This window comes from Pan troglodytes, chromosome 11, assembly GCF_028858775.2.
Source record: "Pan troglodytes isolate AG18354 chromosome 11, NHGRI_mPanTro3-v2.0_pri, whole genome shotgun sequence".
Lineage (NCBI taxonomy): Eukaryota > Metazoa > Chordata > Mammalia > Primates > Hominidae > Pan > Pan troglodytes.
Window position 1 is genome coordinate 23,762,893 of NC_072409.2, and position 142,460 is coordinate 23,905,352.

Here is a 142,460-nt window from a genome sequence, read left to right on the forward strand (position 1 = left end):
AGAATTTCAGAGATGCGCTCCTTAACCACAAACGTGTACAGCGATGCCAGCTTCATCTCCCTGCTGCAGCCTTCGCATTTGGGGTCAGATCTGAGTAATAAATGACATCTTAAATGACTGGTGACAGTGTTCACTCTTCCTTCCTCCCCAGCCCCACCACACTCAGAACTCAGCCACTGTGGCAAAATTTTAATACAAAGCCTTCAACAAGAGCAGTGAAACTTGTCTTCTCTCCATTTTCTCACAAGCCTCAAACTGATACTGGAAATTTTTTTCTCTGTCTCCAGTGTAATCGAAAAATATATTTTTATTAAGCAGAAATCCAAAAGTCAAGCCTATTTTTAGAATGGGAAATTACATTACAGAGGATGATTTTTTTTCCAAAAGGTTTATAAGTATCAATTATGTATGAGCCACAGAAGGGTTTTGTTTGTGACAATCACCTTGGGGCTTTGAAGAGAGCTTAGGTGCTAGGATTCTTGGAAATCAAGAATCTGAAGTAGTTTGAAAGAACAAACCAAATTTCCAGCTCAGAAACCATGGACAAGTGACGAGTTTACATCCACAGTGATGCCCTCCCACAGCTTCTTAGGAGGGAAACAAAACACCATCCCATAACATTTAGTATATAGGTCATGGATACAATGGCTGTGACAGTTAATTGTATAAGTCAACTTGACAGGATCATGAAATGTTCAGCTATCTGGTTAAACATGATTTCTGGGTATGTCTGGAACAGATCAGCCTTTGAATCAGTGGACTAAGTAAACTGGTTTGCCCTCCTCCATGGGGGTGGGCAGCATCCAATCTGTTGGAGGCCTGAACAGAACAAAAAGGCAGAGGAAGGGAGGAGTCAACTTCTCCCTGCCTGACTGCCTTAACTTGGACATCCACCTTCACCTGCCCTCAGCACTTACAGTCCTCAGGCCTTCAGACTCAACGCGGGATTGTACACCATTGGCTTTCCAGCTTGTAGATGATAAGACATACATATAGATGGTGAGAGAAAGAGAGAGAGGTCGAGAGAGAGAGACTGAAAGAGGGAGGGAGGGGAGGGAGGGGGAGGGAGAGGGAGGGAGAGAGACAGAGACAGACAGAGAGAGACGGACAGAGAGAAAGAGAAACAGAGACAGAGAGAGGGAGACAGAGAGACAGAGAAACAGAGAGACAGAGACAGAGACAGACAGAGAGACAGAGACAGACAGAGAGACACTGAGAGAAAGAGAGAGAAAGAGAGAAAGAGAGAGAAAGAGAGAGAGAGAGACACCGAGAGAGAGAGAGACACCGAGAGAGACAGACACCGAGAGAGAGACACCAAGAGAGACACGGAGAGAGAGAGAAAGAGAGAGGAAAGCAGGATCCTAGTGGTTCTGTTTTTTGGAGAACCCTAACACAATGATGTACCTCAAAAGAGTGTTTTCTAAACCCCATTTATTCACACATCACTGTGACTCTATTACCTCTACTCTTATTTCCTTAATATTTTTCTTTAAACCATATTATTCTTTTACATTAAAACAAAGGTACATACCACTACCATAAATAGAAAAGATCAACACAAAAATAAACATAACAAAAACAAAACAATGAGCTTAAATTCTAGCCTGATGCCATCACCTGCCAAAGACTCAGAGCCTGCCTGCTGTTCTCTTTTTATTGTGAGGGAGGTCAGCAACTGTTTGGAGGCATTACTGAGGGGGTAGCATCCAGCTAAATTTAGGTAACTGAAAGGACTAAAAAGGGAGTCATTCCTTCATGATGTGAACCAGTGCTATAGAATGTCATGTCCATGTTTGGCCTTAAATTTCCCCACTTCTCATCAGGGGACTGGGCCCCACACTGCAGGAAAATATTTCACTAATGTCTTCACCTACGAAATGTCCCAAGATCTCTGATTGATTAGAGCTCTTGTTCAAAAACAAAGGTGGAATGAAATAAATTTGTTCAACCATCATGGAAAAGTGTGGTGATTCCTCAAAGAACTAAAAACAGAACTACCATTCAACCCAGCAATCCCATCACTGGGTATATACCCAAAGGAACATAAATCATTCTATCATAAAGACACATGCACATCTATGTTCATTGCAGCACTATTTGCAATAGCAAAAACATGAATCAACCTAAATGTCCATCAGTGGTAGCCTGGATAAAGAAAATGTGATACATATGCATGATGAAATACTATGCAACCATAAAAAAGAATATGATCATGTCCTTTGCAGGAATATGGATGGAGCTGGAGATCATTATCCTCAACAAATGAATGCAGCAACAGAAAACCAAATACTGCATGCTCTCACTTATAAGTGGGAGCTAAATAATGAGTATACATGGACATAAAGAAGGGAACAATAGACACTGGGGCCTACTTGAGAGTGGAGGGTGGGGAGAAGGAGAGGATCAGAAAAAATACCTATCAGGTATTATGCTTAGCACCTGGGTGATGAAATAATCTGTCCACCAAACCCCCAAGGTGTGAGTTTACCTGTATAACAAACCTGCACATGTACCCCTGAACCTAAAATTTTTTAAAAAAGAAGAAAGGGGAGTGAGTGATCTGTCCTCCCTCTCATATGGACAGTACTTCGTAGATATAAAGAGATCTTGTGCCCTGTATCTCACTTAACCACTCTGTGTAACAAACCACCCAAAAATTCAGTGACAACACCCAGTTTTCATCACTTTCTTATCTGTGAGTAGCATGGGGGTCAATGCTGGGCCTAGCTGGGTGCTTGCCTGGAATGACTGATCTATGTTTCTCGTTGTCCTCCAGGGACTAATAGGTTAGGGGGGGCATACTTTTTCTTGACACTGGCAGAAGAGCAAGATCATAATTGGCAGCATAGGGGAACTTTAAGGCATAAGCTCAGAACCCTAATACTATTCTTCTGCCCACAAGCCATTGGCCAAAGCAAGTTACTTAGTCAAATCCAAAATCAAAAGCATGGAAACACATACTGTCCACGATGAGGCCATGGCAAAGGTATAACCATAGGCAGGGATAAAGAATTGGGGACAACAGTTCAATCTATCACACTCAATATCTCCTTTGATCTTTCTGGAAACCTCCATTTGAGTATCCTTTAGAGCCAAATGCAACATGCTCAGAACTAAATTTAAATTCTTACCTTTATGATCAGTTGATTTTCAACAAGAGTACAATGACCATTTAATGGGGGAAAGAATTGTCTTTTCAACAAATGGTGCTGGGACAACTAGTTAGCTCCAGGCAAAACAATGAAGTTGGACCCCACTTCACACCATATACAAAAATTAAATGGATGATCCACCTACATGTAAGAGCTAAAGCTATACAACTCTTAGAATAAGACATAGGAGTAAATTAGGCCAGGTGTGGTGGCTCACGCCTGTAATCCCAGCACTTTGGGAGGCCAAGGCAGGTAGATAACCTGAGGTCGGGAGTTCAAGAAGAGCCTGACCAACATGGTGAAACCTTGTCTCTAATAAAAATACACAAAATTAGCCAGGCATGGTGGTGTGCCCCTGTAATCCCAGCTACTTGGGAGGCTAAGGTGGAAGAATCGCTTGAACCCAGAAGGTGGAGGTTGCAGTGAGCCAAGATCGTGCCACTGCACTCCAGCCTGGGCAACAAAGTGAGACTCCATCTCAAAAAAAAAAAGAAGACAGGAGTAAATAAATCTTTATGACCTTGGGTTAGACAATTGGTTTGTTAGATGTAACACCAAAAGCACAAGCATCAAAAGAAAAAAAAAAGATAAATCTAACATCAAAATTTAAAATTTTTTGCTTCAAAGGACACTATAACTATTAAGCAAATGAAAAGACAATCCACAAAATGCAAGACATATTTGCAATCCATAGATCTGACAAAGGTCTAGTATATAGAATATATTTTTAAAACTCTTAAAACTCAACACTAGAAAGACAAATAACTCAATTTCTTAAAGGGCAAAGGATTTGAATAAACATTTCTCTTAACAGGATATGAAAATGGCCAATACATACATAAAATGATGCTCAACATCATTAGTCATTAAGAAAATACAAATCAAAACCACAATGAGATAATACTTAAAACACACTAGGCTGAAATTTAAAAGACAGACAATATAAAGTGTCATCAAGGATGTGAAAAGACTGGAACCTTGAAACATTGCTGGCAGCATTGCAGAATGGTGCAGCACATTTGGAAAAAGTTTGGCAATTCCTCAAAATGTTAAACATAGAATTATCATATGACTTAGCAATTTCACTTCTAGGTATATAGTCAAGAGAAACAAAAATATCCGTCCACACAAAAACTTGCACACAAATATTCATAGCAGCATTATTCATAGAGCCAAAATGCGAAAACAACCTAAACATTTGTCAACAGATGAATGAATAAACAAAATGTGATATATCCATACAGTGAATTTTTTTCTTTCTTTCTTTCTTTCTTTTTTTTTTTTTTTTGAAACTGGGTCTTGCTCTGTCACCCACACTGGAGTGCAGTGGTATGATCATGGCTCAATGCAGGCTCAACCTCCTGGGCTCAAGATATAAGAATGACAAAAGTAAAAAATAGTGAAAACAAACAAACAAACAAACAAAACCCTGGAGAGGATTCAGAGAAATGTGATTACTCATATATTGTTCGTGGAAATGTAAAATGGTACAGTCACTCTGGAAAATAATATGGCAGTTTCTTTTAAAACTAAAAATGAATTGACCATACAATCCAGCAATTGTATAGTAAATTGCACATTTATCATACAGAAATGAAAACATTTTCACCAGAAACTAGTACACAAATGTTCTCAGTAGCTTTATCTGTAATAGCCAAAAACTGCAAACCATCCAAATATCTTTCGATGGGCGAATGGTCAAAAAATCTTTGGTACATGCATTACTATGGATTACTACTCAGCAATAAAAAGGAGCTAACTACTGATACATGTTCCTCATGTATATGAGGAACAAGGAAGTTGTGCTGAGAAAAGCCAACCTCAGAAAGATACATATATCTTTCTGCATTACATAAATGCATGTGTCCATTTATGTAATATTCATGAAATGACAATTATAGAATGTAGAACAGGTTAGTGGTTTCCAGGGGTTAGAGATGTTGGGGAGAGGGGGTGGGTGTGGCTATAAAGAGGAAGCAGAAAGGAACCTTGTGGTGATGGCACAGTTAAGTACCGTGATTGTGGTGGTAGTTACACGAAGCTACACATATAATAAAATTTCATGCAGCTATACACATACACACACAAATGAGTACTTGAATAACGACTGAACTTTGAATAAGCTCTGTAGATTGGGCCAATGTTAATTTCCGATTTTGATCTTGTAATATAGTAAGGCAAGATGTTAACATTGGAGGAGGCTGGGGGATGGGTTCATGGGAACTGTCTGCAGAGAGAAAGTTACAAAGTTACCTCTTCGTTTCTCTCTGAAGAGAGAAAGTTACAAAGTTACCTCTTTGTTTCTCTCTGAAGAGAGAAAGTTACAAAGTTACCTCTGTAACTCTCTGTGCATTTGTAATTATTTCAAAATAAAGTTTTGGGCCAGACACAGTGGCTCAGCCTGTAATCCCACCACTTTGGGAGGCAGAGGTGGGAAGATTGCTTGCGCACAGGAGTTTGAGACTAGCCTAGGCAACATGGCAAGATCCCCTCTCCACAAAATTTAAAAATTAGCCTGGCGTGGTGGTGTGTGCCTGTGGTTCCAGCTACTCGGGAGGCTGAGGTGGGAGGATGGCTTGAGCCCAAGAGGTCAAGACTGCAGTGAGCCGAGTTCATGTCACTGCACTCTAGCCTGGGCAACAGACCGAGACTTTATTAAAAAACAAGGCTGGGCGCGGTGGCTCACGCCTGTAATCCCAGCACTTTAGGAGGCCGAGGCGGGCGGATCGCGAGGTCAGGAGTTCGCGACCATCCTGGCTAACACGGTGAAAGCCCGTCTTTACTAAAAAAAAAATACAAAAAAAAAAAAAAGAAAGAAAGAAATTAGCTGGGCGTGATGGCGGGCGCCTGTAGTCCCAGCCACTCGGGAGGCTGAGGCAGGAGAACAACGTTAACCCAGGAGGCAGAGCTTGCAGTGAGCGGAGATAGAGTCACTGCACTCCAGCCTGGGCGACTGAGTGGGAATCTGTCTCAAATAAATAAGTAAATAATAAAAATAAAAATAAACAAAATAAAACTTTTGAAAACCTAAATTGAATTCCCTGATTTCACATCCACAGGTGTGAAAGCTAATCCTTCACTCTCAACACCAGATAATAATAAGGAAAATTTATTGAGTGCTGCCTCTCTAGCAGGCACTACATTTACAGCTTTCCATGGCTGGTCTAATTTACTCCTCACACCAACTCTATTATTATTTCTATTTTAAAGTTAAGGAAACTGAGAATTAGAGGAGTTAATGGCTATGGCCAAGGTCATGCATTAAGTTACGAAGGCAAGCGTCCCACCCAGGTACTCGGACCCCAGAACTTACGCACTGTGAAATCACCAGAGTAAAAATCCACCCACTTGTCTTAGCCCAGTGCATCAGGTCAAGATTTCATTATTCCCTACCTGAACCAGAAATTAATACAGAAGCCTGTTGGCCCATCTCCCCTCCCAGACCCAAGGAGAAGAAAGTAATCACACCATACATGCTTGAATGGTAAACCACCCCAAACAGAAGGCAGTTTCTTTATGCAAAGATTTTAAGTATTTTCTCCAATTTGAATATATACACATTTAGTGCTATGGGTGAAATAGTCAAGCATCAACTTATAAGTAGTCAGTACCTGATATGTGTTTGCCAGAGCATATTATATAAAATACATTAATTTGGAAATACCTGTGTTGCTATCCATATTAGTCTGTTTTTACACTGCTATAAAGAAATACCCAAGACCAGGTAATTTATAAAGAAAAGAGGTTTAATTGACTCACAGTTCTGCATGACTTGGGAGGCCTCAGGAAACTTACAATCATGGCAGAAGGGGAAGCAGTCTCATCTTACCTGGCAGCAGGTGAAAGAGAAGAGAGCGGGAGCAACTGCCACGTATAAAACCATCAGATCTCGTGAGAACTCACTCACTATCAGGAGAACAGAATGGGGGAACCACCCCCATGAGTCAATGACCTCCCACCAGGTCCCTCCCCCGACGTGGGGATTACAATTTTGATTACAAATCCAGAGGAGATTTGGGTAGGGACACAGCCAAACTATATCACTATCCTCAATCTTTTGTTTTCTGAAACAATTTCATTCAAATGCTTCATACACATCTTTAACCTCATCTAGCACAGGTTTTCAGAATATATTATCTTCATTTCTAAGTTATTTTTTAAATAATGCTTTTGAATCTGTATATAAATAATGCTGTTCCTGAAAAGCTCATCCCAAGCTAAAAAGCATCCATTTGTATCACATCAATGAAATTTATGATTAAAAAAAAACCTCTATAAATCAGTAGTTCTTAATGCTGGCTGCGAATTAAAATCAACTGGGGAGCCGTAAAATCTATTGACACCTGGGCCCTTGCCCCCAAAATAGTGATTTTACTGACTGGGAGCAGGTGCTAGGAGTGGCATTTTCTAAAGCTCCTCCCATGATGCTAATATACAGCCTGATCTGAGAACCACCGCTTACCTGTATATAATGACCTGCACGATGGAATTCAGCAGTTCTTGATTATACTCAAGAATCACCTGGAAATTTTTGTAAACATACTGCTACCCAGTTTCCACACCCTACCAAAATTATAATTTATCTGGGGTTAGGCCCCAGGTATTCTTTGTTTTAAAAACACTTCAGGTGAATCTCACTTGCAGCCAAAATGGAGAACCTTCAATTACCATTTAAGAGTGTGGCTTTAATCATTCTGAGCAAACTATCGCAGGGACAGAAAACCAAACACCGCATGTTCTCACTCATAGGTGAGAATTGAACAATGAGAACACTTGGACACAGGGCGGGGAACATCACACCGGGGCCTGTCGTGGGGTGGGGGGAGAGGGGAGGGATAGCATTAGGAGATATAACAAATGTAAATGATGAGTTAATGGGTGCAGCACACCTACATGGCACATATATACATGTGTAACAAACCCGCACATTGTGCACATGTACCCTAGAACTTAAAGTATAATTAAAAAAAAAAAAAGAATGTGGCTTTACCTGTGAGCTTTCAAAGGCTGTTTAACTCACCATCAAATATTTATTAAAGGAATTCAGCACAGCTGTGGAGTCACATCACCCGCCCCAACCATATGAATGACCCCACAGCTGTGCTGAATTCCTTTGCTTTCTTCTGTTTCTATTGTATCCAGTGACCTCTCTATGCATCAAATGATAGCACTGATTGAGAATATGTTAATCCAATGTGGCTTCCCCATATGTGAATAGTACTTGGTTGTCCTAAATAAAGGAATGGAAAGAGTGACCCATAAGCTGAGAGATTTTGTCAGGACTCCAATACAAAGTGATTCCCTCTTTTCTGAAAAATAAATAGGGAAGAAAATGTCACTTTATTTTTGCGTATGTTATTAATAACTACCCTTTCTTAAAGTGCTTACTACATCTAGATACCATGTTAAATGTTTACCTGATTTCATTTAATACTTAAAAATGCAAACAGGACATATAATTATTATTATTCCTGGCCAGGCGAAGGCCACACCTATAATCCCAGCACTTTGGGAGGTCAAGGTGATGGGCTGGGGGGGGGGGGTCACTTGAAGTCAGGAGTTCGAGACCAGCATGGCCAACATGGTGAAACCCTTTCTCTACTAAAAATACAAAAATTAGCCGGACCTGATGGTGCATGCCTGTAGCCCCAGCTATTTGGGAGGCTGAGGCATGAGAATCACTTGAACCTGGGAAGCGGAGGCTGCAGTGAGCCAAGATTGCACCACTGTGCTCCAGCCTGGGTGACAGAGTGAGATTCTGTCTCAAAAAAGAAAAAAATTATTATTATTATTCCCATATTGCAGAGGGAGAACCTGAGCGTGAAGTCCCTTTGCCTAAGGTTACTACCCAGTGGGCGGACAGAGAGAGAATGGCACCCAGATCTACAGCGTCCAGTGTTGTACTGCCCCCTTCTGGCCATCCTCTAGGTGCTTCCCGAGGCCCCAGGACTTGTGCCCCAGTAAACAGTCTGGTGGACAGCATGGCATCGTGCTCAGCAGAACTTCTCCCTCCTCCTCGCTGTTGTGGTCCAGTCCAAACACCCCAGCCCCAACATTCCCTGGTTCCCCAGCTCTGTGACATCACAGACAGCCTGCTCTCTACTCTGCCAGCTGCTGGTGAGTGGAGCTCACAGTTTAAACCAAAGGGCGGGAGGTGATAGTTTTTCTGTACTAAAAGGCACAATGTCCCCACCACTCCTGGACGCCTATTCATTTTGCTCCAAGAAGCAATCCCCACCCTTCATTTGCTCTAACCTCACTGTTTCTCTCTCTCTCTGGGTCCCAGTCTCCACCTGTGCTGAATGACCTCCCCCACCCCCGCCCGCCGCGCCAGAAGCCTTCCTGTTTGACCTCATTGATCTTTCTTCTGATCAAAGTGCAATGGGGTCACTAGAGACCTGAAGTTCATACCCACTGGGGACAACTCAAGGGCCCTCTTCTTTGGTTTCTGCTTCCCTCTAGAGGGGGTCACTGGTAGTGCAAGAAGTGCCACACATCCCCTAGGCATCTCCCTACATATTCATCGCATCAGAAACTTCATCTGTATTTATTAAGCCTTTACGACACACCAGAAAGCTGTGCTAAGCACTTTCCATCATTATTTAATCCTCAGAACTACCTTCTATTGTAGATACTATTATTCTCATCCCCATTTTACAGGTCAGAAAACAGAGATTCAAAGAGGTCATAAATTCTAAATTTCCTAGCTAACAGTAGATCTCCAAGAATTATACCCCCAGAGAATGTGCTTGTAACTGATACACTGCTCTCCCTAAGAGCCTTTTCATTTCTGAAGAGGGTTCAAAAACTCAAAGCTCTCTGCTGTCAACACTTAGAGGAAAAAGTGGTTCTACTACCCTCTTTCTTGCAAAATTTTCTAGTAAAGATGTGGAGAGAGCATCAGCACGGGGTGTCAACAAACCTACGCTTCAGATCCCTGCTGATAATACGGACGATCTCCACGGTTTATTTTTAATTGAAAAAAATCAAGGTGCAAAACGTGGTGTATAGTAAGCTATCATTTGCATTAAAAAGAGAGAAAAAGAGAATTTGAATAACTACATTTTCTTGTATATCCATAAGCTGCTTTGGTGGAAGATGCCTGCATTCACTACATGAAACAAAAACTGAATTTATTTCTGGTTAAACAAGGGAGAACTGTGCTTGTATGGCAAAGTCTCTGAACAAAGCTCACGGCTGATGCATAAGGGGCTTTGGGAGGTGTTGAGTTCGTGGACTGGTGGTGTTTCAGAGGCAGCAGTGTTTAGGAATGGTAGACCTTTAGCTACGAAATGTACCTACTTGCATGTGTCTGTTAGAATGGTTACCAAGGGAGTTTCATTAATAGATTAAATGGGTGTCACACAGGTTCTGGGGATTCATTGTTACCGTGGTTACAGGGCAATCCATCGTCACCTAGGAATGTGGGAGCTTCTCTTTTTATTCTCATTATCTGCCTTCTGGTCTCCCTCAACTAAAGGTGCAGGAAAGACCCTCCAAGATTGTCCAGATCTTCACCACTGTCATTGGCTTTTCTTGAAAACACAGTTCCATTTTTCCATGTACAGAGATCTGGTTTTCATTTTGAGTATCAGTCTGCCTCATTTCTTCTCATTTTTTCTTTGAATCATTTGTTTCACCATTTGTCAAACCAGAGGCTACATAAAAGCATTCAGCTCTCTGGACAAGAGAACCTGAATGATGCAAGACAATGATAATTAAGGCCAGGCACAGTGGCTCACGCCTGTAATCCCAGCACGTTGGGAGGCCAAGGCTGGCAGATCACCTGAGGTCAGGAGTTCGAGACCAGCCTGACCCAACATGGAGAAACCCCATCTCCACTAAAAACTAAAATTAGCCGTGCGTGGTGGTGCATGCCTGTCATCCCAGCTACTCGGGAGGCTGAGGCAGGAGAATCATTTGAACCCAGGAGGCGGAGGTTGCAGTGACCCGAGATCGCACCATTGCACTCCAGCCCTGGCAAAAAGAGCAAAACTCCATCTCAAAAAAAAAAAAAAAGGACAATGACAATTAAAAGTATTTTCAAAAAGATCTGAAAGCCTCTCTGGAGTCATGCCCCATGATTTCCCTGGCATGACCATCTACCTTAGATAGCCAGGCTGCTTTTTCTTTGGGCTTAGCTATAGATTAACCTCACCTGTGATATTAATCCAGGTACAACAGGGAGTGTTAGCAATGGGGCAGACTCCCCTAATTAGCTAAAATAAAACCCGAAGGTTTCTGTGATCCATAATTACTCAAACTAAGGATTTTAAATTGGTCAGGTGTACCCTAGGATGTGGGCTATATGATTTGCTGTGTCAGTCAAGGTGAGGGAAAAAAAGGCACTTTAAATTGTTCAACTCAGAATCCTCAGAAGTTTGTTTCATCTACTAGTAGTTAAACCCCCAAGAAGGGTTTCATCCCTTCAGACTCTGTGTAAGAAGACATAGTCCACCGTGGGTGCTGGAGAATCATGCACTGGAATGGTCTAAGTATTCATCATGCAGAACAATTAGTCTTAATTATAGTTGGAATAGAAGAGTCTGATCTCCACATAAGAAACAAACCATATCAACAAGCAAGCAGTATAGCTGTTCATTTATATTTATAGACAATGCCCTTTGGGAGTTTAGAGGCAAAATAGGAAAATGTTAAGTGCAAAGTTCTCCTCAGAAAGCCTCAGCAGACAGATATGGACAGCTGTCCTTCTGACATGGAACATTAGTTCTTCTAATGGCCTTTCTGCATATAGTAAGTGCAAGTGTTCTCCACAGACTCCAAATTCTTAAAGAACAGAGGAGATTTGGGTCCTGTCTTTATTTCAGGGGCCAGTTGTTTTATCTAGTGGGCCATAAGATTATCTCGATTTCTAGTTAACATTTTAGGACTCTTGGAAAATGATCAAGATATCTACACTAATGGATACAAGATATCTACTACCCATTCCAATTGATTTTTTCTAAATCCTCTATTTTAGATATGAGCTTTTGCATAAAGAAAGGGCTCCTTTTACTTACACTCTTTGTTTGCCCCAGAATGTCCTTTGAAAGTGTCCTGAAGTCTATTAAGTCACCTATTGATTCATCATTTTGTTTGTTATTCTTGAATCTTTGCCCTATCCACCCTTAAGAGAAAATCTTTTAAAATAGTTTCATGTGGCATACTTCCTATTTTTCTTACCCTCTCAAGTCCATGTTTAAAAATATTATGCATAGATAGGTTATTTGAATCTTCTGACCTTTTTCATCCTGCTACTCTTAAACATTTTCCCCATTGTTCAAGGTCAACAATTTTTTTTTTTTTTTTTTTTGAGTCAGGATCTCCTGTTGCCTGGGCTGGAGTGCAGTGGCATGATTATAGCTCACTGAAGTCTTGATTTCTCAAATTCAAGCAATACTCTCTCCTCAGCCTCTGAGTAACTGGAAGTGCAGGTGCACACCACCATGCCCAGCTAAATTTTAATTTTTAGTAGAGATGAGGTATGTTGTCCAGGCTGGTCTCAAACTCCAAAACTCAAGCAATCTTCCTGTCTCAGCCTCCCAAAGCGCTGGGATTACAGGTGTGAGCCACTGTGCCTGGCCTAAAGGTCAACAACGAAATGAACTAATTGGTACAAATATGATAGTCCAAGACAATAAGTAACGAACAGAATCCTGAATTACACAGGATATACAAAACAAACTTCCTTTTGTTCTGAAATTTGGGAAGATTCTATTTTTACCCAACTCAACTCTTACTCAGAGTTTAAATTCGGCCTCTCTTGATCTACCTTCAGTGCAGAAGTTTTAGGTGGGTGTTGTGCAATGTGATTGTTCTTCTCTAGAAAAATGCTCCCTGAAAAAGTTTATTTGGGCAGCCAGGGGAATGAGTAAGAGGAGTATACGTGGGTAGTAAAGATCAAGTTGTGTGGAGAGAGAAAGACAGAAGCAAAGAAAACAGGTGTCAGAAGGTTTGAGTAAGAGTAAGGTCTTTTTTATCTTTTTCTTCCTGAGGCCAGAGCATTCCAGACAAAGAAGCCTTCTATTTATGTTTGGCATTTTTGTCTTCTCTCTTCTCTAGAGCTCCTCTTAAATCTGATTTTTGACATCAAAACTTTGTCATCATGGCTACAGTAATCCTAAGTCATCTAGTGAACTTTTGCCATTTATTAAGACAAATACATGAGAGTACCTATAGTGAGAGTATATATACGGAGTTTTTCCAGGAAGAGGCAACAACCTTAATGCAGATGAGACCACGACAAGCAGGAAAGAGCATGCTACAATTGATAAACAGTTTCTACTTGTGCCGTGTCTTGAATTTCTTGGCCAAGCAGAGCCTAAAAGAGGCCAGATGATCAAAAACCTGAAAATTACTGACTCCCGAATATAAGCTAAAAAAAAGAAAGTGACCTTCTTTCATGATTTACCAAGACAGAACACATGCTGACAAAGGTTTAGAGGGACCCAAGTCCAGGTTTTAGCAATTTCTTCTAGACAAATCAATTACCACTCCAGTAAAACTCCAAACACTCAGGGCTGACTCATGGTGGGGCCTTGTCGGAGCTATGCTTCCATTCCTTTCTTATGAAGTGCTTCCTTCTACATTCAACATACACAAGGCAGTCTGGAACAAAGCCAAACCCCGTGAGGCAAGCATTTTTATAAGTGGATGAAGACAACTGTAACTAAAGCAAGTAGCAGAATACGAAGCAGATTAATGGCAAGGATATTTGCTAAATGGTGTATCTCCAAAACAAAAGGTCTAACTGCCTGTATAAATTTCTATTTCTTTATAAATTATAGGAAAATGAAATAAATCCACTAAAGAGAACTCAATGAAATACATCAGAGCTCAAATCATGTTAAAAAAAAAAAAAATCCCATGACACTGACACTAGGTCTAGGGAAAAAAAACAAAACAAAAAAAAAAAAAAAAAAAGAAAACACCTCACCTGGCAGCAGATCCAAAAGACTATTGGAGATTGGAGCTAAATGGACCTAGTGAGTGCCCCCACTTTGACCAAAAAATCCACACAGTGGTGACATCTGTATGTGTCTAGCCCGCATCGTATCTAACCACAAGGAACAGCTTATGTGCAGAAAGTTAAAAATCAGTTAGTGGAAGGGAGAAAGGAGATCTGTTTGGCATAGTTTTTTTCCAACAGTCAGAGAAGGTTCATGTGTTTATTCAACAGATATGTATAAATTACCTATTCTATGCCCATCCCTGGGCTGAGTGCTGAGGATACAAAAGTGAATAAAGGCCAGGCGCGGTGGCTCACGCCTGCAATCCCAGCACTTTGGGAGGCCGAGACGGGCAGATCACTAGGTCAGGAGATTGAGACCATCCTGGCTAACACAGTGAAACCCCGTCTCTACTAAAAATACAAAAAATTAGCCAGGCGTGGTGGCAGGCGCCTGTAGTCCCAGCTACTCGGGAGGCTGAGGCAGGAGAATGGCATGAACCCGGGAGGCAGAGCATGCAGTGAGACAAGATTGTGCCACTATACTCCAGCCTGGGCAACAGAGCGAGACTCCGTCTCAAAAAAAAAAAAAAAGTGAATAAAATACTGTCCCTGCTTCCATGGACATTTGTCTATCCTGTGTCTTGTTCACTGCTATATCTCCAGCACCTAACAGTACCTGGAACATGGCAGGTTTTCAGTAAATACATGTGAAATAAATGAAGAAAAAAAAAGAAAAAAGCTTGGCTGGGCTCAGTGTCTCAAGCCTATAACCCAGCACATTTGGAGGCTGAAGCAGGAGATCTCTTGAGCTGAGGAATTCGAGATGAGCCTGGGCAATATGGCAAAATCCCATCTCTACCGAAACAAAAACAAAAACAAAAAAACTATAACCGGGCATGGTAGTGCGAGCCTGTAGTCCAAGCTACTCAGGAGGCTGAGGCAGGGAAATCACTTGCACCTGGGAGGTTGAGGCTGGAGTGAGCCCTGATGGTGCCACTACAGTCCAGCACGGGTGTCAGAGTGAGACCCTGTCTCAAAAAATAAAAAAAGAAAAGAAAAAGAAAAAAGCTCATGAACTAGTATCCAGACTGTCAACAAGAGGCAGTTACAAGACAACGTTTCAACAAGTATTTATTAAGCATTTACCATGAGTTAGGCAGTCACTGTACAATAACAGGCTGTGTACAGGAAAACATGGTGGGCCAGCAGGGGAGTGCTGTGGGAGCACAAGGGAGGGACTCCTAACTTATCCCATGCCTTCCTGTAGCCCCTGAGCTGAATCCTGGAGTTTGATGACTCAAGGATTGAGGTGAGAACATCCCAGGTAGAGGGAACAGGATGTGAACAGGGTCCATTCAGTAAAAGGTGATTGGGGAAGCTGCCTATACAGCATCTCTTATGGCTGTAGTGCGGTGAGTGCAACCCAGAGAAGATGAGGATGAAGAGAATAACAGTGGTGATCACAAAAGGAGTTGGATCTGCAGACTTGGGGACCCCCTTGGTGGGGCAGAGGGTTGTTGGGGCAGAAGAGAGACAGGATTTACATGTCTACCAGATAACTCTAGCTTTAGGTGGAGGCAAACAAACCAATGAGAAAGTTTAAGCAGTGGTCCAGGTGAGAAGTAATGGTGGCTTACACTACGGTGAAGGAAATGGCAAAGGATTGACTGGGCAGACAGACTGTTTGGAAAGTAAAGTTCAAAGACTGATGAACGTGAGCAGATGGCAGGAGGCTGGCAGGCTTCTGACTCTAGAGACAGAGTGAATAATAGGATCATCCCACGAAATAGGGAACATGGGAAGAAGATAGATATGCTTTGCAGTGGACGGGGAAGAAAAATAGTCCCAACCAGTAAACAGAGAGCAGAACTAAAATTGACTCATGAAACCATCAGAGTAAGCTTAGCATGTGAATGAGGTAAGCTGTGTCCTACAGCTTGTGATGTTCCTGGCACAAAAACTACCACCCACCTCTCTACTGCCCCCAGGGCCTGCAAGTGCTTTTACTCAAGACAAGAATAAATGCTAGTTTATTCTACAAACACCCTCAATTTTTATTCTACAAACAGTTATTGACTTCCCGCACTGCACTAGGTACTGCTCTAGACACTGATAATAGAGCAGTAAACCAAACAGCTAAAATCCATGACCTCATGTGACTTCTAATTTAGTGGGAAGAAGCAGACCTTCAACACAGTAATTTAGCAAATTATGTAGAGTGTTAGGAAATGAAGCTGGGCACGGTGACTCACACCTGTAATGCCAGCACTTTGGGAGGCCAACATGGGAGAATCACTTGATTTCAAGACCAGCCTGAGCAATACAGTGAGACCCCTTCTCTTAAAAAAAAAAATAAGAAGAATTTGCTGGGCATGGTGGCATACACCCGTAGTCCCAGCTACTCAGGAGGCTGAGGCAGGAGGAGCCCAGAAGTTCAAGGCTGCAGTGAACCATGATTGTGCCACTGCACTCTAGCCTGAGCGTAGAGCTAGACCCTGTCAAGAAAGAGAGTGAGAGCAAGAGAGAAGGAAAGAAAGAAGGAAGGAAGGAAGGAAGGAAGGAAAGAGAAAAGAGAGAAAAAAGAAAGAAAGAAGAGAGAGAAAGAAAAAGAAAGAAAGAAAGAAAAGGAAAGGAAAGAAAGAAGAAAGAAAGAGAAAATGTTTGAAAAGTAAGCAAGGAAGAGATTAGGAAGTGCTGGGGTGCTGGGCAAGGGGGTTATAATGTTAAATACAACAGAGAAAGTCTCACTAGAAAAGGTGAAGCAAAGACTTGAAGGTAATGACAGAATGTTGTTATCTAAGAGAACTGAATTCCAGGCAGAGAGTAAAACAAGCACAAATTGTTGAGAGCTTGCTGTGTTTTAAAACTCAGCAGGGGGGGCAAATGGAATTGGGGTATTGGAGGAATTGAAGACAGAGTTGGTGATGAGGGTTGTGGGTGGACAGGAGGGAAGAAGGATGATTAGATTACAGAGTATCTTAAGACCCAGGTGAGAACTTTGGTTTTTCTTCTGAGGAATATGCAAAACCACTGAATTTTGGAGAAAAGAAAGACTAAGAGAAAAAATCTTTCTGGCTAGGCACAGTGACTCACTCCTGTAATCCCAGCACCTTTTGAGGCCAACATGGGAGGATCACTTGAGCCCAGGAGTTCAAGACCAGCCTGGGCTACATAGGGAGACCCCGTCTCTACAAAAAATACAAAAGTTAGCCAGGTGTGGTGGTGCACACCTGTAGTCCCAGCTACTGGGGAGGCTGAAGCAGGAGGATCACTTGAGCCCAGGAGTTTGAGGCTGCAGTGAGCTGTGATCACGCCACTGTACTACAGCCTGGGTAACAGAGTAAAACTCTGTCTCAAAAAAAAAAAAAAAAGTTTGCATTTACCCCCACATATTTGCTATTTCTTATCCTATTCATCCCTTTCTGTAAATGTGAATTTCCATCTGGTATCATTTTCCTTCAATCTTAGCATTTTTTACAGCCTAGGTCTTCTAAAGACAAATTCTCTCTATTTTTGTTTATCTTATAATGTTTTCATTTTGCCTTAATTATTGAAGGATATTCTCATGGAATATGAAGTGAAAGGTTTACAGTTTCTTTTTTTCATGTTTATTTATTCCAGTTGTTTTAAGAGCCTGTTCTTTACTTTTTAGCCATTTGACTAAAATGTGCCTAGGTGTGATTTTCTTTTCTTTCTTTTTTTTTTTTTTTTTTTTTTTTTTTTTTTTTGACAGAGTTTTATTCTTTTTGCCCAGGCTGGAGTGCAATGGCGTGATCTCAGCTCACCGCAACCTCCGCCTCCAGGGTTCAAGCGATTCTCCTGCCTCAGCCTCCCAAGTAGCTGGGATTACAGGCATGTGCCACCACACCCAGCTAGTTTTGTATTTTTAGCAGAGACGGGGTTTCTCCATGTTGGTCAGGCTGGTCTTGGACTCCTGACCTCAGGTGATCTGCCAGCCTCGGCCTCCCAAAGTGCTGGGATTACAGGCATGAGCCACCGCGCTCGGTCGTTGTGATTTTCTTTTTGTTTTTCATGTTTGGTGCTCACTGAATACTTATGTTGATGCTTTCCATCAAATTTAGTAACTTTTCAGCCACTATTGCCAAATATTTTTTCTGCCCTTTGTCCTTCTGAGAGTCCAGTAACGCGCGTATGTTACACAGCTTGGTAGCATCCCGCAAGGTCAGTGGGGTACTCTTCATCCTTTTAAAATCTTTTTTGCTTTCTCTGTTTCAGTTTGGATAATTTCTATTGACCTTTTCGCAAGTTTACTGATCATTGCTTTTGCTTTGTCCAATCTGTTGTTAACCCTACCCAATACATATTTTCTTCAGATACTGGTTTTTATAGAACTAGAATTTCTATTTGATTCTATTTGAGTTTCCATTTCTTCCTTCCATATTATATCGCTCCATCTACTATACCCATTTTTTCCTATCCTTGGAAGTTTTGAGCTGAAGAGTGACATGATATATTTTAACAGAACTACCCCAACTTTTGTATTAATTATGGAGGAAGTTCAGGTTAAGAGAAATAAGGAGACCAGTCAGGAAGCTATTGCAGGAATTCAGGCAAGAGATGATGGTGGCTTAGGCCAGGGTATGGAAGTAGAGAAAATGGGACTCAAGTGCCTATAATGAAGGCAAAACTCACAAAGCGAAGTGAATTAGGTATTGTGAGGGACGCCTAAACAATACGATGATAAGAATTTCCTTTTAAAGGGGGTTTTGCCACAAGAAGGGGAGTGAGAACAGAATGTATCCAGAGATCTAAAAACTTGATACACAAATAAAGGGATCTGGGACCAAAGCAAGGCCTTATAATCCTGGACCTTCAAAACTAGAAAGATCCTTGCGGAGATCATCCAGCCTAACTTCTTACTACTGACGAGGAGCCTGAGACACAGAAAAAAGCATGGACCTACCCAAAGCCCTCCAGCAAATTAGTGGCAAAACCAGAATTTAAACCTACAAGTCCATATGCTTCCTTTCCATAGGACCTGGACCAGCTGGGATCATTGGAAGCCAGTGAGCTACATAAAGAGAAGGGAGGAAAATGGAATGACCATTGATTGAGCACTTACCATATACCTAGCTTCACAGGAGCTACTTTTCATATATATGATTCTTTACTCCTGCAAAGTAGGCACTGCTATTCTCATTTTTCAAGTGATAACAGTGAAGTTCAAAAAGGGTAAAGAATCCACCTAAGAACATGCACCTGTTCATGGGGTAGGACACAGAGCTATCTGAAACCTGAGCATGTTTATGTGCATGTCTGCATGAGGTGGGATTTTGCTGTCATTAGATCCTATCTGGAGTGTGAACACAGGTGAAGGACTAGCATTTTTCAGCCACAGTCTTACGTTTACTTAGGAAACAGCCCAGCCCAATGAACTGGGCTCAAACTCAAGACTGGCTGATTCAACAAGGCACCCCTGCAGACAAAGCTGGCAGAGTAGAAGTTTCAACTCCTTTCCATGGGTAAGAAAACTTTGTACAGAATAGGAAAAAATGGCCTAGGCAGAAGGATCTGCTGGCCATGAGAAACTACAGAAGATTTGGGAGAGGGGAGGAGTATTGTATTAATGCCTTGGGAGAGGCTGACCCAATGATACCCCCACCACAGTCAATTTCCAATAGGCATCTGGAATTCAGATTCCAGAACCCATGCCCCTCATTCCTTTGCCTCCAACAGCAGCCCACCAGAACCTGATCTTGAAGATCTTCTGTTTATGCTGCAGGGACTGTCAGGAGCCCTATGCCATCAATGACTCCAAGGTTCCCAGTCAAACCCAAGAGCACAAGCCATCGACCCAAAGTAGGTATCAGATAAGGACACTCTGCATGGCCTCTCTAAACCTCACTTTGCTCACTCTCTGCCTGCTGGGATACCCCCAAACTGCCGTCATCACTATCACTGAGTGATAATTCCAATTTAAAATGAGGTGGGTGTTGGATGGCTAAGTACTCAAACCAATAAACAAGAGAGCTTAAACTCTTGTGCTTAAAGTGTAGTCTATGGGCCAGCAATATTGGCATCACTTGGGAGCTTGTTAGAAATGCATTTTCAGACCCTGCTCTGGAACTACTGAATCAGAACTGGCACTTTAACAGGATCTCCAGGTAAATTTGAATGTACATGATAGTTTGAGAAGCACTGGATTAAAGACTACAAAAATAGTGGTTAAGATCCCTGTTTTGGGGGCAATACATGTTAGTTCAAATCTCAGCTCTGCCACAGAAATTAGGCAAGTCTCTTGACCTCCCTGAGTCTCACTGTCCTTGCCTCTAAAACAGGGATATTCACAATACATTATTATTGTGAGGCAATATAAATAAGCATCTAGCTCAGGGTCTGGCACAGAGTAGGCACTCAACATGCAGAAAAAATATATAGGTATTGATCAGGATAGAGTATGTTCTGCTGCTGAAACAAATAAGCCTTGAAATCTCAATGGTTTACAAAATAAAAATGTATTTCTTGCTTGAACAAAGTCTAGTACAAACCAGCCACCCCCCTTTAAATCTTTAGCCAGGGCCTCTGGAATATGAGACTTCCTAGGCTACCATGTCAAGGGAAGAGAGAGAGACAGAGAAGTCACCCTGGCCTTCAGTTTGTAATCAAAACCTTCTTGAAGATCCATGAAAAGAGATCAAGCAGAGAAGATCAGGGATCAAAATCAACAATTTCAGACAGAAAAAAAAAAAAAGAAGCACTATTGTCAAAATCAGCCAAAGTTAGGACTCACACAGGTGGGAGGGGGTGAGCACAGATGGCCAGGAACGTGGCAGAGTCCCACTGAGAGACAGGATAATACAATGATGTATTTTGACAGAAATCCACATGTGAGGGTCTTTAAAATACTTTCCCTGGAAGTAGAGTCACGATAAAAATCAGGAACCTTAAAAATATCAATGCCTTTTCCCAAGGTAAGAATGATGATAATTACTGAAACTCTATAATATGCAAAGCGCTGTCTAGACACTAGGGACCCAGCTGTGATCAGATAAATCCCTTACTGTTTCAGAGTGTATATTTCATATTTTAACAGTAAAATGATATTATTTAATCCCCAGGATAACTCTAAGAAGCACAAATTAGTATTCAAATTGAGCATACCATTTTGCAGATATGAATGAAGAGGCAGGTGGGGGTTAAGCAATTAGTTAAGGCATGCAGCTAATAAATGACAGAGCTGCCTATCACAGAACACAGCTCAGACTATTGACAAAATTCTTTGTTGTTCTTCTAGAAACCTAGAACTATATAAAGACAAAGTCTCATATACAACAATGTTCATCACAACAGTATTTATGGTAGCAAAATCTGGGCCGGGCACAGTGGCTCACACCTATAATCCCAGCACTTCGGGAGGCAGGAGGATAACTTGAGCCCAGGAGTTCAAGACCAGCCTGGGCAACATGGGAAGATCCCACCTCTACAAATAATAAAAAATTAGCCAGACTGGGCATGGTGGTTCATGTCTGTAATCCCAGCACTTTCGGAGGCCAAGGCAGGTGGATCACCTGAGGTTGAGAGTTTGAGACCAGCCTGACCAACATGGAGAAATCCCGTCTCTATTAAAAATACAAAACTAGCCAGGCATGGTGGCACATGTCTGTAATCCCAGCTATTCAGGAGGCTGAGGCAGGAGAATCGCTTGAACCCGGGAGGTGGAGGTTGCGGTGAGCCGAGATCGTGCCATCGCACTCCAGCCTGGGCAACAAGAGCGAAACTCCATCTCAAAAAAAAAAAAATTAGCCAGCCATGGTGGTGCACACCTGTAATTTCAGCTACTAAGGAGGCTTAGGTGGGATGATCACTTGAGCCCAGGAGGTCGAGGCTGCAGTAAGTCATGATTGCACCACTGCACTCCAGCCTAGGTACCAGAGTGAGATTCTCTCAAAAAAATAAATAAATAAATAAATAATCCAACATTGGAACTTTGGTTAAATAAATCTTACATTATTCAAAAACTAGAATATTGTACAACCATTTTTTAAATTTAGTGACATGAGAAAAATATTTATGCCATAATGTATATGAATAAAGTCAAATGCAGGGCTGGGTGAGATGGCTCACAACTGTGATCCTAGCACTTCGGGAGGCTGAGGCTAAAGGATTACTTGAGGCCAGGAGTTCAAGACCAGCCTGGCAACATAGTGAGACTCCCGCTCTCTACAAAAAAAAATTTAAAAATTAGCTGGGCGCAGTGACACATGCCTGTAGTCCTAGCTACTCGGGGGGCTGAGGCAGGAGGATTGCTTGAGCCTAGGAGTTTGAGGTTACAGGGAGCTATGATCACACCACTGCACTCCAGCCTGGGCAACAGAGCAGATCCCTGTCTCAAAAAATAAATAAATAGATAAGTAAAATTCATCCATAATACATAGGATATGATGGACTATGTAAAATATGCATAGGAAAAGACTGGAACTGTGATAATAACTTGGGGAAGAGATGTTTGGGGCACTTTTTCCTCCCTTATACTATTCAATATTTCCTAACTTTTCTATAAAGTGTATGCATTACATTTATAAATGGAAAAAAGTTAATGTTTTAAAAAGAATACATACTTTGCCCTGAATTGATCATTACACATTCTATGCATGTAACAAAATTTCATATGTAGCCCATAAATACGTACAAATACAATGTACTATTTTAAAATACACACTTTGAATCCAGCACCTGCTTATGAGGGGAAGCCCTCAGAGGACAGGAGGTGGTAGTTTCAGGTACACCCCCATCCCATAATAACCCCCACTTGCCTGTGTGTGCTGCTTCAGAGCTTGCAAAACACCTTCACTTCCGTGATCTCACCTAAGCCTCCCCCACGTGACCCTGTGGAATTCTCATTGCCAGATTTGCAGCTTCAGAAAGATGAGCTTGACAGACAAAATCCCAAGCGCATTAACGCAGTCTCCCATTTGCCTTCGAGAACACCCCTGATCCAGACAAAAAAGAGCATTTCCTCCGGCAGCAGTGAGTTTGAGGGTGAGTCCCAAATTGGGGTCCTAACACTGACCAGAAACTCCCAGACAGGGAGCCTGGTCCTAATAACCAGACCCCATTGATACTTCAGCTAAGCGAGATGAGGAGATGGAATTGCTCCCATCAAGCAGCCCCAGTCATATTCCAGAGCACACTGGGGAGACCCTAGAGGCTAAGACCTGACTCCACTATCTTCCAAGCTAGGAAGTGCATGAGAAGGAACAGGTCTTGGGGGAAGGGCAAACATCCATGCTTTCCTTTCAAAGCTTTGTGGCATCATCTTTTTCTTTCTTTTTTTTTTTTTTTTTTTTTTGAGATGGAGTCTCCCTCTGTTGTCTAGGCTTGAGTGCAGTGGTGCAATCTCCAATCTCAGCTCACTGCAACTTCCACCTCCCAGGTTCAAGTGATTCTCCTGTCTCAGCTTCCTGAGTAGCTGAGATTACAGGCGCCCACCAACATGCCTGGTTAATTTTTGTATTCTTAGTAGAGAAAGAGTTTTACCATGTTGGCCAGGCTGGTCGCGAACTCCTGACCTCAAGTGATCCACCTACCTTGGCCTCCCAAAGTGCTGGGATTACAGGTGTAACCACTGCACCTGGCGGCATCATCTTACACGTGTATTTTTCATATGCTTACTTGATGTCTACTTTGGCCACTAGACAGTAAGTGCCAGGAGGGCAGGGGCCCACATCAGTTTTGTTCCCTGTTATGCCCCCAGATCCAGCCAGGTGCATGGCAAGTAAACAATGCCAGAAAACACTTGTGGATTGAGTGTAGTTCAACTGAGGGTGAAATGCCTCTGGGTCACAGAAGAACAGATGCCCAATCCCGGGACAGTGGCACAGCCCAGGAAGAAGAAATGCAGCCACATTGCTGGGCACCAGTTCTATGCCCGGGTGGTCTCACATAACTCACAACCAACCCAGGAGTCCTGTTGAGAACTAAGGATTATCCAACCCAGTCATTTTGAATTCTCCTAACAACTAAACCCCCTTGAAAACAACATTTCACAGAGTCCAATTTCTATAAAAGATCAAAGAGGAACAGCTCTGCTTGAATCAAGCTTGAGAAGGTAGGAACCCCACTAGCTCGCCCACTCCTTCCTTCTGCCCTTCCCACCCCCCATAGGGGTGAGGCTCACAGAGGGAAAGGGACTTCCCACGAGTGCGCTAGGGAATGACGTAAGTGTCAGAGCCAGGATGGGCCCAAGTCTCCTACCTTCCATATCACTGTGCTTTGCAAGACAGCCTACTGTCACTGAAGCCACCAACGTAGCACGATGCAAAATACGCTGCAAGAAACTCCTCCTATCACAAAAGACTACCAAGTCCTAGACTAGGGTCTGCCTTGGGTCCCTTGAGATTCAAGAATCTGAGGAATGATCAGCAATGGATACAAACAACCAAAACAGTTCATCAAAGCCCAATTCAAAGGCCTTCACCCAGCATAATTTTTTCCTTTCTTCTTTCAGATCTGAATGCATATGCTTCCCAAAGAAATTTTTACAAGAGAAACTTAAACCGCTACTGCCAGGAGCGCTGGCCATTCCAGCCATGCCTCACTGGGAGGCCCTGAGCATTCTAGCCGGCGGCTGCACAGCTGCTGGGGCATCTCCATGAGGAAGAGGGCGGTGGACAGGAGTCATGAAGACTAATTCGGAAACTCCCCTGAAGGAGGAGAAGACGTCTGAGCCATCCTTGTGCCACCAAGCAAGAGTCACTCCAGCTCCTAAAAAGCCACCATGGGAAGAGATGCCTCCAATTAAAGTTCTTGATTGCACCAGAGGATGTGTCCTTCTCTTTTCCTTTCCCCCTTACCAACTAATGTCTTATTATTTTTAAATATATTGTCACATCTAACTAAGCTTAAAAAATTTAGCCTATTGGCTGGGCGCAGTGGCTCACGCCTGTAATCCCAACACTTTGGGAGACCGAAGCAGGTGGATCACATGAGGTCATAAGTTCAAGACCAGCCTGGCCAACACGGTGAAACCCCATCTGTACTAAAAATAAAAAAATCAGCCAGGTGTGGTGGCGTGCTTCTGTAATCTCAGCTACTAGGGAGGCTGAGGCAGGAGAATCACTTGAACCCAGGAGGCAGAGGTTGCAATGAGCTGAGATCTCGCCACTGCACTCCAGCCTGGGTAACAGAGCGAGACTCCGTGAAAGAAAGAAAGGAAGGGAAGGGGGAAGGGGGAAGGGAAGAAAGAAAAAAGAGAGAGAGGAAGGAGAAAACAGCTTTTTGGATACCTTCTGAAATAATTCCAAATTTACAGAAATGTCACAAGAATAATACAGAGAACTCCCATTTACCTTTTACCCAGAGTCACCAATTGTTTAATCTACATTTTCCCCATTTGCACCATTTCAGCTCACTGCAACCTCCGCCTCCTGAGTTCAAGTGATTGAACTCAGTTCAATCCTGCCTCAGCCTCCCGAGTAGCTGGGATTACAAGTGCCTGCCACCAGGCCTGGCTAATTTTTGTATTTTTAGTAGAGATGGGGTTTCACCATGTTGGCCAGGCTGGTCTCGAACTCCTGACCTCAGGCGATCCGTCCTCCTCGACCTCCCAAAGTGCGGGATTACAGGCGTGAGCCACTGTGCCAGGCCAAGGTATATCTTTATTAACAGCATGAGAACGGATTAATGCGGTGTATCTTTAGGGTTAATTTTTCAGCATGGACTTTTGAGCCAAATGGAAAAGATATATACAGTTTTGTTAGATGCTACCAAGTTCTGTTCTGTAAGAGTATATGATATCTGAGATACCTGTTTCCTCATGCCCTCAGCAACTGTTTAGGCTCTCCCAATCCTACAGGTGAGAAACGGTATCTCATTTTGGTTTTAACCTGCATTTCCCTTACCATGAGTGAAGACTAACATCTATTCATATGTTTAAGGGTCATTTTTATATGTTTTTATTAATGATCTGTTTATGTCTTCCACTCTTTTTTCTTTTTCCTGTTTCCTGTTAATTTTTGCGTGCTCTTTATATACTAGAAATACTAGCTCCTCAAAGTCAAGTTTATTAATGTTTCATTGAATCTGGACTTTGGGTTGTCGTTAGCCTTTCCCTACATCCAGTTTATAGAGGAATTCACCCACACTTCTTCGTTTGCTTGTATAGCATTATACATCAGAAATATAACCTATTCCATTTGGCATTTATTATTATGTATTTAGGAAGTATGGATCTAACTTTACACTTTCTCCAAATGATTATATAGTCATTTCAGCATATTTATTAAGGAGAATATCTTTGGTCCAATCATCCATCTGAGATGACACCTTTATTATCATATACTAAATTTTCATATATATTTGTGTCTCTTTCTGAACTTTCTATTCTACTCCACTGGGGAGTCTGCCTGTTTTTTTGTTTGTTTGTTTGTTTTTTGAGACGGAGTCTCACTGTCGCCCAATGCCTGTTTTATTCTTGCTTGTTTTTTCATGTAAATGTTAGGATCAATTTGTCTAGCTTCAGAAAAAATCTTGATGTTATTTTCGTCATGATTGTGCTAAATTTACAAATTAGGGAAAATTATAAATCAGGAAGAACTGACACATCTATAACATTGATTCTTCCTAACCACCAACCAATGGCTTTTCATTTGTTCAAACCTACTTTGTTGGCTTTCAGGACTATTTTCAAGAGTTCTTTATATTAATTTTGCAAATTTCTTATTAACTTTACTCCTAGGTATTTTATCTTTTGTTGCTATTGTAAATGAAGTTTTCTCTCTCACTATTGTAGTTAGTTATTGCTTGCGTATAATAACACTATTGAGTTCAGTATGCTAATTGTATGCCTTGCTTCCCTTCTGAATTCTTTCATTGTTTGAGTAGTTTTGTTTTTGCTTTCCGATGGTTTACCAGTAATACTATTATGTAATCTGCAAGTAGAAATACTTTAACTTCTTCTTCTTCTAATTTTTATGTCTCCAATTTACCTTTTCTGATTGCAATGGTTAATGCCACCGCTACAATGTTAAAGTCAGTAGATATCTGTGCTTCGTTCCTGATTTTAAATAGCTCCAGTATTTGCAAATTAAGGAAAAAGTTGGGTTTAGGACAAAGGCATAGAGGTAGAGATAAAGAGAGAGAGAGAGAGTGCCATTTTATCATATTAATATAATATCCATCAATTCCCTCTTCTTTTTTCAGCATCTATAAAAAAAATCACAATTTCTTTACTCATATCGAATCAAACTTCCATTCCACAGATAAATTTCACCTGATCATGATTTATTATCTTCATACTGTGAGGTTGGATTCTGTTCACTGATATTTTATTAAGAATTTTTGTATCAGTATTGGTAGGTAACATTGCCTTGTAATTTTCTTTTGGATTATCCCTATCACATGTGGTTATCAATATACACTTGCTTCACAAAAAGAATTTGGAAGTTTTATTTTATATGCTCTAGAACAATTTATGTAGTACTGTAACTGGTCTTTAAAAGCTTGGTGAAACTCTCCTTGTGCAACCTTCTGGACCTGTTGCCTGTTTGGGGGAGGGTAGTTGCTTAATAAATTTCTTCTACAGAAATTGATAGTTTCTATCTTTAATGCAGTCAATTTAATAAACTATTTTCCCAGAAAACTATCTACTTCATAGTTTTTCAAAGTTTTTTACATAAAAGTATATTATGGACTCTAAAGATTTTTAAAATTTCTTTTGTTTCAACAATTTTCCCCCCTTATTCTTTCTAATTTTATATATTTGTGCTTTCTCCTTTTTTTCCTGATTAAGCTACATAGTATTTCTATTTTGTTAATTTTTTTCAAAAAAAGATTTTGATTAATTAGATCTGCTTTTTAATACTCTAGTAAATTCTGCTTTTAATCTTATACTTTCTTTTCCTTACTTTGTTGCTCTTTTTCCAGCTTTAAGAATTGGGAAATTATTTCATTCTTTTATTTTCTTGATACAAGTGTTTAAACACAGTGGTAGACAGAATAATGACCCCACTGCAAAAGATTAAAGTTGAAGATACAATTAAGGTTGCTAATCAGTGACCTTGAGATAATTCACAATTACCTGGGTGGGCCCCATCCAATCACATTGGGAGAATCTGCAGCCCACTCTGGGGCAGGTTTCTGCCACAACAGCACAGAGGCCAGGACAGGAGAGGAGGTGGCAGCAGTCAGGAATTCACCAACATCCCCTTCCTGGGGAGAGGGAACTAAATTGTCAAGTGACTTGCTTGGCCAATGAAAACATAACAGATAGGACACTAACAGGGGCTTAGAAATGTGTTTTCACAGTGGGGCTTGCTGTGTCTTCCTCTAGCAGCCCCAGAAGAAGAACACACCTGGCTAGCCTACTAACCCAAAAGGGGTAAGAGACATGTGAGGCAGAACCACTCCAGCCAACCTGATAGGCACAGTGGACATTACAGCATGGTGGACAAAGGAATGGACTGCTGGAGAGGGGCTCAGCATATGTCCTCCCTCCTCCCTGCCTTTGTGGTTCAGTCCAAACCCCACTGTCCCCAACATTCCCCGGTTCCCCCACTCTGTGACATCACAGACAGCCTCCTGTCCACTCTGCCAGCTGCAGGTGAATGAGGCTCATAGGTTAGACCTAAGGGTAAGAGGGGGTAATTTTTCTGTACTAAAACAGAAAATGTCCCCGCAACTCCTGGACACCTATTCACTTTGCTACAAGAAGCACCCCTTATTTGCCTTGACCCCACTGTTTCTCTGTCTCTGGGTCTCAGTCTCCCCCGCTGTGCTGAAAGACTCCTGAGGGCTCCCCTAGCTCCAGACGACTTCCTGTTTGACTTCATTGATCTTTCTTATTCTGATCAAGGTGCTGTGGGGTCCCTAGAGACCTGAAACTCACAGCCCACTGGGGACAGCCCAAGGGCCCTTTTCTTTGGCTCCTGCTTCCCTCTAGAGGCGGGCACTGGTAATGCAAGAAACACCACACCCGCCCCTACTCTGTCCCAGCCAGCATCTCAGTGATATTAAACGCCTACTGTGTACCGCATACCCTGCAAAGCACTTGACATCTTTATGTCACCAAATCCTTACAACGGCATTCTGCGGGTAGGTTTCACCATACCATTGCACAGACTGGAAAACTGAGGTTCAAGGAAGCTAAACGGCCCGAAATTACACAGCAAGGTGCAACAGGAATTAAGAACTGAAGTCCATCTAAGTAAAAAAGGAGTGTGCTCTTAACTGTTATGCTGTTCTGCCAGGCTTCAGATGGAGCCTTTCCATTTAAAAACCACTTACCATCAACTCTTGGAGGTCAAAGTGGTTCTGAACATCTCATTCTGGAATTGTATAGACAGAATAGAATCTGGCTTCAGATAAAACTACATTAAAATCCCAGCTGTTCCTCTTGGCTGCCACACCTGAGCAAGTCACCTTTCTTAGGCTCAATTCCCTCCATCTGGAAAATCAGACAAAGTCCTGCTTTGCAAGGTGGAGAGGAAAATGAAATGAGCTCAGCAATGTCAAAGGACCTGCCCAAATGCTCAATGAATGTCAGTGTTCTGTTTCTATTCCCATAACTTTCTGAGATTAAAGAAAAAAAAAAAGCCTGTTCATGGAAGGGAGAACAGGGTGAAGGATTGAGCGTACCATTGTCCAACAGTCAGACAATGTTCCTGTATTTATTCAATCAGTATGGAGAGCATACACGTTCTGCACACAGCCCCGTGTTGCATCCTGGGACCCGAAGGTGGGCTGGACCCACCCCTGCCTCCTCGAGAGGGAGGCTCTGTTGCTCTTGTCCACGGCAGTATCCCCAGCACCGCAGTCAGTGCTTGGCACCAGTAGGTCCTCAAAAAGTATATGCTGAACAAATTTTTTTAATCACTGATTTTTTGTAGGCAAATAGGCAGTGAAAATACAGTCCATTCAACAAATATTACTGAGCATCCACTGTGGTTTAGGCAGACACTGGAATGACAGTCAGGTCCAGGACACAGGGAAGCCCAGGGGACAAGGGAACCATAAAGGAAATGCCTCAATTCATCCCAGGTTTAAGAGATGCCTTCCTGGCTGGGTATGGTGGCTCACACCTGTAATCCCAGCAACTTGGGAGACAGAGGCGGGCAGATCACTTGAGATCGGGAATTCAAGACCAGCCTGACCAACATGGCGCAACTCTGTCTCTACTAAAAATACAAAAATTAGCTGGGTGTGATGGTGTGCACCTATAATCCCAGCTACTCAGGAGGCTGAGGCAAAAGAATCGCTTAAGCCCAAAGGGTGGAGGATGGTTGAAGTGAGCCAAGATCGCACCACTGCACTCCAGCCTGGGTGATACAGTGAGACTCTGTCTCAAAAAAAAAAAAAAAAAAAAAAGGAATGGCTTCTTGAAGGAAGTGACACCTGAGCTGTCTTCAAGTGTCATGAGGAGAGGACATGGAGGTGCAGGTTTCAGCTTGTGCAGAGGCACAGGGATGGAACAGTAAGAAACAGTCTGGAGCACAGCCAGCAGCTCCTATGGCCGAAGAGTAGTGACTGAGTTGGAATGAACGGACCTGGCAAAGTCGACAGGGGCAGATCCTCAGACAAGTTCGAGCAGCAGAACAGGGGAGCCACTGAGGGGTTAAGGCAGAGGAGGAGTGACCTAACAGGATTTGCACCAGGGGCAGATCTTCTGGTTGCAGATGAGCCTCCAGAGAGGCTAGTGAGAAAGCAGTGGTCAGGATCCAAAGGCAGGAGGCGCTAGTGGTGAGGGCAATGGCAATGGAGGGTGGCTGACAATGGAGATATTTATGGGATAGATTCAAAAGGCCTTGATGAATGTGAGCGGAGGGGAGGTAAGGGGTGCCCCATTTCTAGCTGCAGACACAAAATGAATAGTGGTACCTGTCCCCAAAATAGGAAACATGAGAGGAGGAAAAGCAAGTTTGGGATGGAGAGGGTGGAGAAGAGAGGTGGTCCCATCAGAAGGCAGCCAAAAGCAACCCTATAAGTCATCCATAAAGCCATCCATCAGCTTGGCAGGTGGATGAGGCAGGTGGTGTCTTACTGATTGTGACATTCTTTGCTGCTCCCTGGTGACAGCACCTGCTTGGACCCTGGACCAAAGTGAGATACATACAGGTTCATCCAACCATGCCCTAAAAGCTGTTAACCACCTGTCCTACACCCTGCACTGGGGACCCAACAGTGAACACAGGAGACTCCCTGCCTTCCTGGGTTTACTAATGGGAAAGTGAATACGTGCTCATAAATAAATTCTAGGCTACTTCTGAACATGACAAGGGGTGCAGAGAAGCATGAGGTGAGGAAGGGAAATAGAGAGTGCTGGGAGCAGGGAGGAGGCTTAAACAGAGGGAATAAACAGAGAGAATTAAATAGAGTAAATAGGCCAGAGAAGGCCTCACTAGAAAAAGTGTTCATGGCCAGGCATGGTGGCTCATGCCTGTAATCCTTGCAACTTGGGAGGCTGAGGCAGGCAGATTTCCTGAGGTCAGGAGTTTGAGACCAGCCTGGCCAACATGGTGAAACCCCGTCTCTACTAAAAACACAAAAATTAGCCGGGCATGGTGGTGCGCACCTGTAATCCCAGCTACTCAGGAGGCTAAGGAATAAGAATAAGGAATAAGAATCGCCTGAACCCCAAAGGCGAGAGCTGAGATCGCCCCACTGCCCTCCAGCCTGGGCAATAGAGTGATACTCCATTCAAAAAAAAAAAAGATAAAGTGTTCTTTAAGCAAAGGCTTGAAACAAGTGAGAGAATGAGTCTTGTGGATTTCTAGGGGAAGAGCGTTCCAGCAGAAATGCAAACAGTGGTGTGTTTGGTGTGGCGGGAAAGGGGTGAAGGGTAAAGTAGCAGGAGACAGTGAGGGACAAGTGGATAAATGGTTAGATTATGAGTTTTTTCAAGACAGGCCCAGGGAAAGACTTTTCTTTTATTCAACATGATACTGGAAGCCACTGGGAGGTTCTGGGCAGAGGTGTGACATGATCTAATGTCTGTAGGAGGAGGATTCATCTGTGTTGGTGCTTAATGCTGATGCTTAGGAGCCGTTGCAATAATCCAAGTAGGAGATGCTGGTGACTGAGGCTGGAGAGGAGCACTGGACGGGTGGGAAGTCACTACCCAAGGATGAGGCCATGGAGTGAACCCAGTGTGCTGTGATCGACACACGACCACCGATGATGGAAATTTCCAGAGTGGGGCTTTGGCCACAGAGAAAGGGGAGCAACAGCAGAAGGCCAGAGCCTGGAAAAGAGAAAGGAGGTTGGGAATAAGATAGACTTACAACCTTCGGTCATCAGAGCTGGGAGAATCCTTGGAAAGATAGATGACGCAGCCCACTGACTTCCTGTTGCAGATGCGGGGGGCCTCAGTATGGGCTAGCCCAAAGCCACACAGCAAGTTAGTGGCAGTGCCAGGACTGGGACCAGCAAAGCTGGGCTTCATCATCATGCTCCTGTGGGACCTGGGCCCAGCTGGAATAATGGAGCCAACAAACCATATGGGAAGACAATGAGCACAGAAAGTACTTTGGGGCACCTCCCATCAGAGCGGCCAGTTTACAGACAATTAAACACTCATTACTCCAAGGTGGTATTACTGTTCCCATTTTCCAGATAAGAAAGGGAGGCCAGTGGCTGGGCAAAGTGACTCATGCCTGTAATTCCAGCACTTTGGGAGGCTGAGGCAGAAGGATCTCTTGAGGCCAAGAGTTTAAGACCAGCCTGGGCAGAATAGCAAGATCCAGTCTCTACAAAAAGTTAAAGAAAAAAAAAATTAGCCAGATACGGTGTCACACACCTGTAGTCCCAGCTACTCAGGAAGCTGAGGCAGGAGGATCACTTGAGCCTAGGAGTTTGAGGCTGCAGTGAGCTATGATTATGCCACTTCACTCCTGCCTGGGCTACACAGCAAGACCCTGTCTCAAAAAATAAATAAATAAAATAAAATAAAGTGAGGCACAAAGAGATTACAGAACCAACCCAAGAGCACACATACACCTAGAGAGAAGGCAAATCTGACCTTTAAACACAAGCTTGTCTGTGTGGGCTGCCGCATCTCCTGGGGTTCTGCTGCCATAGGACCTGGCAAAGCAGAGATTCACGTTTTCCAGCTACAGTCTTAAGTTCATCTAGAAAACAACCCTGCCCAGAGAACTGTGCTGGACCTCCAACATCTGTGGTTCAAGAAGGCAACGCTACAGGGAAAGACTGGCAGAGTGGAGGCTCCATGTCCTTTCCACAGGTAGGAGAAATGTGCACAGTTGAGGAAAGACTGACCCTCAGAGTGGTGGGCCCAGGCAGGTGGGCCTGGAACTGCTGGCCACAGGGAGCTACAGCAGGTCAGAGAGAGGGGAAGGGCCCACTATGACCCAGCGCTTAAATAACAATGGGTTTCTGGGATTGGAGCTGCAGAGCCAGGAGCCCCAGTGCCCTTTCCTCCTCCCACCGCCCACCAAAACATGGGGTCCAAGATCTTCTGTTGTTGCCGCAAGACCAGCGAGGGGTCTTCCACCACTGTTGGCTTCCACAATCCAAGAATGTTCGAACAGCATCATCCACGGTCCTTCAGTAGGTTCCAGACGTGGGTGTGTGATAGTGTCAGGAACACCTGAATGATTCTCTGCGCCTCGGCCTCCCCGGCCACCTCCTGCTGGGACATAGTCAGACTTCTTTCAGCCTTCTGGGAGTGTGGAAAGGGCGTAGTTACTCAAGCCTGGAACAACACAGCCTAAAGACTCTATCAGTTATTAGAGATTAGTTATTAGGTGGTAGATATTTGTTGAAATCACTGGCTTTAGTCCTCCATGGCCGTTTGTTGATTTATTTAATTTCTCACTGAGTTTGTGGTACTTTATTAGATGGTAGTTTAAACTCTGCCTCTGCTGCTTACTGAGTTTGGGCATGTCGCCGACCCTCCCTCTCTAAGCCTCAGCATCCTTCTCTCCAAAATGAGGATAACGATAATATATTGCCCACTGTGCAGGCTGTTAGGAGGATGAAGGCAGGCACCGTGTGTAAGTGAATGCATATGGCCCCACACAAAGAAGACATTCAACAAGGCCGGGCACAGTGGCTCACGCCTGTAATCCCAGCACTTTGGGAGACTGAGGCGGGCAGATCACGAGGTCAGGAGATCGAGACCATCCTGGCTAACACGGTGAAACCCCGTCTCTACTAAAAATACAAAAAATTAGCGGGGCATGGTGGTGGGCGCCTGTAGTCCCAGCTACTCAGGAGGCTGAGGCAGGAGAATGGAGTGAACCGAGGAGGCGGAGCTTGCAGTGAGCCGAGATCGCGCCACTGCACTCCAGCCTGAGCGACAGAGCGAGACTCCACCTCAAAACAAAAAAAAGACATTCAACAAATGATATCTGTGGATGTGTATAAGGATCAGCTGGGCCACGCTGAGGTAATGAGTAAACTCTAAAATCTCCATTGCTTCACCCAGCTCGAGATCATTCTTAGCTCATACAAGCAAACTTTTATTTTTAAAGCGATTAATGATTTGAGGAGTCTCTGAGTGGAGTATGGCCAAGATAGGTTATACGCGCATCACTCAAAGCCTTTACCCAGGATAAGTTTATTCCTCTGTTCTTTCAGATCTGAACACAAATTCTCTCCACAGTGCTGTACCAAAAAGACATCCACGCCTCCCCTATGACAACCGCATGATGCTCAAGGCGTGCACCCTTAGGAGGCCATGAGCATTCTAGCCGGCGGCACCCACGTGGTCCCTGCAGCTGCACAGCTGCTGGGCTTCCATGAGGAAGAGGGCAGTGGACAGGAGTCATGAAGACTGATTCAGAAACTCCCCTGCAGGAGGAGAAGACGTCTGAGCCATCCCTGTGCCACCACCAAGAGTCACTCCAGCTTCTGAAAAAGCCACCGTGGGGGGGAGCCGCCTCCAATTAAAGTCCTTGGTCACATCAGAGGAAGTGTCTCTCCTCCTTCCCCCTTTGCCAGCCCTACCTCTGAGATTCCCAAAAACATGGAGCAATTAGACCCTGGCACCTCTTGGAAAGAAATGTGGTTTTGTCATTTTAACGCATTAACACATTTGTTTCAGTCACTCCTAACCAACCTAACAGGGAAGTGCTATATTAGGAGAGGCCAGTTTGTATAACAGGCCACTGTCATAAATGTCCAGAGCTCCAGGGCACAATTCTGCTCGCCTACTGTGCGACTCCATTTGATGCTCAGGGCCATAGGGAACAGCAGGGCATGTTGTGAAAAACTCTACAAACAGCAGCCCTAGAGTTATGCAATGCATAGCCAGTGCAGATACGCAGCACCGCTTGTGCTGAAACACGGAGTATGCAACTGTGAGTAATATGCAGAAGACCCCACATGGTTTCCACATTAGCCAGGGAGCCAGGCACGGAAGTGTATCACTCTGACATAATAGGGCAAAAACTTGGAAAGCAAAATGACAAAGGAGCATTTTGCAACTGACTCGGGGATTCATGGAAGGCTTCCTGGAGGCGATGGTGCTTGAAGGGAAGTTAGCTAAAAGGAGAAGGGATGATATTCCAGAAGGAGGGAATACAATCAGCAAAGTTGGAAAATAGGGACACGACCTGGGAGGGCATGAGGGTAGCAAAGTACCAAGTCTGGAAAGACTCAAGTGAAAACCTGAGCCAGGGTTTGGTGGGAGGTGAAGTGGGCAGAGCATCAAGAGCTTTGTATCCAGGGAAAGGGAGCTGAACTCTATCTTGAAAATAATGGGAAGCCACAGGTGAGTTTTAAGCAACAAAGTGACACAGCCTGATTTCCAACTTTTGTACTATGAACAGTGCCTTAGTCTGTTCAGACTACTAAAAGAAGATACCATAACCAGGTGACTTACAAACAACAGAAGTTTATTTCTCACAGTTTTGGAGGCTGGGAAGTCCAAGATCAAGGCTCCAGCAGCATCAGTGTCTGGTGAGGGCCTGTTCCTCATAGAGGGCGCTTCTCGCTGTGTTCTCACATAGCAGAAGGGGCGAGGGGTCTCTCTCAGGCTCTTTCATAAGGGCACTAATCTCAATCGTGAGGGCTCTGCTCTCATGACCTAATCCTCCTAAACCTCCCAAAGACCCCAATTCTTATACCATCACCTTGGGAGTTAAGATTTCAACACATGAATTTGGGGGAACATTAACATTCAGACCATAACAAACAAGGCGAGTTGGAAGACAACACTTTTTTTGTTTGTTTGTCTGTTTGTTTGAGACGGAGTCTTGCTCTGTCACCCAGCCTGGAGGGCAGTGGCATGATCTTGGCTGGCTGCAACCTCCACCTCCCAGATTCAAGGATTCTCCTGCCTCAGCCTCCCAAGTAGCTACAGGAACGTGCCACCACACCCAGCTAATTTTTTTTTTTAAATTTTTTTTTGAGACGGAGTTTCTCTTTCGTTGCCCAGGCTGGAGTGCAATGGCACACTTTCGGCTCACAGCAACCTCTGCCTCCCGCGTTCAAGCAATTCTCCTGCCTCAGCCTCCTGAGTAGCTGGGATTACAGGCACCCTCCACCATGCCTGGCTAATTTTGTATTTTTAGTAGAGACAGGGTTTCTCCATGTTGATCAGGCTGTTCTCGAACTCCTGACCTCAGGTGATCTGCCCGCCTCAGCCTCCCAAAACGCTGGGATTACAGGCGTGAGCCACCGCGCCCGGCCTAATTTTTGTATTTTTAGTAGAGACGGGGTTTTGCCATTTTGTTCAGGCTGGTCTTAAACTCCTGACCTCAGGTGATCCGCCCATCTCGACCTCCCAAAGTCCTGGGATTACAGGCGTGAGCCACTACACCCGGCCAGAAGACAACTTATTAATTAGCACTCCTTATGCCTTCCCCACCTCAGAAAAGAGAAGAATAAAGGAATATGATGTCTATGCCATGGCATTGTGGAGTAAAATTCATACCTTCAATGAAAAGCCCATCCTGGCTATAATGTGAAGGATGGATTTTGTTTTGTTTTGTTTTGTTTTTTGAGACAGAGTCTCCTCTGTCTTCCAGGCTGGAGTGCAGTGGTGCGATCTCAGCTCACTGCAACCTCCACCTCTCGGGTTCAAGCGATTCTCCTGCCTCAGCCTCCCAAGTAGCTAGGACTTACAGGCGCATGCCACCACGATTTGAGTGTAATAGTAATCACAATAGACAGCCTGGTTCCTTGCTTACTCTGTGCCAGATCCTCTTCCAAGTGCTTCATCAATATCAACCCAATCAGCATAATAACCCAACAAGGTTAGAACTGTTACTACCTGATTTTACAGATTAGGGAACTGAGACACAGGTTAAATAAATCTTTTAAGGTTTACACTAACTCACATTAAGTGCCAGAGCTAAGACTTGAACTCAAGAAACCCAACTGCAGAGTCCACACTCTTAACAACTTGGTTATGCGGCCCCTCGATAATGGTAGAATGACATTCAGTTATTACTCTGGACCCCAAATTGACTGTTCATCGCCTGCTCTTCAAAAATGGAGCTGGCCCTTTAAATATTTTTCTTTTGGTAGTTGGTGCAATGCTAGGCTCTGTCAGGAGGGGGAGCTAGAGACACGGGAGGAGGAAGAGGCCTTCCTTCCTGGTTGTGCTGGGCTCATCTTAACAGCACAGAGCTCACAGCTTCTCCAACATCACCCTCCCGCAGTGCAGGCAACTTTTCCAGAACAGAAATCCTGCAGAGGATGGTGGTCAGTAGCACTTTGCAACTAGCAGCTTCTCCTAGTGTCCCCCACAAATAGGTGTGCCTCTAATCAGACACTGTTCCATGACAGCTTTCCCTGGCACCCAAGGGCAGTCTTCTAGAACATTCTCCCAGACTTCTCTGCCACTGTGAGTCACAGCCATGCCCTTCCCAGCAACATCTGGATCTCAGCTGGGGATAGAGCCTGGGGGTGTTCTTTCTTAGTTCTAGGGGTGCTGGCTGCTCCTTATGTCCATTATTCCTATATTCTTTAAAGCTCTCCTGACTTCTTACCACTCCTTCATTACTCCAATCCCCTGTTCTAGTTAGTATTTATATTAATCTTCTCATATTCAAATTGTTATGTGGTTTCTGTCTCCCAAGTGGATTATGACTAATGCAGAAATCAAATTAAGAGGCTGGGCTTATGTCTGTGGCCCCAGAAATACAGGAGGCAGAGGCAGGAGGATCACTTGAGGCCAGGAGTTTGAGATCAGCCTGGGCAACACAGCAAGACCCCATCTCTACCAAAACAAAACAAAACAAATTAAGCGACTGCATAGGCAATCAGGACAGACAGTGATACAGGCCTAAAGTAGGGCAGCAGCAGTCAGGATGAAGAAGAGGACCTTGAGTCATATTTATCAGGCAAAGCTGGCCAATTCTAACTCAGAACCATACAGGAAAGAAGATTCTAGGGAATGAGGTCCTTGTGGTATTGAGGCCAAGTTGACAACAACAGCAGATCACTTAATTTTGGGCTATTCCAAGCTGGAGGGGCCTATGGGACATCCAGATGACCATATTAAGAAGGTTGGCAATATTTAGCAGGAAAAGGTAAAAGAACTATAGCTGGAAGGAAGCAGAGAGGCCTACCACATGTGTGTGGAGTTGTCAGCTCACTGCATCGTGGCACCTCTTCCCCATGGGATGAGACCCCACTGGCATCTGTTGGGGGAAGATACAGTTCACTTTCCCGGACCTCATGTCCAGAGTCCTCTTCCACTGCCCATTCTCATACTGTATCCCCTGGACCCACCCTCTTACCCAGATTCCCCTTGTCCTATGCATTCCTCACCTCCTCCCATGCGAAGGTCCCACTTTCCTTCCCCAGCAAACCCCATATTCCTTATTTCTTGGACTGCTTTCTGCAACAACTGTAGCAGGTGCTTTACACAAAAAAGATGCTCCTTAAATGTCACTTCCTGCTTTGATAATTTAGAAACTCCTTCACAGAAGGGATGCAAAGAAACCTCCATCCTGTGACTTTTTTAAAGGGCTCTCAGCCACAGGGTGACATCTTTCTTTGAAGGATTTTCAAATAGTAACAATAAAAATAATCATGGAAACCACAGCTGGATTTACTTCTGATCATGGTAAACTAGCTTGTATCAGACCAACCCTCCTGCTGACAGCAGTTTAAAAGCAATTGTTCTTTTCTCTTAAATGTGTTTGAATGCATCAGAGAGATATCAACATAGTCAGGACATGAGGGGCCAAGATGCTGAAGAGAAAAGTAGAGAGAGGAGATGAGCACCGAAGCCTTCTTATCCCCTTGAGGCACCTGCCGAGTCCTAAGCAGAGTCCAAGTAGCTGAAAAGTTGAGTAGAGCTTTCAGAAGTCTCACAGCGGCCAGGCGCGGGGGCTCATGCCTGTAATCCCAGCACTTTGGGAGGCCGAGACAGGTGGATCACGAGGTCAGGAGATCAAGACCATCCTGGCTAACACAGTGAAACCCCATCTCTACTAAAAATACAAAAAATTAGCGGGGCATGGTGGTGGGTGCCTGTAGTCCCAGCTACTGGGGAGGCTGAGGCAGGAGAATGGCATGGACCTGGGAGGTGGAGCTTGCAGTGAGCCAAGATCGTGCCACTGCACTCCAGCCTGGGAGACAGAGCGAGTCTCTGTCTCAAAAAAAAAAAAAAAAAAAATAGGTCTCACAGCTTGGGGTAACAAAAATTGGAGGTTTAGGACTCACCATGAAAGAGGAGTCCTGGTTTTATACACACACACACAGACACACACACACACACACACACACACACACACACACACACACACAGGTTTTCAGCTAAAACCCCTGTAGGGCTACAACCTGAAAGTAAGGTTTAATCACAACTAGACTAGCTCTCACAAAGCCCAGGGTCAAGTTTATCTCAAGCCTACATTTCCCAGAAGCAAAAGTAAATCCTGCCTGAGGGAAGATCCAGAGCCTTGTATATCTCTTCAATATTTCATTTTTCAAAATGTCTAGCATTTAATGAAAAATTACCATGAATATCAAAAAATAAGACCAACTGACTGAAAAGCAAAAGGAAAAAAAAAGAACCAGATATTAGAGTTTGCAGACATGAACTTTAAAAGCAGTACAATTAAATATTGAGGAGAATAGATGACAAGATTGGTAATTTCATTTGAGAACTGGAAACTATTTTTAAAAAAAACAAAATTATAGAACTGAACATTATGATGGATGAAATTAAAAACTCAGGCTGGGCATGGTGGCTCATATCTGTAATCCCAGTGCTTCAGGAGGCAGAGGCAGGAGGATTACTTGAGGCCAGAAGTTCGAGACCAGCCTGGGCAACACAGCAAAACCCTGTCTCTACAAAACATTTAAAAACTGGCCAGGCATGGTGGCACCTGCCTATAGTCCTAGCTACTTGGGAGTCTTAGGTCCCAGGAGTTTAAGGTTGCAGTGAGCTGTGATTGTGCTACTGCACTCCAGCCTGGGCAACAGAGCAAGACCCTGCCTCTTAAAAAAAAAAAAAAAAAAGATAAAAAAATTAGAAACTGGATTGATTTTTAAATGAAACATAGGGTTAACAAAAAAACTCCATTGATAGGATTAAACACAAATGAGGGCAAGATTAATGGAGAAGACGAGTCAGTAGAAAATATCCAGGCTGAATCACAAAGAGCCAAAAGAATGGAAAAATACCAAGAAGGGTCTTAGAGATATAGTGAAAAGGTCTAACACTTATCATTAGAGTCCTGAACAAGATGAGAGAGAAGAGCATGAATGCTGTGATGAAAGATATTATGTCACAGTTTCAAGATGTGCTATGAACAAGCACAAGCAGGAAAAATACTTTAAAAGCTACAGCTAGGCACACCAGAATATAACTGCTAAAACTCAATGCAAAGAGAAAATATTGAGAGCAGCAATGGGGCTGACAGATGACTTCTCAACAGAAGCAACAGAAACCAATGACATCTTCAAAAGGTTGAAAGAAAATAACTGCACTAACCTAGAATTCCTTACTTACCAAAAATATCTTTCAAAAATAAAAACAAAATACAGACTTCTCAGCAAACAAAAATTGAATTTGTCACCATAAGATCTGTACTGAAAGGAAAATACTAAAGGTATTTCTAAATATACTATACTAAATATGATACTATATTGAAGAAAAATTCTAAAGTTAGTTCCAGAAGCAGGATCCAAAATAGATGTATGGAAATACAGAAAGGAACAAAGGGCAATAAAATTGAAGTAACAAAGAGCAATAAAAAGTAACATGTGAATAAATCTAAATGAATATTGACTATAGAAAGCATTAATAAGAATGTCTGTTGTGGCTTAAAATACATAGAAAATTGAAATCCATGACAAGACTACCGTAACAGGTAGAAAGGTGAAAGAATTGTATAGTTGTTGGGGCCAGGCACGGTAGCTCTCACCTGTAATCCCAGCACTTTGGGAGGCTGAGGCAGGTGGATCACTTGAGGTCAGGAGATCGAGACGAGCCTGGACAACATAGTGAAACTCTGTCTCTACTAAAAATACAAAAATCATCAGGGTGTGGTGGTGCACACTTGTAATTCCAGCTACTCGGGAGGCTGAGGCAGGAGAATCACTTGAACCTGGGAGGCAGAGGTTGCAGTGAGCCAAGATCGTACCACTGCACTCTAGCCCGGGCCACAGAGGGAGACTCCATCTCCAAAAAAAAAAAAAAAAAAAAAAGAATTGTATAGTCGTTGGGTTATCCAGGAAATGATAGAAGTGATCATGTATAATACACTTCAATAAGTCAAGGATGCTTGTTAAATCTAGGGTAAGAACTGAAAGAAAAGTATACTTCATATGCTAATAAAGGAGAAATTACCCAAAACAAACAACCTTAATCCAAAAGAAGGAAAAAAGACAGAAAAAAGAAAAGAACACAGTAAGAGAAAAACCGATAGAAAGAATTATTAGTAAGATGGTACATTCAAACCCAAGTCTATCAGTAAACACATTAGATATAGTGTAGTAAATACTTTGAATTAGAAAAAAACTTAATTTCAAAAAAGCAAATCTTACATGCCTACAAGGGTGAAACCTTAAATGTAAGAATGTGAAGAGGTCAAAAGTAAAAGGATGAACAAAGATATACTATGCAATGACTAACCAAAAGAAAGCTAATTTCCTCTCAGTAAGCAAGGAATAGAGAAGAAACTTTCTCAACTTGTTAAAGGATATCTCATCTAGGCATGGTGGCTCACGCCTGAAATCTCAACACTCTGGAAGGCTGAGGTGGGAGGATCAACTCCAGGAGTTCAAGATCAGCCTGGGCAACATAATGAGACCCCATCTCTACAAAAAACTAAAAAATTATGGCTGGATGTGGTGGCCCAGGCCAGGCACAGTGGCTCACGCCTGTAATCTCAGCACTTTGGGAAGCCAAGGTGGGTGGATCACCTGAACTCAGGAGTTCAAGACCAAACTGAGCAACATCAACATGACAGAACCCTGTCTCTACCTTTTGGTAGCCAAGCATGGTGGTGCATGCCTGTGGTCCCAGCTACTCAGGAGGCTGAGGTGAGAGGATCACTTGAGCCTGGGAGGCAGAGGTTGCAGTGAGCCAAGATCCCACTACTCCACTCCAACCTGGGTGACAGAGTGAGATCCCATTTCAAAAACAAAAATAAATAAATGGCATATAGACCCAGCTACTCAGAAGGATTGCTTGAGCTCGGGAGATCAAGGCTGCAGTAAGCTGTGATTGTGCCACTGCACTCCAGCCTCCAGCCTGGATAACAGAGTGAGACCCTGTCTCAAAACAAAACAAAAAACCTACTAGGGCCGGGCACGATGGCTCACACCTGTAATCCCTAGCACTTTGGGAGGCTGAGGCGGGCGGATCACAAGGTCAAGTGATCAAGACCATCCTGGCCAACATGGTGAAACCCGATCTCTACTAAAAACACAAAAAAATTAGCTGGGCGTGGTGGCACACGCCTGTAGTCCTAGCTACTCGGGAGGCTGAGGCAGGAGAATTGCTTGAACTCAGGAAGTAGAGGTTGCAGTGAGGTGAGATCGGGCCACTGCACTCCAGCCTGGTGATGGAGCAAGACACTGTCTCAAAACAAAACAAAAAAAACCTACCAGAAAGTCCGGAGCTAACATTATATTTAATAGTGAATGCCAGGCATGGTGGCTCACGCCTGTAATCCCAGCACTTTGGGAGGCCAAGGAGGGCAGATCACCTAAGGTCAGGAGTTTGAGACCAGGCTGGCCAACATGGAGAAACCCCATCTCTACTAAAAAAAAATAAAAATAAAAAAATAAACATATAAAAATTAGTCAGGTATGGTGGTGCAGGCCTGTAATCCCAGCTATTCGGGAGGCTGAGGTAGGAAAATTGCTTGAACCCAGGAGGTGGAGGTTCCAGTGAGCTGAGATTGTACCACTATACTCCAGCCTGGGCAACAGACCAAGACTCTGTCTCAAACAAACAAACAAAAAATAGTGAGACACTAGAAACTCCCACTACAATCATAAACAAGGCAAGAATGTTCCCTCTTACCACTACTCTTCAACATCATACTGGAAGTCCAAGCCAATGAAATAGGACAAGAAAAGGAAATAAAAAGTATACAGATATACAGATGAGGAAGGAAGAAATAAAACTGTGTTTGTCTACAGGTGAGATGATTATCTCATCAACAAAAGAATCAACAAAGAAACTCCTAAAACTAATAAGAGATTATAGCAAGGTTGCAGGATACAATGTGAGTAGATAAAATTCAATCACTTTCCCATATACTAGCAATGAACAAATGAAATTTGAAACTAAATACACAATACTATTTTTATTAGCACCCCCAAAAATAAGATATTTAGGTATAAATCTTATAAATCTAACAAAATATGTACAAGATCTATAAGAAAAATTACCAAAAAAAAAACTGTAGGAAAAGGGAAAAACCCCTACAAAACTGATAAAAGAAATCAAAGAACAACTAAATAAATGAAGACAGATTCTATGTTTGTGGATAAAAATCAATATTGTGAAAATGTCAGTTCTTGCAACTTGATCTATGGATTTGATGCAATCTCAATCAAAATAAACAGTGAGTTAGTTTGTGGATATTGACAAACTGATTCTAAAGTTTACATGGAAAGGCATAAGACACACAATAGCCAAATCAACATTGGGAGAGAAGAACAAAGTTGGAGGACTCACACTATCCAATTTCAAGACTTACTATAAAGCTACAGTAATCAAGACAGTGTGTTATTGGGAAAGAACAGACACATAGATCAATGGAACAAATAGAGAGCCCAGAAAGAGACCCACATAAGTATAGTCAACTGATTCTTGAAAAAAAAAAAAAAAAAAGCAAAGGCAATACAATGGAGCAAAGAGAGTCTTTTCAACAGATGGTGCTGGAACAATATGCAAAAAATTAATCCAGATGGAGACCTTACAACCTTCAGAAAAACTAACTCAAAATGAATCACAGACCTAAGTGTAAAAACACTCAACTATAAGATAACATAGGATAACATAAACTAGGAGCCAACAGCAGCCAGCAGCTGCAGAAGAAACGCCCCCACTGACTGAGCCCTTACTGTGGACCAGGCTTTGTGCTTCACATCAATCACTCCCATTAATCCCCCTTATTATCACACTCCCCCCTTAATACATGAGGAAATTAGGTACAGAAAGTACAGAAAGAGTGAGCATCTGGCCCGAAGTCACCAGCTTGCTCTTTATCTCCTTGCTATATTATCTCTGGATGCTGAATTCCAGAGATTTGACTAAAATCTTTATTGACATAAATATACCCCATGGCACTGAAATAGCTGAGGTCTGAGGCAGACTGAATAATCTTAACGGTTAATGACCTGCTAGATCAACAAAAATATACATCAGGTATCTACAATATACGAGACAAAAAATTTTTTAAGTAACAATTTATTGAGCTTTCACTCAAGTTTGGTATTCAAAGTTGCAAGCACTTGACATTTTTTTACATCATTTAATCCTTACAACAACCTGCCAGGTACATGCTCTTATTCCCATCCTATAGATGAGGAATGAGACTTAATGAGAGGAAGAACATTGTTTTTAAGTGGAAGAACTTGGATTAGAATAAACAGAACTCTAGAATCCATGCAATGAGTTACCACCTTCACTCTCACTCGAAGACATCGCACTGCCTCCACCATGGCCACATCTATCACTAACACAGAGCCTTAAGACTTAGGAGCTGGCTGGGCATGGTAGTTCACACCTGTAATCCCAGCAGCATGGGAGGCCAAGGCAGGAGGATCACTTGAGGCCAGGAGTTCAAGACTAGGCTGGGTAACATAGCAAGACCTTATCTCTCTGAAAAAATTACATTTAAAAAAAATAAATAAAAATTAAATAAAATTTAAAAACTGATGAGCATTCCTGTGTGTAGTATGCGATCTTCACAGCAACCCCGTAAAGTAGGTGAGACAGAGATCATAGGGATTTTATAAATGAGGAAACTGAGGCACAGATGCCGAGAAATGTACATTGTGGGCATACCCTGAAAGCCCCACCCACCAGGTGAGACCATCAAAAATTCTAAAGAAAGGAAAAGTCAGGAAAAGAAACACACATCAAAGGCTCTCAAGCAGACCTTACAATTGAAAAACTGCTGCTTTGTCATTTAACAAACACATTTTTATTCTCTGTTAATTACTTACCGGGGTTCTAGGACTGACTGAGAAATACGGGCTTCTTTCTATTGGTCACATTCACAGCCAACATTTCCTCTGTGCCAGGTCAGAAAGACAGTGGTCACCTTCGTGAATAATTTCCTTGAGCAAAGCTGCTCTCAGCCTTGACCAAAGCAGCCTTTCCAGGGGCTGGTCTATACCCATGATCTCTCTTCTCTGGCACACAGAAAGTGAATGGTCAGACTCATCTCTTGAATGGCAAGCCACGTGTTTATTACATTTCTTGTTCACCAGACCCACTTTATTAAAAAGCGAAATGACAATCAGAAAGGTTAAGTGACTTAGCCAAGGTCACACAACTTGGAAGCAGCAGATCAGGAAGAAAAATCCAGGTCTGCTAGGTATGCCAGTCTTCTGTCCAAGGGTGTCCTAGGACCAGGTCATCTCAGCCATGTGGGGTTGCCAGATGTTTCTGCATGTGGATAAAGATAGATAGGCCAAGGGCTACGAGGGGGCAGAATAAGCTAGAAATTCCCAGAACTTTGGTCCTAGAAGGGCCCTTAAGAATCATCCAGGCCGGTTGTGGTGCCTCACGTCTGTAATCCCAGCACTTTGGGAGCCTGAGGCGGGTGGATCACCTGAGGTCAGGAGTTCAAGACCAGCTTGGCCAACATGGCGAAACCCCATCTCTACTAAAAACACAAAAAATTATCCAGGAGTAGTGGTGCACACCTGTAGTCCCAGCTACTTGGGAGGCTGAGGCATGAGAATCACTTGAACCTAGGCGGCGGGGGTTGCAGTGAGCCAAGATCGCGCCACTGCACTCCAGCCTGGGTGACAGTGCAAGACTCCATCTCAATTAAAAAAAAAAAAAAAAATCATCCAATCCACCCATTATATTGATGGGCAAACTGAGGACCAGGCAAAGAAAGCAACTTGCCAAAAATTACACAGCTTGAAGTGGCAGATCAGGTCCAGAACCCAGGTCCATAGCAATGTCATCATTCAAGTGAGTTTGGAAAGCAATTTGCAAAAGCTGCTGTGGGGATGGCAAAGCAATCAATCCACAGGATTTTTTTTTTTTCCTTAGCAGGTCCAGGTCATGCACAAAAAGTACAAGGTGTAGTCTCTGTCCTTAAGGAGTTTACAGTCTAGCTAGAAAAACTGGCATATACACAGGAAAACAGAATCAATACCATAAAACATCAGAACAAGCAGCAGCTGTATCAAGAATTTAAAGGAGGCAGAGAGCAGCAGGGTTGGCTGTGTGGGAAGGCTTCCTAAAGAAGGGCTTCAGAAAGCTGGACTTTGAAGCATGAATAGGAGTCCAACAAATGGAAAGGAATAGGTAAGTCAGTCCAGGAAAGAGCGTGAACTCATAAAGGGGTTTTGTGGGAGATGAAGCCAAAATCGCAGACAAAGGCTAGGTCTTGGGGGCTGGGGATCCTTTAGATGCGTTTGGTCTTGGGTCTATGAAACAATAGGTCTTCAAACTTGTTCAGGAGCAGATCACTTGGAAGCCTCTGAGCTCTTCAAAGAATTCCACAAGTGGCTGATCACGCTTCATTCCAGGACAATGTTCATGTCGGGAAACATAACCGTTGTTCTACATCTGTAATATAAAACCACAACCACAAGCGTGCATGCCTGTGAACAAAATAAGTCCTCAAGTCAAACAGGATCAATCTTTCTCAAATATTCCTATCAACAGTTATCTGCCCTTGATCTCTTTCTTCTGTCTCTGTCTTCTGCAGCCTGTGTACTGGTAGACAACACATACACATACCACTGCTTTTCACAAAATATGGGGGAGAAAAACTTAAAAATTGAGAGAATTCTGAAAACTTACTTTTTTTCTTTATATTGGAAAAAGGCAGTCTGATAATTTTAGGGGTTCAAGGCAATGCCACATAGAGCAGTATCCTCTCTGAGCCTCAGTTTCCCCATCTGGCATGAAGGGGTTGGAGATGGAAACATCATCTGAGGCCAAGTTTTGGACACATAATTTGCCCAGTCTGGTCATCTTCATGTCTCCTGGGTTCTCTGAACAATGAAAGCAATGGGGGTCCAGTCTTTCCATACGTGTCCACAGTTCTAAGCAGCAGAGAGAGTAGCTTTGGTGGGACTAGCTCTGTAACCATCAGCTTCTGCAAAGGCCAGGGGGTCAGCATGAGATGTCAAACAAGGATTTTTGTGCTGGGCCCTGAAGTGAGCACAACACCCCAGTGGCTGACATCACAGGCCCCTTTTGGAGTGCCCCCAGATGCTTCTCTCCTCACCTGGGGCTCCCCATTGGCCATCTTGGGCTCCTGAAGCCTTCCTGACTGCTCAGTCTTGAAGGAAGATGAGTACCTTCATCCCTAGGTCACCTCGCCAGGAACGGGCAGCACCCTGTGCCTAGGATGTAGGCTTCTATGAGCTGGCAGGGGCATGGAATTCTCGGAGAGTTCGTGTGTCGTGTCCCCATTGCCTGAGGGAGCTGGGAGGTCACTAGAAGCCGGATGTAGTAACCGCCAAACACTGCCAGCAGCTGGCGGGCCATTTCCTAGAAGAGGCAGGGAAGCAGATTGAATACCACAGGGGAGCCCCTTGAGGAAAAAGGGCTTAGGCACCAGGGGAAGGCCATGCTGCTTTCTTGCCCCTGGACCCAGCAGTGATGCTCACTAGGAAGAACCAGGCCAGGTCAGCACCTGGGACTCTCAGAAGATGCCAGCCTGGTCCAGAAGCCCAGTTCTGCAACTCATGGCCTGTGGGGCTCCTGCAGCCTCAGTGTCCTCGTTGCCAAGGTGGGTAACTAACTGCTGAATGGCAATAATAATACGCACAAAAAAAATATGCAACCTCGAAGCCCTAGAGAAATTACCTAATTTCTAATTATCTAATTTTTTAAGCCTAGCTGGCCAGTCATGGTTGTTCAAACCTGTAATCCCAGCACTTTGGTAGGCCGAGGTAGGAAGATCACTTGAGGTCAGGAGTTTGAGACCAGCCTGGGCAACAGAGCGAGACTCTGTCTCTACAAAAATAAAATTAAAATTAAAAATATATTTTAAAAATATAAAAAGAAAGTAAACCTAGCCAGCCACAAATACATTTTTTCCACTTTCAAATGTCTATGAGTCTGTAAAGTACATGAGATCAAAGTGACTCACTTGAAGAAAATTACTAGTTAAATGTGGAGGCGGGGAGAGGAATATTCCCATTATAGCAGAATTATTTAATTCATACAAGGTACCTGGTAGATTTCTTTACACAAGTACTCCTAACATATTAAAAGAAACTGCTTACATTGAAATATGATCACTGACAGTAAAAAAAAGAAAGAAAAACATAAAAAAGGGAAAAAAAGAGATTGCTTATAAAAATTAGGTTTATCACAAAAGGACATGTACTGTATGATTCCACTAATACGAGGCACCTAGAGTAATCAGTTCACAGGGAGAGAAAGTAAAATGGTGGTTTCTAGGGGTTGAGGGTGGGGAGGAAGGAGGGAAGGGGAAGTTAGTGTTTAATGAGCACAGAGCTTCAATTTGGGAAGAGGAAAACATTCTGCAGATGGCTGATGGTGATGGTTGCATAACGATGTGAATGTACCTCATGCTGCTGAACTATATACTTAAAATGGTTAAGATGGTACATTTTATATTATGTATATTTGCCACAATAAAAAAATTTTAAGTAAAAAAGGATTAAAAAATTGAATGTAATGTACTTTTTTTTCTTTTTTAAAGACACAGTACAGCCGGGTACAGTGGCTCATGCCTGTAATCCCAGCACTTTGAGAGGCCAAGGCAGGAGAGATTACTTGAGGTCAGGAGTTCAAGACCAGCCTGTCAACATGGTGAAACCCCGTCTCTACTGAAAACACAAAAAAAATTTAGCCAGGCGTGGTGGCACATGCCTGTAATCCCAGCTACTTGGGAGGTTGAGGCAGGAGAATCACTTGAACCCGGAGGCAGAGGTTGCAGTGAGCCAAGATGGCACCATTGCACTCCAGCCTGGGCAAAAAGAACAAAACTCCGTTTCAAAAAAAAAAAAAAAAAGACATGGGATCTTACTATGTTGCTCAGGCTGGTCTTGAACTCCTGGGCTCCTGCCTTGGCCTCCCTACAGTGTTGGGATTACAGGCGTGAGCCACGGCGCTAGGCCTTAATGCACATTCTTATTAACACAGTTGGTCTGTAAAGATCCATTCACTGGTCTAGAAGATGGGATCTCAGGGGAAATGCTTAACTTCCTTAAGCATGGGGTTGAAGCTCTTTCGCAATACTTGTGTCCACTCTGAATGTAATGAAATGAAGTGTGGGTTACACTAGGTATGTCTGTAGAGTTAGTAATTAAGGATAGGCTTTAAAGTCAAAAAGGCCAAGAGGGAGTTTCAACTCAGCCACTCTATGACTAACCCAGAGCAGTCACTTCACATTACTGAGCCCATTTCTTCATTGGTAGAATAAGGAAAATAGTGGCACTGACCCCTCTAAGTTAGAGTGAGGATTAAAGAGACTAATAGAGGCCGGGCGTGGTGGCTCACACCTGTAATCCTAGCACTTTGGGAGGCCAAGGCAGGTGGATCATCTGAGGTCAAGAGTTCAAGACCAGCCTGGCCAACATGGTGAAAGCCCATCTCTACTAAAAATACAAAAATTAGCCAGCCATCATGGCGGACGCCTGTAATCCTAGCTACTTGGGAGGCTGAGGCAGGAGGATTGCTTGAACCTGGGAGATGGAGTTTGCAGTGAGCCGAGATCACACCACTTCACTCTAGCCTGGGCAAAAGAACAAAACTCCCTCTCGAAAAAAAAAAAAAGAGACAGAGAGACTAATAGACAGAAAGCATTGAGCCCAGTGCCTAGTGCTCCACAAATGGCATCAATATCTTTCCATCATTATCACTCAAAAAAGCAGAAACCCCACATGGTTCATAAGATTAGCTTTTGTTTCAAGTTATCCTTTGTGCTAGAAAATATAAAACACTTCAAATAGTTTACCACTCACTAACTCAGATTGGTCTTCTCGCCAGTTTACTCTAAAATCAATAATGTAAGAAGCAAGGAACTGTAGCCAGAACATTGGCCTACTTAGAATCAGCAGGGCTGGCTTCTGCCATGGGCTTACTGCACTCTCCCTTTCTGGCAACCTTGGGCCAGTCAGCTGACCTCTTGGAACCTTATTTCACCCACCAAGGAAAAAGGGAAAATAATTCATACCTCGAAGAGTATGCTAATGAATTTTATGCATGAGAAAAATCTGTAAAAATGTAAGAGGTCATTATCACTATCTTTCCATCTTTTACAGACACTAGGTTCCTACTGAAATGTGACCATCTGGCCCAGGTTGAGACTTGGGCATCGATTATATTTTCATTAACTAAATTATAAGGGCAGCTACTTTAAAAACATGTGCACACACTTGATACTCATGATAGGAAATTATATTACTATTGGTTTGAGTAAATCTAAAAATAATCACTTAAAAGACCCATATTTAATGGGCTATTGCACAAAAACCCACACACGCATGTCACAAGAAAGTACACAACCTTATCAATCTCTTCTCTTTAAAAAAAAAAAAAAAAGTCAATAGGATAAAGTGAAGAGGTTAATACAGTTATCATTTCTCTTTTTGTTTTTTTAAATATTTTGGCAGGGCACGGTGGCTCACACCTGTGATCCTAACACTTTGGGAGGCTGAAGCAGGTGGATCGCTTGAGCTCAGGAGTTCAAGACAAGCCTTGGCAACACGGTAAAACCCCGTCTCTAAATAAAAATTTAAAAATTAATATAAAAAGATAAAAGATTTTAATAGAGGCCGGGCATGGTGGCTCATGCCTGTAACCCTAGGACTTTGGGAGGCTGAGGCGGAAGGATCAACTTGAACTCCTGGACTCAAATGATCCTCGCGCCTCAGCCTCCCAAGTGCTGGGATTACAGGCCTGAGCCACTGCACGTTCCTGTCATTTTCTCTTTTAAATAGTACTACTTGCAGGCTTCCTACTCCCCACCAGCACAAAAGAGTAAGCCTGGACTGGTTTGGACCTTGAATCCCCAAATCTCTTGGCTGAAAAGATATAAGTGCTCTTCTGAAGTTTCAAACGTCACCTGAGGTCACCATCACTGCTTGTCTCCCTGACAGTGGGTCTGTCCTCATCATGAGAAGAGGTAAGCACAAGCTGCACATTTTCAGATTTCTGGTCTGCCAGTGCTTAGCCATAGCCAAGAGACAGTATGGATGGCAGGACCCAACAGAACTCTGGGGCTGCAGGAACTGAAATTTAACAGAAATGCAAAGAAGTGGGAGGTTGAGGTGGGTAGATCTCTTGAGCCCAGGAGTTGGAGACCAGCCTGGGCAACATGGCAAAACCCTGCCTCTAATAAAAATACAAAAAATTAGCCAGGTGTGGTGGCACATGCCTACAGTCCCAACTACTCAGGAGACTGAGGTGGGAGGATTGCTTGAACCTGGGAAGTTGAGGCCATAATGAGCAGTGATCACACCACTGCACCCCAGCCTGGGTGATGGGAGTGAGACCCTGTTTCAAAACAAAAAACAAAAACAAAAAAAAAATTCAAAGAAGAGTCAACTCTCTAACTGCAATTAAAGTAGATGGATGAATGGTTGGATAGATGAATAAATAACTGATTAATTGACTGAGACCCAAATGTTCATCAATATGTTCATGGTTAAGTAAGCTATAATCTATCAACATGCAACTAACCATCCAATGCAACCATCAAAAAGAATATCCAAGATATTAAATAATGCAACAAAAAGTCCCAATAAATATAAAATGCTTCCTGTTAACTATCTTTTTAAGTGCTAGGGTGAAGAATGAAAAGATTGAAAACTCCTGAGCTAGATTTGAATGGTGTCTACTAACTGAGAGAAGCATGTCTCAGGGAATCTAAGAAGCCCCCACATAGGCTTTCTCTATGCAAATTCCCCCGAGGGAAGATGGCCCCAACAAGCCCCAGTGCCTGTTACCTCCGGCTCAGCCTCAGGAACAAGCTGATGAAGCTCAGTCTGCATGAGTGGCCTCTCGTTAGGGCAAGAATTGCCGGGCAGGAGAGGAGCATCCTCCAAGTTCTCAGGCCCCTCCGCTGTTGCAGGGCTCACCCCAGTCTCCATGACAACACACAACTGGCTCAATCTGCTTCTCAGCAAGGACTGCAAAGGAAACAGAGAAGGGGCTCAGGAGTGCCTAAATCAGGTGGTATCTGCGAGGCTGAGTCCCTCCCCAAGCTGCAGACCGAGCAGAAGATGAGGTCTCAGACTCGGATGATGACCTCAGAAAAAGCTAGTCGCATTCGGGATATTACATAATTCCCTACAGATGGTCATTAATAGCTCTAAATATTTTTCCTTTTATAACCAGGCATGGTGGCTCATGCCTGTAATCCCAGCACTTTGGGAAGCCAAGGCAGAGGGATCACTTGAGGCTAGGAGTTCAAGACCGGCCTGGCCAACATGGTGAAACCCAGTCTCCACTAAAAATACAAAAATTAGCCTGGTGTGGTGGCACGCACCTGTAGTCCCAGCTACTCAGGAGGCTGAGGCATGAGAATCGCTTGAACCTGGGAGACAGAGGTTGCAGTGTGTCAAGATGGCGCCACTGCACTCCAGCCTGGGTGACACAGCAAGACTCTGCCTCAAAACAAACAAACAAATATTTTTCCTCTCATGCTCTCACTTGCTCAAAGCAGCCTGGGATGTGGGTATCTTTATCCATATGTTGCAAATGAATAAACTGAGACTCAAAGGCCCTGCCTGAGGCCACACAGGAACTAATGAGCCAAATTCAGGGCTAAGTCACAACTCTGACTTCAAGACTCACTGCAGCCGGGGCTCAGAAAAGGCTGATCCTAGAGAAGGAGCCCAGGGCTCGGAGACAGGAGGCCTGGCCTCCAAACCTGGGCATCACCAGCCAGCTCCATGACCACAGGCTGGTAACAGGTCATCCCGGAGCCTGTTTCCTCCTCTGTAGAAGCAGAGCAAGATCCCTCTGATTTTCTTAATAAACGGTAGAAAGGCACTGTGAACAAGTAAAAGTTGCCTCAATGCGTGATACTTTGGAATCCACCAAAATTTATTAATATTATAATTATAAAGAAATATATGGCCGGGTGTGGTGGCTCACACCTGTAATCCCAGCACTTTGGTAGGCCAAGGCAGACGGATCACCTGAGGTCAGGAGTTTAAGACCAGCCTGGCCAACATGGTGAAACCCCGTCTCTACTAAAAATACAAGAAATTAGCCAGGTGTGATGGCAGGCACCTGTAATTCCAGCTACTCAGGAGGCTGAGGCAGGAGAACCGCTTGAACCCACAAAGCGAAGGTTGCAGTGAGCAGAGATCACTCTACTGCACTCCAGCCTGGGCAACTGAGTGAAACTCTGTCTCAGGAAAAAAAAAAAAAAGAAGAAGAAGAAATATATGCTCACCATAGGAAATGCAGAAGAAGCGAGGCATTAAAAAGAAGCAGAAAAGCAGCCATAATTCCCTAGGCAAAACAACCACTGATTGCTCGTAGGTATTCTTCCAAGTAACTTCTTCTCAGACATTTTCCCACCCTTAAGATAATGCAATCGATACAACTTGGCCTCCTGGTTTTTGTTTTGTTTTTTCACTGAAGATATCTTACCTCTTGGCTAGTCTTCATTTCTTGAACATGATCAGACAAAAACTGCACACAGTTCTCCAGGTCGAAGTAGACAAACCAAAGCTGTGGGGAGAAGCAGCAGTGACCACCGTGGCTCAAGGGCAGCCCAACCCTGAACTCTTCCTCCCTGAGACAGTCCTATTTAGCCTGCTGTCTGGCAGGAAGGTGCCATTTGGCACCATGACAACGTCTCATTTGTATGGTTGGTAGAAAAATGGCTTTGTGTGCAAGTTTAGAAAAGGTCAAACCCTAGGCCAGATGCAGTGACTCACACCTGTAATCCCAGCACTGTGGGAGGCCGAGGCAGGCAGATCACTTGAGGCCAGGAGTTCAAGACCAGCCTGGCCAACATGGTGAAACCCCTGTCTCTACAAAAAAATACAAAAAATTAGCTGGGTGTGGTGGTGGACGCCTGTAATCCCAGCTACTCAGGCGCCTGAGGCACAAGAATCACTTGAACCTGGGAGGTGAAGGTTGCAGTAAGCCAAGATCACACCACTGCACTCCAGCCTGGGTGACAGAGAAAGACTCTGTCTGAAAAGAAAAGAAAAGAAAAGAAAAAGTTAAACCCTGTTCAAAATGGCTGCGGCCCCATTTCCCACAAGCTGCTGAGCATCCCAGACAGACTCCGAACCCTCCTGGACATCACCTGTCCACCTGAGGCCACCTTCATCCTCAATGGGCGGGGCGTGAACATGCAAATGAGTGAAACCCTTCAGAGCTGACACCTGTGGCCCACAACCAGGTCTGAGGTAATCAACCTGGGTGCCTGTGGGGACAGAAGCAGGGCGAGAAGTCCGTACCCCACCTGTGCCTCCCCTTCCACCCCAGGGGCCGGCCAAGCTAAATTTAACCAGGCTGAAATCTTCCACATTCACATTACGACAACCTGTCAAGACCACAGCTGCCACACATCCTAATTGAAGTTCTTGGAGAAACTGGTGGCCCTTGCCCCAAACTCCCATCCACTGGCCACCTCCTCTGGTTCCCAGACCTCCTTCCTCCCACTGACTGACCCATGAGACCTAAAGTCACAGCCTTCTTGCCAACTAGTCTCCCAATGTCATACCCACAAGGGAGGATTTCTCAAATGGTTCCTTTAAAGCTTTTTACTATGAAAATTTCCAAGCATATACAGAAGTAGATGACAGCAACCCATCCTCCCGCTGCAACTGTTAGGTCACCTCGTGGCCACTCTTGGTTCATCTCCATCCTCACTTGGTACCCATCCCCAACACCCTAACCTCCACTGCACCCCCCAGTGAATCTGAAGGACATGCCAGATAGTGTATCACCTCATCCCAAGATACTATTTAGAAACTGAAAGACTCAAGTTGTCTAAAAAGATGTGTCCATTCTTTTTTTTTTTTTTTTTTTTTGAGACAGGGTCTCACTCTGGCACCCAGGCTGGAGCGCAGTGGCGCGATCACAGCTCACTGCAGCCTTGACATCCCGCGCTCAGGTGATCCTCCCACCTCAGCCTTCCAAGTAGCTGGGAATACAGGCATGCGACACCATGCCCAGCTAGTTTTTGTACTCTTTGTAGAAACAGAGTTTGCCATGTTGCCCAGGCTGCTGGTGTTGAACTCTTAGATTCAAGCAATCCACCTGCCTCAGCCTCCCAAAGTGCTAGGATTATAGGGGTGAGCCACTGAGCCCACCTGATGTGTCTCTTTTTTGTTTTGTTTTCTTTCTATTTTTTTTTGAGATGGAGTCTCGCTCTGTTGCCCAGGCTGGAGTGTGGAGTGCAATGGCACAATCTCAGCTCACTGCAACCTCTGCCTCCCGGGTTCAAGTGATTCTCCTGCCTCAGCCTCCCAAGTAGCTGGGACTACAGGCGCACACTGCCAAGCCCTGCTAATTGTTTTATATTTTTAGTAGAGACGGGGTTTCACCACGTTGCCCAGGCTGGTTTCGAACTCCTGAGCTCAGGCAATCCATCCGCCTCAGCCTCCCAAAGTGCTGGGATTACAGACGTGAGCCACCACGCCCAGCCCATTCTTTAGTCATCTATCCATCCGTGCATTCATCTAACACATGCCAAGCCACTCCTATGTGCCAACGGATAAAGGAGATTCAAAGATAAACGAGGCTAAAAAGGACCCCCACATTCCAGGAGCTCCCAGTCTACAATGTCACACTTGAACTGCCGAGAATCTTGTGATGTCATCTGCTTCACTCCAATGATAGGCAAGATCATCTTATACCTACACCATCTCGGGTGTGATAGGCTCCACAAACATAGGGACCTGCATGTGTTCTCTGCTGCAGCCTCAATCCCTGGGACAGTGCCTGGTACACAATAGGCTCTCAATAAACATTCGTGGAGGAACTGAGGCAGGTGCATGAGGAGCCTCTTCCCAGGTCCCCCGTGCACACCTACCTCTGGGCTCCCACCAGGCAAGGGGCCATGACTGGTGAGAATGCAGATGTGGTGCCGAGGAGGTTTTGCAATTCCACTGGGCAGATCAGGCATGGATGGAGGAACAGGAGAGTTCAGCCAGGATCAGGAGATCTGGCCTAACTGTGTTCTGACCCACCCTGCCACGCCATACTAGTCACTTTCAGATCTCCCCCCCAGCGTTCGGGGCAAAGAGAATGACCAAGCCAGGCAAACAAGGCCTTCAGCATCTGACCTGCCTCTCCGGCCTCATCTCTCCCCGCTGTGTCACTCTGGTGTAGCCCCAGCCATGGTGAGCTCCATGCAGCCCTTCAAAGGGACCCTGTGTACCTTGCCTCTCAGCCTTGTTGGGGGCTGTCCCTTTGCTATAAGGCCAGAGAGGCTACTGTTGACTGTCTCACTGTATGCCTGTCATCCTCTGCCAGGACAGGGACCTTGCATGGGCCCCTCAATGTCGCCAGTGTCCAACCGAGGGCACAGCACAGAGGAGGCTCCGTCTGCTGAATAAATGCCAGGTGAGCAGCAAGGTGTAGACATTATCTGTGCTTCCCTTCCAGCCCTGCCACGTGGAGGTTCCAGGCCACTGGTTACTGCACAGAGAAGGTGTCTTGAGGAAGAAACACCAGGGCAGGGAGGAAGGAAAGGGCTGCCAACAGCCATCTCATTAGCAGACTACTGCAAACACTGTGTAGGCTGGGAGAACATGAGGCCACTGCTCTCCATTAGCCCAACATAAAACTAGGCCATCAGGAAGAGGTCACCATGAGACACAGCACCTGAATCACACTCTGGCATCCTTCCACTGTGTCTGTCACCCCCAGCAGCACCCGGTGTCTCAGGAGGGCTCCATTGGCAGCTGCCAGCCTCAGGTCCGTGTTGGTATTGGCCTGTAAGACAAACGCCAGGCCCATCACCAGACCTCCATGCTACTGGGGAGCTCCCAGGCTCTGGGCAGTAGAAACACACCATCCCACCCCCAGATGCCAAGGGACAATCCCCACCCTCAGGACTGTCCCATTTCCTCCCCTATTAAATGGTCAGGGGTGGAGGCAGGCGCAGTGACTCATGCCTGTAATCCCAGTGTTTTGAGAGACTAAGGCAGGAGAATTTCTTGAAGCCAGGGGTTTGAGGCCAGCCTGGACAATGTAGCGAGATGCCGTCTCTATAAAAAATTGTTTAAAAATTAACTAGGTGGGGCCAGGTGCGGTGGTTCACGCCTGTAATCCCAGCACTTTGGGAGGCCGAGGCAGGTGGATCACAAGGTCAGGAGTTCGAGACCAGCCTGGCCAACATGGTGAAACCCCTTCTCTACTAATAATACAAAAATTAGCTGGGCGTGGTGACACACGCCTGTAGTCCCAGCTACTCGGGAGGCTGAGGCAGGAGAATTGCTTGAACCCAGGAGGTGGAGGTTGCAGTGCACAGAGATCACGCCACTGCACTCCAGCCTGGGCAACAGAGTGAGACTCCGTCTCAAAAAAAAAAAAAAATTAGCTAGGCATGTTAGCGTCCACCTGTAGTCCCAACTACTTGGGAGGGTGAGGCGAGAGGATCACTTGAGCCCAGGAGTGTGAGGTTATAGTAAGCTATGATTGTGCCACTGCACTCCAGCCTAGGTGACAGAGTGAGACTCTATCTCTTAAAAATAAGGGAAGAAAAATAAAATGAGATGGGGGATAGCTGGAACAGTAAATTCAATAGTGTCAGACAGCCCTGGGATAAAGCCCAGCTCTGCTGCTTCCTAGCTATATGGCCCTGGACAAGGTATGTCCCTTCCCTGAACCTTATTTTCTTCAGTTGTAGAATAAAAGAATGTCTCTGCCTCCTAGGAATGGAGTGAGATTTCACTGAGATTGTGTGTAAAGTACTTAACCCAGGGCCTGGGACTCTGTCAAGGTTCATAAGATATTTGCGGAAGATGGGAGATCAAATGGGTTTGATCTGTTTGAGCTGACACATCAAATCTGTTGTGTAAGTGAAGCACTCACTCCATCTAGAAAGCACCTACTTTAAAGTACCTAACACAGCGCCTGGCCCTCAGGAGGGACTCTGGGAATCAGCCTCCTGCTCTCCTACCCAAACCAATGGATGCCACACATTCAGCTGGGAAAGTGGATGCTAAACAGGTGGGGGAGAAGAGGAGGGACAAGGGGACCCCAGATGCTGGTTTGGGGACGTGAGCACAAGAGGACTTTCAGACTCAGTTAGAAGAGAGCAGCCTGATCAAGAATAATAGTTCTCAAAAGGGGCAGCACCCTGTAAGGGAGATTTTGGAAATGCAAGGAGGACCCTTTGGTTGTCACAGGGATCGGATGGACAGTGCTGGCACTTAGTGGAGGAGGTACAGGGGTTCTGAACCCATGCCTTCCACTGAAAGACATGTCCTATTAGAAACCATTCTGCATGTTCAAGACTGTCCCCTGGGCTGCCTGGACACCAAATGTCCCACTGAGCATACATGCAGATAAAAAAAATCTACTTAGAATTCTCTGGTCAGCCAACCTAACTCCAGTTTACATTTATACCTAAAGTGATTTTTTTTTTTTTTTTTGGAGACCTAGTCTCGCTCTGTCACCCAGGTTGGAATGCAGTGGTACGATCACAGCTCACTGCAGGCTTGACCTCCTGAGCTCAGATCTTCCTGCCTCAGCCTCCCAAGCAGCTGGGACCACACATGCATGCCACCACACTCAGCTAACTTTTAAATTTTTTGTAGCGATCGAGTCTCACTATGTTGCCCAGGCTGGTCTCAAACTCCTAGGTTCAAGCAATTCTCCCACCTCAGCCTCCCAAAGTGCTGGGATTACAGACATGAGCCACCACGCCCAGCCACTTAACGTGATTGTTTGCATGAGTTTAATGTACACTGAGTTTTCCAGGAATGCCTCTACTATGAAAATTGAGGAATAATTATATTTTGTTTTGCCTAGATCTGTAGTAAGAAGATTTGGATGTGGATTTGGATTTGATGTGGATTTCTTCCTTCTAGAAATCCATATCACCAATAGTTCAATTCCTAACATATCTCTCACTGCCCATATAACCTTGGGCAAATTACTAAACATCTCTCTGCCTCCATCTCCTTACCCCCAAATGGAGATAATAATGCTCCTACCTCAGAGGGGTATAATAAGGATGAAATGAGTTAATCCATGTAGAATAATTGAAAGAACTGAACACTTAACACATGTCAGCTGATAATATCACAGTGAGGATGACAGTGAACTTAAATAATTGTGTTTTCACTGTGCCATGTTAGCCACAAACAAATATTTGTAGGAACTTGGAACTTCTCATGTGTCCTAGCAATGTGCCAGGACTTGCCTGCCTTTACAAACCAGCCAATCTTTTTTTTTTTTTTTTTTGAGGCAGGCTGGAGTATAATGTTGCCATCACAGCTCACTGCAGCCTTGTACTCCTAGGTTCAAGCAATCCTCCCACCTCAGCCTCCCAGGACTATGGGCATGTGCCACCACACCCCGCTGATTTTATTTTTTGTAGAGACAGAGTCTCACAATGTAGCCTAGCCTGGTCTCAAACTCCTGGGCCCAAGTGATCCTCCCACCTGAGCCTCCCAAAGTACTGGGATTATAAATGTGAGCCACCATGCCCGGCCCAAATCTTCCAATCCTGAGAAAGGCTAACAGTGCGCCAAAGGGAAAACGAGACAGTTATGCCAGACATTGATGCTCTCAAGGACATCAAGTAACAACACAGAGAGGATGCTAACAGTAAGAGTGACAATGGTCAGGAAGAGGGGATCTGCATAGTCCTGAGTGACAAGGGATCTAGGGAGGAGGAGGTCCTGGAGCTGAGACCCAAAAGAAGACCTGAGAAGGGCTGTGTGGCCATGGACTGGTTACTTAACCTCTCTGAACTTCCGTTTCCTCACTGGCAAACAGAGTTAATAACAGTTAATACTTACAAAGCATTTACTTTACACCAGGTACTATTATAAACACTTTGTGTGTCTAAGTCATTTAATTCTCACAATAACCCTATGAGGGAGCTACAATTATTATCTCATGTTTTAGATGAGGAAACTGAGGCCCTGATAGATTAAGTAACTCACCCCAAGTTGCAGAGCTAGCAAATGGCGGCGGTATCCTGCCTCCTTATAAGGTTGTTGTTGGGTATAGACGTGAAGCCCCAAGCATACAGCACACAATAGGTGCTCATGAAATGATGGACATTATTAGGAAGAAAATAAGGAGTCTCCTAAATGAGCAGACAGTGATGATGGCATTGCCAGGATGCACCTGGGACCTCCATGATGCACACAAGCCTTGCGCATTTTCTGGGATCTGTGCCTGGCACAGAGTAAGACCTGTCTTGGATGGATGGATGGATGGATGGATGGATGGATGGATGGATGGATGGATGGATGGATATATATTGTTGGAACAGTAAATTCAATAGTGTCAGTCCTGGGCCAAAGCCCAGCTCTGCTGTTTCCTGGCTGTGCGGCCCTGACAAGGTATGTCCTGGTACTATCAAGGGCTTCATAAATACCAGCTGAATAAAAGGAGGAAAGAAGAGACAGAGGCAGAGAGCCAAAGCAGGCATTCCCTCCACCATGTGAATTACATCCACATCCTCGAAGCACCTGTCAGGTGCCAATCTTTTTTGCTTGCTCCTGCTAACTAAAACAAAACACTTTGCTTCTTCCCCTCCCCAAGACAAAGTTCTTGCTGCAGGAGTAGCCAGCTCGATTTATGTTTTATAGGCCAAACACAAGGGCCATGAAAGCTTCAACAGACCCCAAGGGCAGCATTATTTTGTCAGTCTTGTGGCAAAGCCCAACAAAGATCCTTACAGAATGAGTACACCATATAGTTCCCGTTTGTCTCGTGAACACACGCACTAAGTGGAATTCACACCCCAAATGCTGATTTACATTTCCCAACATCCTGCCCCCTCTTTCTGAGTCAGGCAAGATCAGAGTCCAGCACTGTGCCAGGGATCGGGGGATGGAGGAACAAGAGCTTCCCAAGTAGGTGGAAAGACAACATAGGTGTGGTAGCAGAGAAATGGTCCCCAAAGATGTCTAAATCCTATTCGCCAAAACCAGTGCAAATGTTGTTACACAGCAAAGGGGAGTTAAAGCCACCGATGAAATTTATGTTGTTAATCAGCTGACCTTAAAATTAGGAGATTATCTCAGATTATCCAGCTGGCCCAATGTAATCACAAGGGTCCTTAAAAGTAGAAGAGGGAGGCAAAAGAGCCAGAGAAGGAGATGTGAAAAAGATTGGATCTGCCATTGCTGGCTTTGAAGATGAAGAAAGGGATCACGAGCCAAGGAATGCAGAGGACCACTAGGAGCTAACAGGCAAGAAAACAGATTCTCCCCCAGAGCCTTCAGAAGGAAGCAGCCCTGCCTGTACCTAGATTTTAGTCCAGTGAGACCTATGTCAAATATCTAACCTACAGAACTGGAAGATAATAAATCGGTGTTGTTTTAATCCAATAAGTTCATGGTAATTTGTTACAGCAGCTTTGGAAAACCAACAGTTTTCTCTAGCGTTGTGGCTAAGAACACGGCTTGGAATCTGAGGCCCTGGCCTTGATTTCCAACTCTGGCATTTATTAGTAGCATGGCCAGGGCTACTCTATGAGCCCGAGTCTAGGGTTCCTCGACTGCAAAGTAAGTGTAACAGCCTCTACCCAGATTTAATGTCGAAGGATTTAATGAGTTAATGTGGTACGCATTTAACAGGGGACCTACTACATATGATGTGCTCAGTACATATCAAAAGACAGACACTGAAGAGACAGAATACAATTAAAATCATACATCAAGCTGGGAGGTATCCACCTCCTTTCTGAACATGATCAAGAACCAGAGGGCTCAGGGTTTGAACCCTGGCTCTGTCACTAACAGTGGGATCCAGGACAAGTTACCTAAACTCTCGGACCACCCACCTTGCCTCAAAGGTCATTGCTGGGATTAGAGACATGACTGTCAATAGAGCACCAGGTCGGCATCTGCCCGTCACAGGAGGGAATAATGTAAATTACCTCTCCCCAGACGTCAACTTTAGGCACCCTGTGCTGCAGGGTGGGTTCAGTAACCCTCCCTTGTCCACAGGGCTGTTGTGAGCACCCAGGGAGAGGAAGTGCATGAGAGGGCTCAGTTAACTAAAGTACTGTCAGGATATGGGCAATTACTGCTCTCCTCTCACATTCCCAAAACACAGCTTGCTTCCAGAAAAACAATCCACAGGGATTAGACAGGAAAAGCAGAGAGAACAATCACATACACAATTTGATTTCTTTTAGTCACTGGGCTTATGGGCTAGTGTGAATTTTCATGGCCAGGGAAATTCTTTGAGGGAGGCAAAAGGGAAAAATCTGATTGTCACGCCTGCACCGCTCTTCTGGAGAGAGTGTGGCAGGGATCTCCAGACATCTCACCTTCTTCTGGTGTCTTTCAAAGACCAGCACAAGAGTCAAGGTCAGGCTCACCGCGGCCAGGGTCACGAGCAGCATGCCAGCCCAGTGGTTCCCCAAGGCAAACATCTGACTGGTAGAGTAGATATTGGCCCACACCACCACGTAGAAAACCTACAAGATGCCAGACAGAGAGCATGGTCAGGAACTTCAGTCCTCGCATAAAGCAGCTCCATTCAAAGGGACACCTTTCAGACACGACTGATACCCTCCTTGGATTCAGACAGCTCACAGCACCAGTAAGAGATTGATGCAGACACCTGGATCTGTGAGAATGAGCTAATGTTCCTTGTTTATAAGCAAAAGTAGAAAAAAAGGGTTAGTAGCTACTCCTAATCCTTGTTTACCTTAATTTTAAATAAAACAGAAAAAGGCAGGTGGATCTGAAGTGAGACAAATATCAGTTCAAAGACCATAATGATCCTTCAAGCACTATATGGCTTTGGACAATTTATAACTCCCCTAAGTCTCAGTTTCCTCATCTGTAAAATGGGGATAATAACACCTATTTCACGGCATTGTAATAAGGGTTAACAAGGCAACATAAGTAACAGCCCAGCACTCACCAGGGAATGAATCAATGCTGGTTCCCACCCTTTTCCCTTCTCCCTAGAAGTGGGACCTGGGAGTCAGGTGTGCTATTTGACCATTTATACATACAAAACAGCAGCAAATCACAGTGGTTCCAAGCACAGACGCTGAAACCAGACTGCCTGGGTTCAAATCCTGGCTCTGTCATTTATGTATGTAAGTGTTTATATGTATCAATATGAAGATGTATACATATATTTTATATATATATATACATATGTGTATACACACATATATATGTACATGTATATATGACTAGAGCTGAAATAACCCATCTGTTGAGCAGATGGGGAAACCAAGTTCCAGAGAGGAGGAAAGTCTTGGCCAAGGCCAGATATTGAGCCCAGAGCCTGGGTGGATCTGCAGACTCCCAATCCCAAGCTCTGCCCACAGTAAACCCTGACTCCCACCCTTTATGCAACGACCTGGTTACAACTCTCTCCCATAAATTTCCTCTGATCCCAAATCAATGTCCATATGTACTGCTCGTTTCCAGGCACCTGGGCCAACAGTCCCCAAGCCCCTGACCCACACCAACAGGCTCCAAGACACGGTGCTGAATTTGGTGGTGCCACAAGCTGTCAGGGCAGGGTCAGTGTGCGGGCCACCTCCCCCTTACCACGGCAAAGGCCAGCCGCATAGGCCTCGAGTTGTAGATGATATATCTTCTCACTTGGGGCTCCAAGAGGGCACTCTCAGCCAAGCTCCTGTACTGGTCGGCCGGGACCTGCTTGGAACCCAGGGAAAGAGATCAGTCAGCCGCAGGACAGCCAGTTTCCAGTGCATGTGACTATCATGTGGAAGGGGGATTAGGCACATTCTGGGCTGTCCCAAAGGCAGAATGAGAAGCTTGGAGCACTGGGTGGAAGTCACACGGTGCAGCTCTCAGCTCAGGGAAGAACAGGCATCATGACATCTGGAGAAGGATCCACACAGCCTCAGACTCAGTACCTTGTAGCAGACACAGGGCAGCCTGATGGTTAAGGCATAGGCCCTGGAGTCAGACAGCCCTGGGCCCAAACTCTGGCCCTGCCACTCATGTGCTGTGTGACCTGGAGCAAGTAACCCCACTCCTCTGAGCCTGTTTCTTCCTCTGTAAAATAAGGATAATAAAAGTACCCACTTTGTAGAACTAAGGTACATATTAAATAATACATGTACAGTGCTGAGCAAAGGGCCAGTCCCTCAGTGAACACTCAATATAGAGTTGCCATTATCAATACTGCAATATCAATATCTATTAATGCTGTCCAAAAGACTGAACACTCACATCTTCCTGCCCAAACAAAAGCGTCTATAGACTATAAAGGCCCCGTGAGAGTAGAACTAAGAAAACAGAACTTAACCATTAAAATGATATTTAGGCCAGGTGCAGTGTCTCACACCTGTAATCCCAGCACTTTGGGAGACCAAGGCAGGTGTACTGCTTGAGCCTAGGAGTTCAAGACCAGCCTGGGCAACATAGCAAGACCCTGTCTCTTTTTATAAAAATAAAAAAGGATGCCAGGCACGGTGGCTCACACCTGTAATCCCAGCACTTTGGGAGGTCAAGGTGGGCGGATCACGAGATCAGGAGTTCGAGACCAGCCTGGCCAATATGGTGAAACTCTGTTCCTGCTAAAAATACAAAAATTAGCTGGGCATGGTGGCACGTGCCTGTAATCCCAGCTACTCGGGAGACTGAGGCAGGAGAATTGCTTGAAGCCGGGAGGCGGAGGTTGCAGTGAGCCGAGATCACACCACTGTACTCCAGCCTGGGCCACAGAGCAAGACTCTGTCTCAAAAAATAAATTAATTAATTAATTTAATTGAATTGAAAAAAATTATATTTAGGAACACGGTAGAACAATACATAAACTGTTCACCCATAAGAAAACCCAATCTGCCAGGCGTGGTGGCTCATACCTATAATCCCAGCACTTTGGGAGGCCGAGGCGGGTGGATCACTTGAAGTCAGGAGTTCGAGACCAGCCTGGCCAACATGGTGAAACCCCGTCTCTACTAAAAAATACAAAAATTAGCCAGCCGTGGTGCATGCTTGTAGTTCCAGCTACTTGGGAGGCTGAGGCATGAGAATCACTTGAACCCAGGAAGCAGAGGTTGCAGTGAGCCCAGATTGCGCCACTGCACTCCAGCCTGGGCAACAGAGCAACACTCTATCTTGAAAAAAAAAAAAGAAGAAGAAGAAGTAAATTCTAAAATCTTCAGGCTAAAATTAGCAGTATATCTTCCCTATTCATAATTAATCCTTAATCCTCCTTGGCCTTGACTAGCACAGGAAAGGCCTGATCATGTTGGGGGCTTTGGGAAGAGAGTAAAACCCATACATATAGGTACTTCATAACAATAATAGCTACAATGTATTGAGCATTTACTATATACTAGAGACAATGCCAGGGTTCCTCAAGCATTATTGCATTTAATCTTAACAAAAACCCCTTGTAATAGGGATCAATATTATCCACATTTACCGATGATAAAACTGAGGCTCAGAAAGGTTAAATCACCTTCCTAAAGTCACATAGGTAGTGAGCATCGGAGCTAGATCTGCATCCAGTTCCACAGGTCTGTGAAGCCTGGCCTCAAATCACTATGCTTGAAGGTACTGCATCATTATCTAATGAATTCATATGCACTTTCCCTTGTATATGCAGTTCCCTCTCCTAAAATGCCCTTCCTCCTCTCCACCCAGCATATTCCTATTTATTCAAGATCCCAGATCAAGCATCTGCTCCTCTGCAAAGCTTTCACAACCACTGCCCTCTTCCCCCAGGCAAGTTTCTCATTTTCTCCTGTGAATGTCTTCACTGCCTGTGCATTCCTCTTCTGTGGCATTTATATGATACTGTCCCAATTTCTCCCACACACGTCCATCTTCCCCGCTGGGATCTGTGGACATAGGTACTGTGTCCTGTCCACCCCCATTATGTTTAGCCAGTTAAGTGCCTGGCACAGAGTGGGCACCCAAAAAAATACACATTTGTTAAGTGAGTTAACCGGGAAGAGAGGAAAGAGAGGGCACTTCTAATATACCTTCCTTATATACCCTACGACAGCTGGTACAGACTGTTTCATAAAGATTTTGTGAAAAACTGGATGAAAAGATAGAGGGATGAATGGATGAAAGAGAAAATGGTAGGGATTCAAGGAAATCAGCACTCACCTGGATGCCCCAAGTTTGCAGTTGCTCTTCTGCGGCTCCCAGGTCGAAGGAGATGGGTGCACAGGTATTGTCAATCCGGAGAACAGTGAGGACCTGGCCATTGTGGAGCTCTGGAAGCAGACCAGAAGCTTCATCTGGCTGAGTGATAACCATACCAGGCTCGTGGGGTGAGCCCAAAGCCTGGCGGCATCACACCTCTGGCCATGAGAACCTCCTCGCAACAAGGAGGGACACGGTGGCCATCCTCAAATCCTCTTGAGAGAAGGACTAGATTTGACTGGGAAGCCCCCAGGAGGCAGAATTAAGGCCAGAGGGAGGAGGCTCCTAGGACCACAATGTGAGACCGTATAAGGAAGAACTTTCCAAGAGCAAAAGCTGTCCCCATAAAAAATAGGCATTTTTTGTCCCCACAAAAAAATGTTCCCCAACACAAGGAATATTTAAACAGAGACTGAAAAACTACATTGAGGGGGGTGATGCAGTGGACCTTTATTTAAGCATTGCAAAGAATGCTCAGCTGAATAAGTTAAATTCCCAGTAGGCTCAGAGAGTCTAAGTAAGAAATAACTGGTCACAGTAGGCAGAACAATGGCCCCAAAGATGTCCACACCCTAATCCCCAGAGTCTGCAAATATACTGCCTTCCATGGCAAAGGGTGGAAGTAAGGGGGCTCATTACCTGGCCTTTAATAGGGAGACTATCCTGAATCATCCGGGTGGGCCCCATGAAATCACAAGGAACCTTAAACGTGGAAAAGCGGGACAGAAGTAGAGTCAGAGGGAGATTTGACTATGGATGAAAGGCAAGGAGGGATGTGGCATCGATCGCTTTGACCATGGAGGGAGAGGGCCATGAGCCAGGGAACGTGGGTGGCCCCAAGGGGCTGGACAAGGAAAGGAAATGGATTCTCCCCAGAGCCTCCAGAAAGAAAAACAGTCCTGCCACCAAGGGGATTTCGGCTCAGTGAGATCAGTGTCAGACTTCTAACTTACAGAACTATGAAATAACAAATCCAGCTGGGTGCAATGGCTCACGCCTATAATCCCAGCACTTTAGGAGGCCGAGGCAGATGGATCACCTGAGGTCAGGAGTTCGAGACCAGCCTGGCCAACATGGTGAAACCCTGTCTCTACTAAAAACAAAAATTAGCCGGGCGTGGTGGCATGTGCCTGTAATCCCAGCTACTGGGGAGGCTGAGGCAGAATTGCTTGAACCTGGGAGGTGGAGGTTGCAGTGAACCGAGATCACGCCATTACACTCCAGCCTGGGCAACAAGAATGAAACTCCATCTCAAAAATATAAATAAATAAATAACAAATCTGTGGTTGGTTTGGCTTGTTGTTGTTGTTGTTGTTGTTTGGAGACAGAGTCTCTCTCTGTCACTCAGGCTGGAGTGCAGTGGCACGATCTCAGCTTACTACAATCTCCACCTCCCAGGTTCAAGTGATCCTTGTGCCTCAGCCTTTCAAGTAGCTGGGATTACAGGCATGCACCACCATGCCTGGCTAATTTTTGTATTTCAGTAGAGACACAGTTTCGCCATGTTGGCCAGGCTGGTCTCAAACTCCCAGCTTCATGTTATCTGCCCGCCTCGGCCTCCCAAAGTACTGGGATTACAGGCATGAGCCACTGCACCTGGCCCAAATCCGTGGTTTTAAGTCAGTATGTTAGTGGTAACTTGTTATAGCAGCAATAGAAAACTAATACACTGATTTACTGTAATCCCTCCTACGTATGGCTGCAACACACTCCGCATTTCAAAAGCATAAAATACGTGTTTATTCCCTCAAAAAACATGCATCAACCCAGGCTGCTCACAACTGCTACCAAAGCCCCCGCCCTCCAAGGGTAGGATGAAGCCAGACCATGAGACCAGCTGGAGAGAAAAGTCTGGACTGAAATCCCCTCAAGACCAGGGAGGAATGGCAGCAGCACAAAGCCAAACCTACCTGCCTGCAGTTCCAAGTAGAGAAACTGGACAAAAGGATCGAGATCTCCTTGCACCACAGTACAAGGCCCTGTGAGCCACTGGTCAGCAGCCAGGAGGTCTGGGGGGTGGGAGAGATTCCAGCCCTGGGATTCTAGGATCCCAGGTTTCAGCCATGCACTGCTGAGGACTGGATATTTTGGCATATTCTCTATGGCAGCTGCTTAGACAATGAGGCAGGACAGAAGAGATTAAAGCATAAGTGTGTTGTCTGCTGATCCAAAACTCCTGTCACCCCAGTCTAGCTCTGAACAGTACTTGAGTCTTCAAAGCCAAATGACTCACTCCACTTTCCAGGAAATTCCTGGCCTATCCAAACCCTCTCTCTCCCCGCTCCCCCAATGTATCACCAAGCCCTGCCAACTAGGCAAACAAAACATCTGTCCACTCTGTGCCCTCCTGGCATCCTCACCTCTCCCTTGGCCCTGGGCAGTAGCCTCCTAAGTGGCTTCTGCTGCAAACCTACCTTTACTTCTACAATGCATCTTCCACACAGTGGCCAGGGTGCAGATCAGATGATACCAATGCCTTGAGAAAACTTTCAATCGCTTCCTGGTGCTTTGCAAAAGCCAACCTTGTTACCACATTCTTCCAGCCCTTAGGAAAACTAGCCTCCTGCCAGACTCAGCTTGAGCCCCTCAGCCTCGTTCTATGTCTCACCACACCCGCCTCCTTCAGTCCCTGAACACGGTGTTCTCCCCCACCCCAGGGCCCTTGCATATACTGTTCCTCTCTCTAGGACACATCTACCTAGCTTCACCCAGTTACAGCCCATGCATCATTTGTATCCCAGCTCATGATTCACTTTCCCCAGAGAGGCCTCCTTGACACTCTAAACTCCTAACTGATCAAATCCTCTGCTAAACCTACCATAACTGACGCTCTTCTCCTTAATACTCGCCCAAGCTAAATACCTATGTATGCAATTATTTGATTACATATGCATGAAATTACTTGAATAAAATCTATCTTTTCCACCAGACTATACACTCTCACACTGGTTTGTTCATCACTGAATCCCCTGATCTGATACAAACAGGAGGCACATTAAATACATGTTTGGTGTATAAACAAATTAATAAGATAGGAAAAGGTTCCTTTTTTTTTTTTTTTGAGACGGCATCTCACTCTGTCACCCAGGCTGGAGTGCAGTGACACTAACATGGCTCACTGCAACCTCCACCTCCCAAGGCTCAAGCAATCCTCCCACGTCAGCCTCCCAAGTAACTGGGATCATAGGCATGCACCACCACACTCAGCTAATTTTTTTTTTAATTTTTAATTTTGTAGAGATGAGGTCACTATGTTGCCCAGCCTGGTCTCAAATTCCTGGGCTCAAGGAATCCTTCCATGTCAGCTTCCCAAAGTGCTGGGATTACAGGCCTGAGCCACTGCACCCAGAGAGGAAAAGGTTCTTTTTTCATACCCTGGGATATCATCTCTGATCTCAAGGGTTCCACAGAATTCTAAATTCTACCTCCTGCCAAAAAGAAATTTATTTTGCTTTTTTTCTCTCTCTCCTGTTTTTTTTTGGAAGTGGTGGGGGACAAGGAGGCGAGGTGGTGAGTGGTGAAAACACAAGCTAGATAGCTTTGGAGTTCAAATTGGAGCTCGGCCTCTCACTAACATGGTAAAGTTGAGGAGGAAACTTAAACACATGGGCCTGTTTCCTTGCTTAGAGGACGCACACATCCACAGCAAAGGACTTTACAAATAATTAACGTGATAAAAATAAAGTGCTCAGCACAAGATGGGTACAAAATAACTGGCTGCTATTTTCATAATTTAAAAGCAAGCTTGTCACAACTCAAAAGTTACAATCAAGCAACATTGATTTATTTGTGTTTTTACCCTCCCACACCTTGTTCCATATTTTATTTCATAAAAATAAAATATGAAAAGATAAAACTGGCCAGGCATGGTGGCTCACGCCTGTAGTCCCAGCACTTTGGGAGGCTGAGGCAAGTGGATTACTTGAGCCCAGGAGGTTGAGATCAACCTGGGCAACATGGTGAAAAACCCCGTCTCTACAAAAAAATACAAAAAATTAGCCAGACGTGGTGGCACGTGCCTGTCGTCCCAGCTACTCGGGAGACTAGGGTAGCAGGATCACCTGAGCCTGGGAGGTCAAGGCTGCAGTGAGCCAAAATCACGCCACTGTATTCCAGCCTGGGCAACAGAGTGAGATCCTGTCTCAAAAAAAATAAGTAAGTAACTAAAACTATAAAAATAATTTTTTTTTTTTGAGATGGAGTTTCGCTCTTGTCACCAAGGCTGGAGTGCAATGGTGCGATCTCAGCTCACTGCAACCTCCGCCTCCCAGGTTCAAGCAATTCTCCTGCCTCAGCCTCCCGGGTAGCTGGGATTACAGGTGTGCACCACCACACCCGGCTAATTTTTTGTATTTTTCATAGAGATGGGGTTTCACCATGTTGGCCGGGATGGTCTCAAACTCCTGACCTCAGGTGATCCGATCCACCCACCTAGGCCTCCCAAAGTGCTGGGATTACAGGCATGAGCCACCATGCCCAGCCTAAAAATAAATTTTAAAATAAGCAAATGAGGAAAACCAGAAAAAACAAACAAAAAAAAGGCAGACAATAAGAACAGGTTCCGGATATGGAGCCATTTACTAAGCACCAGGCATTATGCTTGGGCTTCATTCATGATTTCATTTCATCCTCCAAGAGCCCCCGAAGCTTGGTACCATCAGCATGGAAAAGAAAACTGAGCCTTTGAAAAGTGAAGAAACTCCCTTGTAAACAGGGAAAATGAAAGTGAGAACAAGAAGCGAGAAGGGAAGGTAGTGCAAAAATGCAGGCAGTCAAGCAGATCCGGTCTCAGACCAGCTCTCCAGTCCACAGCAAGAATGAAAACTCCACGTTGATTTGGACTCCACGCATGGAGACTCAGAACCATTCCCAGGTCTAGGTTGTTGTACACTGAATTACGTGTTTGCCCAAGCAATGCAAAGATCTTTCAGGATGTCTTTGTTTGCCTTTCGAACCAAGAGTTCCTGGATTCTTGGCAATACCAGCTCTCATCTGTTCCTTAAAGTGAGAACAGCAAGTCCTCCGCTTAAAAATACTTGTTTTTACACCTAGGCTAAGTAAAGCTACCAAAGAAAAATGTGTGTGTCTGTGTGTGTGTGTGCACGCGTGCACGCACACGCAGAGGGGGAAGCAGTTTCCTACAAAGGAACAAGAACTGACGTGCCAAAAATCAGTGAAGCAATGTCTTCAAAGTTCTGATAGAAAAATTATTTCATTCCATCTTGTTCTACTTTTGTGTGTGTGTACACACTGCTTTCCTTACATATATACACACACATTGCTTTCCTAACAACACTAGTAACAAAAGAAGCCTTTGTCTTTAAGCAGTCAAATTTCAAAGCCTCTAAAAAACCCTCCACATTCCCGTGGGCCCCCACAATTCTGGATGCTGTTTCCCCTTGCCCATATCCAGCTACTCATTAATTCTTTCATTCAACAAAATATTGATTGAGCATCTACTATGGGCCAAGGTCTGTGCTAGGTACTATAGATACAGGGATGAAAAAGACAGGAGCCCCTTCCTTCAGGGAGCTTACACTCTAGTGAAGAAGCCAGACTTCAACAATTTATACATAATTATTTACAGACTATGATAAATGCTAGAGGGAGAAACAGGAATATATCAGAGGGTCCTGACTTAGGCTGAGCCACCAGGAAGATTCTTCAAGGAAGGGATATTGAACTAAGTTCTGAAGAATGAATGGAAATTCTTTTTCTTGCTTTTTTTTTGAGATGGAGTCTCACTCTGTCACCCAAACTGGAGTCCAGTGGTGTGATCTCGGCTCACTGCAACCTCTGCCTCTCCGGTTCAAGTGATTATCCTGCCTCAGCCTCCCTAGTAGCTGGCATTACAGGCGCCTGCCACCACATCCAGCTGATTTTTAGTAGAGAAAGGGTTTTACCATGTTGGCCAGGTAAACATGTACTCAAGTACTGTTTGAACTCCTGACCTCAAGTGATCTGCCCGCCTTGGCCTCCCAAAGTGCTGGGATTACAGGCGTGAGCCACCATGTCTGATGGATGAATAGAAATTCATCAGGAGAAAGGAGGCAAGGGAAAAGCACAACAGGCAGAAGGGAACGCAGGTGCAAAGGTCCTGAGGCAAAACAGCACAGCAAATAATATGAAGGCAGGCCTTGCAAGCCGATACTGACAGGTCTTCACACTAAGCCCCATGGAAAACACTGAGCAGAAACTGACATGGTTGGACTAAATGTGTATTTTAAAAAGATATCTGGGGCCAGGTGTGGTGGCTCACGCCTGTAATCCCAGCACTTAGGCAGCCCGAGGTGGGCGGATCACCTGAGGTCAGAAATTCGAGACCAGCCTGGCCAAGATGGTGAAACCCCATCTCTGCTAAAAATACAAAAATTAGCTGGGCGTGGTGGTGGGTACCTGTAATCCCAGCTACTCGGGAAGCCGAGGCAGGAGAACTGCTTGAACTTGGGAGGTGAAGACTGCAGTGAACCGAGATCATGCCACTGCATTCCAACCTGGGCAACAGAGTGGGACTCCATCTCAAAAAATTAAAAATTAAAAATTAAAAAACCTCTGGGCCCCATTCCTGTAACCCCAGCATTTTGGGAAGGCAAAGCCAGAGGACTGCTTGAGGCCAGGAGTCTGAGACCAGCCTGGGCAACAAAGTAAGGCCCCAACTCTACAAAAAACATTTTTAATTAGCAGGATGTAGCGGTGGATGCCTGTAATCCCAGCTGTTCAGGGGGCTGAGGTGGGAGGATTGCTTGAGCCCAGGAGTTCCAGGCTCCAGTGAGCTACAATCACGCCACTGCACTCCAGCCAGGATAACAGAGCAAGACCCTGTCTCTAAATAAGTAAAAACAAATTAGAAATATAAATAAATAATAAAGAGCTCTCTGGCTGCCATGTAAAGAATAGATGGAAAAGAGAAGATCAACAAGCAAGCTACAGCAGGGGCTCAGCAGAGAGTGATGGTGGCTTGGTCTAAGGCCAAGAGACAGAACTGGTAAAAATGACAGAATGTGGCCTCCAAGACACCTCCCCCTGACCTTATCTAAAGGAACTTCTGTGCCCTGTGAGTCCAGTTCAGCATGAGGTAGAAAGGGGGTGGAAAATGAAAGGTCATGATCTTACCTTGCCCCCAGCCGGGAGGGCTCCCTCCAGGCAGGGCACTCCAGCCAGGGGAGGAGGGGGGCAATGGGCCAGCGGCCCCCGGGTCCACCTGTGGTTCACAGGCCATGGCAGGGCGCCAGCTGTTTCTACTTCCCCTTCTCAGAGCTGTGGTTCATTCTGGAGCAGCCAGCTCAGCATCATATGCCTTCAGAAAACAGCACAAAAAAGAACTTCAGGCCTGAGCCTGGGCAAGCCGGGGTTCCTAGGGGCTGTCTCCAGGGCCAAAGTCACCAAAGGCCAGGGAGAGTTACCCGGAGTCTTTTTGCCGACTTTGGCCTTTTTGAACATGCTGAGAAAAATTCCCAGGAGGAGAAGGAGGAGGAAGAGAAACTAAAACCTTCCAAGGCCCAAACTGAGAACTTCCCTTCTGGTCTTGGGTCTTCTCCAGCTCAGGCACAGCCAGGGGCCCACAGGGAACTCAAGAGCTGACCAGGCCCCACTGCCAGGCAGTTGGGATTTCTGTTCCCTTACGGAGGATGCCCCAGGCAACCAGGCACAGGACAGGTATATTCATTACAGGGAGTCTTGTTTACACACAGGATTTCAAGTAGCTTCCTGTAAGACACTGCAAAATACACATTAAAAAAAAAAAATCAGCCAGGCACGGTGGCTCACGCCTGTAATCCCAGCACTTTGGGAGGCTGAGGTGGGTGGATCACCTGAGGTCAGGAGTTTGAGACCAGCCTGGCCAACATGGTGAAACCCCATCTCTACCAAAAACACAAAAATCAGCCGGGTGTGGTGGTGTACACTTGTAATCCCAGCACTTTGGGAGGCTGAGGTGGGTGGATCACCTGAGGTCAGGAGTTTGAGACCAGCCTGGCCAACATGGTGAAACCCCATCTCTACCAAAAACACAAAAATCAGCCGGGTGTGGTGGTGTACACTTGTAATCCCAGCTACTCAGGAGGCTGAGGCAGCAGAACAGCTTGAACCCGGAAGGCAGAGGTTGCAGTGAGCTGAGATCGTGCCACTGCACTCCAGCCTGAGAGAGCAAGACACTGTCTCAAAAAAAAGAAAAAAGTAGCAGCCACAGAGAACAAAAATACCCAGATATTCAAGCAATCAGGCTCCCTAGCAGAGACAGTGGTGGTTTGTTTTCAAGAACATGGTCTCCAAAGTCAGACTAACCAGTTTAAATGCCAGTTCTAGGCTGGTCTGAAAGTAGTGCATTATCTCAATTGCATGTTCACAGTCAGTTACAGACCAAACTCCTTGTTCTACTCTTTTCTCCCCTTCTCACTACTGCACTTGACTAGTCTCAAAAAAGAAATTTTTTTAAGCCAGCTCTACCACCCCTTAGTTATGTCAACTTGGGCAAGTGGTTTAATCTCAGACAGCTTCAGCTCTCCAAATCTGGGTACCCTCCCCACAGGGTTGCTGCAAAGGATCAATGGATGACACATATAAAGGACATACAACAGCATCTGAACAAAGGACACACTCCAAAGCCCCCACAGCCAGGTCATTGAGAGGCATAGCAGGAATCACTCAGTCACGTTCATCAGCAAAAGCAGTGACACCACCCAGCACGGTGGCTCATGCCTGTAATCCCAGCACTTTGGGAGGCTGAGGCAGGTGGATCACCTGAGGTCAGGAGTTTGAGACCAGCCTGGCAAACATGGTGAAACCCCGTCTCTACTGAAATTACAAAAATTAGCCGGGCATGGTGGCAGGCACCTGTAATCCCAGCTACTCAGGAGGCTGAGGCAGGAGAATCACTTGAACCCGGGAGGCAGAGATTGCAGTGAGCTGAGATCACGCCACTGCCCTCCAGCCTGGGCGACAGAGAGAGACTCCATCTTTAAAAAAAAAAAAAAAAAAAAAAAGGCAGTGACACCTGTCATGGGTGTTTCTTTAATGAGAAACTGAGTTTCCAGTGCCACTCCCTCCAGCAGCAACCTGCACATTTACCTCTGTTATGTGTCCTCCAGCAGGCCTGAAAATCACCCCTCACCAAGGAAAATCAGGCCTAAGTCCCCTGGGATGACACAGCAGCCCTGCTAACTAACCATCTTGGTGAAAGGTCTACTAGAATCGTCTTTTGCTGCCATGGTTCTAGATGTTTGTGAAGATATGAAGTGGCCAGTCAGCACACATCTTCATGATTCCAAGCTGGCCCAAGGGCTGATGGCCACTGATCAGGCCCCCTAGAGGGGGAACAGGGCTCTCATGCCCTCACCATTTTTCACTTCTCTCAATACTTTAAACAACAGCAGCTACAGAATGGGCCCAATGCGAAATGAAAATGTGGGGCCTCTTCTACAAAAATAATGAAGAATTTCAAGATGGCGACAGCACAGCATTAAACCAAATGGGAGGGGCTTCCTAAGTGGGGGACCCTGTGTGACTGCACAGGTTGCATGCACCTGAAGCTGGCCCCGATTTTCAGCTCTGGATGATCACTTAGGAGCCCCCTCTCCCAACCAAGACTAAGTAAAAGACAAGCCTTTAACAATTATCATGTATCTGCCCTGCACTGGGCTCTAAGGCTACAAAGCAGCAAACTATGAAAACATTGAAGACTTTAGAGCCAGAAAACCTGGACTTAAATTCCCACTCTGCCACATACATGCTCTTTGACATTAGCTGTCAAGGTACTTAACAACCCGAACCTTGCTGTTCTCATCTGTAAAATGGGGATAGAGAGGTCTACCTCCTATAGCTGCTGTGGGGATGTAACAGAAGGAAATGCAAGCATAATATCCAGTACTCTGCTCACCAGACAGGCCCCTTTCCTCAACATGATTTTCCTATTTTACAGGAGAAAAAACCGCAGGTCAAAGATGTAAAGTGACTTGCCCAAGGTTGGGAAGCTATGCTACCAGCCATGGACCCAGGAGGTAAACCCAAGCCATCTGGCTCCAGGGTCCAAGCCCATAATTTCCATGCCCTTGCCCCTCTGCACTCTAGTGTGACTGTCTCTGAGAATGTTCATGAAATCACCCTTACAAAACAAAACAAAACAAAAAAGAGTGAGTCAAGGGAGACTGCATTTCCCAGGCAAGATCAAGCAACAAATGCAAGTCAGCCCTGAGATGCTACACTGGGGATGGCAGGGGCCTTCTCCTCCTCACCTGGCCCACAGCAGGAGACTCTCCTAAATATGCTAAGTGTTTCTCACTCTCATCACGCCTTACTTTCTTCCTGTACCAACAAAAATAGCCACAAGGATCTCTGCCCTGCACTTGATAATCACTGAAGCCCTTCCCTCCTTCATTTGATCATCTCTTAGGCCCCTGAGGCAGATATAATTCTGAGATCCATGTTCCAGACAAGAAACAAAGGGACATCGTAGCTAGGGGCCTACAGCCCAGAGAAGCTGTACTAGAGTCTCAAAAAGGCCTGGGGGACCGAGCAGCCACGAGGGACCATGCCCAGGCTGGAGTGGCACAGGTAGCCTTCCAGACTGCGTGGAAGGTTCCATTTGTTGCAAAATCCCACCATGAGGCATTGTCTTTCAGAAGAAACCACAGCACTCTACTTGGCCCCATCAGCCTCTCACAAAGTACTAATCTGCAGGCTTTATTCCATTCACCTGGAGGCTGTTTCCTGTAATAGCTAAGTAACCGGCCCTGTCCTGCCGCTTCCCACCTGTGTAACCTTGAGTAAGTTACTTCTCTCTGCCTCAGTTTCCTTACATGTAAGTGGGGATAACGACAGTAACTTCAGGTGGTTGTGAGGTTTAAAGAGTTCACACATGTAAATCACTCAAAATAGCACTGGGCAAATAGGAATCATTGAAGAAATATAGCTGCCATCATTTTTACTCCACAGACATTTCCTAAGCACCTTCTCAGGCCAGGCCCTGTGCTATCTTGAGCACGAAACTGGAAATAAAATCTGAAGTTCCTACTCAGTCCTCCCTGCTAGGGATTACCATCTGGTAGGAAAGACAAACTCAGGGAAAGACACTTACAAAACAAACAATTGCAACAAGGCAGTGAGAGGGAGCACCTTGGTTGGGGTGGGGGAAGGGTTCTCCGGAAGGCTTCCTGGAGGAAGGAGGCTCCTGGGCTTGGCAAAGGTGGAGGTGAGAGCCAAGAGAGGCCAGTGCCAAGCAGAAAGGGATACGGACCAGAGGCCAGGACATGCCCATCAGGGCAGCCTGTGTGGTCACCTTGCAGCCCCTCATTCAACCAGGAAGCTGCAGAGGGCAGGAGGGGTGCTGGCAAGACCTCAAGGGCAGATGCCTATCATATGTGCTGAACCCCATTTCCTCATCCAGCTCAGCCCTGCACCAGCCCTAGGATAACACAGAAGGTCAGACAGACAGCAGGGTGGAGGCAGAGCAGGGGGAGTGAGCACAGCCTTGAGGCCCCTGCAACTAAGCAGGAAAACTAGAGCTTCTCTAGGTCTCTTTTGCTGATTCTGCATTTTAACCAGAACTTCCAGATATCCATCTTGCACAAGGTCAACTCCCCTCTTTTTCAGCCCGTAGAGAGCATCTGCAAAGGAACATACTCTTGAGTCCTGTTGCGCAAAGGCCCCCAGCTCTGCAGACACCGAGTGCCCAGCCTCCCCGGGAACTATGTGCAGCACTGAGATTCGTCAGTTTCCTAAGTCAGGTTTTGTTTTGTTTGTGAAAAACCCAACACGAGACCCTAAGAGGGCCTGTTACAGAAGTTTCGGGGCGGAAAAACCTTGAGACACAATGAGTCCGAGCTCTCCATTTTACAGGTGAGGACGTTAAGACCCAGAAAAAAAAGTGTACCATCCAAGGTCAAGGAGCCGGTCCTGGACTGGGCCAGAATTGAAACCCAGGCTCCTTCACGCCAGCTGGAGCTGTCTCGCCATACACGGCCTTGGCCTTGGGCAGCTGTCTCGTCCCAGTCTCAGTCTCCGCCCTCTGGAACTGTCCAGGTCGGCTGAGGATGGGGGATCTCCTTCTCCCCAGAAATCAGTCTGGCCCTCCCCAACCGCGGGCCCCCAGGAGGCTTGTCAGAGCCGCTCCCACGGCCGGCACGCGGGGGAGGGGCCCCAGGGCGCACGAAGGACCCCCCCCGCAGGCTGCCCGCCGCGCCGACCCCGGGCCGTCGGGCCCGAACGCAGGCCAAGGCGGAGGCGCCCAGGCTGCTTCCCGGCCCCGGAGCCCCACAGCACCAAGCCCGGATCGCAGGACACGGGCGCGCGCCCGGGCCCGCGCACACTCACCGCCCGCGCCGCCGCCGCCGCCGCCACCCCGGGACGCGGAAGGTCGGGGGCGCCGAGCCCCTAGTGCCGCAGCCTCTGGGCACCGCAGCCCCGCGCCCCGCCCGCCTCCCGCGCCGCGCGGCGCCGCCTTCACGGGCCCGCCCCCCGCCCGGCCGGCCCCGCTCGGTCGCCCAACCCCGAGGAGCCGCCGGCCGGACTCGCTTTGGGGCCAAGAGGGAACGCGCCTCCCGGGCCCGCGGCGGAGCGGAGCTGGAGGCCGCGTTTCATCAGCCGAGCGCCCCCCCGGGACGCCGGAAGGAGCCTCCGCGCGGAGCCGACCACGTGCACGGCATCTTGGGGCACGGGTTCCCGCCGTCTCCCCACTGTAAAGGAGCGGCTTACTCCAGAGGTCCAGCCCCCTCACACACAATCACGGAACCCGTAGATGAGGCAGTATTTGAGACCAGAAGTTTATTGGGGACTTGGGTTTGGTTTTTGTTTGGTTGGTTTTGTCGTTGTTTTCGCTGTGTTGCCCAGGCTGCTATCGGACTCCTGACCTCAAGCGATCCTCTCGCCTGGGCCTCCCAAAGTGTTGGGATTACAGGCGTGAGCCACCGCACCTGGCCGGGGACTTGTTTCTAATGGAAAATTGTGTATGTGCTGTATTATTAAGAGCATTGGTTTGGGGTCAGACTATCTAGGCTGTGATTCGGGTCTCTCCACTTCTTATTATCATCTTTGGTAAATTATTTAACCTCTTTGTGCCTTCGTTTTCTGTAAAAAGCAGATAATTATAGCTACTTCATGAGGTCGTGTGAAGATTTAATGAGATAGTGTGTGTGAAATGTTCACAGCTACCAGACACATACTCACTCGTGTTCCCGATTGCTATACTCACAAGGGCTCACTCCCATCGCCATCATTCGTAATTTCAAAGGGTCTACGGTTAAAAGTAAGTAACCTTTCCCCTGAGGAAAACACTAACCTTGTGCTTTCCTTGTATTTTTCCTTAGAGCACATATGTACCTGTGCGTGTGTGCGTTTACACAAAGGAAGGCCTTTTCTATTCTGTTGGGCACTCTGCTTTTTCATTCGACAAATTACCTTGGCGCTCATCGGCCAGAACGCGCCACACTGCCTCATTTCCTTTTAAGGGGCACATAAACGTCCCTATATTAATATTAGGTTTGCGCAAAAGTTATTGCGTTTTTTTGCCGTTAAAAACATTACAGGCTGGGCGCGGTGGCTCACGCCTGTAATCCCAGCACTTTGGGAGGCTGAGGCGGGAGGATTACCTGAGGTCGGGAGTTCGAGACCAGCCTGATCAACATGGGGAAACCCCGTCTCTACTAAAAATACAAAATTAGCCGGGCCTGGTGGCGCATGCCTGTAATCCCAGCTACTCGGGAGACTGAGGCAGGAGAATCGCTTGAACCCGGGAGGCGGAGGTTGCGGTGAGCCGAGATTGCGCCATTGCACTCCAGCCTGGGCAACGAGCAAAACTGCATCTCAAAAAAAAAAAAAAAAAAATTGCAAAAACCGCGATTATTTTTGCACCAACCTAATAGAAAGGGTCTTTGTTTTCTTAACCCTTCTTTCTTGGTGGACATGAAGGTGATTTCCAGCCTTGCTGACAGGCCTTGCCCTGATACACATAGCAGCATTGTTGTGTACACGCAAACATGCCACAGCCTGCATTTCTTTCTTTCTCTTTCTCTTTCTTTCTCTCTTTCTTTCTTTGTTTCTTTTTCTTTCCTTCTTTCTTTATTTCTCTCTTTCTTTCTTTCTCTTTCCTTCTTTCTTTCTTTCTTTCTTTCTCTCTTTCTCTCTTTCCTTCCTTCCTTCTTTTTCTTTTTCTTTTTCTTTTTCTGAGACAGGGTCACTCTCTGTTGCCCAGGCTGGAGTGCAGTGGTGCAGTCACAGCTCACTGCAGCCTCGGCCTCTCCTCTCAGGCTCAAGGGATCCTCCCACCTCAGCCTCTCTGGTAGATGGGTCTAAAAGTGCATGCCACCACTCCTGGCTAATGTTTTTGTTTTTGTTTTTGTTTTGTAGATGCAGGGTCTTACTATGTTTCCCCAGCTAGTCTCAAACTCCTACACTCAAGTGATCCTCCCACTTCAGCCTCCCAAAGTGCTGGGATTACACGTGCAAGCCACCATGCCTGGCCCATTTCTATAAGTAGATGTGCTGAGTCAGAATGTACATGCTTTTTTGTTTTGTTTGTTTGTTTGTTTTTGAGATGGGTTCTTGCTCTGTCACCCAGGCTGGAGTGCAGTGGTGCGATCTTGGCTCACTGCAGCCTCCACCTCCCGGGTTCAAGCGATTCTCCCACCTCAGCCTCCCGAGTAGCTGAGATTACAGGGGTGTGCCACCACGCCTGGCTAATTTTTGCATTTTTAGTAGAGACGGGGTTTCACCATGTTGCCAAGGCTGGTCTCGAACTCCCGACCTCAGGTGATCCACCCGCCTTGGCCTCCCAAAGTACTGGGATTACAGGGGTAAGCCACCGCACCTGGCCTGTGCATGCATTTTTTTATTTTAACAGATATTCCAAATTGTTGGGAAACTCTCAGACCCCAGAACTTAGCTGGCTGCATGCTCGGCTAGCCCTCAGAGACAGCATGATTGGAGGCAGGAGCAGGAATTGGCAACCTGAGCAGTAGATACCACCCAGACACCCTCATTCACCAGGTAAGTAAGGATCCAGGTAGTGGGCTACTAAAAATGAAGTTCATTCATTTATTTATCCACAAATGGACATTCAGTACCTGCTAAGGGACAGGCATTGTACTGAGCAAGAGTGAACAATACACACCAGGTCCCTATTTAGTGTGCCTGATTTCCAAACAAAACAAAAACAAAAAACAAATTAGACGCGTGGGAGCAAGAGCCTCAAGAGATATTGAAGCTTTACTCACTGATGATAGGATATTAAAAGGGATCCTGCAACAGGTGTGTGGCCTGATCACCATCTATCTAAACCCTACCTCTCCAACAAGGTCGCCCTCCTCCATGAAGCCAGATGTGGTCCCCCTGCCCTTTCTGCCAGGCTGCCTTTACTCTTCATTCTCACTGCTGGTCACTCCAGTGTGAACTTAGTGCTGACACATCAATCTCCTATACCAGGGAGGCACAGAAGACAGGGGCCTTTGGAGCTGGCCCACCAGGCTCTACCACTTACTGGCATGTGGCATTGGCAGGCAGCTCAGCTCACTCTCTGAGTTTCAATACCCTCATTTATGAAAGGCAGATAACTGCTAATCCGGGAGATTGCAAGAATTAATTGAAGTGATGAAGTGCTTAGAAGAAAATGCTCAGTAAAAGTGTGGTGCATTCTTGGACAACAAGGTATCATGTGTTTGCATCTCTGAAATGTCACCAGTGTTCAGTCCTGGCATAGCAAGGAGGAGTGGGTGCTCATGTAGAATGGAGAAAGGACAATAAAATCCAGTGAAAGTAGGGTGAAATCCAGTCAGGTGTGCTGGAAAGCAGACTTCAGTAGTGATCATCTTGAATCCACAAGGTCCTTGTGGTGGGCCCAAGCCTCTCCCCACCCACAGCCTACCCTGGACTAATCTTTACTCACTCTCTCCCAACACGTAAAAACCCTATGCTCCAAAAATACAGAGCATCTCTCAGTTCCTCCTATAACCCTCTCCCCCTGTTCTCTCACTTCTAGTTCTCAGTGGTTGCCATTCTCTCCCATCTGGAAAGTTGTCTCCAAACCCCAGCCCCATCGTTCCACCTGACCAGCCAACTCATTCTCGGGTTTCAGCTGAAAGGGCCCTTCTTCTGGGAGCCCTGCCCTGTCCTGGGCCTAGGCCAGTTCCCCATTCTCATAGTTCATTCTCATAGTTACTCTTGTTTGTTTGTTTCTGGCTTTGTTTGTTTTTATTTTTTGAGACAGGGTCTCACTCTGTCACCCAGGCTGGAGTACAGCAGCACGATCTTGGCTCACTGCGGCCCTGACCTCCTAGGCTCAAGCGATCCTCCCACCTCAGCCTCCCAAGTATCTGGGACTACAGGCATGCACCACCATTCCCGGCTTATTTTTTATTTTTAGTAGAGACAGGGTTTTACCATGTTGCCCAAGCTGGTCTCGAACTCTTGAGCTCAAGCAATACACCTGCCTCGGCCTCCCAAAGTGCTGGGATTACAGGTGTAAGCCACTGCGTCCAGCCCTACTCTTGCTTAACCTACACTTATCCCATACCCATCACATGGTATTGTCATTGTTCAGTGTCCCCTTTCCCAAAAAGAGAGTAAGCCTTTTGGGCATAGGGCTGTTTCTACCCATGTTCATAGCTATCCCCCTGCCCCTAACCCTGTCCTCAGTAATTGTTAAATGCATATGAAGTAGTGAATGAATAAATATGAATGAAATCATCAGGGCCTCAACTATAGATGAATCCAAATAACCACAAACCCCAGCCAAAGCCACCCTTACTCAGCAGTTGCTCCATCTGTCCTGTTGTGTCTGTAAGGGTTACAGACCCAGGGCTGAGGGCTAGCTGCCAACACTGTTTGATAACTTGGATGAAGTAAGAGAATGAACTTTTTTCCAGCCTGGCAGAACCTTAGTGTTGCAGCAGATGGTACTGGGAGAACCTCAGAACTGCTGGATGAGTAAGTGAAAAGGCAAAGATCAAAAGATCAAAACTTACATCTTGGTGTTTTTTGGTGTTTTTTTTTTTTTTTTTGGAGCTCGTGTGCCAGTTATAGATTCACTAACTTCCTAAACTTTTCATGGAGACATACTACTTGGAACATTGCCATGGCCTGAACAAATTGAACCAAAGAATGCAGTATTAGTAATTCAGGCTGGGAACTCAGACAGACCTGGGTTTAAATCCAGACTTCACCACAAATTGGCTCTGTGAGCCTGTAGCCTCAGTTTCCTAATCTGCAAAATAGAAATAATAATACCTACCTCATAGAGATGGTAGGAAAATTAGATTATGTATATAGAGTACCTTGAATGCCACCTGGTATAAAGTTGATGTTAATAAATGTGAGCTATTTTAGAAATTATTTCCGAAAGTGTGTCCCACAGAATGTTCCGTTGCTAGTGGCTCCATTACATTGATTTCAGCTCCCGGAAGTCACATCCTCAAATGACGGACTCCACTATGGGAGAGGTAGACTAACTGTACGTGAGAGCTTGGGACTAAATACATAGCTGTGCTTGGCAGGAGGTGTGCTGGAAGTCAGACAGATCACATGCTGTTTGTCAGGAAACCGGGCCTAAGTCAGAAGAAAAAATCCTCTGAATTCCTATCAGGAAGGCCAGCAATCCCCCCGGGGCAGATAGGGGTCAGGGATCTGTTTCTACACTATGAACAGAAAGACAAGTGCCAGGGTCAGAAGAGTCAGAAGAGGGAGAACTCCCCTCTAGCGGCTGTGGAGAAGAGGCAAGGGCAGTTGAAGGCAATTGGGCTTTTTTAACTAGGTAACTAGACTATCGGTCTTTTCATCTTTAAAAACCACCTAAGATAATTGTAGACAACCCAGTCATGCTCTCTGAACAACCAGCCTTGTTTCTCTCCTAAACTTATCATCAACGGCAGCATCTAGAATGCTGCCATCCTGCTTTGTAAGTTATTTTCTTTTTCTTTTCTTTTTTGTTTTTTTGATACAGGATCTCAACTTTGTTACCCAGGCAGGAGTGCAGTGGCACAATCTCGGCTCACTGCAACCTCTGCATCCCAGGTTCAAGCGATCCTCCTGCTTTAGCCCCCACAAGTAGCTGAGACTATAGGCAGCGCCACCACCATATCCAACTAATTTTTTTCTTTTGTATTTTTTGTAGAGACAGGGTTTCCCCATGTTGCCCAGTCTGGCATCGATCACCTGAGCTCAAGCGATCCACCCATCTTGGCCTCCCAAAATGCTAGGATTATAGGTGTCAGCCACTGCACCCGGCCGTAAGTTATTTTCAAGTAGGAAAAAAAGGAGGCTGCCTGCTCCTTAACTCTTCAAGCCTACCCATCCCTATCAATCATCCCTTCAAACACAGTAAACTATGGCTTTAAATTCACAGCTGACCCAGGAGCCAGTGGCATCTGAAATTTTTTTAAAAGCCAGAGAAGATCTATGTTGACCTGATGATCTTTCACCTTCTAGATCTCCCTGAACCACTGGCCAAATCTTTCAATAAAGAACGTGCTTAACCTGCCTCTTAAGACCTATGTATTTGCACAAGAAGGAAAAAAAAAAAAACAGAAAAAAAAGCAAAACTAGAGCTGCCTGCCTGTGCTGAAGCTTTTTCAGTAATTTCAGAGCCACTGAAGTGATGTGAGATCAGTTGACAAGAGAAAAACACTCTGAGATCTGCCAGAATGACCCTCAAGGGGAGAAAAATAATTAAACAGGTGGAAAAACAAGGAACACGCAAGACTGATCAAAGCGTTTCTTTTCTGTTGAACAGCTTTTGCTGACTTCTGGTACCATCAGTTTTCTTGAGTACAATAAAGACCAACAAATGCAGAATGTTAGTTACGGGCCTTGCTCAATCAGGCTCAAAGGCTTTACTGGGGTTACAGGAAGCCAAGTACCCAGTCCACTAATGTCCTGGGAGAAAAGCCTGAAGGCAGAGCATGGTAGGTTTTCTCTTGCAGCCTGCAGGCTGATCTGATGGGACTTCAATTCTGTCACTTCCTTGCTCTGTGACATTGAACATTCTGTAAGCCTCTGGGCCTCAGCTTTCTCATCCATGGAAGTGGGATTACAGTGTCTAACCTGCAGGGCTGCTGTGTGTTTATATATGTGCATAGAACATAATGGGCTTCCCTTGATAGAAGCAGAGATTGGACATGTGGCCTCTGACAAGTTACTTTTTTTTTTTTTACAAGTTTCCCTCTCCTCTCCCCCATTCAGAAAGTGGAAGGGGTAATTCTTCAGGGAATTTGTGAGATGTTACCACAAGGTTACACAATGGCTTGCTGTAAACTATTTTATGTCTTTTTTTTTTTTTTTTTTTTTTTTTGAGACGGAGTCTTGCTCTGTCACCCAGGCTGGAGTGCAGTGGTGCAATCTCGATCTCAGCTCACTGCAACCTCCAACTCCCAGGCTCAAGCGATTCTCATGCCTCAGCATCCTGAGTAGCTGGGACTACAGGTGCACACCACCACGCCCCAGTAAATTTTTTGTATTTTTAGTAGAGACAGGGTTTCGCTATGTTGGCCAGGCTCGTCTCGAACTCCTGGCCTCAAATGATCCACCAGCCTCGGCCTCCCAAAGTGCTGGGATTACAGGTGTGAGCCATATTTTATGCCTTTTATCAGGGCATCCTCTGTAGGTTTACATGACATAAAATTGCCCAGAGGGCAACTGAAGAGCATCACTCTATAATTTGGGAGAGGTAAAGGGAAAAGAATCAGATGGGTAAGATACATAAAAGGTATATAGCTATGAAGTTGTTCAATACTCAGTACACACCGTGGTTAAACACAGATGCAAAAGCCGGATTGCAAGTTTGAATCTTGGCTCCATCACTGCACATCCTTGGGCTGGTTCCTTAACCTCTCTCAGTCTCATATCCCATTAAAAAAAAAAAGAAATTAGTCAATATAAATGTAAAAGTTCTTACAACTAGCTGGCACATAGAAAGCTGTTAGCAGGCGGGGCATGGTGGCTCACATCCATAATCCCAGCACTTTGGGAGGCCAAGGCAGGCAGATCACTTGAGGTCAGCAGTTCGAGACCAGCCTTGCCAACATGGTGAAACCGCATCTCTACTAAAAATACAAAAATTAGCCAGGCGTGGTGGTGGGCGCCTGTAGTCCCAGCTACTCAGGAGGCTGAGGTGGGAGAATCACTTGAACCTGGGAGGCGGAGGTTGCAGTGAGCCGAAATCATGCCACTACACCCCAGCCTGGGCAACAGAGTAAGGCTCTGTCTCAAAAAAAAAAAAAAAAAAAAAAAAGCTGTTAGCAGTTGTAGCAGAAACATGGTTTTACCCATGGAATATCCATGGGCTCCCCCTTATTTCTTAACCTCCCTTGTGTTGGGTCGGGACACGTGACCTACACCAATATGCTGAGAACAAGTGTCATTTGAGGACTGAAGCAGGTGAGAGCTGATGCATGCTTGCCAACTTTTTCTTCCCATCACTGAAATTTCATGGAAACCATGTGGTGAGATGGTAGAGACACAAACTGGAAGTAATCCAAATCACTGAGCGGCCACATGGAGAACAGTCACCCTGAAGTCACCCAACTTGTATCAGATTTTGTAAGAAATAAACCTTTGTTACATTAAGCCACAGAGATTTCAGAACCTCTCCTGTCCTGACCGATGCAGCTATTATTAAACTTGTAATCAAGAATGATTAGTCTGAGAAAAGGACAGCAAATTTTAGAAAATTAGGAAACATTTGCTGAGTACCTAGAATGTTCCAGACATCTTGTATAGTGCCTTATCTTCTCTAATCTGGGGGTGGTTTTTGGCACCCAGGGGACATTTGACAATATCTGGAGACATTTTTTGTTTCACAACTGAAGGGGTTCTGCTGGCATCTAGTGGGTAGAGGCCAGGGACACTGCTACAAAGCCCTATAATGTATTAAGTGTACAAAAGGAAACTCTCCCGGCCAGGCATGGTGGTTCATACCTGTAATCTCTGCACTCTGGAGTCTGAGGCAGGCAGATGGCTTGACCCCAAGAGGTTGAAGCTGCAGTGAGCCCTGATCGTTATGCCACTGCACTCCAGCCTGGGCGAAAGAGCGTCTCAAAAAAATAAAGCCTCTCTGCTGTTAGTTTCTGTGACTGGCAACCTTGGGTTGCTTGGCTCAGTATTAATAGTCAAGCAGTTAAGTAAATAAGCACAACTCCATTAATCCAGAATAAAAATACTGTTGGCAACCCATTTAAACATTGAGTCTAAGCACTTGAACATGAGTGTTGCTTCATGTTTCTCCAGTTTGGGAAATCTGTATTTGCAGTTGGCAGAGATTAGGAGTTGCTACACTTAGCAATAAGGAGAGTAAAGCCTTAACAAAACTGGATACAGTTTGGGACATGTTAAGATGGAGATGTTTACCAGACATCCAAGTCAAAATATCAAATAAGCAATTTAATGACTACAGCTCAAGAGAAATGGGTTTGAGATAGAAATTTGGGTCTTCAGTATAGGTAATAAAGCCTGGAAATGAATGTGGTCTCACCAATAGAATGTTAGAGAAGTCCAAGAACAAAACCTTGGTGATATGGTTTGGCTGTGTCGCCACCCAAGCTTCAACTTCAATTGCATCTCCCAGAATTCCCACGTGTTGTGGGAGGGACCAAGGGGGAGGTAATTGAATCATGGGGGTCAGTCTTTCCTGTGCTGTTCTCATGATAGTGAATAAGTCTCACGAGATCTGATAGGTTTATCAGGCTGCTTTTGCTTCTTCCTCATTTTCTCTTGCCTCCACCATGTAAGAAGTGCCTTTCACCTCCCGCCATGATTCTGAGACCTCCTCAGCCATGTGGAACTGTTAAGTCCAATTAAACCTCTTTTTCTTCCCAGTCTCACGTATGTCTTTATCAGCCGCATGAAAACGGACTGATACAGTATATTGGTACCAAGAGTGGGGTGCTGCTAAAAAGATAACCAAAAATGTGGAAGCAACTTTGGAACTGGGTAACAGGTAGAGGTTGGAACATTTTGGAGGGCTCAGAGGAAGACAGGAAAATGTGGGGAAGTGTGGAATTTCCCAGAGACTTGTTGAATGGCTTTGCCCAAAATGCTGATACCAATATGAACAATAAGGTCCAGGCTGAGGTGGTCTCAGATGGAGATGAGGAACTTGTTGGGAACTGGAGCAAAGGTGACTCTTGCTATGTTTTAGCAAAGAGACTGGCAGCATTTTACCCCTGCCCTAGTGACTTATGGAACTTTGAACTTGAGAGAAATGATTTAGGGTATCTGGTAGAAATTTCTAAGCAGCAAAACATTCAAGAGGTGACTTGGGTGCTGTTAAAGGCATTCAGTTTTATAAGGGAAGCAGAGCATAAAACTTTGGGAAATTTGCAGCCTATGTGATAGAAAATTAAAATGCATTTTCTGGGGAGAAATTCAAGCTAGCTGCAGAAATTTGCGTAAGTAGCAAGGAGGCTAATGTTAATCCTCAAGACCATAGGGGAAATGTCTCCAGGCCATGTCAGAGACCTTCATGGTCTGGACATGGAATATCTATGTCAGAGCCCATGGATATTCCATGGGTAAAACCATGTTTCTGCTACAATTGCTAACAGCTTTTTTTTCTTTTTTGAGACAGAGCATTACTCTGTTGCCCAGGCTGGGGTGCAGTGGTGTGATCTCAGCTCACTGCAACCTCTGCCTCCCAGGTTCAAGTGATTCTCCCATCTCAGCCTCCTGAGTAGCTGAGACTACGGGCACCCACCACCACGCCTGGCTAATTTTTGTATTTTTATTAGAGAGCCCTTCCCATCACAGGCCTGGAGGCTCAGGAAGAAAAAGTGGTTGCGTGAGCCAGACCCAGGGTCCCTGTGCTGTGTGCAGCCTAGGGACTTGGCACCATGTCCCAGCCCCTCTGGCCATGGCTGGCTGAAAGGGGCCAATGTACAGCTTAGTCTGTGGCTTCAAAGGGTGGAAGCCCCAAGCTTTGGCAGCTTCCACGTGGTGTTGAGCCTGCAGGTGCACAGAAGTCAAGAATTGAGGTTTGAGAACCTCCGCCTAGATTTCAGAAGATGTATGGAAACACCTAGATACCCAGGCAAAAGTTTGCTGCAGGGGTGGGGCCCTCATGAAGAACCTCTGCTAGGGCAGTGTGGAAGGGAAATGTGGGGTCAGAGCCCCACACAGAGTCCCTACTGGGGCACTGCCTAGTGGAGCTGTGAGGAGACAGCCACCGTCCTCCAGACCCCAGAATGGGATCCACTGATAGCTTGCACCATGCACCTGGAAAAGCCACAGACACTCAACACCAGCCCATGAAAGCAGCCAGGAAGGAGGCTGTACCCTGCAAAGCCACAGGGACAGAGCTGCCCAAGACCACTGCAGGCTGTACCCTGCAAAGCCACAGGGGCAGAACCCACCTCTTGCATCAGCGTGACCTGGATGTGAGACCTGAAGTCAAAGATCACTTCGGAGCTTTACAATTTGACTGCCCTGCTGGGTTTCAGACTTGCATGGGCCCTGTAACTGCTTTGTTTTGGCCAATTTCTCCCATTTGGAAGAGCTGTATTTACCCAATATCTGTACCCCCATTGTATCTAGGAAGTAACTAGCTTGCTTTTGATTTTATAGGCTCATAGGCAAAGGGATTTGCCTTGTCTCAGATGAGACTTTGTACTGTGGACTTTTGGGTTAATACTGAAGTAAGTCTTTGGTGGACTGTTGGGAAGGTATGATTGGTTTTGAAATGTGAGGACATGAGATTTGGAGGGGCCGGGGCAGAATGATATGGTTTGGCTGCATCCCTACCCAAATCTCAACTTGAATTGTATCTCCCAGAATTCCCACGTTGTGGGAGGGACCCAGGGGGAGGTAATTGAATCATGGGGGTGTCTTTCTATGCTATTCTGTAAGTCTCATGAGCTCTGATGGGTTTATGAGGGGTTTCCTCATTTTCTCTTGCCGTCACCATGTAAGAAGTGTCTTTTGCCTCCCACCATGATTCTCAGGCCTCCCTAGCCATGTGGAACTTTAAGTCCAATTAAACCTTTTTCTTCCCTGTCTCGGGTATATCTTTATCAGCAGCGTGAAAAGACTAATAAATTAAGCTGAAGGAGGCCGGGTGCAGTGGCTCACACCTGTAATCCCAGCACTTTGGGAGGCCGAGGTGGGCAGATCATGAGGTCAAGAGATTGAGACCATCCTGGCCAACATGGTGAAACCCTGTCTCTACTAAAAACACAAAAATTAGCTGGCCATGGTGGCGCACACCTGTAGTCCCAGCTACTAGGGAGGCTGAGGCAGTATAATCACCTGAACCCCGGGAGGCAGAGGCTGCAGTGAGCCGAGATCATGCCACCACACTCCAGCCTGGGCAACAGAACAAAACTCCATCTCAAAAAAAAAAAAAAAAAAGTTGAAGGAAGAATGAGGGAGAGAATGAGAAGCAAGGAAGCACAATACTGCATGATGGAAGCTAAGTAAAGTGGGCTGGGTGCAGTGGCTCACACCTGTAATCCCAGCACTTTGGGAAGCCAAGGCAGGAGGATCGCTTGAGCCCAGAAGTTTGAGACCAGCCCAGGGAACATGGAGAAACCATGTCTCTACTAAAAACAGAAGAAGTAGCCAGGTGTGGTGGTGTGTGCCTGTAGTCCTAGGTACTTGGGAGGCTGAGGTGGGCCGACTGAACACGGGACACGGAGGTTGCAGTGAGCTGAGATCACACCAGGCCACTGCACTCCAACTTGGGCCACGGAATGAGACCCTGTCTCAAAAAAAGTGCTTCAAGGAAGGAATGGTCAACCCTGTCAGAGTACTGAAGGTCAAGGAGGAAGAGGATGAGCTTTCTCAACCTGGACCACATTGCTGATCTTGACATACAGCTTCAGTGGCACAGCAAGCCTTGAGGGTTTTAACAGTTAAAAAAAAAAAAAAAAAAAAAAAAAACAGGAAAAGCTCATCCAGTCAGTCTTTTGAGGAATTCTATTAAAAAGGAACACAGAAATGAAACAGTAACTAGCGACAGTAGTGGTCTGAAAAATAAAATCCTGAGTCATATTAAATATGAGGGTTTTTAAGGTCATCTAGTTGTATTGTATCAGAACAAGCAAGGAAATCCCATAATGTTCTTTCAACTGTTTTTACCTATAAGAAAGTACTTTTGCAACCAAAGACTTTCGGCTAAGATGGCCACAGGACATTTAACTTGTAAGGGCTAGTATGAAGGTACTACAGGTATAATGCACATCATCTAGCCCACCAGGAAGGAAATATGCTTAATAACTTGCCCCAGGCTGTCCCAGGACAAGGATCTCTAGAGAAAAGACAACCTACAGACTAGTTGCTTGCTGTTTTCCAAAACATTTGTTGGATGAAATCACATGACACATGTATCAGGAACATTTTCTAATTATGTATATAAATGGGTATGTGATATGTGTGCTATTTGTGTGCTAATGTCCTAAGTGAAGTTCTGCAGACCATCTGGGTCAAAGTGCATTTTGCATGATCAAAAATGAAGAACCACTGGTTGTCACGGAGACAGGGAAAAAAAAAAGAATGGGGAAAAATGCATGACAGAGTCTTTACTTTTAAATGATTATCGATACACCAAGTAATACATGTAACAAGTTCTTGAATTCTATCATCTAGTAATTTTGATTAAGAGAAACTAAAAGCAGCCCAAACAATTCCGCTAGTATTCACTGTTCTAACCATTAGCAAGAATGGACTACTTTAAGGCTGGCTGCTGCTTCACACAGGTTACAAAGAACTATTTACTACTTTTTCATAGATAAAGCCCCTGACCTTCAAGAAAGTGTTAGGGAAAAAAATTATTTAATCCCTTCCTTTCTTCAAAGAATTGTTATGTGTTTTTTTTTTTTTAAACTAGATCTAAGAAAGAAAAAGTCAACACTGATATACATGTTGCTTGAGCCAAAAGACATAGGGAAAAAAGACAACATATAACCATTAAATTCCTAAGAAATATGAGGTAAAAAGATGAAATCTTTAGATAATTTCTAAGTCTGTACAAAAAAGCTAGATTTGCTACTCTCCAAAAAGTGGAAGGACCTATTATATAATATATGGAAATAATTTAATGCCATTTCGTAAGAATGTAACTAGAGCTGTGCTAAGCTTCATATTCGTGAGGGCATCTAAAATGCCACTCCACAGAACAGGTGCTTCTCTCTTCTATCCATTTATGCGGTAGTTTTCATGGATTTCTGGCCGAATGTCACAGACAAAAGCCAAGAGGTTGTCCAAGACTTCATCCCTGTTCTGCCGGAAGTATGTCTGGAGGATGGTCATCTTCTCCTGGGTCTCCTTCTCCACTTCAGTGCTGCAACTGCCACGGGATCCCAGTGCCTGGAGATGGGGAGTGATGTCACGGAGGGATTATCAGAACAATGCTCTGGTTGGTCAGGTACATTTCGTAAGCTACTTGTTGACTTTTGGAGAAACCCAGGCTCACCAATCAGTATACTCAGAAGCTGGCAATATGACCTCATGGCTGGAGCACATGTGAGGTATTCTCAGAGTTAACGGGAGCCACATCTACCAGAAGTAAACTACACAGCATTTCCACTGCTAGGAAATTATTCCAAAGACATGTATTCGCATCTCTCCTCTAAGAATCTGCTATATAGCCTTAACCAAAGATAGGAATCAACCTAAAAACTCAACTTGCTTCTGTGCAAGAGAACTATTCAGGAATTGCAGTGAACTGTAAAATACAGTTTAAGGAGGGGGAAAAGCAAGATATACAACAGTATCAATGTGGTTAGTATGTTTTTGTACCTGTGGTTTTAAATGTGGGGAGATACAAGGTTTTTAAAAACTCCTAAATAATAATAAACACAAGCCAGTCGTGGTGGTGCATGCCTGTAGTCTCAGCTATTCGAGAGACTGAAGCAGGAGGATCATGACTTGGAGCCCTACCTGAGCAAAACTGCAAGAAGACCCCATCTCCAAACAAGAATAACAAACACAAGGAAGATACAATTTAGGAGGAATATACAAGGAGTTTCACCATTATTGGTTAGTGTTTTAGTTCTTAAGTTCAACAGTGGATTCACCAGTGTGTCACATCTATTCTTGCAAATATAAATATTCTAGAAGAATAAAAAAAGAAACCTGTTAACAGTGACTGGCTCTGAGGAGGACTGCAGGTCTGAGAGAGAGGAAAACTAATTTCTCATTGCTGCCCCCACACTTTTTTTTTTTTTTTTTTTGAGTTGGAGTCTCGCTCTGTCGTCCAGGCTGGAGTGCAGTGGCGCAATCTCCGTTCACTGCAAGCTCCGCCTCCCAGGTTCACGCCATTCTCCTGCCTCAGCCTCCTGAGTAGCTGGGACTACAGGCGCCAGCCACCACGCCCGGCTAATTTTTTTTTCTGTGTTTTTAGTAGAGACAGGGTTTCACCATGTTAGCCAGGATGGTCTCGATCTCCTGACCTCATGATCCATCTGCCTCAGCCTGCCCCTTTTTATTACCTGAATTTTTAGCGTAAACATTTTACCTCTTCAGTTTCTCTCAGCAATTTCACACACACTGACATGAATTTTTCTTTTACTTTCTATGGTCTTCACAATACAGCCAGCTTTTTGTTAACTGCTGTGCCTTCTTTATTAGAACTTAACCTATAACATTCTGGAAGACGTAACTTTTTTGTCTGACCCTTTTTATTCACCTAACCTGTTCTTGCCTCACTATATATACATATATATATATGCTAATAACATCCCTTCATATTTGTATAATATATTAATTTGCAAAGGAGTCTCTCCATTACCTATTCCTCACAACGACCTATAAGGAGGCTATCACTCCATTTTTTTTTCCCAAAGAGATGGGATCTCACTATGTTGCCCAGGATGGCCTCAGACTCCAAGCTCAAGAGATCCTCCTGCAGAGCTGGGACCACAGGTGTGCACCACTGTGCCTGACTTTATCACTCCATTTTCTCTTTTTAAGAGATGGAGTCTCACTCTGTTGCCTAGGCTGGAGTGCAGTGGTACAATCTCGGCTCACTGCAATCTCCACCTCCTGGGCTCAAGCCATCCTCCAACCTGAGCCTCCCAAGTAGCTGGAACTACACGTATACACCACCATGCCCGGCTAATTTCTGTATTTTTTTTGTAGAGTCAGAGTTTCACCATGTTGCCCAGGCAGGTCTTGAACTCCTGGGCTCAAACGATCCACCCACCTTGGCCTCCCAAAATGCTAGCATTACAGGCATGAGCCACTGTGCCCTTAGGGCTCTTCATACTATACTATAACTGTTCATATTACAGGAATCTCCTGGGGCATTTCATTAACAGCTCAGTTGCTAACTCATTCTTTTATGTTCAGAACCCCATTACCTGTTTCTTGAATATAAACCATATGCCAAGCTCCGCTAAGTTGTCTCAAAAACTAAAGAGGTTACAATGGAACACTGCTAGAAAGATTCAGAGCTTGGCTGAGCATGGTAGCTCACACCTCTAATCCCTGCACTTTGGGAGGCTGAGGCAGGTGGATCACCTGAGGTCAGGAGTTCAAGACCAGCCTGGCCAACATGGTGAAACCCTGTCTCTACTAAAAAGACAAAAAAAAAAAAACTGCCGGGTGTGGTGGTGGGCACCTGTAATCCCAGCTACTCGGGAGGCTGAGGCAGGAGAATCACTTGAACCTGGGAGGTGGGGGTTGCAGTGAGCCAAGATCGCGCCATTGCACTCCAGCCTGGGCAACAAGAGTGAAACTGTCTCAAAAAAAAAAAAAAAAAGAAAAGAAAGAAAAAAGGAATCAGAGCTTGTGCTTTACAGTGCAATACCAGTACCATCTCTATAATCAACTACAGCACAGAATGTAAGAATATGAGGGCACATGTCATTGGGACCTCCTAGGCCTGTGCCACGAAAAAGAAAAAAGAATGTAAAAATATGAAGATGGGCCAGGCGTGGTGGCTCATGCCTGTAATCCCAGCATTTTGGGAGGCCAAGGTAGGCAGATCACAAGGTCAGGAGTTCAAGACCAGCCTGGCCAACACAGTGAAACCCCCGTCTCTTCTAAAAATACAAAAATTAGCCGGGCATGGTGGCGCACGCCTGCAGTCTCAGCTACTTGGGAGGCTGAGGCAGGAGAATCATTTGAACCTGGGAGGTGGAGGTCGTAGTGAACCGAGATGACGCCACTGCGCTCCAGCCTGGGTGACAGAGCAAGACTACATCTCGGACAGGAAAAAAAAAAAAAAAGGGGGCGGGGGGCGCTGGGTGCGGTGGCTCACACCTGTCATCCTAGCACTCTGGGAGGCCGGGGCAGGCAGATCACCTGCGGTCGGGAGTTCAAGACAAGCCTGACCAACAAGGAGAAACCCCATCTCTACTAAAAATACAAATTTAGCCGGATGTGGTGGCGCATGCCTGTAATTTCAGCTACTCGGGAGGTTGAGGTGGAAGAATCGCTGGAACCTGGGAGGCAGAGGTTGCGGTGAGCCGAGATCGTGCCACTGCACTCCAGCCTGGGCAACAAGAGCAAAACTCCCCGTCTCAGAAAAAAAAAAAAAAAAAAAAATGAAGATGATGGCTGCCCTGACACAAGGGTATTTCTACATTGTTTTATGAGCAGTCTGACAACTTACAGCACCTATCAGCCCCAGTTCAAGAATCAAAGAAACATGTTAAGTTTTATTTGTATTTGTCTTATTTTTTTGTAGAGACAGGGTCTTGGTTTATTGCCCAGGCTGGTTTTGAACTTGTGGCTTCAAGCAATCCTCCCACCTCAGCCTCCCAAAGTATTGGGATTACAGGTGTGAGTCACTATGCCCAGCCACATTTTAATGGCACTGTAATTGCCAAGAACAAAGATGATCCAGCACTTTGGGAGGTTGAGATGTGAGGATCACTTGAGGCCAGGAGTTCGAGACCAGCCAAGGCAACACAGCAAGACCCTATCTCTACAAAAACAAAAAAAAAATTAGCTGAGCATGATGGATCATGCCTACAGTCCTAGCTACTCAGAAGGCTGGGCAGGGGAGGATCGCTTAAGCCTAGAAGCTCCAGGTTACCGTGAGCTATGATCACACCACTGCACTACAGCCTGAATGATAGAGTGTGACTCTGTCTCTTAAAAAGAAAAAATAAAAAATTGATCAAAATTTTTGCTACTTAATGCAAGGAGGGAGGTATGTGCCTTTACTCACTGGACTTGGGCCTGGAAGTGTGTATGCTGGAAGTACTAGAGGCCACAGTGTAGAACTTGAGAATGATACAAAGCCAAACACAGAGGTGAGAGAAAGTCCTGAGCATATTATTTAAGCTCTTGGGTTTTTAATTATATAGGCCAATACATCCCATTTAGAATCAGTTTTAATTATATTTTGTTACCTGCACCCAAGAGTCCTGATAAGTTTCTTTTCTCTGTGAGGCCCTTATCCATCCTTTCCCCTTTCCACAATTGTCCCTGCCTCCTCTATGCTCTCTGTGATCTGTTTTTCTACTATTATTGTATGCACCATAGTATAGCCTACATCACTGGTAAATGTCTGTACTATATACACTATACTAAAGTGGGGCTCCATTTGATTTATGTTTATGACCGTCACAGCATTTTTCAGTAGTAGCTCTGCATGATTTGCACTGTATTACTGAGTCTCCCTGACCACTGGATGGTAAGCTACACTCCATGAGGGAAGGGACCATGTCTATTCCTGGTCACAACGGATCCCTAGCATCTAGCACAGTACCTGGCGCATGTTAACTGCTTAACAGATACGTGTTAAATGAGTGAATAAATGAAAATTAGGAATCAATATGAATGGAAAAACTGATCATCCTAAAAGACAGATGCCTGAGCAGCCAATAAAACACACAACTACCAAATTTTCAAACTTCGACCAGGATCTCTGAGCTATGCTGGATATTCTGAAAGCCTTGGCGGGACAGGGGATCAGAAACTAAAGCAGTAACAAAAACAAATGGTGCCCCACCGCAGCTTCCTTGGCCTTGAATTCTTTCTCCCTCTGCAGGCGGTACTGTTCAATTTCAGCCTGAGCTTCTTCTTTGGCCTGCTTCAGCCTCCGGTTCTTTCCTGTTTTCAAAGGAGAGAGCTATATCAGGAAGTGATTAAAAGTAGAAAAGCAAGCAGAGACAAGATGGTATATTATAACAATAAGCCAAGAATAAATTATGACACAGTCCGAAGAGATGTGCATGGGAAAGAGGGAATTCAGAGCTAACAAACAGTACAGGTTCCTCCCTCCTATAGGCTGTACTTAACTAGGAAGTGACAAGACAAAAATGAATACCTTCTACAACTACAGCCCATTAAAAAGATGGAAAAAAATTGTAGAATGTGTCAGAATATTCTCTCAATCTCAACTATTAAGAACCAACATAAAATGAGTAACATTAACCATCTAGGGAACTCTTCTCCAGAAGTAAACCCCTTAAGTATGCTGCTGATTAAAGCTGCAACCCTACTTAGATGCTTAGCAAGAAGGCTAATAAGCTCGCAAGGGACAGCAACATATAATGTAACTAATGAACCAACTATATAATGTAACACTGGAAACTAAAAGCAGTCCCTGTCACAAGGAAGTAAGGACAGTGGTGACTGAGAAGGAATGCTGAATGAGGAGCACTGGACAGTAAGACTGCACAAGTGGCTGAGAGAAGAGGAGACACAGGTATTTTGGTTTCTAGAAGTGAGTGGCTTAACATACAGCTGGAAAAAATCTCTAGGTTTGGTCAGAGTCTACATGAAAACAGACCACAAGGACAGCCAACATATAATCTCTGCTTTGAGTCTCTGCTCACCAATAAAAAAAAAAAAGAGGGGTTCTAGACCATCAACCTATTTATTTGAGAGCAAAAGACATCCTGCATCTAAAATTAAGCTTTGTTATACAACACTGTACATCATTGTATACCAACTGTCTAGAGCCCATGCGAATGAGTGAAAATGAACTTAACCTTCCACCTCCTGATTCAGAACAGAACTTTGGACCTGTAATGAAATGACCCCATGACATCAACATTCCCTGACGCTAGTCTGAAACAATTAACAGGTCTCTCTCTAAGCACTCCAAGAACTATTTCTGCAAGTCCACATTCACTCCAGTATTATTTCTGGCCTACTACTGTCTGCTTCGGCCACCTGTACCCCAATCCTTCACATGCTATCTTCCCATCAGCTATAATGGGCTGTATTTCAAAGCCAAAGATACTTTTGAAACCAACAATCTATAAATAACACGCATGGCCTGAACATTATGCAGTAGCTCCGCATGATTTCACAAGACATCACCTCCCAACTCCCATGGCTCCCTGCATTTATAACTCAGGATAATACCATTTACTGCCTTTGGCAAACATCTTCAACATTCAATTTTGACAGGGGCCTCTAAAAATCAAAAATATTTAAACAGAAAATCATATTTCTCTTAAATCTTGTTTTTCTTGGGCCTTACATATGGGAGCCAGTGTTTTGTTTCACTCCAATGAAATATGCCATTAACACAAACTTTTTTAAAATTTTAAGGTCCATGCCGGGCACGCTGGCTCACGCCTGTAATCCCAGCACTTTGAGAGGCCAAGGTGAGCGGATCACAAGGTCAGGAGTTCGAGACCAACCTGGCCACTATGGTGAAACCCCGTCTCTACTAAAAACACAAAAACTAGCCAGGCATGGTGGCAGGCACCTGTAGTCCCAGCTACTCGGGCGGCTGAGGCAGAAGAATCGCTTGAACCTGGGAGGCAGAGGTTGTAGTGAGCCGAGATCACGCCACTGCCCTCCAGCCTGGGGGCGACAGAGCGAGAATCCATCTCAAAAAAATAAATAAACAAAATATATAAAATAAAATAAAAAATAATAAAAAAAAATTTAAGGTCCAACTCAATGATTTCATTAAAAAAACTGGATGGGATCATTTTATATACTGCCTCTTCCCAACTCTTAACTGGGCAAATCAACCATAATTATAAATCAAGAAAGGCAAATTTTCAAACTGCAGTTCTTCTGAATACCTCTCTGTTCCTAACTATTAACAATTCTGAGACAGGCAAGGCGCAGTGGCTCATATCTGTAATCCCAGCACTTTGGGAGGCCGAGAGTTTGAGAAGAACCCGGCCAACATAGTAAAACCCTGTCTCTACTAAAAATACAAAAATTTATTTTTTATTTATGTATTAATTTATATGTTTTTGTATTTTTAGTAGAGATGGGCATGGTGGTAGGCACCTGTAATCCCAGCTACTTGGGAGCCTGAGGCACAAAATCTCGAACTCTGGAGGTGGAGGATGCAGTGAGCCAAGATGGTGCCACTGCACTCTAGCCTGAGTGACAGAGTGAGACTCTGTCTCAAAAAAAAAAAAAATCTGAGAAGTATGTAAGCCATAAACTAATACTTTGGTTTTTTTGTTTTTTTTTTTTTTGAGACGGCGTCTCCCTCTGTCCCCAAGGCTGGAGTGCTGTGGGACAGATCTCCGCTCACTGCAACCTCTGCCTCCTGGGTTCAAGCGTTTCTCCTGTCTCAGCCTCCCAAGTAGCTGGGACTACAGGCGCACACCACCACGCCCAGCTAACTTTTGTATTTTTAGTAGACACGGAGTTTCTCCATATTGCCCAGGCTGGTCTAAAACTCTTGATCTCAGGTGATCCACCCACCTCAGCCTCCCAAAGTGCTGGGATTACAGGCGTGAGCCACCACGCCCAGCCAAATTAATACTTTTTAAAACCAATTCACAGCTACCTGACATATACAAAACCCTGCACCAGGCTTGACAGGATAAAGGTATAAAACATAAATCCTACCTGGCTAGGGCACTCAGAATTATTCTTACCATATTCCAAGCATTTTTTCCTGCACTTCCCCAATCTATTCTCCTATCCCTCCCGACAGATACAACTTCTGTTACTGATGAGCCATCAGAACACAAACTGTGAGAAGTCATTCTGGAAATACTCTATCAAGGGCATGACTGGAAATATTCTGGGAAGAACAAAGAACTTTCCAGTCACCGGAGCAAGAACAAAAGGCTTCTTCTCATTCCCAACACCCTCAAAGAAAGCTTTCCAAGTACCACACAACCCCTAACTGCACAAGTAGAGGAGACATGCTTGAAATCTAGTTGAATGTCAGATAGAATAACTCCTATACTAGGAGAAACACCAAGGAATTACTAAGATCAGTATCTTCGCCTTGCATGGAAAAAGAGGCTTCTGAGTCCCAACTATGTTGCTTCCCAGGGTATGGATAAATCATTTCTCTCTGAGCCTCATTTTTACTATCTGTAAAATAGGGATAGAAGCATCTTTCTCACCAGACGGGAAACTGGATACATAAAGTTAAATGAGACATAGTTTCTGTTCTCCAGAAGCTTAGTCTAGTGACTGAGCCATATAAACAAACAGGTTATTGCACGGCAGTGGCAGAAATCAGCACTTGGGAGGGACTCCAAGCCTAGTCCGGGGGACAAGCATGAGTCAGGAAAGGCTTCCCGGGAAGAAGTGTTTCCTAAATGTTGAGGTCTGATGGAAGACTAAGGGTCAGAGAACAAAGGGGAGGAGAATTGGAAAAGGCTTCTCACGTCAGAAGAAACAGCGTGTGCAAAAACCTGCAGGTGAAAGAAATCATGGTGCTTCTGAGGGACCACAACGATTCAGTATAGCTCGAGGAAAGCACCAGGCCTGACCCACAAGAGCCTCCCCAACTTCATTAAGGAATTTGAGCTTTCTTCTGCAGGCACTAAACGTTTGACTACAAAGGCGGTAGGGAAATCATATCTGCACTTATTTATTTATTTTGTTCCTTACCAGCAGGAAGTCACATATTTGCATTTTAGAAGGATGACTGATTGCAGAGAGGAGAATGGATTGACTGGAGGGGACCAGAACGGGTTCTTCCACTCCCCAGTCTAGATTAAACTCACCTGTTAAATTCTTTAGCAACCTTACATTTCTCCACTCCAGCCCTCATCTCTCCTGCAATTAATTAACTGACCCAATACCTGCTTCCTTCACTGCGACACTGAATGCCACGTTAGGGGAGACAACTGATGCACTGGGCACTGCGCTTGCCACATATTAGAAACACACACACACACACTGCGCTTGCCACACATTAGACAGAAACACACACACACACACACACACACTGCGCTTGCCACATATTAGACAGAAACACACACACACACGCCAACGATTTAGACAACTACAGTACCTTTAGAGAAACTGGTGTCCTGGACTAAGACGCTGGTAGTAGACATGGGGGAAAAAGTGAAAGATACGCAAGCCTTGGCGACTGACTAAACGAGGGAGGGAGAAGAGGCAAGCAGGACTCCAGGTTTCTAGACCAAGCAACTGTGTGGATGCTGGCTCCCTTCACCGAGACTGACCATCCCAGAGCGGTTAAGTGGGAGAGGGGAAGAACAAAGAGCTCCGTTTGGAGAGCCCATTTCACATGCCTCCAGGCCCCAAGGACGGTAACCCATTATTGTTTCCACGCCCAATTTACCATCTCACATCGTGGCTTCCAGGCGATCCGCAAGCCTTCCAGAGCCTCAGCTCCTCAAAGCTTCGAAACACACAACCTTCCGCGACTACACCCACGCCCGCACCCCGCCGTTTTTCGGGCCTAATCTACCCACCACCTGCGGCCCAGCGGTCTTTCTTCGACTCGCGCCACGCCGGGCAGCCCCACCCTGAAACTCACTTTTGCGGGCCTCGGACACCTTCTCGGCTGCCCGCTTCTCGGCCTGCAGCAGCTGCTGAATCCCCTGAGACTGACTAGCCATGGCGGCAGCGATTCTGAGAGCAAGGCAAGCGGCCTAAGGCACCTCGAAGGCCCCTTGGGTCAGCTGACACAGCCGCCCACAATCTGCGCTTGCTCCTTGCGCCTGCGCTTCGCCCCCCTTGTCACGTGACCGCGCAGCGTAGCATCAGCTGACCGCTCTTGAACTTCTGTGATTCGGCAGAAATGGGGCGGGGCGGGGCTGAGGAGAAAGGAGCGGAGCTCCTCGACTGCGCCTGTGCAGTCTACTGCGCAGTACTCCCCTCTACTCCTCTGTCCGCTCCCTGGCCTCTTTTAATGGCTACCCTGTCGCTGGTTCACTCCGTAGCCGCCCTGCCACGTATAGTGTCTGTTTGCAGTATGCTCACATTAACGTCAAGAGAGGAGGGGCCAAGTCAAATCACTTTCCTCCTACTCTCCACACTGCTGTACTCCCTCCCTTTCTGGGACTTTCTTTGGCACTCAAAATTTTATCAGGGGGTAGTTTAGGAAGATTCTTGCCAGTTCCGGGGATAGAGTCTTGGGTTGCCAGTTAGGAGACTCGGGATCAAGTCTGCCGCTAACCTGTGTGATTTTGGACAGGTCGCTATCCTTTTCTGAACCCGAGTTCAGGAATGGACTGGACTGTTTCCCATAAATATTTGATGAAAGCCTGCCGTGATCCTAGTCCACTGTTGATACTGAGGACATAGCAGAGAGCAGGGCAAACAAGGTCCCGGCGGAGCTCACAGTTTATGGACACAGACAGGTTAATTAAAATAAATAGACAATTACAAACTGTGATAAAGTCATGAAGGAAAAATGCAGGGTGCCGTAAGAAGGAACCTTTAGTAAGGGGAGAGGAATATGGAGGTGTCTCCGAATGCTGTAGCAAGGAAGTGGTGTTTAAGATCTGAAGGCCAGGCGCAGTGGCTCACGAGCCTGTAATCCCAGCACTTTGAGAGGCCGAGGCGGGTGGATCACTTCAGGTGAGGAGTTCGAGACCAGCCTGGCCGATGTGGTGAAACCCCATCTTTACTAAAAATACAAAAATTAGCCGGGCGTGGTGGCGCGCGCCTGTAATCGCAGCTACTCAGTAGGCTGAGGCACGAGAATCGCTTGAACCCGGGAGGCGGAGGCTGCAGTGAGCCGAGATCGTGACGCTGCACTGCAGCCAGGGCAACAGAGCAAGACTGTCTCAAAAAAATTAAAATTAAAAAATTAAAATAGGCCAGTCGCGGTGGCTCACGCCTATAATCCCAGCACTTTGGGAGGCTGAGGCCGGCGGATCACGAGATCAGGAATTTGAGACCAGCCTGACCAATGTGGTGAAACCTGGTCTCTACTAAAAATACAAAAATCCGGCCATGGTGGCGCGCGCCTGTAATCCCAGCTACTCAGGAGGCTGAGGTAGAAGAATCGCCAGAACCCAGGAGCTGAGGTTGCAGTGAGCCGAGATCACGTCACTACACTCCAGCCTGGGTGACAGAGCAGACTCCATCTCAAAAATAAATAATAAAAATTCTCAAAAAATAAAATAAGATCTGAAGAATAAGAAGTTATCCAGGAAAGGATAGTGGGGGATGGAGGCGGTGGGAGATGATTAGGGGAAAAGGACCAGCGTGTGCGGAGTTGGGGAGGGGGTCAACTTGGCACGGAGACATCTCCCCATCCACCGTGAAAATGGAAATAGGAAGCCATGGTTTGAGTTTACAGTATGACGGGCCCTTGTCATCGCTTCACTCACTCCTCACATTAACTTTGATACTGTTACTAATTCCATTTTATATTGACCAAACTGAAGCTCAGAGAGTCGCAAAGTCTCTGAGCCAAAAGTCATGCCCCTATTAACACACAGACAGGGTATTTGAATCCAGTCAGGGCTGCAGAGTAAAACCTCTGAGCTACTGCTCTTCTGCCGGAATCTTGTGGGCTGAGGAAAGGACCAGGTGACCTCTTAGAGTCCACCGAGTGCTGAGAACGTAAAATAATGCCAGAATTTTTCTTGATACAAAGATTCTGCACTCCAGGAGCTGGATTCATGGCTCAGGACATTTTCATTTGATTGACGTAGTGGTGGGGTTGGAAAGAACAGAATTTCTATCCTTTTCTGATGTGAGAAACAGGACTGGAAAGAGGTTTTGAAGATAAAACAGAATAGAGCACATGGGCCCACATGTCTCCTGCCTGAGTTACTATATTCCTTAAAGGATAAATTACACTAATCCTTGCCTCTTTTACACATAAGATAACATCTGACAGAGTTAGTGATTATACTTCTGCAAATGTACCTTATTTCTTTTTCTTTTTTCTTTTTTTTTTTCTTTAGATACTCTGTAGCCCAGGCTGGAGTGCAGTGGCGCGATTTCGGCTCACTGCAACCTCCGCCTCCCGGGTTCAAGCGATTCTCCTGCCTCAGCCTCCTGAGTACCTGGGATTACAGGTGCCTACCACTGTGCCTGGCTAATTTTTTTTGTAGTTTTAGTAGAGATGGGGTTTCCCCATCTTGGCCAAGCTGGTCTTAAACTCCTGACCTCGTGATCCACCAGCTTCGGCCTTACAAAGTGCTGGGATTACAGGTGTGAGCCACCCCGACCAGCCAGTTAAAGTACATTTTAATAAAGAAATAAAGGCTGGGCGTGGTGGCTCATACCTGTAATCCTAGCACTTTGGGAGGCTGAGGCGGGTGGATCACAAGGTAAGGAGTTCAAGACCAGCCTGGCCAACATGGTGAAACCCCATCTCTACTAGAAATATAAAAATTAGCTGGGCATGGTGGCACATGCCTGTAGACCCAGCTACTCGGGAGGCTGAAGCAGAAGGATCCCTTGAGGCCAGGAATTAGAGGCTGTAGTGCACTATGATTGCCCCTGTAAATGGCCACTGCACTCCAGCATGGGCAATGCAGGGAGGCCCCATCTGCATAAACAAAAGGAGATCGAAAGAAAGAAAACACAGTTCACTTAGTCAATCAATGGAAGACAGCAATACACACTTCTAGAGGTGGCATGAAGATTAAAAGAGATGATGGTACTCCAAAACTGGAAACAACCCAAATGTCCATCTACTGATGAGTAGATAAAATGTAGCATATTCATACAATAGAATAGTATTTGGTTATAAAAAGGAAATAAAGCTACAACGTGGATGAAACTTGGTAATATGCTAAATGAAAAAAGCCAGGCACAAAAGACTACATATTGTACAGTTCCGTTTATATGAACAATCCAGAATAGGCAAATAGACACAGAAAGTAGATTAGTGGTTAACCAGGGGCTGAGGGCAGAGGAATGGGGGAGTGACTGCTAACTGGCATGGGGTTTCTTTTTCGGGTGATGGAAACATTCTGGAATTAGTGGTGACAGTTTCATACCCTTGTGAATATACAGAAAACAAAAACAAAAACAAAAACAAACCCGGCCAGGCACGGTGGCTCACACCTGTAATCCCAGCACCTTGGGAGTCTGAGTCGGGTGGATCACCTGAGGTCGGGAGTTTGAGATCAGCCTGACCAACATGGAGAAACCCCATCTCTACTAAAAATACAAAATTAGGCGGGCGTGGTGGTGCATACCTGTAATCCCAGCTACTTGGGAGGCTGAGGCAAGAGAATGGCTTTAACCTGGGAGGTGGAGGTTGCAGTGAGCCGAGATCACACCATTGCACTCCAGCCTGGGCAACAAGAGCGAAACTCCGTCTCCAAAGAAAAAAAAAAAAAAACAACACTGAATTGCATACTTTAAAAGTACAGTATGTGAATTATACCTCTATAAAGGTGTTATTAGAGAGAGATGATGACAGATGTAAAGCCCTTGCAATTTCTAGTCTGCAGTAAGAGCCAGGAAATGGAAGCTGTTATTTTTATCTGGCTAGGGGGTGATTGTTTGAATTACAAATCTGGTGCTCCACTTAACAAAAGCCTTCACATTAGGGTTCCTCTAACAGTCCAGTCCCTCAAACCATCTAAATATCTACAAATTCCAGAATTCTTTTTGCTTGTAGCATTTCAAAAGTTTATTGTGTAAAGAGAAAAAAAATCAGACAATCCCGCCTCTGAAATTTTTAGACTGGTTTGGATTTTCCGATGATCTGAGTGGGTGTTTGTTGTCAGAACTCATGTACCCTGGGGAGGTGTCCCACAATAACTAGGAAATAAGGGTGAAGCCATTGCCCTCTGAGAGAAAGTTTTGAGCCAGTAGGGTAGATTCAGACAGTCGTCTGAAGGAAACAGAGTGGATCTCAGGCCTTGCTGCCCTGACCAAGGAATGTATTAGCATATCAAAGAAAGGAGTGTTTCCATTCTGAGAAGTAGTTATTCATACACAGGCTGGAAACAAGGAGAAGCAGCAAGGGTGTTCACACACCCCAGCTCAGCTAGAACTAAGGTAGGTGGAGCCTCTCACTGCCTTGGGTAAGAAAGCCAGGTGGCCCGAGTTCAAATCCCTAGCCCTGTAATTTAGCAAATGGAACCACTCTGTGGGTTCAACTCCTCGTATGTTAAAAATGAAGTTAGCCGGCCAAGGTGGGTGGATAGCTTGAGCCCAGAAGTTTAAGACCAGCCTGGGCAACATAATGAGACCTCTTCTCTACAAAAAATTCAAAAAATTAGCCAGGCATGGTGGCACATGCCTGTGGTCCCAGGTACTCCAGAGGCTGAGGCAGAAGGATTGCTTGAGCCTAGGAGTTGAAGGCTGCAGTGAGCTGTGATCACGCCATTGTACTCTAGCCTGGGTGACAAAGTGAGACCCTGTCTCAAAAAAAAAAAAAAAAAATGAAGTTAATAATAGTATAATAATGTTATTGTGAGGATTAAATCAGTTAACACATGTAACTAGCTTACAATGCACTCACTGCTCACAAGAATTTAGATATCTGGACCCCATGTTGACACAAGAATAATACAGGGCAGTGGCAGGAGAATAGAAGATTCCAGGCAGGCTGGGCGCGGTGGTTCATGCCTGTAATCCCAGCACTTTGGGAGGCCGAGGAGGGTGGATAAACTGAGGTCAGGTGTTCGAGGCCAGCCTGGCCAACATGGCGAAACCTCGTCTCTACTAAAAATACAAAAATTAGCCGGGCATGGTGGCATGTGCCCGTAATCCCAGCTACTAGTGGGGCGAGGCAGGAGAATCACTTGAATCTGGGAGACGGAGGTTGCAGTGAGCCGAGATCATGCCAGTGCACTCTAGCCTGGGCAAAAGAGTGAGACTCAGTCTCAAAAAAAAAAAAAAAAAAAAAAAGGAAAATTCTAGGCAGCAGATTCATATGACTAATAAAAGGCAACTTTTGAAATGGATGCATAAGCTAGGGGTTGATAAAAACCCTGAAAAATCAGGGTATAGGCCAAGCTGGCTAAGATCGACTGGACCCAACCTGGGGCTGAATTTGACCTAGGTTTCTCCTAGGACCTCATTATACGCTCATTAACATATCAAATCATACACCCACCAGCACCTGGACAGTCCCAGGAACACCCATATTTGGTGTAAAAATGGGCGGCAACAAGGCTGGACGCGGTGGCTCATGCCTGTAATCCCAGCACTTTGGGAGGCCGAGGTGGGGGGATCACAAGGTCAGGAGATCGAGACCATCCTGTGAATGGTGAAACCCAGTCTCTACTAAAAATACAAAACATTAGCCGGGCGTGGTGGCGGGCGCCTGTAGTCCCAGCTACTCGGGAGGCTGAGGCAGGAGAATGGCATGAACCCGGGAGGCGGAGCTTGCAGTGAGACGAGATCGCGCCACTACACTCCAGCCTGGGTGACAGAGTGAGACTCCATCTCAAAAAAAAAAAAAAAAAAAAAAAAAGGGCAGCAACAGTTCTGAGAAATCTTCACCTTTTTCCAGGAACCTTCGTGAATATTCTGTCCCTTGGCTAAGGAAACCCATAAAGATAGAAACCCCAAACCCGATGGCATAGCTCTCTGTCTTGAGAACACCTGCACCTCCCTTTCTTGAGTGTGTACCAAGTACACATTTATTGCACTTTGCAATAAATCTCGGTACTTTCACTATTTTTCTACTAGTCCTTGAATTCCTTCTCATGACAGTGACAAAACCTGGACACCAGCAGGGGTCGAGGTCCCACTGGCTTTTGGGGACTTCACCACAGAAAATAAGAAATGACCTAGTGTATCTGGTCAATGAAAGGCCACCTTAGACAAGGGGACTCCTTCCAGAGACTCTGCAGGGCCACTGCAAATGGTGGGATAGGCTGTTTACTGCATAAGGAGCCAAGACTGGGCTAAATTCCAGCCCATACCCGGACCATTTGACCCAGAAGGAGCATCTTTTTAATTTTATTTTTTAAATTAATTAATTTATTTTTTAATTTTTAAGACAGAATCTTGCTCTGTCACCCAGGCTGGAGTGCCGTGGCGTGATCTCTGCTCACTGCAACCTCCACCTCACAGATTCAAGCGATTCTCATGCCTTAGCCTCCCAAGTAGCTGGGATTACAGGTGTAAACCATCACATCTGGCTAATTTTTGTATTTTTAGTAGAGACGGGTTTTCCCATGTTGGCCAGGCTGGTCTTGAACTCCTGGGCTCAAGCGATCCTCTCGCCTCGGCCTCCCAAAGAGCTGGGATTGCAGTGGTGAGACACCATGACTGGCTCGTCTATAATTTTTACTTAACAGTAATTATCTTCCATATAAATCAAGGGAGAGGAAGGGTTAACTATGTATTAATTCTCAACATCCATTAATTCTCAACATCCTGTCCACCTAAAGAAAGAAACTAAGGCAAAATTAATACAGAGAATTTATTTGGGCAGAGTTTGAGGACTCCAGCCCAGGACACACTTCCAAGTTGACTGGGAGAGTGCTTTGTTTGGCCTCTGTTATTAAACAGGGTTTTAAAAGCAAGAAGTGGGCTGATGCAAAGTTGTTTGACAGGAATTCTCACTGGTTTACAGAGATGACATTGGTTAGCAACTGGCTATGTTAGTAGCGGTGAATCAGTGAATCTGTAGGGTTCTGCAGCAACCTCAATTCTTGCCTCATCAGAAGAAAGAATTTGACCCAGGGGCATAAGGCAAAGTGAGAGACTGAGGCAAGTTTTAGAGCAGGAGTGAAAGTTTATTAAAAAGCTTTAGAGTGGGAATGAAAGGAAGGAAAGTCCACTTGGAAGAGGGCCAAGTGGGTGACTTGAGAGATCAAATGTGTAGTTTGACCTTTGACTTGAGGTTTTATATGTTGGCATTTTTCTGGGGTCTTGCGTTACTTCTCTCCCGATTCTTCCCTTGGAGTGGGCTGTCCGCATGTACAGTGGCCTGCCAGCATTTCAGAGGGGCTGCGTGTGCAGCGTGTTTACGGAAGTTATATGCATGCTCACTTGAGGCATTCTTCCCTTAGTCAAATACTCCTAGAAGGTCATATACCAGTTAAACTCTGCCATTTTGCCTCTTAGTGTGAATGTCTGAGCCCACTCACCCAACTTTGAAGGCTATTCATCACTAGTGTCCGGTTTTTCTATCTACTGGGAGACTGCCTTTCCCTGGCACTGGGTGTGACCAGTGGCGTGATCTTGGCTCACTGCAGCTTTGACCACCTGGGCTTAAGCCATCTTCCCACCTTAACTTCCTGAGTAGCTGGAACTACAGGTGTGCACCACCACACCCAGCTAATTTTTGTATTTTTTGTAGAGACGTACTTTTGTCATATTGCCCAGGCTGGTCTCAAACTCCTGGACACAAGGGATCTACCTGCCTCGGCCTCCCAAAGTGCTGGGATACAGGCATGAGCCACCATGCCCAGCCAAGTGATTGGTTAACATCAGTTTACCTCAGTTTACTTTTTTGTTAAGGATTAAAGCAGAGAGAACTTCATTATCATGCCAATTGAAACTGGCCTGTTCAGGAAGTTAGGCTGTTATCTCTCTCTTGATTTATGGGAAGGTCAGATAACAAATTAGTTTTGGTTTGGTGGCATGGAAACCTCAGCATGAGTGATTCCATTTTGATTTTTAGTCTGGTCTGCTGGGGCCTAGTACAGAAGCTTAGACCAAAAGAATGGCTATGTATATATATAGTTTACCATATGATCGAGCCACTGCAGTCTAGTCTTCTCATGTGTGCCTGACTAGCTACTATAACAGCTAGACATCGTTGAGCTATAGGGTATGGGATATGGCATCCAGCATATGGCATTTGGTGACTACTTGGCATCAGTTGATCTAGAGACTATGTAGCAAGTGGCTTCAAGAGGTAATTGTGGCTGGGTGTGGGGGCTCACACTTGCAATCCCAGCACTTTGGGAGGACGAGGCAAGAGGATCCCTTGAGCTCAGGAATTCGAGACCAGCCTGGCCAACATGGCAAAACACATCTCTACTAAAAATACAAAAATTAGCCAGGTGTGGTGGTGCACACCTGCAATCCCAGCTACTTGGGAGGCTGAGGCACGAGAATCACTTCAATCTGGGAGGCGGAGGTTGCGGTGAGCGGAAATAATGCCACTGTGCCCCAGCCTGGGTGACAGAGCAAGATTCTGTCTCCAAAATTTTTTAAAATTAAAAAATTAAAACGGATCACGAGGTCAGGAGATCGAGACCATCCTAGCTAACACGGTGAAATCCCATCTCTACTAAAAATAGAAAAAAATTAGCCAGACGTGGTGGCGGGCACCTGTAGTCCCAGCTACTCGGGAGGCTGAGGCAGGAGAATGGCGTGAACCTGGGAGGCGGAGCTTGCAGTGAGCCGAGATCGCGCCACTGGCCTCCAGCCTGGGCGACAGAGCAAGACTCCGTCTCAAAAAAAAAAAAAAATTTAAAAAGATGCACCTTCTGGGCCAAATGGTCACAGTATGGGCTGGATTTTAGCCCAGTCTTGCCTCCAGTCTTGCACTCTAGCCTGAGCAACAGAGCAAAACTCTGTCTCTCTAAAAAAATAAAATAAAAAGTAGAAGTCTAAAAATTGTTTTTAAATTAAAAAAAAAAGACCAGGAAAAGGAAATTTAAAAAACAATCACTTATTTCTCTATAGTTCTGTTTCCTTGTGCCTGCCTTGCAGAGGAGAACTTTGAAATGACCAATCCTCCAGGCGCGGTGGCTCACACCTGTAATCCCAGCACTTTGGAAGGCCGAGGTGGGTGGATCACGAGGTCAGGAGACTCTGCTCGGCTCATTGGAACACTTATTCTATTTTATGGAATGAAGTGTTTAATTTATTTAGGATATTTAAAGATATTTAAATTTAAGATATTTAAACTCTTAGGTTGGGTGCAGTGACTCATGCCTGTAAACCCAGCACTTTGGGAGGCCAAAGCAGGCGGATCACCTGAGGTCAGGCATTTGAGACCAGCCTGGCCAACATGGCAAAACCCCATCTCTACTGAAAATATAAAAAAATTAGCCGGGCATGGTGGTGTGCGCCTGTAATCCTAGCTACTCAGGAGGCTGAGGCAAGAGAATCACTTGAACCCGGGAGGCGGAGGTTACAGTGAGCTGAGATGGTGCCACTGCACTCCAGCCTGGGTGACAGAGCAGGACTCTGTCTCAAAAAAAAAATTATTACAGATATTGTTTAATATTATATTTATATTATGTAAATAATATATTTAACATTTAAACACAATATATGTATATAATAATATTTATTATATTTCAAGTGCTCAATAGCTACATATATATACATATATACATACAATAGAACATTCTGCTAAGTGAAATGAGCCAGTCACAAAAGGACAAATACTGTATTAATCCATTTATAAGAGGTTCCTAGCATTGTCAAACTTATAGAGACAGAAAGTAGAATGGTGGTTGCCAGGAGCAAGGCGGGTGATGGGGGAGTAAGGAAGAAAGGAATCAGGGGTTGTTTAATATGTAGAGAGTTTCTGTTCTGTAAGATGAAAATGTTCTGGAGTTTAATCCCACAACTATATGAATGCAGTTAATGTTACTGAACTGTACACTTAAAAATGGTCAGGATGATAACTTTTATATTTTACTACAATTAAAAATAAAACATTGTTAAAACAAAAAAAAATCTATTTTACTTTTTCTCTTTACTTTTAAAAATGTGCCCAACAGGAAAATTTATTACTACTCATGTGGTATGCATTATATTTCTGTTGATGCTACTCTAGAAAACAGAATTTTGATATCCAAGGGTTTTTTAACAAAGTAACTTGATCATGAGAAATAAAAATAAAATCCTAAACCTCTCAGCCAACTGAATGGGCCCCCTCTTGGCCAACCGGATCCCAGAAAATCTTTAAATGCTGAGCTCCCAGTCATGTTGGGACAGGAGGTCAGACACACCTCAGGAGGCCCCTTCCTTACTAACCTCAACCAGAATTCTTTCCTAAGGAATAAGCAGAGAGCAGCTCTAGAAAACAAGAAACAGATGAGGCGTGGTGGCTCACACCTGTAATCTCAGCACTTTGGGAGGCTTAGCTGGGAGGATTGCTTGAGCTCAGGAGTTCATGACCAGCCTGGGCAACATAGTGAGATCCTGTCTCTACAGAAAAATTTAAAAAATAACATTAATACAGAAAAAAAGGAAACAAGAAACAAAGAATTCATTCCTTTATCACCTCTAGTCAATCACCTGAGGCCGTGACCAGACTCCCCCTCTCTTTTGCAGTTTCCACACAGCAACTGACCAGCACTCCTTCCTGTTAAGAGGTCACCAACCATAGAGCAGTTCTGGGCAGGGTATAGAGGCTGCACAGTGAGGGACAGTGAGCTCTGTGTCCTCTGCTTCACCTTTTGACATCAGAGGGCTGAAAACACCTCCCTCAGATCATGCTAATGTCGCAGTTTTTGGAACATGCAACCCATGAAGAGGCATGAAGTTCAACTGTACATGTGCATGTTTCTTGTTTCATAAATATTCATGACTCCTTCTATAGCTTACTGCGTATGTATACTCAGCCAACCAGCTCAGCATAAATTTCTGTTTTACACTTCCCATTCTTTTTTTTTCTGAAGACAGAGTCACGGTCTGTCACCAGGCTGGCATGCAATGGTATGATCTCAGCTCACTGCAACCTCTGCCTCCTGGATTCAAGCGATTCTCCTGCCTCAGCCTCTTGAGTAGCTGGGACTACAGGCATGCACCACCACGCCCAGCTAATTTTTGTATTTTTTAATAGAGACAGCGTTTCACCATGTTGGCCAGGAGGGTCTCGATCTCTTGACCCCGTGATCCGCCCGCCTCAGCCTCCCAAAGTGCTGGGATTACAGGCGTGAGCCACTGCACCAGCCTCTACACTTCCCATTCTTGAAGCTCCTGTTCCCCATCTTCTGTCACAGGCTATGCTTCCCAACCTGTCAGAATGGCCACCTTGTGGATCACCTGAGGTTAGGAGTTCGAGACCAGCCTGGCCAACATGGTGAAACTTCGTCTCTACTAAAAATACAAAAATTAGCCAGGCGTGGTGGCGGGTGCCTGTAATCCCAGCTACTGGGGAGGCTGAGGCAGGAGAATCGCTTGAACCCGGGAGGCACAGGTTGCAGTGAGCTGAGATCGCCCCATTGCCCCACTGCACTCCAGCCTGGGCAACAAGCACGAAACTCCGTCACAAAAAGAAAAAAAAAGAACGGCCCAACTTGCAGGCTGCAACTCTTTATGAGAAATAGAACCCTGCCTTCGAAATTTGTGACCCTCATCACTCTTCAGCTGACAATATAGACTGAAGAATGAGGAAGAGGTAACTAACCAAGCTTGAGGTGTCCACATTGGGGTAGGGTTTGAGGTTAGGAGGGTTGGAGAGCTTTTGAGGCAGAAAGAACAACTTGAGTAAAAGCCCTGAGGCAAAAGAGAGAATGGAGTGTTCCAGAAAGAGCAGTGAAACTGGAGTGCACAGACAGAGGGGAAGAAGGCCCTGAGGTGAGGCCGGAGAAGTAGGCAGGGGCCAGCTCAGTGGGGCCTGGAGGCCTTGCTAAGGACTTTGGCCTTTATCTCAAAGCAATGGGGGTCAGGTGCAGTGGCTCACACCGCTAATCACAGCACTTTGGGAGGCTGAGGTGGGCAGATCCCTGAAGTCAGGAGGTGAGACCAGCCTGGCCAATATGATGAAATCCTGTCTCTACTAAAAATACAAAAATTAGCTGGGTATGGTGGCAGGCGCCTGTAATCCCAGCTGCTTAGGAAGCCAAGGCAGGAGAATTGCTTGAACCCGAGAGGTGGAGGTTGCAGTGAGCCAAGATAGTGCCACGCACTCCAGACTGGGCAACAGAGTGAGGCTCCATCATAAACAAATAAATAAATGAAGTAAATAAATAAATCAAGCAAGCAAGCAATGGGAGGGCAGCAGGAGAATGGCAGGAATGCCTTTTAAGAGATTGCTCTTTCTGGCATCTCCGATGCAGGGAGCCAGAGCCTATGTGTGTGTGCCCCTTTTTGTTTAATTTTCACACTTTTTTCATGAGATTAACAACGTTGAACTTTACCTAAGCCCTATGCTCCTGGAAAACGGCAAGAGTTAAGACATCTCCCAACCTTTTGTTTTTCACACTCCCCTCATCCTTTTGTGTTCCCGGAAATTGCTTACCTGTAAGAACCACTGGCTCCTCCCATTAATTAATTAATTAATTATTTCTTTTTCTTCTATGTTTGTTTTTTGTTTTTGTTTTTGTTTTGAGACAGGGTCTCACTTTGTTGCCCAGGCTGGAGTGCAGTGGTGCATTCATAGCTCACTGTAGGCTCTACCTCCCAGGATCAAGTAATCCTCCCACCTCTGCCCCCAAGTAGCTGGGACACCTGGCTAACTTTTTAATTTTTTGTAGAGATGGAGGTCTCTCTCTTTTTTTTTTTTTTTTTTTTGAGATGGAGTTTCACTCTTGTCACCCAGCCTGGAGTGCAGTGGAGCGATCTCGGCTGGCTGCAACCTGCAACCTCTGCTTCCTGGGTTCAAGCGATTCTCCTGCCTCAGCCTTCTGAATAGCTGGGATTACAGGTGTATGCCACCATGCCCAGCTAATTTTTGTATTTTTAGTAGAGATGTGGTTTCACCATGCTGGCCAAGCTGGTCTCAAACTCCTGACCTCAGGTGATTTGCCCACCTTGGAACTACCAAAGTGCTGGGATTACAGGTGTGAGCCACTACTCCAGGCTCCACTAATTTAGATAAGACTCCCTTCTATAGGATTCACAGATGACTTCCAGGTATTTGTGACAAGGTCAAATGCAGACCCTTCAACTTTGAGTTCCTTTTTTCATGAGCAATTAAGATTAGAATTGCCTGTCCCCCTGAAACTAGAGACAAAAGTAAACATTTTCTGTTCAGCTGGCAGAGACTTCCCCTGATTGCAAAACCATTCTAACTGTTCCTCATACACCTGTGACTTGCCCATTCCTAACTATAAAGGTCTAAGGCAAAGCTACTTTGCCAGAATACTTTGATCTTCACATCTAGATGGCTCTCCCTATTGCAATAGCCTTAATAAAATCTTATCCTTAATTTTCCTATGCATTTTGTCTGTTTTTTTTTTTTTTTTTTTTTTTGAGGCAGTCTCTCTCTGTCACCCAGGCTGGAGTGCAGTGGAGCAATCTTGGCTCGCTGCAACCTCTGCTTCCCAGGTTCAAACAATTCTCCTGCCTCAGCCTCCCGAGTAGCTGGGATTACAAGTGCCCACCACCATGCCCACCTAATTTTTATATTTTTAGTAGAGACGGGGTTTCACCATGTTGGTCAGGCTGGTCTCGATCTCTTGACATCGTGATTCGCCCACCTCAGCCTCCCAAAGTGCTGGGGTTACAGGCATGAGCCACCATGTCTGGCCCTCATAAGCCTATTTTTAAAAATTTATTCTTTACTTGGTCACTTCCCCCCTTCAAATATCACAAGTTTTCTTTTAATTTTTTTCTCAAAGTATAAACAGTATGAAATATAAACAAGCTTTTGCATTGCACATGTAGAGGTGTGTGCAATTCAAGCATCATGGAACTATCTACACACCAAAAAAAAAAAAAGCCCATCAAATCTTAAACAATTCCTTAAAAATATCAAGGCTCAGAAAGAACTAAAACCCACTTTTTTTTTGTTACACATAAAATTCAAATATTCTGTCTGAAGAAATACACTTAATCATTTTCGCTGTCTTCTACATCTGCATGGTGGTACACTTACAAAAATACGCCTGTATGATCATGTTTAATCTTACTGTTTCCAGCCAGTTTTCTTTTTTTGTTTTTTTTTTTCTTGAGACAGAGTCTCACTCATTGCCCAGGCTGGAGTGCAGTGGCATGATCTCGGCTCACTGCAACCTCTGTCTCCCAGGTTCAAGCAATTCTCCTGCCTCAGCCTCAAGAGTAGCTGGGATTACAGGTGTGCGCCATCACACCTGGCTAATTTTTGTATTTTTAGTAGAGATGAGGTTTCGCCATGTTGGCCAGGTCTCAAACTCCTGACCTCAGGTGATACACCTGCCTCAGCCTCCCAAAGTGCTGGGATTACAGGCCTGAGCCACTGCACCCAGCCTCCAGCCAGGTATAAAACCTCAAAACCAGCCATCCAGAAAAAACAGGTAATCAGAAAGCTGATCTCTTCCCCACCTCTCTAACCCCAATAACTATGAGGTCAGTTTTATGACAGGACTCCAAACACTGGATTGTGATGAGAAATGCTAGGTCCAGTTTCTTCATAATCCTTTTTGGCATGGCGTACTCATAGACGCCAGCATGTATCCTCCAAATCAGACTGTATTGCTACATGTGTTGTGTAGTGATTTGTGTATCAATAGGTTTTGGCCTCAATCTACTGCTACTCAATTCCTCACTTAATTCCTGGCATCTTAGAGTTCAAATCTCTCATAAGCAATATTCAAAGTACCTGAACATAGTTGAACCACCAGAGAGGACAATATTCTTGCAGGGAAGATGTCTGACATTCACAGGACAATCCTGAATTACTTCATCTACAACTTCTGGGGTAGGTTGTGTGAAGTCTGGATTAGCAAACTCTGGATTTAAAAAAAAAAAAGATCTCAGGTCCCAAGAATCTCTCATACTAAACATCAATGAAAAGGTCCTTGTTTGAAATGGCATCAGGCCGGGCACGGAGGCTCACGCCTGTAATCCCAGCACTTTGGGAGGCCGAGGCAGATCACGAGGTCAGGAGTTCAAGACCAGCCTGGCCAATATGGTGAAACCCCATCTCTACTAAAAATATAAAAATTAGCCAGGCATGGTGGTGCACACCTGTAGTCCCAGCTACTCGGGAGGCTGAGGCTAAAGAATCAATCGCTTGAACCCAGGAGGCAGAGGTTGCAGTGAGCCGAGATCACGCCACTGCACTCCAGCCTGGGTGACAGAGCAAGACTCCATCTCAAAAAAATAATAATAATAATAAATAATAAATAAAAAACAAAAGGTTCAGAGAGCTTCCAAGTTGGTGAAGTTGGTGAAACGTTGTAGCCACGTTGGACAGAGGAGTGAGTAACTTGGGAACTCACTACTTTCAACTGATATCTGAAGTAGGGGACAGTCTGCTGGGACTGAGACCTTAACCTGTGGTTAAGGTCTGACTCTAGGTGGATAGCGTCATAACTGTATTGTAAGACACCCAGATGGTGGCCAGAGAGCTGTTAAATTGTTTAAACTGAAGGAAAACCCCACACACATTTGGTGTCAGAAGTGAAAAATGATGTGAGCAGAGTTTTTTTTCTTCTTTTACTATAAGAAGTGTGAGAGTTAGGTCGGGCACGGTGGCTCACACCTCTAATCTCAGCACTTTCGGAGGCTGAGGCGGGCAGATCACCTGAGATAGGGAGTTTGACCAGCCTGGCCAGCATAGTGAAACCTTGATTCTACTAAAAATACAAAATTTAGCCAGGTGTGGTGGCAGGCGCTTGTAATCCCAGCTACTTGGGAAGCTGAGGCAGGAGAATCCCTTGAACCTGGGGGACAGAGGTTGCAGTGAGCCAAGATCGTGCTATTGCACTCCAGCCTGGGCAACGGAGCGAGACTCCGTCTCAAAACAAAAAGAAGTGTGAAAGTTTTCAGAATCCAAATGGAGTTACTTGTGTCAAACCCAAACATATGGCTGGGGAAGGCCATGAAGGGAGAGTTCTCGTCATGCATGTATGCAGCTTTGAATGTGGCCCAACACAAATTCGTGAACTTTCTTAAAACATTGCAAGATTTTTTTGCAATTTTTTTTTTTACCTTATCAGCTATTGTTAGTGTTAGTATATTTCATGTGTGGCCCAAGACAATTCTTCTTCTTCCGATGTGGCCCAGGGAAGAGAAAAAGATTGGACACCCCTGACTTAGAGTTAGAAGTGAGACCTACATCAAGATCACCTTGAGTAATGTAATCTTGGCTCACTGCAACTGCTGCCTCTTGGGCTCAAGCCATCCTCCCTCTTCAGTCTCCCAAGTAGCTAGGACTACAGGTGTATACCGCCACAACTGGCTAATTTTTGTATTTTTTGTAGAGACAGGGTTTCTCTATGTTTCCACAGGGCTCAAGTGATCCACCCACCTCAACCTCCCAAAGTGCTGGGATTACAAGCATGAGCCACCATGCCCAGCATCTGGTGAGTCTTCTCTCAGGCTGAACCTCCCTCTTTTTTTGTAGAAGCTCTTTGACTTTATTTGGGGTCTGGTCTGGTAATAAGGCCTTTTTTTTTCTTTTTTTGAGATGGACTTTCACTCTTGTTCCCCAGGCTGAAGTACAATGGCACGATCTCAGCTTACTGCAACCTCTACCTCCCAGGCTCAAGCGATTTTCCTGCCTCAGCCGACCAAGTAGCTGGCATTACAGGCATGCGCCACCATTCCTGGTTAATTTTGTATTTTTAGTAGAGATGGGGTTTCACCATGTTTGTCAGACTGGTCTCGAACTCCTGACCTCAAGGGATCCACCCGCCTCAGCCTCCCAAAGTACTGGGATTATAGGCATGAGCCACTGCGCCCGGCCAAGACCTCCTTAATAAATGACCTTGCATCCTTCTTGGGACCATAAAAGGCTTTTGTCTTTTCTGGCAAGCACGTCCTATGAGGATAGCATCATCACAGAGCAAAGTCTGGTTTGTACAGAATTTATGTTCTCTCTGTGAGGCACCCCTTTTCCGGTGAATTCTCTTTTGTTTTTTTTCTGCATGCCTGATATAATATTTCCTGTGGTCCACACACCTGGCTTAAAATTTTTGAGGCTGTCTTACTTTGATATCATTTTGGATTGGTTACGTGTATCTGCAAATGATTTGGGGTTCTTTTATTTTTCCCTGCTTGTTTCTGAACATTTTCTGAGGGCAAAAAATAAACATTCTAAGTGGTGGGCACAGGTGGGCCAATGAAAAGCCACTAGGGGCTGGGCGTGGTGACTCAGGCCTGTAATCCCAGCGCTTTGGGAGGCCGAGGCGGGCAGATCACCTGATCAGGAGTTCAAGACCAGCCTGGCTAACATGGCAAAACCCCGTCTCTACTAAAAATACGATATTAGCCAGGTGTGGTGGTGCATGCCTGTAATCCCAGCTACTCGGGAGGCTGAGACAGGAGAATCGTTTGAACCCAGGAAATGAAGGTTGTAGTGAGCCGAGATCGTGCCGTTGCAATTCAGCCTGGGCAACATGAGCGAAACTCCGTCTCAAAATAATAAAAAATAAAAGCCACTAGGGTAGTTGCCACCATCTATGAGGGACTCTTGTCCCTGAAGAAAAAGTCTCCCATGTTAAGATAAACAGGTATGATTACTACTGGGGTGCCTGCCAGTCTCAAGAAAATTGCCATGTGACTAGGAAAAACTTGGTCACAGGTTGGACAACTTCGGATAAAGGCCATCTGCCAGGTATAAAAAAAGTATTCTGTGCCAGGTACACTGTAAAAAAAAAACACGGGTCCAAGCCCCTGACATTCCCAGCAGGGCTTATAGGGGTTTCTTCTGCTCTCAAAAGATTAATAAAAAATTGGACAGGATTCTCAAAATTCTAGGCATGCCAGACTTTCTGGGATGGGATTCCAGCTGGAAAGATATTCAAAATTGATGGCCTAATCTCATGCACATTTTTAAACTGATGGGCAATCTATACCAAGGATAATTTATGGCCATTATGGGAATTATTTGAATTTTCTAAACTTGTTTTTCTCAGAAAACCTCAACTACAGAGTTAAGCAGTCTAAACATTGGATGCATAAAGAGGCTTCTAATCGCTCTATGTACTTTTGTTGTTGTTGTTTATTCTGAATCTGCTAATTTTTTCACTTGTATTAAGATAAATCTTTTTTTTTTTTTTTTTTTTTTTTTGAGACGGAGTCTCGCTCTGTCGTCCGGGCTGGAGTGCAGTGGCGCGATCTTGGCTCACTGCAAGCTCCGCCTCCCGGGTCCACGCCATTCTCCCGCCTCAGCCTCCCGAGTAGCTGGGACTACAGGTGCCCGCCACCACGCCCGGCTAATTTTTTGTATTTTTAGTAGAGACGGGGTTTCACCATTCACAGGATGGTCTTGATCTCCTGACCTTGTGATCCGTCTGCCTCTGCCTCCCAAAGTGCTGGGATTACAGGCGTGAGCCACCGCGCCCAGCCGAGATAAATCTTTTTACTAAAGGCTGCTTGGAGCTTTTCATTTTTCCTCCAACCCCTAAATGAAATATAAACATCCAAGAGTTCACTAGAACAACTCATTTGAAACTGAAAAAAGAGGGGGAGAAGGTTAAAAAAAAAAAAGTCTTTTTAAAACCAAAGTGCTATGGAAACTGCCCAAAATTTGGTTCACAGCCTTCATAATATTACATCTCAGGACAAATAAAAATTTTCAAGTTTAGCCATATGAACATGACCCTAACTTGTCCCATTTTGTTAGGGATATAATTTGGATCCAACTGTATTTTTATAAGCTGACAAGTTTATTACTGTTTTACTGTATTATGATTAGAATTTTAAAGTAAAAACCATAATTTTTTTGTTTTTCTTCATCTATATGTTTTTACGTTTTTGTGTCTACATATTTTATGTATATTATTTTAAATTTACAGAGATCTCTAATTGGCTTGAAGGAAAATAAGTGCTTAAAAAGTAATTTATTAGTAATACAGTAATTAACACAAATGCTTTTAAGTTCACATGAACATAAATCTATACTTTTTTTTTTTTTTTTTGATATGGAGTCTTGCTCTGTCACCCAGGCTGGAGTGCAGTGGCACAATCTTTGCTCACCACAACCTCCGTCTCCTGGGTTCAAGTGATTCTCCTGCCTCAGCCTCCCGAGTAGCTGGGATTACAGGCATGCGCCACCACTCCTGGCTTATTTTTTGTATTTTTAGTAGAGACAGGGTTTCGCCATGTTGGCCAAGCTGGTCTCGAACTCCTGATCTTGTGATCCACCTGCTTCAGCCTCCCAAAGTGCTGAGATTACAGGCGTGAGCCACCACGCCTGGTGGGTAAATCTTTTGTAAGTAAACTAATCTTAAAATTGTTGGTAAAATAGGCTGGACATGGTGGCTCACACCTGTAATCCCAGCACTATGGGAGGCCGAGGTGGGCAGACCACTTGAGGTCAGGAGTTTGAGACCAGCCTGGTCAACATAGTGAAACCCCAACTCTACTAAAAATACAAAAATTAGCTGGGCATGGTGGCACACACCTGTGATCCCAGCTACTCAGGTGGCTGAGGCAGGAGAATCACTTGAACCTGGGAGGTGAAGGTTGCGGTGAGCTGAGATCGTGCTATTGCACTCAAGCCTTGGTGACAGAGTGAAACTCCACCTCAAAAAAAAAAAAAAGAAAAAAAAATTGTTGGTAAAATAAAAATAAAAATGTCTTCAGAATTCTTAGCATAAATTTTTGCCTGAGTTTACTGGTCAGAAAGTTCTATATTTGTCTCCGCTAGATGTTCTAAGGTCATAGACCCACAAATCCAGCCTTAAAAGCAAAATTATCTTTGTGTAATTCTTTGATGAATAAGGCTACTTTAATATTGTTTAAATTTTTTTTTTTTGTAGTGATGGAGTCTTGCTATGTTACTCAGGCTAGTCTCAAACTCCTGAGCTCGAGCAGTTCTCCTGCCTCAGCCTCCCAAAGTGTTGGGATTATAGATGTGAGCCACTGCACCTAGCCAGTAAAAAATTGTTTTAAAAAAGAACATGAATATATGTTTTTAATTTAAAAATAATAATTATATCTAATTCAGACATTATTTAAAGGTGGTTTCAAAATATAGATTTAAGAAGAAAATAAAAACAAGGCAAAGAAATCAATAAGTAGGAAGAGACACGCAAAGAAAATTATAAATATGAGAAAGATGAAAAAGATACATAACTTTGTATGAGAAAGAATCTTGTGTGGTAAAAATGATAAAGAAAAAGAAAAGCAAATTTTTGTCCTAAGGTAGAATAATTATTTGTTCCAATATTAAAAAAGAAAGTCTAAAACAAAATTAGGCCTAAGCAAGCCATAAGAGGTTTGAGCAACTTGCAAAAGGTTTGTGAAAGATGAATCTTATGAAATAAATTTTGTATGTAATCAAGTTGGCTAAATTTAGAAGGAAATTGTTTATAAATTTTTCTGAAAATTGAATATGCTGATACAAAACCCAAAACTAGTTCTCTATGTTTAAAGCAGCAAGGGTTTCCTGGAGTATCATTGCTCTTAGTTTAAAAAAAAATTACCACAGGTTTTGATTTTTAATTCTGAAATCTGGCTGGATGTGGTGACTCACACCTGTAATCCTGGTGCTTTGGGAGGCCGAGGCAGGAGGATTGCTTGAGGCCATGAGTTTGAGACCAGCTTAGACAATATCATGAGACCCCAATCTCTACCAAAAAAAATTAAAAATTAGCCAGGTATGATGGTGCACACTTTTAGTTCCTCCCCCACCCCCCAACCTTCTCAGGAGGCTGAGGTGGGAGGATCAGTTGAGCTCAGGAGTTTGAGTCTGCAGTGAGCTATGATGGTACCACTGTACTCCAGCCTGGGCAACATAATAAGACCCTATCTCTAAAAAAACAAACAAACAAAAACCCTGAAATCTGATTCTTTAAATTTTTTACCGTCTTCTGAACTATAACGTCTTCCTGTTTTATGGTTTCTGTTTAATTTCCCTAATTCTAGGTTTAGAATGCTATCTTTTAAATTAGTAATTTACTTTCTCAAAATAGAGTCTTTCTCTTGAAGATTTTCAGATTTATGTCTCAGAAGCTCAACTTCTGCTGCATCTCATTGCACATGATTTGCAGGTCATACACCATTGCCTTCTGCTCTTCCTCCTTCTCCCCTTAAGAAGGCACACTTTTTTTTTTTTTTTTTGAGACAGATTCTCACTCCGTCACCCATGCTGAAGTGTAAGGTGTGGTCTTGGCTCACTGCAACCTCTGCCTCCTGGGTTCAAGTGACTCTCCTGCCTCAGCCTCCTGAGTAGCTGGGACTACAGGTGCATGCCACCACACCCAGCTAATTTTTGTATTTTTAACAGAGACGGGGTTTCACTGTGTTGGCCAGGCTGGTCTCGAACTCCTGACCTCATGATCCGCCTGCCTCGGCCTCCCAAAGTGCTGGAATTACAGGCATGAACCACCGTGCCCGGCCACACTTTTCTTTTTTCTTAATTAACTTAATGACTCACTCCCTTGACATTTTGGTAAGCTTCTGCATTTATTTTCTCTGGTTCTAACTCTGCTGTTGAGGCCTAATGCTGATATGTTTGTCTTAAAGGTCTAGAAAAGCAATGTTTTCCTCCAAGAATAACTTGATTCTGTGCTGTTGGCTTTTCTTGAAATGTCTGAATTATTCCATGTAACAAGGAAACTTAATGTGCTTTTACTTTTTCTAAGAGCCATATGTTTCCCTGCTCAAGGTACTTATTTTTTTTGTTTACTTCTTCTATAATATAGTGTATACTCATAACCTTGGACACACACTCATCCAGTATCAAATTGAATTCAAGTACTTTTTCATTAGGTTAGATTTTCAGATTATCTAAAAGGACTTCTTATAAGAAGCAATTACAGTGCAGGAGTATTTTCTTTATTTTTTGGTAATTGGCCTAGGAAACAAAGATTCTGTGTTTTATCAAGGTAATTTCCTGTGCTTCATGCTGTCTTTATTAGTTTTTTGTTGTTGTTGTTGTTGTTGTTGTTTTTGAGACGGAGTCTAGCTCTGTTGCCAGGCTGGGGTGCAGTGGCGTGATCTTGGCTCACTGCAACCTCCACCTACCGGGTTCAAGCAATTCTCCTGCGTCAGCCTCCCGAGTAGCTGAGACTACAGGTGTGTGCCACCACACCCAGCTAATTTTTGTATTTTTAGTAGAGACGGGGTTTCACCATGTTGGCCAGGATGGTTTTGATCTCTTGACCTCGTGATCCACCCACCTCAGCCTCCCAAAGTGCTGGGATTACAGGCGTGAGCTGCTGCACCCGGCCAGGTTTTTGATTACTTAGGAAAACTGAGTCTTTAGCCTTTTTTTTTTTAAATAAAACATACATGCAACTTTCTGCATTTGCCTTTGGAATTTTTATTCTTTAAGATAGGGTCTCACTATGTTGTCCAGTCTGGCCTGAGACTTCTACACTTAAGGGATCCTCCCACCTCATTCTTCCGAGTTGCTGGGACTACAGGTGCACACCATCATGCTCAGCTTACTTTTAAAATCTTCAGTCACGATCCTTTTGTAGTTCATAAGGATGATGACTGAGTGTTCACACTCGTGTGTGAGATGTGCCACCCTCAGACCTTGAAATCTTCAGTCACTCTTGTTAAGTGAACAACTATTATTTCACTATGATCTGCAATTCTGTTTTAATTAAATGTTTTATACTTTTTGACATATTTGGCCAGTTTTCTCAATATCAGAGTTCTGAATGAAGTCTTTTCAACCTAGAATTATCTTTGAGATTTTCTAGTTGGGCTCCTGGAGAGCCTCAAATGATGTATTTTTCAGCTTGTAGAGCTGTTAAACTAATTAGGCTTGTTTGATGTATTGAGTTGTATGAGAAGCGTTGGAGGCACAGATGGGATCAAATAACAAAGTGACACTAAATCTTCTCTAAGTTATATTTATATGGCTATGTTATTGATGTGAAAGATCTAAAAATTATGTAAAATTTATAAATGTTTGATGGTCCTAATGTGATACTGTTAGTCATTTTTCTGGTTGTTGTCTTAAAATGCTGTATGCAATAAACGTAACTGAGTTTCCTTGTCAATTGCTGAACTCTCATCAGATTTTTAACCATGGCTGTTTTAAGCCTCTGTCTTCCACAGTTTTAATTCTTCTTTAAATGCATCTGCAATCAGATTCATGGAAAAGGCTCTGGCAAGTACTCCTGAATATAGGTTTCTGATAAGTTTAAGATCAATGGACTAAATAAAGATATTCAGGACCCCCATGAAGAAACTGATAAATTCATGAAACTGACAACTAAGATTAAACAGAACAAAAATTAATTACATGAGATTAAATATCGAATGAAGACAGATATTTGAAACATTGTTGGTTTTTTACTTACATGTTTTGTTTTCCAGATTTAAGGAGACTTTCTCTCTCAAGCTATCTATAGTTTACAACAATTTGGTAAAGTATACTTTTGTGAATAAAACTGGCAACATTTCCTTTTTTTCTGTCCCTCCAAAATTTGGAAACTATTTGTGAGTATGCTTAATTTTTATGGCAATGAAGTTGTCTGCATAAGTTTAATTAGAAGCTGCTTTTTAAATAACAAGGTACAATTGGAAACACTGGTTACATTACCAGGCTTCTAAATGGAATGTCATATTTTAAGTTATTTATAGGTATAGCAGAAAAAGTCTGAAGTCTGCCCTAGATTAGCTTTCTAGCCTTGAGAAGTTTTTAAAAGTCAAATCTGAGATTCCTATGTGGTCAATTACTATTTCTGCTGTGCTTGTGTGAATTTATCAGGCCAAATCTGATAAAACACAAATAACAACAAATTAGTCTTACTCGGATTATCTTTGGTAGAAATCAGAATGACTGTAGAAAGAAAAATCATGTTTCTATGTTTCTGAAGAAAAACTAGAATATACCTGTTATTAGATTGTAACCCTGTGTGGGGTATTTTTGTTTGTTTGTTTGAGTTTTTATTATTTACCTGTGGATTGAACTGGATCTTAAATTCTTCTAGGTTCCTCCAATCCACTTTTCTCCCGTGGAATTACTAAGAATGGGAGCTGCTCTTTCCTAAAGCCCTGTAAGCTGAAGTTAGACAACTTGATGTAAATTTCAAGGGTCAAGCCTCACGCCTGATGTGTGGGCCACACCAAAAGTTCACCAAACCACCCAATGCCATAACCAGAGACATTTAAACTACAAACCAGAATGAGCAGTTGACATCTTCATGCTGTGGGCATGCTGTTCCTAAAATGATGGAATAAGATTTCCCGTCATGATGAGACTCTTGCCCCTCTGAATTTTTCCTTGCTTATGCCTAACTTTTTCACTTGGCATAATAATGATGTAATTAAAATTTCACATTCAGCAGCTTCTGCAGGGAACTTGACCAAATGTTGTATCTGTCATGCCAATCCTAAGTATTTACATAGCCTAAAAAAAAAAAAAAATCCTTTAGTGCATCCAATAGGTAACTTTAACAAAATCCCTAATACAACTGTCACTCTTTGCTTTAACTGAACCCAGTCATGAGATAATAGATGATAGAATTGCTCTTGATTATCCAGCTGAAAAAGGCAGTGTCTGTGCTATTGCTAATACTACATGCTGTACTCAGATAAATTCCTCTGGGGAAGTCGAGACCCAAATACACAAAATAAGAAAACAGGCCACATGGAAGCAATAGGTCTCACCTAATTCGACATAGTCATTTATTAGTTGGTTGCCTTTAAACCTTTGTTCATGGTTCAAAACTATTAGGCAAGCTGAAATTATCATATTAGTATCAATGATATTTTGTGTTTTCCTTTTTAAACTTTGTATCTGTTGTCTGTTAAATTTCTGCAGCAGTAGGACTTCTAACAATAATGCTGTCCCAGGGCTTTGAATGCTAGCCAATGCCTACGGAACAGACAAAATTAAACTTGACAATGGAGTCTAGATAGACTTAGCCCGACAGGCACCCCCTCCAAACCTCCTTTGTTACTCAAATGTGGCTAAAAGGGTTTTGACACTTACTCCTAGTTGCCAGTTAATTCCTTCTGATGTGGGACCAGACTAACAACTTAGGACAGGTTACCTCCACACCAACAGACAGTCAAAAGCTAACCAAAAGATAATTAATCAAAGATGCTTTCAGAGAAAGATCTTGATCAAAAAAGAAAAGTACAAAAGTTATCAGAATCAAAATGGAATCACTTGTGTCAAACCAAATTGACAAATGAAGCCATGAAGGGGGGATCTCATGCACATGCACCTGGTAACAAGAACGGTCACAAGGGACTACAAAAACAACCTTGCACAAAAGTTGCTACAATAGCCCACAAAAAATACTTCTGTGGGCTGGGCACAGTGGCTCACACCTGTAATCTCAGCACTTTGGGAGGCCGAGGTGGGTGAATCACCTGAGGTCAGGAGTTCGAGACCAGCCTGGCCAACATGGCAAAACCCCATCTCTACTAAAAATAAAAATAAAAAATTAGCCGGGTGTGGTGGCACACGCCTGTAATTCCAGGTACTCAGGAGGCTGAGGCAGGAGAATCACTTGAACCCAGGAGGCGGAGGTTGCCGTGAGCCAAGATCGCACCATTGTACTCCAGCCTGGGCGGCAAGAGTGAAACTCTGTCTCAAAAACAAAACAAAACAAAACAATCATTGTCTTCCTTTACTTCCCCGAATATACCCACCTGTACTCCCATGGCAATGCTCATTCCTCAGTAACAAACATCATTTTCTCTTGGAGAGCTTCTCTCTCTGTTATTTGGGTTGAACAAAGAATCGAGATCACACTCAGTGTCTGCCACTCCCTCAGTTCATTTATGAGCCAAGTGGTCAGAGGCAGCAGATCCTTGCACACGGGTTGCCATGCTTTTACTCATGTGACCTGTAGCCCTGAAGTAGCAGAGCTGTCATTGCTCCACTTATTTCCCTGTGACCTTTTAGTGGGCTCCAGCCCATTCCCAACTTCCGGTATTTACATCTCTTAGCCCAGAGGCTTTTTTATTTTCCGCAGAACTGAGAAAGGTGGCTCTTCCCAGACACAGGGGAGGGTGAAAGTGTCTGGGAATTAGCATCCTCAGAGAGCAGCCTTCAAACAGTAACAGTAGGAAGTTGGTATATAAATACATCTATTCCCTCCTCCTTTTGGTGGGATAATTCTGAAGCATATGTTTCATGGTGGGTTTCCCCCCAGGGAATTAAACTCTAGTTGCCCACTATGGTAGCTTGCTTAATAACGCACTTTCCCTTCTTGTGTCACTTCTTTTTTTGGTGGGGGGACAGAGTCTCGCTCTGTCACCCAGGTTGGAGTGCAGTGACACCATCTTGGCTCACTGCAACCTCCGCCTCCTGGGTTCAAGAGATTCTCCTGCCTCAGCCTCCCGAGTAGCTGGGATTACAGGTGCCCACCACCACACCCGGCTAATTTTTTGTATTTTTAGTAGAGACAGGTTTTCGCCATGTTGGCCAGGCTGGTCTCGACCTCCTGACCTCAGGTGATCTGCCTGCCTTGGCCTCCCAAAGTTCTGGGATTACAGGCGTGAGCCACTGCGCCTGGCAGTCTTTGTGTCACTTCCACACTCACCTACCAGTCTGCCCTGCACCTTCCAAAGACAAACTTGTATTCAAATCCTTTCTTCTGAGAGAACCCATACTAATCACCAGACTCAACTGATTAGACAAGTAATGAGCCTTGACCCAAGACAGCCATTGTGGTTGGCCACAACTCTTTCCTGTACGTGGTTGTGGTTAGGAAAGCAACCCAACTTTTTCTCAGGGAGCACAGAAGGAAGAAAACTAAAGTGGGAAAAAGGAAGAGTAACAAATGTGCTGGCTTTTGGGAATGGTGGCATCCTGGGGGAGGATAGTGTCCTCCTGAGTCCTGACTATACCATCCCACTGATGCGCTTCCCTGAGGGTGCCAATATGTCTGTGCACTTTTTTTTTTTTTTTTTTTTTGAGATGGAGTCTCACTCTATTGCCCAGGCTGGAGTGCAGTGGCACGATCTCAGCTCACTGCAAGCTCCGCCTCCCAGGTTCAAGAGATTCTCCTGCCTCAGCCTCCTGAGTAGCTGGGATTACAGGCATGTGCCACCACTCCCAGCTAATTTTTATATTTTTAGTAGAGACAGGGTTTCTCCATGTTGGTCAAGCTGGTCTTGAACTCCTGACCTTCTGATCCACCTGCCTCGGCCTCCCAAATTGCTGGGACTACAGGCGTGGGCCACCACGCCCGGCCATCTGTGCACTTTTAAAACAATTTCCACCATCTGCCTCAACCTGAGCACAGCTTCTCTCACAATCTTAAAAGGCCCAACTCATGGAGACTTTAGAGTCAGACAGACCTCAGTTCAGATCAGTCTTGTGTGGTCTTCAATGAATGGCTTTCAGCCTCTGAGCCTCAATTTCCTCAGTTCTGAATGGGAGAACACTATCTCACATGTGTTTTTAAGGATTGAATAAAGCAATGGGTGCTAAGCAACCTGATGCATAGTTTGTTGTCAGTAAATGTAGCTCTGTCCCTTACCTGAGCTCTTCTACAGATACTGGCATCTACAAATAGTTCCTGTCTTTTGGTCGCCATGGTGACCCTAGGCAAGCTATAAATTTCCCCTAATGAAGCTGGGATGCTTTCTCTTTTCGTGCTGTGCCTGTGTCTAGGATAGATTAAAAACTCTCAAAGGAGTCACATTTTAGAATGTGTAGTCTGACCATTTATAATCCACACCACCCACTTTGATACAGGCAAAAACAATCAAAGAGGGAAAACAGGTTCAACTCAGTCTTCCCTGAGCACAAAGGTGCTCTGTATTTTTGGTGGTTTAGGAAACAACTGGAGGGTGGGACTAACAACAATGGGAATTGTTGATTGGCTTTGGAAGGAAGACTTTGACCAGTTGGTGTCATTCAAGAGGCCATTGATCAGGCACAGTGGCTCATGCCTGTAATCCCAACACTTTGGGAGGCTGAGGTGGGAGGATTGCTTGAGTCCAGGAGTTCAAGACCAGCTTGGACAACATAGGGAGAATCTTGTCTCTACAAAGTAAAAAGAAATAAATTAAAACCTAGCCGGTTGTGGTGGTGTGTGCCTGTGGTTCCAGGTACTTGGGAGGCTGAGATAGGAGGATCGCTTGGACTCAGGAGGTTGAGGCTGCAGTGAGCCATGGTCATGCCACTGCACTCCAGCCTGGGCGACAAAGTGAAACCCTCATTAAGAAAAAAAAAAAGAGCCCATGAAGCAAGCTCTTCTTGGGTGCCCTTCATTTATTTTCCCTTTGGGTAATTCATTTCGATTCAAAACAACACACACACCTGAGTACCTGATTGTACCAGGTCTAGAGCTAGGCATGAGGGTCTCAGATGTGAATCTAGCCCAGGATCTGCCTCAGGGAGCTCATGGTCAGCAACATCGCTTTCTTTCTTTGTAAGATGAAGATGTCGGAGTACACGATTTTTAAATTCCTTCTCACCTTTTCTACCATTTGTATGAATCTGAGGTCAATTCTCAGAAGAAGCCCATGAAGAAAGGTTTTACTTCGCCAGGCATGGTGGCTCATGCCTGTAATCCCAGCACTTTGGGAGGCCAAGGCAGGCAGATCACAAGGTCAGGAGTTCAAGACCAGCCTGGCCAATATGGTGAAACCCACGTCTCTACTAAAAATACAAAAATTAGCTGGGCATGGTGGTGGGTGCCTGTAGTCCCAGCTACTTGGGAGGCTGAGGCAGGAGAATCGCTTGAACCTGGGAGGCGGAGGTTGCAGTGAGCCAAGATCGTGCCACTGTGCTCCAGCCTGGGCAACAGAGCAAGACTCCGTCTCAAAATAAATAAATAAAGGATTTACTTAAAGACAAAGATAAGGGTGAGAGACGATTGAGATGTCATGGATTTTTGCCAAGTACCAAAACGCTCACCTAGCATCTCTCTTTCCATAAGTTAAAAAAAAAACTGTCACGTTAACAGGGACCCTGGCATGTAAATAATTTGTGTCCACCACTGAGGTTCAAAATGTCTGGACCAGACATCTATAGTCTGTTCTGCTTTAATATTTGTTTTGAAAATGCAAATTTGTTCCAATGCAATTGATATATTGAAGAACAATTTGAGCATAATGCAAATTTTGCATTTGTTTACGTGTGATTTCATCCACAGGACACTAGGTGAAAACAGAAAACTGCTTCCAGCTGAACTGAGCCATACAGTGTCAAGTGAAAAACAAATCTAGACCAAGGTAAGAAAACTTTTATTTAAAGATTTTTCACAAAGGTCAGTGGACTATTGCAAAAGAAAGAACACTTTAACCACGAGATTTGTAAGCATCTCCAGGGTTAGGCAAAACCAGTTTTTCTTTTATGGAGAGAAGTAAACAAGGCTAGAAAGAACCAGTGTGAACACTAAGATAAAAGGCCGTGTGTGATCAAATAGAGCAGATCAGAGAATGTCAGCCTGCTCCCAGGAGGATCTCTCATAGGGAGGGGCTGTCTGCTGGCTGAGGTTGAGGGTGTGCCAAGGCTCAGGAGACTTAGGGAAGGAGAGGAGCTTAACCTGAGTTTAGTTAACAAGGATTTTGTTTCTGATTGATCAGTGGGGCAAACCAGTTCAGCTAAGCATTTTACAAGGCTTATGGGAACAGCAGTTTGGAGGATCTGTGTCTGGCCTTGTCATAGGTTAACAAGGGGGCTTCCATGAGGCTTATCTAAGTCACATGTGAAGTGTCACTCTTTGTAGTAAGCTGTTTCCAGAACACAGAAGGGTGACAGGATTTCTTTACCTATTGCTGTCTTCCGGGATAAGAGGACTCCAATAAAATTCAACAGCATCCATAGGAATGCTGAATAGGAATTCAACAAAACATACAAATACATACACTTCAAACACCTACCAGCTGTCTCAGTTCTCCAGGTGGGTGTGTTATAAGCCATACCTCCCTACAAATGGTGTTACAGCTGATGTTCCGATTTCAGATGACCCTCCTTCTGTCAGAGGCATTTGAACCAGAGTGACTCCATCTTGAATATGGGGCTGGGTAAAATGAGGCTGAGACGTACTGGGCTGCATTTCCAGGAGGTTAGGCATTCTTAGTCACAGGATGACATAGGAAGTTGCCACAGGTCACAAAGACCTTGCTTGAAAACAGCATGTGGTAGAGAAGCTAGCCAAATCCCACCAAAACCAAAATGACCATGAAAGTGACCTCTGGTTGTCCTCACTGCTCATTATACACTTATTATACTACTAAGAGACACTCCCACCCGTGCCATGACAGTTTACAAATGCCATGGCAACATCAGGAAGTTAGTCTCTATGGCTGGGCACGGTGGCTCACGCCTGTAATCCCAGCACTTTGGGAGGCCAAGGTGGGTGGATCACGAGGTCAGGAGATTGAGACCATCCTGGTTAACACGGTCAAACCCCGTCTCCACTAAAAATACAAAAAATTAGCCAAGTGTGGTGGCGGGCGCCTGTAGTCCCAGCTACTCGGGAGGCTGAGGCAGGAGAATGGTGTGAACCTAGGAGGCGGAGCTTGCAGTGAGCTGAGATCACGCCACTGCACTCTAGCCTGGGTGACAGAGGGAGACTCCATGTCAAAAAAAAAAAAAGGAAGTTAGTCTGTATGACCTAAAAAGGGGAGGAACCCTCAGTTCCGGGAATTTCCCACCCCTTTCCTGGAAAACTCATGAATAATCCATCCCTTGTTTAGCATATAATTAAGAAATAATGATTAAAAACAGCCAACCAGCAACCCTTGGGGCTGCTCTGCTTATGTAGTAACCATTCTTTTGTTTCTTTACTTCTCTAATAAACTTGCTTTTACTTTACTATATGGACTCACCCCAAATTGTTTCTTGCACAAGGTCCAAGAACCCTCTCTTGGGGTCTGGATTGGGATTCCATTCTGGTAACACTTCTGCCACTGCACAGTATCTCACAAGCTGTCACTCTTTCTTGAACTTTAAACTTCAGGTTTTATTCAAGATAAACTGCCACATTTATTGTAGTGTGTCTTAGTCCGTTTTGTGTTGCTACATACAACAGAATACCACCAACTGGGTAATTTATAATGAACAGAAATTTATTTGGCTCACGGTTCTGGAGGCTGGGAAGTCCAAGAGAATGGCACTGGCTTCTAGCAAGGGCCTTCATGCCGCATCATGCCATGGTGAAATGCTGAAGGGCAAGAGAGCACATGAGTGAAAAAGAGAGAGAAAGAAGGGAAGGGCGCTGAACTCATCCTTTTTATCAGGAACCCACTCCCACAATAACTAACCCAGTCCCGTGATAATAGCATTAATCTATTCATTAGGGCAGTGCCATCATGACCTAATCACCTCTAAAATGTGCCACTTCTCAACAGTGCTGCATTTGGGGATTCAGTTTCCAACACATGAAATTTGGGGGACACATTCAAACAATAGTATGGCGTTTATGTCTTTCTTAACCATCTAATATGTGTGAGACTGTGCTACCATTTTTATTAGTTTCCTAACTTTCTTTTAATGTGTCACTGACAATGCTTTTGAGTGTGCCTTAACTCCATTTTTGCATAAGCCCTATGATTTTATTTTATTTTATTTTATTTTATTTTATTTTATTTTATTTTATTTTATTTTATTTTACTTTGAGACAGAGTCTTGTTCTGTTGCCTAGGCTGGAGTGCAGTGGCACAATCTTGGCTCACTACAGCCTCCGCCTCCCGGGTTCAAGAGATTCTTGTGTCTCAGCCTCCCAAGTAGCTGGGACTACAGGTGTGCACAATGCCTGGTTGATTTCGTATTTTTAGTACAGATGGGGATTCATCTTGTTGTCCAGGTTGGTCTTGAACTGCTGACCTGAGCTGATCCACCTGCCTCAGCCTCCCAAAGTGCTGGGATGGCAGGCATGAGCCACCACGCCTGGCCTACCCTGTGATTTTTAATCACACAATTTTATATAGCACAATGATTTTCAGGGACACATAAGTCATTTTATAGTGGAACTGACTATTTGCAGCACAGTCAGCTCTTAGGAGAGGAAGCAGCCCAGGGTAATGGCACTGCACAACTCCAGGGACAGTGTTTACATGGCATCTTCTGTGGTGTGTATTCTGTGGAGTGTGCCCATAGGACCATGAATGTTTTGTGCCTAGTACAAGGGTTCGCAGCTGAGATGTGGACAGGGGCTGAGATCCAATGCTTACTCTGCCTGCCAAAGCCATCACATTCTCTGTTCACCCAGAGGGAGCTCCTGTTCCCAGCTCATAACACACAAAAGAGGAGAAAAAAGGTTTTAATTGCATTTGGAATTGAAGTGAAATAATTGAACAAACAGAATTGTATTGTAAATGTCAAAATGAGATTTTACTAACAGCCTAAAACAGTGCTTCCAAATCTCAAAGAAAAGGATGACATTTGTTGACCACTCGGCCAAGGCAACTGGCCAAGAGCTCTGACAGCCCCAGGCCCTACCCAGGCTACTCAGAGGGTTAAGGGATTTATTTCTCCATCTGTCCTGCACCTTAATAGTTCAGTGTGCTGTGGCACCTTAATTGGATACCTCTGACCAAAAGTGAAGGTAAATTAAGGAACCTTACCAAGATGACATCATGGGACTCATTATTCAATGGGAAAGGCAAAGTGGGGGCGGGGGGGGGCAGGGAAACAGGGGAGGTATGTGTTAGTTAGTGCACCTACTGAAAGAGGGGAAGCAATTTCTATATTAAGGGGACCACACATTCTAATTTGCCCAGGACACTCCTGGTTTATGCATCCTTTTTCGTCCTCAAAAGGGTCCTGGTAACCCTATTTATACTCCAAAAAGTTAACACTTCTTAATCAATAATTGGTGAAACACACTGTGGTATTGTGTGTGTGTGTGTATGTGTGTATATATATATATATATATATATATATATATATATATATATAAATTTGGTCCTTGTCCTGTCCCTGGTTTTTGACAAGGAGCTCCTAAATCCTTTGACATTTTTTGAGTGAAAGGAGTGTCTTTTGTTACTCAAAGGAGCCTTTGGGTCCTTATCTGTCTCCAGCCATATATGAAAGTGTATGTGAATAAGGTCAATCTTGTTGGGCACCTAGATGACTTCAGGATGGGGCTGGTCGTCAGAGGAATCAATCATGTGATTACAGGGATGCAACATCCAGTCCCACTGGGGAGGGGAGGGGGGCAGGAGTTTCAGCTCAATCACCAATAGCCAATGATTTAATCAACCATGCCTATGTAATGAAATTGCCATAAAATCCCCCAAAGGAGACAGAAGGGTTTCAGAGCTTCTGAGTTGAACACATCCATGGATGGAGAGGGTGGTGCACCCTGACTCCACGGGGACAGAGGCTCCTGAACTCGGGACCCTTCCAGACTTTACTCTATGCCCCTCTTCATCTAGCTGTTCATTCGTATCCTTTATAATAAACTGTAGGTATAGTATTTTCCTGAGTTCTGTGAGTCATTCTAGCAAATTATAGTACCTGAAGCAGGCATGGGCCATGGGGATTTCTGAATTTGTAGCCAAATTGGACAAAGTGCAGGTAGCCCAGAAACCCAGGACTTATGGCTGGCGTCCCAAGTGAGGGCTGTCTTGTGGCACTGAGCCCTTAAACCTATGGAGTCTGACACTAATTCTGGTTAGTCGATGTCAGAATAGGATCGGATTGTTGTACACCTAGTTGGTGTCATGGGAATCAGAGACAGTCCATCAAGTTTTAATTGTAACCCCCTCTAGAAGACAAATGGTCTGGGGACAGATCTTAGTAACAGATGCCAGACTGAGTATTACCATCCCCTTCAACATTAGAGGCGGTGATACTCGGCCATGGACTTCCCAGCTCTTCCCTTGAAGTGCAACAGGACCACCATGTTTGCCCACCTCCTCAGGCACCATTCACAGTGTATTTTATGTGAAGGTGTGGAGTTCATCTTTTTTAATTCCTAGGGAGTAAGAATTCAACGTGAACTTTCTGGCACCCTCTCTACCTGATCAGCCTCCGCCATGCCATTTCATAAGTATTTTCCCCAGCTCAAGTAGTAGATGAGAAGTTTTGCAAATCAGCTGGCTAAACAGATGTCCAACGGTGGAACAGACTACCAGTGTCCTTTCTTGCAGACACCCCAGTTTGAGCCCTATGTCTCTCTTGGCCTTAGGGAAAAGACAAAGGGGTATCCCTGGATGAACACCGTACTACCCACCGGCCAATGACCTCTAATATTTTTTGGGAAAGGTGTGAACCAATTTCATTTTTTCTCAGTAAGCCTTGTGAGAATACGCATGCTCTGAGAAGGGAAAACTATCAGGTGGGTGACTTGATTGACGTGTCGTCACAATGGTCCTGGTGCTTAGAAATCCATCAGTCCTTTGTGCATACCCCGTACTTCTGGGACTGTTCACCTGCATCAGTGACCAATGGTTTTGGCTAAAAGTTACAAAACCCATCCAATAGTGGCTTAAATGAAATAGACCTTATTATGTCTCCTAGAAGAAGACTAGGAGCCAGAGGATGCAGGGCCGCTCAGAGGTGATGAGCACTGGGATCAAGAGCCCAGTTTCTTCCTATCTTTTGGCTCCGCCTAAGCTGTTAGTTTTTCATGTTCACACTTGTCATCTCAAAGTCACAAAGTAGCAATTAGGCATAAACTCTGCTACCAACCTTCCAAAGCAGAAAGAACAGGCATGGTCCAAAAGTCTTTTCTTTCTTCTTTTTCTTCTTTCTCTCTTTTTTTTTTTTTTTTTTTTTTTAATAGAGATGGGGTTTCACCACATTGGCCAGGCTAGCCTCGAACTCCTGACTTCAAGTGATCCACCTGCCTTGGCCTCCCAAAGTGCTGGGATTAAAGGTGTGAGCCACCTGTAATCCAGCCCAAAAGCCTTTTCTTTCTGAGGCTCTGTCTTTTTTCTAGGAATTGAGGGTCGCAGACTGACTTCCCTTAGGTCTCTTTGTCCAAAACTGGGGTTGGAAACACTCAAAAAGGGGAATGGGATTGCCAGGGCTGGCATAGACACATGATGACTCATTTCTGGAGTTGAGGGAAGGATCTTGCCCTTACAACAAGCCGGGGAAAGGGGTGGAGGGGCGGGTAACGGTCACCCCTCTGAGTGCCAACCTTGACCATCTATCTTGCTTGCCCATCAGTTCTTCAGTGCATCTGCACCTCCAATGTCCGTGGCCTTCTTGCAGACACCCCAGGTGGAGGCCTTTCCTCTTTTCTCTCTCCCAGCAATACTGGACTTTTCCACAGGAGTGGGTAGCACTCAATAAATGTTTCTTAAATAAATGAAGACAAAAAATGTTTTAAAAAATGATTTTATGGAGGGTGTGGGGAGTATAGAATTTGGAAGAAACATATTTCATAGAATTATTAGACAAATAGAGCCCAGAGATCAGGAATTCATTGCCAGGAGCCCATGACTGGGTGTCAGGGGGTTCCATGAAACCCTGAGATTGCATGAAACATTTTGCATGAATGTGTATATAAATTTTGGGTAGGGTGTGTCCTTGGTTTATAGCACATGTAAGATTCTGTAACATCTAAAAGACTCAGAAAGCCCACCCCAAATGGCCAAGGGCAACACCCTCAATTACCGGTGGGCAAAGTAGTAGCCAGCATCCTCCAGGGAAAGACAAGCTAGCAGGACTGAGCTTCCGACTCCCAGGACCTCTCCTCCTAAAGCCACAGACTCCATTGTTTCTATTTTTAAAAGGCCAGTCCAAAAGGTGTTATTATTCTCTGTCTCCCAGCACAGCTTGGAGCAGAGTGGCCAGACTAGGGAAGGAGTCTCTCGTGATGACTCACCACCATCCTCCCCTGAGTAATGGCCTTCAGGCTCTATCACTCACTTGTGCTGACGCACTAGACTGGAAAAAGCTGACCCTGAGTCAGTGGTTATATGGACATGTAAAACCCTGGGAGGCGGGACCAAAGAGAAGGAGCTGAGCTGGAGGTAAAGCCAGTGCCCACCACCCAGACCCACACCTCCCCAACCCCAAGGGAGAAAGGTAATTTACTTAGGCAAGAGCCAGGTGAGCTACTGGATCAGTGTTAAAACTCCAAGCAGCCCCTGCATAGTGGATAGCTTGTAGGTGAAGATGGAGAATGGGAAGAAGGCCCACCTCTCCCTCAATAGGCAGCTCCTTCCCACTTTTGGGATGGAGAATAGCTGCGGTTGAGTCTGGCTTGGGAGGCTCAGTGAGTTAGTTAGGACCCCACCCCACATAATTCAGAGTGTGTGAGGCTGGGTGCAGTGGCTTACGCCTGTAATCCCAGTACTTTGGGAGGCCGAGGTGGGAGGATCGCTTGAGGCCAGGAGTTTGAGACCGGCCTGGGAAACACAGGGAGACCCCCTCCTCTGCCCCATCTCTACAAAAAAAAATTTTTTTTTTTTTTTAATTAGCCAGACTTGGTGGCCTGTGCCCATTATCCCAGCTACTTGGGAGGCTGAAGGGGGAGGGATTGCTTGAGCCTGGAAGGCTGAGGCTGCTGTGAGCTGTGGTTGGACCACTGCACTCTAGCCCAGGCAACAAAGCAAGACCCGGTCTCAAAAAAAAAAATTAATAATAATAATAATAATAATAATTAATGAAATTTAAAAAATACAAAAACAAACAAACAAACAAAAAACAACCCACACATTGTTGTGTGAGAGCAGGCCTGGGACAGTTTTCCAGCTCCCAAGGTGTGCACCCTGGTCGGTAAGCCCTGGATTTGTTACGTGATCTTGGGAAACTCATTTGGCCTCCCTGGTCCTCAGTTGGTTCCCTTAATGGAAAGTTAAGGGGTTGCACTAGGTCAGTGGTTCTACATATTCCTCCCTAACAACCTCTGACTCCACAAAGGTAACCCTAGGCAAGCCATGGAGGGGAAAGGTCCCAGTGAGGGGCCTTAGAGACTAGGAGGAGAGGTGCCTTGGGGAACAAATGAGAGGGCCCCTTGGAAAAGGAAGGACACTGGCCTCTGGACATTTCATGCTGATGGAATTCTGCAGCATGGCTGCCCTTTAGAAGTGAAGAGCTTTGGCCAGGCTCACACCTGTAGTCCCAGCACTTTGGGAGGCTGAGGCAGGAGGATTGCTTGAGCCTAGGAGTTTGAGACCAGCCTGGGCAACATAGTGAGACCCCATCGATATTTTTTTAAAAAGAAATGTGGAGCTTTGTAAAATCAGAATTGCTTTCCCCAGACCTACTGATTGAGTCTTGCAGGGATAGAGACTGGAACTTGGACTTTCAGAAAGCTCTCCAGGACATTCTAAAGCAGCAGAGATTGTGCCTGTGAATAGCCACTGCACTCTAGCCTGGACAACATAGTGAGACCCCATCTCTGAAGAAGAAGGAGAAGGAGAAATAAAGTAGCAGGGGCTGGAGATCTAAGATCTGGGCCCACTCAAGGTCAAGGTGCTGCTGACCACCTCTTTCCCAGTTGCCCCCTGGCCACACTGGAGATGCCCATTCCAGGAGGCAGCCCCCACCTCAAAAGAAAGGAAAAGAAAGGAAAAGAAAAGAAAAGAAAAGAAGAACAACGGGGTCCAGACTTCAGCAGGTCCTCCAAGGGCAGCCGACCTCCTGCTTCCAGGTGCTCCAAGTGCATCAGTTCACACACATCTGTTGCCAGAGCCACAAGTCTATCGAGATCCTGAGTGGAAATATCTCCATCATTTAGCTGGTGACAGAGGCAATACCAAGAACAGTGTACTTACGATCGCTAGAGAAAAACATTGAATGGATTTTGAATAGCTGCAGAACGGCTCACACAGTGCGCACAAATTCATTATCAGACTTGGCTCCACTCCTTTCAGGCGTGCCTCAGGCATGATAGGTTTCTGAAATTTGCATTCCTAAATGGAGGATGCTGATGCAGAAAGCAGGCAGCCGAGATGGGATTGGAGGAGGGAAAGATTCACAAGTGAGTTGGGTGGCGGTTGCTAGGAAAAGAACAATGTTGGTTGGAATTGTTGAGTTACAATGACAGAGTCCCAACTCTTGGCGGTTGAAGGAGAAAAGGAGATTTACTGGCATCATGGAAGAGCTCAGAGTGACTCTGTGCCTTACAGAGTCTCTCTGCAGCCCCTGGTTCTGCTTTCCTCTGTGAGAACTTCCGTCTTGGCCAGGCCCTCACAAAGTGGCAACACAGGTGGCCACCAATGGTTCCGGCTTAGCTACTGCAGGGAAAGAATTCTTCTTTGTCCCAGAAGAGCCAGCCAAAGTCTGAGGGTGGACTCTCAGGGGTAGGCTTGTGACATCTGGACATCCCTGAACAGAGCACAGTGGCCAGGCCTGGAGCCGAACCATGAGGTGTGCCTCACTCAGGCCGCAGAAACTGACATGACAGAGTGGCTTCTTCAGGGAGAATTAGGACGCTGTTATTAGAAGGAGGCGAGATGCTGGGAAGGCACGCAGGAGCTCTTCCCAGCCACTGCGGCAGGAGTGAAAAGCACTTGCTCTTGTTTCTGTCATGTGCTGAGCTCACTTCTATTACAGATTTTTCTAGGTGGTCATTTCTTTATCTGCATGTCTTCCCTGCTGGTTATGTATCCTCTCTCAGGCAGCAGCTGTGACCTCTATCATCTTTAAACTTGCAGATTTACAGAGGTGGTTAATAAGTCTTACTAGATGGGGTAAATAGCACAAGACTGGGATTAGAGAATTCTGAGTTTCTGTCTGGATTCTATGTGTAGACTTGTGTGCAGCCTTTGAGCAAGTGCTTTCTTCTCCTTCGGCCTCTTTCTAATGCACTGGATGAGGGTCAGCAAACGTTTTCTGTAAATTGCCAGATAGTGAATATGTTAAGCTTTGTGGGCCATATGGTCTCGGTCATGAACATTCAACTCCACCACTGCTGCCCAAAAGCAGCCAAAGACAGTACATGAGCAAGTGGGCACTGCTGTGTTCAAATAAATAGAAATAGGCAGTTCATGGGCAAAGTAAATGATTGCTGTTGGGTTTTTTTGCTCTTTGTTTTTATTTGTATTTTTGTTATTCTTTTTTTCCTGACCATGGCAAAGACTGTTAAAACTGTCATTTTAAGCTGCTACATTTCCTTCTTCTTTCTTTCCTTCCTTCCTTCCTTCCTTGCTTCCTTCCTTCCTTCCCTCCTCCTTTCCTCCCTTCCTCCCTTTTCTCTCTCCCTCTCTCTCTCTCTCTCTCTCTCTCATTCTGTCTCTCTTCTCTGTAAGCCAGGCTGGAGTGCAGTAGCACTATCACAGCTCACTGCAGCTCAATTTCCTGGGCTCAAGGGATCCTCCCACCTCAGCCGAGTAGATGGGACTACAGACGCATGCCACCACACTCAGCTAATTTAAATTTTGTTGTTGTTGTGGAGATAGGGTCTCACCCTGTTGCCCAGTCTGGTCTTGAGCTCCTGGACTCAAGCAATCATCCCACCTCAGCCTCCCAAAGTGCTGAGATTACAGACATGAGGCACTGTGCCCAGCAGCTGCCAAATTTTCTAGTGGCCTATCACATAGCAATAGTTAAAGGGAACAGTCATCCAGCAGAGGGTGGCAAACTATAGCTAGACAGCCACATCTGGGACTCCACTGGTTTTTGTTAAAAAAAAAAAAGATCAGCCGGAAGATACTTCTTCACGTGGACTTCTCCACAGGGCTGCCTGGGCTTCCCCACAGTATGGCAGCTGTGTTCTAAGAGTAAATTTTCCAAGAGATGAGAGGTAGAGGCTGTCAGTGTCTCAAGGCCAGGGTTCAGAAACTGGCACAGTGTCACCATACATTATTGGAAATCCACCAACTGCCCCAGATGAGTTCCCAGCTGACAGCCAGCCCCAGCTTGCCAACCACAGAAGTGAGCCATCTTGGAAGTGGATCGTCCTGCCCCAATTGAGCTTCCCCAGCTGATGCTTCCTGGAGTGCAGCATCAC

The 142,460-nt window shown here is 44.8% G+C and overlaps 5 protein-coding genes, 1 long non-coding RNA gene and 1 other non-coding gene across 29 annotated transcripts; 4 read left to right on the forward strand and 3 right to left on the reverse strand.

Moving 5' to 3' along the window:
* Nucleotides 1-9,111: 9,111 nt before the first annotated feature.
* TEX48 (testis expressed 48) lies at nt 9,112-24,884 on the forward strand. 2 transcript variants are annotated; one of them, XM_001145956.5, is made up of 5 exons: nt 9,112-9,269; nt 19,479-19,586; nt 19,801-19,923; nt 22,972-23,103; nt 24,572-24,884. In XM_001145956.5, exons 2-5 carry the CDS (start codon nt 19,583-19,585, stop codon nt 24,673-24,675), a joined length of 363 nt encoding a protein of 120 aa, XP_001145956.3. In that variant the 5' UTR covers nt 9,112-9,269; nt 19,479-19,582; the 3' UTR covers nt 24,676-24,884. The 2 variants fall into 2 exon arrangements, with proteins under 2 accessions (XP_001145956.3, XP_054514363.1); XM_054658388.2 differs by having other exon boundaries at nt 19,847-19,923.
* Nucleotides 24,885-31,966: 7,082 nt separating this feature from the next.
* Nucleotides 31,967-33,409, reverse strand: LOC107976759 (uncharacterized). Its single transcript, XR_001720977.3, has 2 exons — nt 33,077-33,409; nt 31,967-32,299 (listed from the first exon to the last, which is right to left on the reverse strand). It is a non-coding gene; the product is annotated as an uncharacterized LOC107976759 (long non-coding RNA).
* A 33-nt stretch (nt 33,410-33,442) lies between these two features.
* Nucleotides 33,443-34,985, forward strand: TEX53 (testis expressed 53). Its single transcript, XM_024345846.3, has 2 exons — nt 33,443-33,624; nt 34,657-34,985. Exons 1-2 carry the CDS (start codon nt 33,516-33,518, stop codon nt 34,758-34,760), a joined length of 213 nt encoding a protein of 70 aa, XP_024201614.1. The 5' UTR covers nt 33,443-33,515; the 3' UTR covers nt 34,761-34,985.
* A 10,639-nt stretch (nt 34,986-45,624) lies between these two features.
* On the reverse strand, nt 45,625-79,380 carry TMEM268 (transmembrane protein 268). 19 transcript variants are annotated; one of them, XR_010148585.1, is made up of 13 exons: nt 79,249-79,380; nt 74,056-74,239; nt 68,853-69,050; nt 66,904-67,013; nt 64,360-64,467; nt 63,114-63,263; nt 57,473-57,583; nt 54,278-54,358; nt 52,621-52,803; nt 48,563-48,655; nt 47,922-48,187; nt 47,492-47,789; nt 45,625-47,254 (listed from the first exon to the last, which is right to left on the reverse strand). XR_010148585.1 is itself a non-coding variant. In XM_054658387.2 (11 exons), the coding sequence occupies exons 2-10, from the start codon at nt 74,159-74,161 to the stop codon at nt 48,611-48,613; spliced, it is 1,095 nt and encodes a 364-aa protein (XP_054514362.1). In that variant the 5' UTR covers nt 74,162-74,239; nt 79,249-79,380; the 3' UTR covers nt 47,922-48,187; nt 48,563-48,610. The 19 variants fall into 19 exon arrangements, 12 of the variants coding, with proteins under 12 accessions (XP_063643624.1, XP_016817016.1, XP_016817015.1 ...); XR_010148583.1 differs by lacking the exon at nt 48,563-48,655 and having other exon boundaries at nt 64,360-64,470; XR_010148587.1 differs by lacking the exons at nt 48,563-48,655; nt 68,853-69,050.
* Nucleotides 78,866-85,463, forward strand: LOC107976758 (basic salivary proline-rich protein 2-like). Of its 4 annotated transcripts, XM_063787556.1 has the most exons (6): nt 78,870-79,880; nt 80,082-80,179; nt 81,773-81,918; nt 83,793-83,853; nt 85,037-85,151; nt 85,268-85,463. In XM_063787556.1, exon 1 carries the CDS (start codon nt 78,969-78,971, stop codon nt 79,614-79,616), a length of 648 nt encoding a protein of 215 aa, XP_063643626.1. In that variant the 5' UTR covers nt 78,870-78,968; the 3' UTR covers nt 79,617-79,880; nt 80,082-80,179; nt 81,773-81,918; nt 83,793-83,853; nt 85,037-85,151; nt 85,268-85,463. The 4 variants fall into 4 exon arrangements, with proteins under 4 accessions (XP_063643629.1, XP_063643626.1, XP_063643625.1 ...); XM_063787555.1 differs by lacking the exon at nt 83,793-83,853; XM_063787559.1 differs by lacking the exon at nt 83,793-83,853 and having other exon boundaries at nt 78,866-80,179; nt 85,037-85,463.
* Nucleotides 85,464-92,414: 6,951 nt separating this feature from the next.
* ATP6V1G1 (ATPase H+ transporting V1 subunit G1) lies at nt 92,415-102,934 on the reverse strand. Its single transcript, XM_003312250.6, has 3 exons — nt 102,539-102,934; nt 97,814-97,914; nt 92,415-93,216 (listed from the first exon to the last, which is right to left on the reverse strand). The coding sequence occupies exons 1-3, from the start codon at nt 102,618-102,620 to the stop codon at nt 93,043-93,045; spliced, it is 357 nt and encodes a 118-aa protein (XP_003312298.1). The 5' UTR covers nt 102,621-102,934; the 3' UTR covers nt 92,415-93,042.
* Nucleotides 102,935-125,141: 22,207 nt separating this feature from the next.
* On the forward strand, nt 125,142-125,244 carry LOC112204496 (small nucleolar RNA U13). Its single transcript, XR_002938135.1, has one exon. It is a non-coding gene; the product is annotated as a small nucleolar RNA U13 (small nucleolar RNA).
* Nucleotides 125,245-142,460: the final 17,216 nt, after the last annotated feature.

Excerpts from the sequence above, each read along its gene's own strand:
- TEX53 (XM_024345846.3), top strand. The coding sequence starts at position 33,516 with ATGGGGTCCAAGATCTTCTGTTGTTGCCGCAAGACCAGCGAGGGGTCT. Across the intron at positions 33,625-34,656 it reads GCATCATCCACGGTCCTTCA|ATCTGAACACAAATTCTCTC; the intron begins GTAGGTTCCAGA and ends CTGTTCTTTCAG.
- ATP6V1G1 (XM_003312250.6), bottom strand. The coding sequence starts at position 102,620 with ATGGCTAGTCAGTCTCAGGGGATTCAGCAGCTGCTGCAGGCCGAGAAG. Across the intron at positions 97,915-102,538 it reads GGTGTCCGAGGCCCGCAAAA|GAAAGAACCGGAGGCTGAAG; the intron begins GTGAGTTTCAGG and ends CTTTGAAAACAG. Across the intron at positions 93,217-97,813 it reads TCAAGGCCAAGGAAGCTGCG|GCACTGGGATCCCGTGGCAG; the intron begins GTGGGGCACCAT and ends CCCCATCTCCAG.
- TEX48 (XM_054658388.2), top strand. The coding sequence starts at position 19,495 with ATGAACTGGGCTCAAACTCAAGACTGGCTGATTCAACAAGGCACCCCT. Across the intron at positions 19,587-19,846 it reads GTTTCAACTCCTTTCCATGG|GGACTGTCAGGAGCCCTATG; the intron begins GTAAGAAAACTT and ends TTTATGCTGCAG. Across the intron at positions 23,104-24,571 it reads CGGCAGCAGTGAGTTTGAGG|ATCTGAATGCATATGCTTCC; the intron begins GTGAGTCCCAAA and ends TTCTTCTTTCAG.
- TMEM268 (XM_016961526.4), bottom strand. The coding sequence starts at position 74,161 with ATGGCCTGTGAACCACAGGTGGACCCGGGGGCCGCTGGCCCATTGCCC. Across the intron at positions 64,471-66,903 it reads TGCAAACTTGGGGCATCCAG|CAGGTCCCGGCCGACCAGTA; the intron begins GTGAGTGCTGAT and ends CTGGGTTCCAAG. Across the intron at positions 52,804-54,277 it reads AAATGAAGACTAGCCAAGAG|TCCTTGCTGAGAAGCAGATT; the intron begins GTAAGATATCTT and ends TTTCCTTTGCAG.
- LOC107976758 (XM_063787559.1), top strand. The coding sequence starts at position 78,969 with ATGGGGGATCTCCTTCTCCCCAGAAATCAGTCTGGCCCTCCCCAACCG.